The following is a 144,179-nucleotide window of genomic DNA, read 5'->3' on the forward strand; positions in this document are numbered from 1 at the left end:
TTATCAGTTACAAGGGTATGAACGTCTGCTTCGCTGACTATATGAAAAAATGCTTCTGCATTTTCTCTATAGATCTTGATTCTCCCATGTGCTCTCAACATTCAGGGTATCTGGGCATCTATAAAAATCAAATTTAAAACTTTTTAAAGACCCTTTTAAGAGCCAGAAATTAAAAGCTGAAATGACCATAAATGCATAATTTGCATTTTAGTTTTGCTACAGTTTTTCACAAAAACATAAAGTTTTATAAAATGATAAACTTTACATTTCAGCATTGGTATTGCTGTGGTTTGCACAAAAACACCAGGAATTAATTGCCAGACACTTTCAGAACACCAGGCTGGCACCTTAAATGCCAGTGCTCATATATTTATTAATTAAATTCATATATGCCCAACTCTAGAACAGTTTCTAGTTGCAATATACATTTTTAAATCTTATTTCGTTATTATTCGTAACTTGCCATGTTGTAGATGCCTGCTTGTACAAATAATTTTTAGCAACCTGGTCCCTTACTGGTGAATATTTCTGTGATTTTGCAGAATCTAGCTGCATCTGTGGATAGTGCTTTTCTTTTTTTTTTACTTTGCATTTGCACTCCACATTATTTGCTCGATTGTCATAGCCAAAGAGGCAGTCTGTTGCTGACATTGGGTCATGTTGTAGAGATTGGTTCTTAAATTTTTAGAGGTTCATCAATCGTTCATCAGCCTATTACTTGTCAAGCTGAGCTGACTACACAGCAGGCAGGCCAGAACAACTGCCAGGCCACCGGTAAATGTCCCGGTACTCCAGATGGCCAGTCTGGCCCTGAATGTAGGGATTTGCTGAGAACACACACTGTTACATCTGATGAAAATGATCCTTCCACTCACAAATTATCACTTTTTGACCTTTAATTATTTTTAATCAACATGTTGGTTTGTAATGTGAACTATTACATTTTATATTATTTTTCCATGAATTCCTGTAAAAAGCTCTTTTCGGAGGTGTCCTATCATTTTACATCGACACAAGGTGAAAAACCCCTTTAAACATCATGTCAGATGTGTGCAAATATAAGGTTGCATGAAAAAATGCTTTCCTGAAGGCCTTTCCTGAGACATTCGGAAACTCATTTTCAGAACCTAAAAACTTACATAGAGCCTTGCATGCATGTAGGGATACACTGAAAACACATGCTATTACATCACATTTGATGAAAATGATCATTCCACACAAATTCATTTTTATACCTTTTATAACATGAATTATAAAAATGCTTACCTGAAGGCCTTCAGCATTGAGGCTTTCATAAACACATTTTATTACAAATTATCACTTTTTTGCCCTTTTATCATTTTTAATGAACATATTGTTTTTTAATGTGATCTATCAAGTTTTCTTCAAGACAAGTCTTCCCTATTTCTTGTTTATACACATGCATTCTGTCTTACTACAACTGACTTCTTCATTCTTCTTCTTTCCAGAGCAGACCTCCACCTTTCATCATTGTCCACAGACATTTCTATCTAACTACATCTGTCAACCTGTCCATCATCATAGCAAACAAAAAGGGACAAGCAGAGACAAGGGGACTGAGGTCAAGAAGGTGCAGGAGTTTAAATATTTGGGGTCAACCATCTACTGCAATGGGCCGTGAGGAAAAAAGGTAAAGAGGCGAGTGCAGGCGGGTTGGAGTGGGTGGGGAAAAGTGTCAGGAGTGTTGTGTGACAGAAGAGTGTCTGCAAGAATCAAAGGAAAGGTATACAAGACAGTAGTTAGAGACTGTAGCAGTGAGGAGAACACATGAGGCAGAGATGGAGGTAGCAGAGATTAGAATGTTGAGGTTCTCTTTAGAAGTAAAGAGTATGAACAGAATTATAAGGGAGCACATCAGAGGGACAGCTCGGGTTGGTATTTTTGGAGACAAGGTCAGAGAGGGTAGATTCTGATGGTATTGTACATCTCCTCTTATACCTGAGCTTCAGGTTCTCTAGGAACTGCTCCATGGTCATCTTATCCAGGAACTCAAAGTCAGGTTTGCAAAACTCAAAGCCCACCAGTTCCACCATCCTTGTAAGAGATATGGCCTGAAATAAAAATCCCCAATTTTTTAACAAAAAAATCGATTTAAGATTTAAATCGATTATTCCTGTATATTTATTTATGTACACCTGAGAGATTCCAAGGGTAATACATAAGTGTGCTTATTCCAAAACCCGAAAAGTGGTCTGTAACTTCACTGTAATACACTGTACTGTCACCAAATTCAGCTCACACACCACTGATGTCCTGATAGTTATATTACAACACTTATTTGGGGGAAATGTCTTTTTGTATAATTATTATGATTTTTCATATAAAAAAGTTTTAAAGTATTCGCTTTTTGGGTTTTGCACTTTGCAGACGGTCCCTTGGAATCTTTCACTTAGGTGTTCGCACACTTATGTATGTACAGACTTTTGTATTTTGTCCAATGCGGAGGAAAGGTGATTTTGAGGAAAATTGGGTTGTAGCTACCTCTCTACATTACTACGATAAAAAAGAGGTGTTATTTGTGTAATAAGAGTGTTTAGCTCAGGAGTTATTGACTCAGGAGTCTCAAATCTGTGAATATGTGGCCAACTTTACTTAAGTCGCAATATACAACATAGAGTATAATGTTTGTTGATGCGTATAACGGGAATTAACTGCATCCATGATCGGCCCCTTCTTATCATACTGGATACAGTTTGTAAATGTTTCTAAAACGGTAGGTTGTTTTTTGGTGGTGTGTTTGTGCAGCCACGGTCTTTTTCATTTCGCAGGGCATAAAATCTCTCCCACTCGACAGCATGCCTCTGTTTAAGGTGCTGCAGTAAATTAGTCGTACTGCTACCTAAACACTTTGCAGCGGGGTGTTGTGTGTTCTGTGTCTGACATCGCAAAACAGAACCAATTCCATATGACAGATGACACTGTGCCTTTCTTGGGAACGAGTTCTTCCCTGCTCGCTGCCATGTTGTTTGTGTATCTCTATGGCAAACGCTCGGGGGGAGGGCTGAGCCCATTCGAAACTACGGGAGCCCAGAGGGGAGCATCAGCGGATGTTAAAAGAAAAAAACGATTTTCATTCAAACAAATCAATGTAAACTATACATTCGAGTTAATCGATAAAAACGATTTATCGCCTAGCCCTAGTCTCTTTATCTATATCTTTATCTCACACACATTACATTCTTCTAAGTGCATGTACTTGTGTGGTATAGGTTCTGTGACACAAAACTAGGACTCATGGTGTGTGGTGAATTGTGGAATATCAGTGTTTTTATTAATATGTTGTTTAATAGGTCTTAGAAACAGGAAATTGGAGCCTATTGAGGCCATCAGACTCAGGTCAGAAGTCAAGAAAACACCCTGCATGGGTTGCCAAACCATTGCAGGCCACAATTTCAAAAACACAATACCAACAATTTAGGCATTCAGACAATCAGCCTACAACATATTTTGGAAACCAAAGTTCTCGAATGGAACCCACGAAGCAGAAGGGGAATATGCTTGAAAATTAAAGGTCATTATGATAATAAAGATAATAGGATTGGTGCTGTCATCACCATGATGTTTATAGGCTTTGGAAGTTCTAACGAAATGGGTTTCATGGTCCCACTGAAGAAAAATTCATGCCAACAACAGGAATGATATTGAACAATGATATTTTGCACTGTGTTGCCATGGTGATGTAGTTGAAGAATGGAAGTGGTGTATAATTACACTGTATCTCAACCCGAAGATGCATTGACATAGTGCCTTCAATGAGCATTGGGATATGAGTTGTAATTGTAGCAATAAATTATAACACACAATGTGTTGTCTTTTGGGGAATAAGATGGCTTCACATGAATACCTTAAGGTTACCATGAAATTACTGTGGATAGTACCACACAAACATAAGGGAGACATCAAGGCAGACCATAAAATAAAAGCCATGAACTTGAACTACAGTGATCTCACTGTTAAAATATTACTGATGTTTTTACTGATATGAGGCATAGGACATCATGATATATATTTAATGATTCATTACCAAATTGTATTACAAAAATGTTAAAATATTAATTAAAAAAACAGCCTTCATATTGGCTGCAAAATAAACATAACTAGAACGGTACATTTCCTAAAGAAAATGTGAATGTGCTTGCACGTGGCAAGTTCCCCTCATCGTGCTGAGTGTTTTGATATGGCACATGTCCACGTTGTGCTAAATGTTTTATTTCGCAAATTTTGGCGGCGGGGCTACACGTGACGTCAGTTCCCCTCATCGTGCTGAGTGTTTTGATATATGACATGTCCATGTTGTGCTAAATTTATCTTGAACTAAACCATCAATCAGTGATTTTACTTGGAAAAAGTATAATCACGTTACAATAAGGATCATTAGTTCAAATGTAATGTATTAACTAACATTTACTAACCATGAGCAATAAATTATTGTATTTAGTAATCTTTGTTAAAATAAAGTTTATTCTTTGTTCATGTTAGTTCACAGTATAATAAGTAATGTTAACACGGTGTTAATGATGTATTAGTAAATGTTGAAATTAACATGAACAAAATGAATAAATGCTGTAGAAGTGCAGTTCATTATTATTTCATGTTAACTAATGTGGTAACTAATGTCAACTAATGAACCTTTATTATAAAGTGTTAGAAAAAAAAAAACACTGTCCAAGGGTGGATTCGAACCCCGAATCTCTGCATGCTAAACAGATTCGCTATCCACTAGGCCATCCAGGAACACGAGCATGCCTTTGCGGTTTTATGTATTAATTCACTAATGTGAAGAATGGAGCATCTACCAGTACCCAAGCTTTATTATATTAAAGTCATTCGTATCATTCTTTGTGATATACGTGTCATATGTTTAAAAAATAATTATGTAATGAGCGGAGACAAAGAAAAAATGCGCTTAATTTGAATTAATGGGTGGCTCTTAAAAGAGCCGTTGCTGCTCTTAAAAGGACATTAGTTTAAACTGAAATAAAAAATTATAAAAACTACACTGATAGTTGAAAACAACAAAAAGTTATACAAATGGCAGAAACAACAACATATGTGACCGCAGTGCCGTCCACGGCAAACCACCACTAGTTTTAAGCATTAAATCCTCTAAATACACAGTTAATTTTATATTGTTTGAAAGCTTAGACTCTCGGGATTTTATTAAGCCCACACACAAAGCATAATATGATTTATAGCCATCATACTAATTTAATCCAAGTTGATAGTCACCGGAAATAGGCGGCGCTTACCTTTCTTCACTGGGGTAATATTTTCCAAAACAAATGCTTGTAAAAAATCCCCAAGAGTCTAAGGAACTGGAATATGTAAGCCTTTTAATCCAAAACGCTTTAATCCAAAACGCGTTTCTGGCCGAAATGTGTAAACAACAATCCACGTCCGTCCTTTGTTTTCGGCTCTCACTTTATTTTCCAAAACAAATGCTTGTAAAAAAAATCCCCAAGAGTCTAAGGAACTGGAATATGTAAGCCTTTTAATCCAAAACGCTTTAATCCAAAACGCGTTTCTGACCGAAAACTGTACTTCCTTCTTGATCTTTTTCTTCCAACGTTGTGTGATCTGACAGATTCACTGGTGTCTGCTGCCCTCTTTTGGATGTTAGCACATCTACAGAGAGATTCCCCATTCAAGTCTATGGGGAAAAAACACCCCTTTGAACTTCCATACTGGGAATTCTGGAATTCTGATCGCTTACAAAATAGATAGCACACCTCTCCTCAATGAGCCGGTCGATTTGACACCTCATTTATGGGTCTAGGACAAAAGCTGCGGGACAAGTTACGTGCCGAAAAAAGTGTCCGGAAGAAGAAGAAGAAGAAGAAGAAGAAGAAGAAGAAGAAGAAGAAGAAGAAGTATGCAAGAGAATAAGAATGTGCTTTGCAAGCACATTAATAAATATGCAAGAGAATTAGAATGTGCTTTGCAAGCACATTAACTACTTGTGTGAAAGAGCAAGTGAAAGAGCATGAGCAAACCAGTAACAAAACATCAATTATCCCTGAAAGGCCTGGGACCCTGGAGTATGGTCCAAGTCCAAGTTATAGAACCTGAAGGCCAAGGTTAAGAGCAGAGCCATCTTTAGGGAGAAACCTCAAAGAGGCTGACTCCATGGGCACAAAGGGAGCTTCCAGCACTTCCTCCAGGACTACCAAGAAAATTCCCAGGAAGGGAGGCATGGTCTGTAGAATGGCTTTAGACACCTGGCAACATGCAGAAAATGAGAGACCAAGGGATGCCTATGTAAGGAGGCCCTAATGACCTACTGGGGGAAAGGCCTATATGTGAAACAGAGGGACCATGTGAGAAAGTGAATACTTTAAGCAGGTATCCATACATGTAACTCCACATGGGTTGGTACAATTGTGGAACGACTCTTTGAAGGCAAACAGATTCACATCTGCCAAACCAAAAATCTGCCAGATGCACTAAACCACTAAGAATCTTATCTTATGAGTGATTCAGGACTCAGAGCATCTCTGTGCAAGGAAAATACAAAAAACCCTTCTTATAATAGATGGGGCTGATCCAGTTGCTATGTAGGACAGATTCTACTGAAGACTGTGATTGGTTGTATATTGGTATATATGTACCAATTATGTATATACAGTGGTGTGAAAAAGTGTTGGCCCCTTCCTGATTTTTTATTTTTTCGCATGTTTGTCACACTTTAATGTTTCAGATCATCAAACATATTTAAATATTAATCAAAGATAACACAAGTAAACACAACATGCAGTTTTTAAATTGAGGTTTTTATTATTAAGGGAAAACAAAATCCTTGCTGGTGTGTTCTGGATCATTGCTGCAGAAACCAAGTTCGCTTCAGCTTGAGGTCATGAACAAATGGCTGCACATTGTCTTTCAGGAATTATTGGTAGACAGCAGAATTCATGGTTCCATTAATCACAGCAAGTCTTCCAGGTCCTGAAGCAGCAAAACAGCCCCAGACCATCACACTACCACCACCATATATTACTGTTGGTAAGATGTTTTTTCTGAAATGTTTTTTTTTTGCTGTGTTACTTTTATGCCAGTTGTAATGGGACACACACCTTCCAAAAAGATCTTTTGTTTTGTCAGTCCACAGAGTATTTTCTCAAAAGTCTTGGGGCTCATCAAGATGTTTCCTGCAAATCTGACACGTTCTTTTAATTTCTTTTCACTCAGCAGCAGTTTTCGTCTTGGAGCTCTGCCATGCAGACCATTTTTGCCCAGTCTCTTTCTTATAGTGGGGTTATGAACACTGACCTTAACTGAGGCAAGTGAGGACTGCAGTTCTTTCGGGGTTGTTGTGGGGTCTTGGGGTAATTTTGGTCAGCTGGCCACTTCTGGTAAGAGTCACCACTGTTCCATGTCTTTGCCATTTGTAGATAATGGCTCTCACTGTAGTTTGCTGGAGTACCAAAGCTTCAGAAATGGCTTTATCAATTACTTTCTTTCTCATTTGTTCCTGAATTTCTTTGGATCTCAGCATGATGTGTGGGTTTTGAGGATCTTTTGGTCCACTTCACTTTGTCAGTCAGGTCTTATTTAAATGATTTCAATGGGCATGCTGGGCATGCTGACCAGCCTTCCTAGACTTTCAGTTCTTTCTGCTCTGATCAAGCTGGAGGGTGTGGGTGTGACTAAAAGATGGCCCAGGCTACTCACTGCATCAGGTAACAAATTCCCTGAACCTTTTTTTGAAGATTTTTTTTAGATTAAGGTTACCTCTAACTAGTTAAAATTGCTTTTTTAGTTTTTCTGTATAACATTATTGGCTAGCATGTTAGTCATGCATTTTGTATAAAGATATGATCCTGAGTCAGCCTGTGTTAGTTGAGGGAGTCTGCTATTACACTTTTTTATTTCAACATTTTCATGCTGGTACTGTATGAACATAATTTTCCCACTGAAACCTAGATCTGAACCACAAAAATACCACAGTGTTCCAGGACATTGATAGGATATGTTACATTTTACAATTACATTTTACCTAAGTAAAATTTATTAACCAATGTGTGCAGTCATGTGTAATTAGACATGTTCATACACTTACAGTACTTATATTTGTTGTAAATCAGTTAATGTTTAAAATAAAAACCTTTTCTAGTGTGCAATGCTTTGTGTGGTACCTGAATTACAGCTTCCTCCTCAGACTCTCTACAGGTCCCCAGAGGGTATCCTGTAAATCCATAATAAAAAAATTATACAGCTGCTATCATTTGCCCAAACACACACACAAAAAATAACTCAGTATGAACTTCAGGCCATGCTCAAGATGAGGGTCACAGAGTTGCATAGTGATTGGTCTAGTACTGTACGTACAGTGGTTTTGGTGCCCAGGTTCAATGGCTCCTCTGGCTCAAAAACATCTTTACTACTATTCTTGTGCAGTAGGATATATTTATTCAACATGGCAGTCTAGCAGCCTGGCAGTTTGGTAGCTTTAAAATCTGTCAAATCCCCAGCAGCTTCCAAGTTGAATGGATCTGTCATGTGTTTTCTTTATCCTTTATTCAAAGTGGACTTGAAAGAACATCTGGCAAGGAGCAAGAGTCAAAGGTATAGAAGCATTATATAACTTAAAGCTATAAGCACAAATTGAAGTAGTTTCAACTGTTGCCCTGTGAGTCATCTTGCCATTTCCTGCCCCTGTTGCACACTCTGTTTTATGGATTACTGAACTCTGTTTTGCATCTCCTGTTCTTTGGATTACTTGTGTGCATGATCTCTGTTTTGCATCACCTCCTTTGTGGATTACAGTGTGCATGAACTTGGTTTTTGCACCTCCCATTCAGAACTCTTGTTTTTGCACATTCTGCTTTGTGGATTGGTGCACACTGTGTATTTGGGCAAAAGTCTGTTTTGTTTCCCTTTATCGATATTAAAACTACTTATCTTTAACTTTGCATGGCATCCTGCATTTTAGTTCCACCCGGACCAATCTGACAACTTGTGTGTAAAATCAATTGATGAATGGTTGTATTAAACTATGTGATATGCGTGAATGTGCAGAGAAATATGATTTGTCAGGGGAGTCAGTTTTGGTAACACACCGGAAAGGGGTGTGACAACTGTAAACTTGAGTGGGATGAAATATAAACAGGTTTATTGAGTTCATTTGATTTTATAGATTTTTTATTCTATAAATCTTTAGGTGAACTATTCAGAAGTTGGTGTTGGAGACCCCTGTATTTGCTTGAAATGAAACTAATTTGGGATATGGAACACCAGAAATTTTAAAATAAATGGTTTGTTAATTTGAAAAATCAGAGAAAAGTTGTTCAAGCCTGTCCTGCAATATCACTGCCCTCCCCCATTGCTCTGACACCACTGCCTTATGTTTTGCCCATGCAGCCAGTAGACGGCACACAATCACAGTATAGAAGAGTTAGAGATAGGTTGGCTGATGTGCATCCGGAACTTTAATCTGAAATCTCCAAAAATAATCTTCTGCCTCAAGTTGCCTCTGGGTGGAAGATGTAACCTAGATCATTCAAGCTCAGTGCAAATTAACCTTTTTTACAGGTTGGTAAAATGTACCACATCTCCCCCCATCCCCCAGCATTTGTGAAATCAAATCAATTTGTGACTCCCCTAATCCCTTACAATCCTAGTCAGTTTGTTGACTCTTTGAAACAGCGTACATATTATTCCCAGCTAACCTGTCTGAATTTTCACTGCATTCTGCTTAACATATACAAAAGTTAGCTGCTCTGATGAGCTTAAGGAACCTAAAACTGATTGAAGAGCTGATGAAGTAGCCAAATGGGCTTTTTGTACACAAAACCGCCACAGTATTTACTTTTGTTTATTCTCATTTTGACGCCACTAGATATCAACATCTTTTTTTTCATTTTGTTTGGAAAAATAAACATTTATTTAACACGTTGACTATAGCGTTTTTAAAATCATAAATCAATTTGGTTTTGGCATTTTAGTTCAGTTTAAAAATAGTATAATAACAAAGGAAGAGTAACAACAAAACCACCAAATTTGTGACAATTATAATTCAAATTAACCTTTGAATTATAATTGTTGCTTTTAAATTCACAATATAATGTCCAAATGGTAGAGGGCCGACCCAGGACACAGACATTGAAACATGATTACCATGTATGTTTTGTGGGCTTACTTCTCATTGTGGCGGATTTTTCTTATTTCAGTGTGAGTGTGAGCGCAAGGGCGCGCTCTTTCAGAAAGGGAAACGCGTGAGCGTAGTTGCTGTGCTTGTCGTACAACTGGGAGCGCGCGTGCGCGTTTATTTGCGTTTCCTCGCGGTAAGTTGAGGAGCGCGACAAATTTCAGTGCACAGCAAGGTTACCCACCTTTGCGAAGTTTAAAAAAATAGTCCTTAATTTCACTGTTTTTTTTTTTTTACTAAGCGTTGAACATGTCTGCCCAACCAGCTAAAGTGAGTAAAAAAGAACAGAACTCGAACCACGACGGAGCGGACGAGACCTCTGGTAAGAAGCGAGGCCCTTGTGAGCATCGCCATTTTCACTTTCTCTTTTAACGTTTTTGAGTCCCTTTGACAAACTGTTTACCAAAAGGGCGGCAGCAAAGTATATCCAATTTTATGTGCCTCACTGCGAGTTTCATGAGGTTATGATTGGCTGTGGTCGTCGGCGGGGTTGGATGTTGAGTGCTCATAAGCAATGTAAGGCGCCGGCAGTGGAGGCCATGTTAAGTAGCGGCTATAGGCTAACGCCATTGCTACGGCAACGAATTGTCAAGACATGGTCAGATACAAATAATTTTATTTATTATGGGTATGCACACCATATACTTTAAACGAAAAACGTGTTGGTTGAAGGAAACAATATATTTATGTATCATAATTAGAAATTTGTGCAAGATAAATCGTTGAGGCAGTACGCTACTTTATTGCCGTACGGTAACGACCTCCGCCATGATGCATATACCAGTTAGCTAGCCTGAAATGTTGGCTATACGCTTAGGGTAATGATGCTAATAATGAAACATCCAAAAATATCGCAGCTTCGTTTTATGGAAGTTGTGTGTAAAGAAGTTAGTCTTGTACGTTTGCTAACCATCCAGTGATGTTGCGCGAGAGAGGAAGCAGGCAGGTAAATATCTCTGGTTCTAAACATTTAAACCACGCGGCCGGAGCAGCAGGAAGCGGCGTCTAACATCTCCTGGACAAGAAAATTAGCTGCTACAACATACTTGTAGCTTAGGAACTGCATAATAAATCACATCCATCAGGTGCAAAGAACACTTCAAAATGTCCCCATAGTTAAAACGAAAGGGTACTCTATCTGCGTGAATTTCAAGGTAGAAACTCCGCTCAACTTGTTAAGCTAGTGTTGAATGAAACTCATTATTCTTATAAAAATGTAAAATGAGATTAGAGGTATTTTTGTCTGACCACTGATGTTTTCTGCATCTTCAGAAAAAGAGCAACAGGAAGCTATTGAGCATATTGATGAAGTACAGAATGAAATTGACAGGTTGGTTAAGTTTTGTATTTGATTAAATATAACAAAATGCTTATATTTATATGAAGGCAAATAACAGAATTAAACTTTTTTTCCACCAAAGATTGAATGAACAGGCCAGTGAGGAAATTCTCAAAGTCGAGCAAAAATATAACAAGCTCCGCCAGCCATTCTTTCAGAAGAGGTCAGAACTCATTGCTAAAATTCCCAACTTTTGGGTCACTACATTTGTGAATCACCCACAAGGTAAGCTGAAAAGAACAACCCGAATAAAACAATTTCAACATGACCTTAAATATCTTGACCGTTTGTTTGGAACAAAAAGAAAGGCTTCTTCAATATTAAGCTTTCAGTTTTACATGTACATTTACACTGTTTACACCTAGTCTCTGCTCTCCTTGGTGAGGAGGATGAAGAAGCACTTCACTATCTGACCAGGGTGGAGGTAACAGAATTTGAAGACATCAAATCAGGCTACAGAATAGATTTTGTGAGTTTCTAGCACATCGGAATATTTTTTAACTAAATGAATCTTTCTGTTGCTTTATTATTCTTATGTTTGATATTTACACCTGTTTTGTAGTACTTTGATGAAAACATGTATTTTGAAAACAAAGTCCTATCAAAAGAAATACACCTGAATGAAAGTGGAGACCCAACTCCAAAGTCAACAGAGATCAAATGGAAACCAGGAAAGGTGTGAATGATTGATACTCATTAATACCCTTTAACATAACTTTCTTTTAAATGCTGTATGTGGATTATTCAAGAAACATAATTTGTGGTCCTTTGAAGGACCTCACAATTCGTTCCAGTCAAACTCAAAGTAAAATGGGCAAGAAGAGGCAACATGAAGAGCCTGAGAGCTTTTTCACCTGGTTCACTGATCACTCTGATTCAGGAGCAGATGAGTTGGGGGAGGTCATAAAGGATGACATATGGCCCAATCCCCTCCAGTATTACCTGGTGAGTCTAATTAATCTAGTTTCCACCTTTTAGTATGAGTAAAATATTCTCATCACTGGCTAGCTTACATAAGTTGTTCTGACCTGCCTATAGGTCCCAGATATGGAAGATGAGGAAGGAGAGGGTGAAGATGAAGATGAGGAAGGTCTAGAAGACATAGATGAAGAGGGAGAAGAGGATGATGGAGAGGTAATTTACAGCTAAATATGCTTAATTTATTATTCATTTGCTATTATTGTTATTGTTATTATTATTATTAGTGGATAAATATTAAAAAATGATTTCAGTAGTGTGATGGGGACTTGAATATGCCATTTTCCAATTTCAGGATGATGGAGAGGATGAGTAAAGAGTAAGAAAGTTGAATATAATCAATCACTGGTCCTGTCTGCCCCAACCCATTTGAATTTTTGGTGATTTTTGGGAGCAAATATTCATCTTTTTTACTCCATTTTCTTCCCTTTTTTTTATTTTTTTTTAAAGTTCCATCTTCTGTTCTGACTGTGCCATGTTAATATGCTACCCAGGAAGATGATAAACTGACTGCAAAATACTGCCACTATGGCAATTATCTCAATTCCCAACTACATTTTGATTAAACTACAGTTTGATTAAATAAAAGGCAAAACACTGTAATATATGCAGCACATTGAAGTACACTTGCAAATGGTGTATTTTTTTTTATATAAGTGTATATGCATACTTCATCCTGTTAGTGCGTTTAAATGAACAAAGGCCATGCTATGTGATGTGTATTTCCAGTATCTATCTTAATGGCTTTGTTTCTCATGGCATTAGAACTGCTTCATGATTGAGTTTTTCCCTTTAGCTTGTGGTTTCATGGACATAAATCACAACTTTACTGTTCTCCATTCTGTGAGCTTGTAATTTTATGAGGGCTGACCCTCAGCGAGGGAGGAAACATGGGTATTTGGATTTTTTTTTTATCTTGTTTCAGACATTCATTGGATTTAAAATGACATTTTGATAAAATAAAATCTTTAAAAATATGGGAAAACAGTTGTGAACTTTGTCTGCTTTCAACTCAATCACATTTATTTGGAAGGGTTAGACTTCTTCAGGTGAAGTTTTTTCTTTCTCAGGTTTTAAAAGAATTTGGTGTCAAGTTTTGAGGCAGAATGCTTGCATAACAGTCTTGTCTAAAGCCTCAGATTCTTCTTTCATCACTTGTCAATCTTTGACTGAACTTGAATATAATACCCAGCCTAGAATGTAAACAGCTCTAATGATACTGTAGAATGAGCATGAAATTAATAGCATGTTGGTGTCAGCATATATTCATATACAGGGGTGATTTTTATGGGCAGCAGTGGAATGCAGTCTAACATTTATTTAGATATGGGTATTAGGGATGTGGTTAAGGTGCTGGACTACTGATCAGAAGGTCATCAGTTTCAATCCCAGGTCCACCATGCTGCCACTGCTGGGCCCCTGAGCAAGGCCCTTAAATCTCAATTGCTCAGATTATAAATTGAAATAAAATGTAAAACACTCTGGAAAAGTGTCTGTCCATTTGACCGGTCACCTGCATAAAAGGGGGTTATTCTAAATAATCTCATACAAAAATAAGTTTGCCAATAAATTGTGAGCATGATGTGTACTGGAGATGAAAATTCAAGGAATAAAGATCCATGGTTTGAAGAAATAACTATTCTACAAGTAATGAGCCTGAAATAAAATAAAATGATCATACTATAACAAAGGGTTCACTGGTTATAAAAAAAATTGTGAAACCCTGATAAAGACTGCACATCCAGGTATGCCTGCCAATGGATGTAAAAAGATGAAGTGTTGAACAACGACGAGTGTACCACTGTGCAAGCATGTACAAAAAAATCTTTAAAAAGTTTAACATTGATTGTTAATATCAAATTTTACCAACAGTATTGTTTTTTTTGATCTACCAACTGATATGTTTTTACACAATTGTCATGTAGCTAAAGTCCACAAGACTTTTCAATTCTGTCTTGTCTGATCACTGTGTTACTCATGACAAAGTACCAATCAAAAGGTCAAAGAAAGATATTTTCCATTTTGTCACCAAAATATCTGCACAGAAGTCCTATCTAACTGGAGCATGTAAATACTACCTGCAAATTTTTATTGACATTTAATCAGTGCACTAACCAAATCTTTTGTAGTTTAGTGTATTTAACCAAAATTAATACAATATTATTATTGAGCCGTTGCAGTAGGACCAGATTGCATGTTTCATCAGATTTTTTTTGCCCTCCCTTTCCATCTACATCAGTTCAACATTTTATGCAGTATGTAGTTATAACTATAAACATATAAAACTACATACTTCCTTTATGACATTTTCCAATGTTATCCTGTGACATCATTACTGACATTCTTGTCCAAGAGCTAAACACCTGAATAGTGATGGTGGGAAACATCCAGTGGGCAGCAGATCTGCAGGCAGAAATGTCTTCTTGTGGAGGTCAGAAGGGAAACACCATACTGGTTTGAGCTGACAGGAAGTATATTGGTACCCCTTTTTACAATCATGCTCAGAAGAAAAACTAGAAAGTTAAAGCCTGAAGAATTGGACAGTTTAAAATTTGGACAAAAAACAAACAGTTGTCCAGTTTCAGTGAACCTGTGCTGTCATCACATTTGTATCTTTGATATGAACCTAACACGTTTGCCTGACTAGATATTTACATGGATGGCCAGAGTTACATGTGCATCTATCAAAGTGTCCAGTAAGTTTACATTTAGCACATGTACACCAAAATAATTTCTTTAAAAAAAAATTAATAAACAGATGATACAGATAAACAGTCATGGATCTGCAGGAATATTATACTTCATTATTGAACATATTGTTGAAGTGTAAACAGTTTCTTAGTATCCCTGATGTATTTTCGATAAGTATTGAGGAAGTTGTCAGATCAACAATCAAAACCCTCAGGATCTCCAGAAGGCCGAGTTCAGTTGTCCTTTTGGTGGCTCAATCTGCTTGTTTCTTAAGACGTTCTAGAAAAGAACAAAGGCAAAATGCATTAGCACTGTACAAGAGGTTTACAATACAGAGACTACACAACAATAAGAGAACTGTAAGAGTAGTAAGAGGGATACTGAGAGTAATTTTCACATGGAAGTAAAAAAATAAAATTCCTATAGAAGGAATTAGTGTTTATATTAGATAAAAAAACTCCAATATTTTTCAAACTAACTAACTACTGGAAATCCCTGAAAATCAAACTGTTGTCTCTGTGTTTGTATTTTAATCCTTTAAACTCATTTGATAGTAATTTTGGGTTTCCTTTGTGCAGCTGTGCAAAAAACTATAGCAACAACAACCCCAAGATTCAAAGTCATGATCTCCTAATGCTTTTCTGTTGTACAACTCTAGAGCCACTCCAGTATATACCTTTGATATGTTGAAAAGGTATAACAGCATTTCAGTTTACCTCCAGAAACTGCTTAAGTCTTGTTACAGAACCCATCTGACCACTGTCGGTGACTGCTTCAATCCTGAAACGAAAACAGACTGTGATGCAATCCGATGAGGCTGTCATTACAATAGAAGATGGTCGATGATCAGAGATTAAACAATTAAATTAATTGAAAATATTGTAATTTTCAAAGAGATTGATGCGTCTTCAGAGTCAGTTAGATTAGTTGGAGTATAAAGAGAGCTGCAATTAGCTGTAATGTGCTCTCTCAGAACTGTTCCAACATATTACCCAATATCAGCAGATATTTTGACATCTACATTTCTGTTTATGTCACAAGTGAATACTGCAGACAATAAATAGAAATGGCTGTAAGTGTACCTGGGGAAGTATTCTTCTTTGATAAAAAGCAGAAGCTTCCAAAACTGCTCTTGGTATTGTTTCATAAGCGCATTTCCACAAACCTGTACATGTGGAGAGATGGATATAGGGAGTTTACATAAAAATGTCAGAAATTTCACAGGTATAAAAAAAAAAAAAAAAAAAAAAGATTTTTACCTCTAGAAAGTCAAATAGAAGAGTTGCTGTAATGTCAGCCAGTGGTTCCATGTTTAGCATCTGAGCCAACCATCGCCAGCCATGATTCAGTCTATGGGGACCAATCTGTAACGAGAAAAATGATAAAGCCTCCGATCAAGAAAAAAGAACTACATTTACAACATAACATAATACATGTTTTACTTACACACACACGTTACATATAAGGAAGAACTTACCCCTTGTTTATTAGTGAAAGGCCATCTTAGGTGTATTATGGCTGCATACAGTCGGATCATTCCAGACATTCTTTTTAAGAAACTGTCCTGACCTTCCACCCCTGACTCATCCACACGATATCCCAGAATCCTACAAAGCAAGAAAAAGTTTAACTACCAGTCCATGTTTTATCATGGGAAACATGGATGAAAAAAATATTAAATTTCCATTGAATTATGACAAATCTTTACTGCTGATATTCTTCAATGGAGGTGCCATCCTTCATTGGGGGGTAGTAAGGAACGGAATATGGGCACTTTTTGTGGAGATGAGCTAAAATGAGGTCTCCTACTTTAGGGTGGGACTCCCATACACCCGAAGCCACAACTGCAATGGGGAATGCTGCTTCATGATGAGACGCCACCTCCTCTTCTCCTTGTTTCTATGAGCATTTTTAGTGCGTATATAAAAAAATATAAAACAACCAAATTTATTTCCATTAAGGTAAATAAATAGTTTTACCAATCAACTTAAGTTTTTTGTAAAAACCTCTAACTTACCACAAATTTTTCTGCCAATTTATAGCTCACAAATTCTAGTCCATAAGGATGCTGGGATGTGGAAATACCTTTTCCACCAAAGATAACTTGTCGTCCTAATAACAATTGGTCAATCTTGTCAAAAATCTCCTTCAGCTTGGAACCTAGAGGTCATTCAGTTATCCAAAAGTTATTTAGTTATCTAATGAAACCAAAAACCAATTCAAGACAGATGGTTTGAAGGGTTACATATACCCATTTTTACAAGTCCACACAGAAAGAAAAGTCTATAACCAGAAAACAATAACAATAAACACCTGAAATACTGGATATCTGGCTCACAGGAATTGTTGCAGCTTTCTGGAGCTCCATTCTCAATTTTTTTGTCTGCAAAGCAACATTAAACAAACATTTATTTACACTCTAAATCACAAATAAATAAAGTGCTTTACATAATTAATTATTTCCACTAGACTTTTTGACCTTCATATCCTTTGTGTTGTTCAAATCTTCAAAGTACTGGGTGCATTGGCTGGCCAAACCTTGTAGATCTTTATACCATTTCAAGGTGCTGTCATCAGCCATAGTCTGCAGACCTGGAGGAATTGCAAGGATTACATTTGTACATGTGTTTGATATATTCAGCATTGATATTTAAGATATCTTGTGTTTGATGCATTTAAAGACAAAGAGCTTTGAAACCATCCTCTCAATTATTTCACAGGTGTAGCTTATTTGGATTTACAGTTATTACATTATAATTACATTCTTTTTGTTAAATTAAATTAAAGAAATTGATGTAATGACTTTTAGAAGCTTTTGAATGTCTAATTGTCAAAATTAGAAATTCATTCAAGAAACAATTAAAGGCAGGGTCTCCGATTTTTGAGAAATGCTTCAGAAAACTGAGTCGGGCTGAATAATAAACAAAAATCAAAACAAACCTGTAGCCAATGAGCAGAAAGGGGTGGGGCGGTCAATATGGGCAGAGAGAGTTCAGTGCGCATGTGTGACATTAGCAGATAGTGGTTTTAACATTGAAATGGAGGATGAAAACAAAGAAATAAAGCGAAGAAAGGCTTACGATAAGGCAAGAAGCAGGACTCGTGTTGATATAGGATCTTTCCAACGCTGGAGAGAACTGAAGGAGCGGGACGTTGGCCACATATTCACAGATTGGAGTTTCCCGAGTCAATAACTCTTGAGCTAAAGGCTGTTACTACACAAATAACACCTCTTTTCTATCGTAGCAACGTACAATATGATTGCAGATAAACAAACAGACTGTGGTGCAGAGCTATCAATACTGAGGTGGGACCATTTGGGTTAGGGGTATGTTTGTATTGATGATTTCAAATGTCGACATTGGCTTTAAAAAAAATCGGAGACCCTGCCTTAAAGATATTAGACACTGCTTTGACGATCCTGTTTGGATAAATTCCAAAAGCCAATCAGACAGTCAAATGGACAGAGATACATCCAAAAAATGTGGACTAGTAGGAGCAATTTCTAGACAGAAGGTGATAGGGAATTGAATGCGTACAGGTGTTCATAATACAGTAGATTGTAAGTATAATTTGTAGGTTTGTGGTATTAAACATTTAGGCATATATTTTTGAGGCCGCCTGGTATATATGCCCTAATGATGGTTTTGGGGCAATCATATTTGGATTGTTGAGCAAATGTTGGGGGTATATTTTCTGGGTTTTGTAGTAATTAACAAACAAATGGTATGCATGTGTTTGCATACATATTTTGTGAGAAAATTTTAAAGAGAAATCACTCAATCATGTGGCAAAATGCTGGCCTGCACACTTTGCAGGGTGTGTGAGATTGGGCCTTTGTCAACTCGCAATTCACAAACAGTCCTCTGTTGTAAATTTAATAGGTATTTTTTTAAAAAATGTGAATATTTAATAATAGGCAATTGCCTTAACAATATGGAATTGATTGACTTAAAAATATGGACTTGATTCTGAATAACTGGTTTTCAAAAAACATGAGTCTATTTAGCAGTCAATTTTATATGTTCTGAAGATGAATTAAAGCTGCAAGTAGCATTTTCAGAGGCCAAGCACCCAAATGGCACAATTTTGAAAGCTGGGCAAAAACTTTCGGCAAATTATTTAAGAGTGATTTGCGGTTTCACTCGATGTTTAAGCTTTGACCAGGTACCAACAGAATTTTTTGACTGTAGGAGGAAAGGTCTCAATGAAACAATTGGCAGCAGTGTTAGGTCATTATTTCAAGTACCCTTTTCTCTCACAATTTAAAACCATCAACGGTATTTATGTTTGTTCCCTTTTATCAGTCCAAGATGGCAGAAAAAACAATTAGATGGAGATTGATCAATCTGGTCAAAATGTGCCCCAACCCCTCCCTAATTAGTTCTGACAACCAAAATTCACTTTTACTAGACAATTTTATGGGCTGCCATAGATATCCCAGCCAGAAGAGAAAATGTAGAATATCAAGAGGGTGCCACTGCACCTGTGCTTAGACCCTGAAAAGTGATTTAGAAAAACAACATAAGGCCATCCTTAAAAATATTCTTGTTTGCCGTAACCCGACCGTCCCTGTCAATTTAGGACCGACTCAATTATTATTTTTTATGCTTTAAGTCCGACTGACTTGCTGGTTGTAAATTTGCGTTAAGACCTAACAATTTATTTTTACTCTTCAAAAGCAATAAAATAATATTAATTATATTTAAGTATTTAAGTATTGTAAATATATAAATTGCCTAGGCCTACATACAAACGAAGGCTATGTTCTTTCTTTTAAATAAAAACCTGTGACATCATCTATGTTTACAATATTGGTTTTCGGATGTCACACTATGGCCTGTGCGTTCCCTTTGTCTCATATTCTCCTTCATTGTCAGAGTCAACGGTTTGCGCTTGCTAATGATGGCTGCGGCTGCAATAAACAAAATGTTCACGGTCACCGTTCAAAGTCATACGGGTTCGGGCACCATAATACATCTAAAAAATTAATTAAAACAGCTCGACACCGCTTTAACTTGGCACGAAGTCCTGGAAAAACTGTGCCCAGCATCAAAATAAGGTTTGCAATGATGTGCCCGAAGGCACGGGTTGAAGACCCAGTCAATGATGTCACAATATGCTAATTTGTTTAAAGTCATACCTACGTAATCACCATCACCAAAATTGTACTTTTTTTTTTACATTAAAACTTGGGGAAAAAAAGAGACCTACCTACTGACCCTTTTTTTTTTTTTTTACTGTTACTGCAAACCAAAATATTTTTAAGGATGGAAAAGAAAGAGCCTGCTAAACACAGTTAATGAAATAAAACATTATCATATTGTTTTGTTTGCACTGGGTTTAGCTGCAATGGTGAAAAGGATTAAGGTTTCAATGTTAACAGTAATATGTTAAAATGCTGAAACTCTACTAATAATAATAGCATGGCAACCACCTAGCAAAACCCTACCAAACAAAAGTCAGCACATCAAAGTAAAGACAAAAAAATAAAACCCAGCACAACCTGGACAAATATTGCTACGTGGTAACCTTAATTCTGATATTTTCAATAAGCACAAGCAATCCTTTGTCATAAGGGATCAACAGCTGTGCTGATTTTTATGGCTCTATATCAAAAAGTCTGACCTGTAAATGTTTTACAAATTATTTTAATAGAATAATAATCATAATAAGGGTATTAATATTGCTATTATTAATAAAAAGAAGACAGGTAAAATTAGTCACAACAAACTTTGATGCTGATTCTATCTATCCGCACATCCATCCATCAAGATCCACTTTATCCAAAGAACAAATCACATTGCAGTCACTTCCAAAGTCTGCGGGTCGCCAACAGTCTAATACTGGGGTTGCTGTCTGAAAAGTTTGGGAACCCCTGTATTAGACAATAACTATTGACTTGACTAGCTAGTCAGATAGATAGTTAGTACAGTTAGTTCACACACATGCCACCGGAGAGAAATCTAAAATAGGGCTGGGTGATATGGCTGAAAATTGTATCACGATATCAGTGTTTCATATCGGTCAATATCGATAATTATTGATATTTTTTATGACCCATTTAAAATAAGAACCAGGATGAAAATATATTACATTTAAACATTTTTATTTTAAACTTAACCTTCCTATAATCATAATCCCCTCAGTTATTAAGACAGAAATGTCAACAACCATGGAAAACTCAAATAATTAAAATTTAAACATAAGTCTAAAGTCACAATGAACACATAATTATCTCTTAACATTTAAGGTGCAAAATGAAAAAAAATGTAAGAAATGCTTAATAAAGTGTAATAAAATGGGGCTGTTAAATACAAACAGTGTGTGTGTTGACAAATTTTTTGCAATGACCTAACCAGGATTACCACACAACACGTCCGCTAGTCAGATTCGCGACATAATGACTCCTTTGAGCCGATTCATTATAATGAATGGTTAAAGCAATTGGTCTGTCTGTCAATGTCTGAATCGGTGTACAACAAATCATTACTTCTTAGAAGAACATACACATCTGAAATGAGAAAGTAAGTGTGCTTACCCAATTTAGCAAGAGTGTTTAGTAAAATTTAGCCTTACTAATCCACAGTCTGTATAGGCCTATGACAATGTGTAGTAAATTACCTATAAAATCATTTAGTTTAAAGTTAGACTGGAGTGAGATGAAACTAGATCAAAGCACAAAGCAAGCTGTTGCTAGCTAGCTGCTAATTTTATTACATTTTATATGGTAAAAAATTACACTATTACACCTTTTCATGCTACGTTTTTAATGCTATTTTTCAATTGATATGATTACTCTAAAATGAAAAAGGACCAACATTTAGATGTATGCTGCAAGGTGGCTGTGGATGGGCCCCATCAGGATGAAATCGACTACAGAGATCTTGTAAAAAGGTTCTACAGTGTTAATAAAAAGACATGTTTTTTGATATTTGTAAATAGATAAATTGTGATACTTTTGACATTTCAAATATACTTTGGTATCGATGTTTACATGTAAAATAAGTTGTAATCGCTTTCTTTTACTATCTAGCCTGTGATTGTTTTTCATGAATAAATAGAATAAGAAAAAAAAATATCACAAACTGTTTCATGTGGGTACTAGGGTACTCTTTGCTGTGTGTGGAGGACCATGTCGGTCAGCCACCACCGAAGACCAATTTTGACCCAGGAAAAACCCTGATACTGTTAAATGATTGGCTGTTAGCGTGTCACTCCCTACATTGCTAGGTTACCAGAGAGTAAGTGCCTTTGTTAATGCAACCAAACTTGCTTCGCAAGCTCGGTTTTCTTCCAACAAAGAATAAAATATCCGATCAAGAACTTAAAAGAATGGTAATAAAAATTACATTTCCTTTTTTTCCGGAAAAAAAGGAAGAAAAAATATCGAACACATTTTTTATTGATATCGATCACATGTCTATCATGATACATATCATTATCGTTTTATCGCCCAGCCCTGATCTAAAATATCTACTGGTTATTATTGAGAAGTTCACATAATGGGTTGAAGCCTATCCTTATGCCAAAAAGAGAATGCAAACACTACCTAGATATGGTATCCCACAATCAACTGACATCAATAATTGTACACTTATTATATCGAGTGACTCAGAAAAGTCTCAACATTGACTGGAATTTTCATAACCACAAAGTTCAGGGATAGTAGAAAGAAATAGAAGCATAAAAAAAACAGACTTGACCTCCACATGAGATAATTTCCTACCCCTTAGACTAACGGTAATCTTGACATTTCCTTTTCAGGTGACCTGGAAGTGATTGTTGTCAATTACATTAAGCACTGATTCAAAAATGTAACAGCATGCAAGTAATGCCTCTGCCTCTCTCCCATTACAAACAAATCAGCTGACTCAGCCTTTTCTCCAAGGCAATGCTGTACTACTGCTGTACAGTGGAGTGGTAGCCAAACACAACGCCAGTCTCACTGGGAATTGAGAAAATCTGCCATCAAACGAGGGAGGCTCATCTCACCTCACCCCATGCACGTATAGAAAATGTAGCTGCCCTACTTAACAACACTTATGTAGCAGTTCCACTCAGCATGCTAAATTTGGTCTTGCTTCTTGCTGGAAAGGACCACCATCCAACATCTGGCTTGAGGGGCCTTAAAGGGTAACTGTTGTTTGTTGTTGGGGCTGTGGGATTGCCCAGTAGGCAGTGAAACTGTTGATGCTCCTAAAGAGCATGTACAGGTCCCATTGGGAGCTAACAGGTCATTGATATATTCTGTTTGTGGAGTTTAAATGCAGAGACAGGCACAAAACTAACGGCAAGCGATTCAATTATACTGATTTTTACTTTCTATTTTTAGTTAATATTTTGGTTATGGTTGCTGATCTGCTGGATGAGACATGTGCCTGGACCTGGACGGTGGTGCGACGAAAACAATGTGGGCTTCATAGATAATTGGAGCAGTTTTGAGGGCAAAGCTGACTTGTTAGGACACGACAGTGTCCATCCTACTTGGGAGAGCACATAGTTTAAGAACAGGCCTAGGTAATCTGTGACAATCTGGAGGCGGGGCCAGGGAGCAGACAAGCAGGCTAATCTGACTGTATGCTAGCTGCATTGAGTAATCACCCAGGGTTCAAAATATAGAGACTGTATCTGCTTCCCTAACTAAACAGAGCATAAACAAGTTCCAGTTAGTCCAGAACATATGAACACATCACCCCTATCTTATCCTCATTGCATTGTCTCCCAGTCATATTTATAAACACTCAGGAAATTTGTTTTAGTAACCTTATTAGCATTAAATTAGATAACAATGAATGCACAGCCAGCACCTTTGATCTGAATGTAGAACTGTTTAAATATAGGATCTCTTGCATCTAAAGCTCTTATGGTTAATGAAATGATTACTGATCAGAAGTTTAATGTTCTGTGTTTAACAGAACATGGGTCAAACCAAATGAGTTTGTCGTATTAAACAAAGCTTGTCCAGCCTGTTAGTTATGTACATAGTCGCGGTAATTCATGATGATAAGCTATGTGTCAAGCAAGAATCTAGACATACGTTCAACTCTCTCAAAGTTCTTCATACTAACATATGTAGTCACAAAAAATAACTCTACTGAGTCAGTTCCTATATTTGTTATTTACAGACCTCCTGGACCATATTCTGAATTCCTCCGTAAATTTGCATATTTTATTTCAAACCTAGTTGTTTCTTTAGAGAAAGCAGTAATTGTTGGAGACTTTAATATTCATTTTGATAAATTAGAAGATCCTCTGAGAACAGCAGTTGTTTCCATCTTAGATTTGGTAGGAGTTAACTAGTATGTAATAGGACCCACTCATAATGGAGGTCACACTCTTGATCTCGTTCTAACCCTCAAATTAAATATAGAAAATATAGTCACAGTGTCTCAATCAAAAGCTCTCTAAAACGACTCTCATTTTGTTTTAATTACGCTTCAGACACAATACTTGCAATTTGTCACATCACGGTGTTAAACGTACATTTACATCTGCCACTTCTGAGAGATTTACCAACAGTCTCCCAGAATTATCAGCCAAGCTTGGATGGCTATATGGCCTAACAGAACTTGATCAGGTGACTGACTATTTAGAGTGTGTATTGCTACACCCTAGATATTGTAGCTCCACTTTAAAGGAAAGTAATTGAATAGAAAAAACTAGCACCCTGATACAATGACAACACACAAACTTTAAAACAATCAGCTATGAAATTAGAATGTAATTGGTGTCAAACTAAATGATCAGTATTTTGATTAGCATGGAAGGAAAGCCTTCAAAGCTACTAAAAAATCTCTTTGTGCTGATATATCAGTGTATTTCTCCAGCGTAATTGATGACAACAAAAACAATCCTAAATTTTTATTTAATACTGTAGCAACTATGAACAAGAACACAAAATTGTCAAAAATGACCATGCATTATTTCAATGGAAACAGTGATAACATAAGGCAGAAAATTCAAACCATTAGTTTGATACTTCAATCATTTAAAGACGTTGGCAGGAATTAATTAGTGTTGTGTCTATGATGCTAGATCAGTGTATTTCTCCAGCCTAATTGAAGACAACAAAAATGATTCAAAATTTTTTATTTAGTACTGTAGCAAAATTAACTAGGAATAAAAACAGTGTCGAAAAGTGTACACCCTCTATTTGTAGTAATGACCTCATTATTTCAGTGGAAAATTTGGTACTAAATTAATGGTCTGAAATTTCTGCCTGATGTTATTAAACAACCATTTTACAACCAATTAAACAGCCAGCAAACTGAAACATCTACTTAGGAATTATCACAAGATTCTGTGTGATTCATGATTTTACCTTGTTTTTTGAGTTTCTCTTTAACAGCTAATGCTGCAGTTTTCTTCTTTTCTTCTTCCTGGATTTTCATCTCTGCCTGTTTCTTCCTGCACTCTTCTTCCACTTGCTCATTCTTCTTTTTCTCTTGTACCTGTGCAAGCTCCTCCTGGATTGCTCTAACCAGTGTTCTCATTTCCTGTAGGGCCCGTTCTCCCACCATCATGTCATCAACTGAAGGAAAATGTCCCTGCACAGAGTAGAGTTAAAGTCATGCATATTCTAATTGTGCACAGTTTCTTATGAGCATATTTACAATTACATTGCCCTTTTAAGCAGGTAATATGAACTAAGCTCTCAATCAATTTGGTATTATTTCTGAATGAGGTTAAAACAAGAACCTCTCAATTATAAAAAAAATATAGTACACCCAGCTTCTTCAAAGATTTCAAAAATTTACTTTAATTTTACAAAAAGTTTCTCTCAAGTACACCATAGTGAGCTACTTTATTCATTATAGTTACTGTAGCTCTTTTGTAAATTTTATTTATAGAAATAAGTGGCAATATTTTAAAACTATAACATCCTAATATGTTATCTAATAAAATATTCTAAAAATGTAGTTGTTAACATCATTAAATAAGAGCATTTTTTTGAAGATTATCTACATAGAACATTTATACATTCATAAACTCTGCATAGATTGTTCACAATACAATGCTGTATAATTGATAGGTTTGTCAGAACTCTACAGTGACAATATTTCTAAAGTGCTCTAGTGTTTCATTTAACTTTGTTTCTAGATTTTAAAAAAAACTATTACATATGATCATTGATCTGATCAAAATGATTACTGCAATCCTTATCCTTAGTTGTTGAATGTACTGGATTTGGGTTCAAATGAATACCAGCACTATTGCTGATTAGCTTTAAGTGCCATACACTATATTACCAAAGATTTTGGGACACCCCTCCAAAGCATTGAATTCAGGTGTTCCAATCACTTCCAAGGCCACAGGTGTATAAAATCAAGCACCTAGGCATGCTGACTGCTTCTACAATCATTTGTGAAAGAATGGGTCGCTCTATGAATTCAAGCAAAATTTCCTCACTACTAAATATTTCAGTTAACTGTTAGTGGAATTAAAACAAAGTGAAAGCAATTTGGAACAGCAGCAACTCAGCCACAGTGCAGGGTCAGCGTATGCTGAGGTGCGCAGTGTGCAGAAGTCACAAACTTTCTGCAAAGTCAATAGCTACAGAACTCCAAACTTTGTGTGGCCTTCAGATTAGCTCAAGAAAAGTGTGTTGGAGAGCTTCATGGAATGGGTTTCTATGGCTGAGCACCTGCATCTTAGCCTTACATCACAAAGTACATTGCAAATCATCAAATGCAGCAGTGTGAGCATGCTGCCACTGAACTCTAGAGCAGTGGAGATGTGTTCTCTGGAGTGACAAATCCACGCTTCTCTTTGATTGCATTGTGCCAAACATAACGTTGGGTGGAATAGGGGTTATGGTGTGGGGTTGTTTTTGGCCCCTTACATCACATCATCCATGTATGTTACACACTACTGCTGCTGCATATTGTACAAAAAGCATACTATTGCACAATATTGTTATTTGCACTTCCCACATTTTATTTACATAACTGATCAGTCATATATTCTGTATTTATATTTAATACTCAATGTTTATTGTATCACATCTGCATTGTTTTGTATAGTCTGTATTAACTTGTACAGTATAGTGTTAACAACAAGCTTCAGCCCGGGTGGTTTCGGAGGCAAAAACCCGGGTCTGGGAGGAGTTCGGTGAGGCCATGGAGAAGGACTATCGGTCGGCCTTGAAGAAATTCTGGCAAACCATCTGGTGCCTCAGGAGGGGGAAGTAGTACCCTGCTTACACTGTTTACAGTCTGCTGACTTCGACTGGGGACATAGTCGGACGGTGAAAGGAGTACTTCGAAGTTCTCCTCAACCCCACCGACATGTCATCCACTTAGGAAGCAGACTCGTCGATCCCCCAAGCTGTTGTAGGGCTGTCTTGGTTGACATACCTCTGCAACATCGTATGGCGGCTGGGGGACAGTGCCTCTGGACTGGCAGACTGGGGTGGTGGTCCCTCTGTTTAAGAAGGGGGACCAGAGGGTGTGTTCCAACTACAGTGGATCACAATCCTCAGCCTCCCCGGAAAAGTCTATGCCAGAGTACTGGAGAGGAGAATTCGGCCGATAGTGTAACCGTGTATTCAGGAGGAACAATGCGGGTTTCGTAACGGTCGTGGAACACTGGACCATCTCTATACTCTCACCTGGTTGCTGGAGGGTTCGTGGAGGTTTGCCCAACCAGTCCACATGTGCTTTGTGGATTTGGAGAAGGCATTTGACTGTGTCCCTCGTGGTGACCTGTGGGGGGTGCTCTGGGAGTATGGGGTCGGGGCCCTCTGCTAATGACTGTCCGGTCCCTATATGACCGGAGCAGGAGTTTGGTTCGCATTTTGTCAGACTTGTTCCCAGTGCATGTTGGACTCTGGTTTGGGGACCACGGGATTTCGTCTCTGCTTTTTGCAGAAGATGGTGTCCTGTTGGCTTCCTCAAATCAGGACCTACAGCGTGCACTGGGCCGGTTTGCAGTCGAGTGTGAAGCGGCGGGGATGAGAATCAGCACCTACAAGTCCGAGGCCATGGTTCTCAGCCAGAAAAGGGTAGCTTGCCCCCTTCAGTTTGGTGGAGAGCTCCTGCCTCAAGTGGAGGAGTTTAAGTATCTTGGGGTCTTGTTCACGAGTGAGTGAAGGATGGAGCGAGAGATCGACAGGCGGATCTGTGTATCTTTTGCAGTAATGCGTTTGATATGCCGGTCTTTTGTGGTGAAGAAAGAGCGGACCCTTTGGGTCATGACTGAAAGGACAAGATCCCGGATACAGGCAGCCGAAATGAGTTTCCTCCGCAGGGTGGCTGGGCGCTCCCTTAGAGATAGGGTGAGGAGCTCGGTCACTCGGGAGGAGCTCAGAGTAGAGCCGCTGCTCCTCCAAATTGAGAGGATTCAGCTGAGGTGGCTCGGGCATCTGTTCCGGATGCCTCCTGGACGCCTCCCTGGGGAGGTGTTCCGGGCATGTCCAACCGGGAGGAGGCCCCGGGGAAGACCTAGGACACGCTGAAGGGACTATGTCTCTCGGCTGGCCTGGAAACGCCTCGGTATTCCCCCGGAAGAGCTGGAGGAAGTGTCTAGGGAGAGGGAAGTCTGGGCGTCCCTGCTTAGACTGAAGATGGATGGAAGATGGATGGATGGAGTATAGTGTTATTTTTGTCTGTACATTTGAGAGTTACAAACAGCCGGAACCAAATTCCTTGTGTGTGTCAACACACTTGGCCAATAAACCTGATTCTAATTCTTTGTTCCAGTGAAAGGAACTCACTGCATCAGAATACCAAGACATTTTGAAAAACTTTGTGGGAAGAGTTTGGAAATGGCCCCTTCCTGTTCCAACATGACTGTGCACCACTGCACAAAGCAAGGTCCATAAAGACATGGATGAGCGAGTTTGGTGTGGAGTAACTTGACTGGCCTTCACAAAGTCCTGACCTTAACCCGACAGAACACTTTTGAGATGAATTAGAGCGGACGCAGCTGGCCAGGCCTTCTCGTCCAACGTCAGTGCCTGTGCTCACAAATGCGCTTCTAGGGGACTGGTCCAAAATTCCAATAAGCACACTCCAAAACCTTGAGGAAAGACTTCTCAGAAGAGCTGAAGCTGTTATAGCCACAAAGAATGAACTGATTCCATATTAAACCCTAAGGATTAAGAACTGAATGGCATGTACAAGCAGACATCCCAAAACTTTTGGCAAAATAAGTGTACATTATAAAAACCTTGACACAAGTCTTACATACATTCTCCAATATGCCCTGTCAAAGATAAATTGAATGCTTATGTCTTGAAGACAGTGTGTACAAGTCATTCTCCATAATCAACGACTAAAACTCTTGAAAAAATACAACTCACTTCAGTTGTAGAGCGTACAACCTCTGAAACCTGTGAACAAAGCTGGTTGCCACGGCTGACATAAGATGAGCAGTCAAATGTGGGGCTTGTTTGTGTGTAAGGTGCAGGTTCCAGGAGCTGATTGAGCCTAAGCACCTCCTCTTGAATGGCATTGAGTGCACGCAACCGATCCCTGCCCTCAAGCTGCCTCTGCCGCTCAAGCTCCGCCTCTCTCATCCTCTGCTGTTCTGCCTCCCGAAGCCGCAGGTTTAAGATCTGACAACAAAAAAGAACTTCACAACTTCAGCATCAGATTTAAGACTTTTTCATATCAATAATCAAAGGAGATTCCTAATTTTAGCTGTCTTAGTACCATTCAACAAGGTATGGAGCATAGCACTCTCTTTAAACTCAAGTTTTATCCTACATCTGACTTTGGTGAACACCTTTATCTATGAACACCTGTACTCCTTCAACAACATTCAGGCCTAGCACTGGCAACCTTCCATCAGTGCTCCAATATCCTAAGCAGTGAGCTGCAGCCAGGAGCATCTGTTTACTGTGAGAAGTTGGAGGACAACAGCCAAAGCTTATATATTCTCACAGAGTGGTGAATGATTATTTCACAGTTACCTTCATTCTATGTCTGTGTTCTTCCTTTAACTTCTCCTGGCGTCCAAGGCTTTCCTGTGTTCTTTTGATGTTGGAAAACAGAGACCAACAAAACTTATTAGCGTTATCATAGTGTTGCCATTTGTATACAAATATTCACTGGGCATATCCATATAGTCCATACATATTACCATAGGTTACATTACACCCATTTAAATTGCAGAGGAAACCTACTCCTTTTCCATCATGTCCCTCATACTCTGGTACTCCTTTCTCTGCTTAAGCTCCATGAATTCTTCAAAGCGTTTTAGCTGCTCTGACTCCCGACTAGCAACACCAGCCACCAGACATTCCTGCAGCTCCTGCCTCAGGTTCAGCTCTAACTGCAAATGAATAAAGTGGCAACATTATGCATATTTAGAAAAAAAAATATCAGAGAAAGTTGCTGACTATGGACATGTAAAGTTTATTAATCAGCTATGATTATGCTCTCATAACTGTTATAAATTTCAAACAAACTGAAAGAAACAGAAATGATCAGCACTGTCCAGAGTACAATGTAATAATTATCAGATTTGTAAGTGTGTGACATATTGGAAGGACAAACTATTTAATAGTTAACATACATCAATTCACATGTGAATCGTTGGCTTATTTTAGAGAAATGTATTACTTTTGCTTGAACGTTGTTGAAGAATTGGAGTTAGCATCATATTATCTGATGATGCTTGGCCTGTTATGTAGCAGATGTTTCAAACTTGTGTTTATGATTTTCTAGGATTTTACCTTTAATTTTGGCAAATACATTTCTCATAGTTGCTTGTATACGAGCACCATGTTTCAGGTACTGTTCTGTAAATCCCCATCGTTCAGATCTGTAAAAACTTAGTACTTTATTAAGCTAGGAATACGTTTTCTGCACACTTGATTCATCTTTCTCCTATCACAACAGTTACAATTCATAGCACTTTACTGCACTTATCTGACCACACATCACCTTGGATTTAGCCCAATGTTTTTTCTCACAGATGCGGATGCAGCCAGCCATCTGTGTGGCCTTGGTTGAGAAGATTGGTGTTGGTGAACTGCTGCAAATGTCCACTGTGGGGCTCAAACCCTCTTTTGTATCATCAGATTCCTAACATGTAATATACACATGAAACAGATTTACATTTATCAATGTGCTTGACTTCCATGACAATATAGGCACCCGATAGCACTGCTCTTAGATGTGACCTTTACCTCTTTTTTGACAGTATGAAGTAATGGAGATGTAGCAAGTCTATGAAATATTTTAAAGGCAGCCGAACCAGAGCTGAGGCCATGTTCTGATGTACGGGAACCATTTTTCATCACAGACTGAGGGCTGAAGCTCTTTAGAACGTGTTCAGAGAGAGGGGACAGTCTGGTTACCTCTCTACAACCTGCTAAAATGTCCTGAAAATAAGCAAACAAAAAAAATTGCAACAACAATTAATAAAATAAATAAAAAAATAAAATTAAGCAATCTACAAAAGTATATTAAGTCAGCAGAAATAGCAGCACCCTGTTAATATAGAACCGAGGATGAAAAACGTTCATAATTTACAATCGTCCTTTACGTGATACAAACCATATATGGTTAACATATAGAACCGAGTTTAACATCAAATATCAATTGAATAAATAAGCAGCGTATATTTTAAGCGCGTTTTTTTATTTACCTCGCTCTTTTCAAGCCAGTCAGGACTGTATTTTATTTTTGCTTTCGGTGAATTTTTCAGAGCTTCCAGTGTCTCCCATCTCAGATTTTCAGCTGGCATTTTGATGTAAACGATATACAAAGCTATACATTCAATAAACGGACAATATTTGACCTAGGACATAGACTATCCGATAAAATTTTGCGGTTCTTCTTCTACTGCTGCTGCTGCTGCTGCTGCTTCTTGTTCTTCCTCTTCCTGCTCCTCCGCGGGATGCACTTATTTCCAGGGATTTCAGAACAGCGTAACAAATATTGCGTCATCGGGTAGGCGTGGCCTATTCGATAATCTAACTCTAACTCTAACCCTAAACGTAGTTTTTATTTATTTTCTAAAATAAATCTAGCTGTACGACTGTTTTGTCCTTCGTAGTATGCTCTTTTTTTTAAGAGGGCGTTTTTCCAAGACCTCCGGAAACACGCACACTTTACGTCGTAGTAACGTAACCCCTCGATTTTAGCGAATGCTGTCGCTGCTCGATCGGTTCCGCGCATGTGCGAAATGACGTCACTTCCTGTCGACTGCAGTTTCGGATATTTATAATTATTATTTTTATTTTTTATAGACTTTATTCAACTACAAACATTTAAGGCATAGTTAACAATCATAAATCAGTGCTTCGTGTTGATACAGCATTCAAAGAAAGAGAGAACAGACAGAGAAAGAACAATATATATATATATATATATATATATATATATATATATATATATATATATATATATATATATATATATATATATATATATATATAAAAGAAAAAAAGAAAAGTGGGGTCTTAATCTAGCTAATAACATATACGAGTCCAAAGCTGAAAGAAGTTTCAGGGCATTTCTGTCCATCATCCATTGAAGGGATTTTGCAAATAACTTCAAATAATTTTTCCATCCCGTGAAATGGGGTTTGACCCTTATATACTTGCATCTGTGGATAAAGTGTTTTCCTAACACAATCAGGTTATTTATCAAAAATTCTATATTTTTATTATTCATAAACACTCCAACTTTAATTGAGGTCATATTCAGAGGATATCAATATATCTTTAGCTTTTATCCAATTTTGAAATGTTAGCCAAAATTCATTTACCAATTCACACTGAAAGAAAATATGCTCTACCGTTTCAATGTCTTTCTCACAAAATCCACATGAATTGTGTTCCTAATTAAATCTCATGTAAAAAGGAGTTAATGGATAAATGTCATTTAAGATTTTGAATGTCACTTCTTTAGCCTTAGGGAGATTTGGGTATGATAAATATCGTTTCCTTATTTTTTCGCTTTTTCCACACTAAAGTCTTGCAGAACATATTACCTTTTCAGTTGATTAGGATCATTCTGTTTAGATAAGATATTTCTAATAAACGTATTTGTAAACTGTCTGCTATTTAAATTAATACCTTCAATGCAAAGTGATCTCATTTCTCATTGAGAGTTAGAATATATTACAAACTGCTGAATCATTGTTTTCAGGTCTGCTGGGATGGCCTTTATCACTCTATTGTATTCTCTAATTGGGCACGTGAAACTAAATTTATCACAAAAGTCACTGTAATATAGCAAATTACCAAAATTATCCATCAAATGACTTACTGCCCATATACATTTTTCCATCCAAGTACCGAAAAACAATGATTTCTTATTACTCCGAATGTATCTGTTGTTCCACAAAGGTGTATTTTGTGGTGTAAAGTTGTGTTTAAACATTAGTTTCCAGTACAGAAGAACTTGTTGGTATAAATCAGATAATTTGACAGGTAATTTGTATACATCATAGTCACAATGCAAAAGAAAATCAATTCCACCCATCTTTTGAAAAATAGCATTTGGGATAGTAAACCAAAAAGCATCTTTGTGACAAACAAAGGACTTCAACCATTTCAATTTTAGTATACCATTCATCACAGAAAAATCTATGACATTCATGCCACTCTCTTCAATGCTCTTAATTATGTCAGCTTTTCTAATGTAATGGCATTTATTTTTCCAAATAAATTGGAAATTTATCTTGTTTAATAAATTGATCATATTATCTGATATTTCTAAAGAGAAGGCAGAGTAAATAGCTCTGGATATACTCTTCATCTTGGATAATAAAACCCTACCGAAAATTGTTATATCCAAAATTGTTTGTAGCCAGGAATTCAATATTGCTTTACATTGTTTTCTTTTTCCCTTATTTCTTTATGTCTGGTGACTGTGATGCCCAAATATCTGACTTCTGTTTTAACCTGTATATTCTCAATTACATGAGCTGGATGATTATGTAAAGCAAGAATTTCACATTTTTTAATGTTCAATGTAACAACTGATGCTTTTGAGAACTGACTGATTGAATCCAATGCTGTGGAGATCTGCCTTTCATCTTTTAGAAATAGAGTCGTATCATCTGCAAACTGACTTATGACAATGTGTTTTCCCATGAAGTTTAAGCCATCAGATTTATTCATTTTAATCATGATAGACAGTAGTTCAGCAACCAATATACTGTACTGTAAATAATAAAGGCGAGCTATTGCAGCCCTGTCTCTGAACCGTGAACACGTTCCATGTTCCAGAGATACACAGCTGTTCATATCATTGTAAAGCAGACCAATTAAATTAGTAAATTTCTGTCCAAAACCAAAAAGATTTAAAGTTTCTAAAATAAAGGGATGTTCAACCGAATCGAAAGCTTTGTAGAAATCTAAAAAAACAATGAAACCCTGATCTACATACATATGACTGTAATCTATTAAATCTAATACCAATCGTATGTTACTATGAATAGATCTTCCAGCAAGGAAGCCAGATTGTCTTTCACTTATTATCTGGGGCAAGCCTTTTTTCATTCTAGCTGCAATAATTCCCAATAATAATTTATAATCAGTATTCAAAAGTGTAATGGATCTTAAATTATCTAGCAATCATTTGTCTTTGCCATGTTTGGGAATAAGTATTATTAAGCCTTGCTTCATGGTTGTTATTAATTCTTTCTTAGCTATGCATTCTTGAATTGCCTTAAATAACATTTGTCTGATATCTTGCCAAAAGAATCTATAAAATTCGTCTGTGAGCCAATCCGTATGCGGGGATTTATTTAATGATAATCTTAAGCTCACATCATCCAGTTCTTCAATTAATTCTGACTCACAAAGTATGAAGTCTTTAATTTTATTTAAAAATTTAGAGGAATGTTGTTGGGAATATGCAGAAGTGTAGGGATTATTATAAAATGCAAAGACCGTCTTCTCAATGGTTTTATTATCCTTACACTCTGATCCATTTATCAGTAGGCTTGATATTGCCTTATTTTCCCGTCTTCTCTTCTCTAAATTGCTGAAGTACGAGGTGTTCTTTTCTCCTTGCTTTATCCATTTCGCTCGCGATCTCACAAACGTACCTTGAGCTCTTTTTGCAATACATATCATCTAATTTGGACTGAAATATTAATAGTTTGTCTTTATCTTCACTGTTTAATTCTGCCTTATCACAGTATTTGCTAACAATTTACATTCTTCTGTTCTTTTTTTCTCAAGGCAATCTCCTTACTAAATTTTATGGAACTTTCTCTAATTCTATATTTTACAAATTCCCATTTACAGCAGAAACCATTTATAGACTCATTATTTTCAATTTCAATTATTATTTCTTTGATCTTTGTACAACATTCTTCATTTTTTAACAGATTAGCATTAAGTTTCCAGTAGCCTTTATTTTTCTTTATTCTATCAACTGGATTTAATTTCATTTCTACAATACAATGATCTGTTAATAATGGGGCTCTAGAAATCGAGATATCTGAGGCAAGTTCTCCAAGCACGTAATCCACCAGCCAGGAGTCAATCCTAGATTTACAGGTATTATTTGGTTTTGTAGCGATTTTGGCTCGCGAAGCAAGGTAAATATTTATAAGCGACTATAACGTGTTATAGTGACTTCCAAATATTTTAACCTAAGTTGAAATTAATGGTACTGGAATTAACGTTACGCTTATTTGGTCTGTTCGTCCGGCGAACAGGCCATGTAACCTTTATTAATTCTATGAAGGCGGTATCTTCCCAGCCAAGAAAGATTCGCTTTCCTTTTACTGTATACCGTAATTTAAATTAAATTAACTTAATAGAGCATGTAGTTCAGACCAGATATTGCAGGTACCTTAATTTGTGAGCGATACTCAGAGACAAATCACCTGTGGCTCAAAATTATGACATTTAATGAATGACACAAACACAACATAAAACTAACTACACAAACAAACAAAAGAAATAGGGAAAACGAAAATGAAAATAAAATAAAACAATAGAAATTAAAATTGGGGAAAGGGAGGAAGAGACTGGAAAGAAGAAACTAGAGAAAGGAAGGAAAGGAATGGCAAGCTTAGACTCAAAAATTAATCACACCCTAACTGGGAAATCGTCACAGAAACTTAAATTCACCTTAAGATTCAATGAAAGATTCCTACTTAAAATTACGCATCTAAATTGGTTGGTAAAGGAAACGGTTACTTGCACTGGCTTACTGAACAAGAGTCCGGATGCAACAGAGAAATCTCTGAAAAGTCAGTTAGGGTGGGGTCAGACGTTCTTCCAAGTTCTCCTGAAGATCAGAGCAGTTGTCGTTCTTGGAAGTGAAGCTTGCTGGAACTTCTTTGAAGGAAGATGGAGTCGTCTTGAAGCTGTTCCGGAAGTCTGACCACGGTGTTTGTGACAATTTAAAGGTCTTGAACTCCACTCATCTTTGGGGAGATGACCAATACTTCGGTCAAGGTTTTGGAGGGAAAAACTCCCTTTGTTTCAGGTGTCTGTGGGCGTGGTTTAGCTATCAAACTTTTAGATGACTTTAAAGTTTGATCCAGGGTGTATTAAGACGGTATGGCGCCTTTCGTGCTAAAATAAAATGCACCAGTGCTTGAAAAATGAGTAACCGATAATTTTGTGGTCATTTGGATACTAAACATGAAGGGTAATGACGGTATGAAGGCAGCGGTAAATTACATACATAGATCATTAATCAAAGTATAACTTATTTTAAAGTACAATGTTGTTTTCTGACACATGAATAAAATACACCCTTGTCAGGAAATTAAGGAGCAAATAATTTTAAGTCAGGCAAGCCTTAAAAGAAGAACACATTACAAAAAGGGTTATAAGAATGAGAACCATAGAGTACCTTATCTTCGGGTTTTATTAGTAAAAGGAATGTCTCATTGTGTTGTGTGTGTGTGTGTGTGTGTGTGTGTGTGTGTGTTGAGGGCCCCTAATCAGAGAAGCCGCATGGGGTTATCTGGTATTAGTGTAGGCTCCAGTCATTCTGGAGCCAGGTGTGTGTGTAAAACTGGGTTGCTCATCGGTTAATTGAGGAGTAGATGTTGAAATTTAGGGTGCCTGGGACATGAAATCTAAAAATGACTGGTACCAAACGCTACAGTTTAAACCAGGAATATTGTTTTACACCTGGATTTAGGCTTCTCCAAATATCTATCAGGTGATTTTTATTCATAAATTCCCCTATTGTATGGTTTAAGTGGTAGGTGTCAAATTTAGTGGGCCGTCTATCTTCCCATTCGTCAGGTGTCATATCCTAGTTCTAATAAAGTATTTATAATTTCTTCAAGCATTTGTCTATTTTGGGCAACAGTTCTATGACCATACACATGGTATGAAAAAAAAACCATACATTTTTAGAACCACATCAGCCAATGACCTTGGTTATCTGTCCTGTATGTAACTATATCACCTGGAAACCTAATAAAACAAACTGCAACACCAGCAGACTTATTGGTCCCATGACTAAACAGAATTCGATCACCCCATTGGTTAGACCAAAACTTAACATCCACTTCGGAAGAATGAGTTTCTTGTAGTAACAAACAATGTGGTTTTTGCCCTTTACATAATAAAAATAATGCTTTTCTTTTGACTAAATCTTTTAGGGTGCTTTAACACCTGCCTTGTTTAGTTCGGTTGAATCGTACCAGAGTTCGATTGCTCATTTGGTGCGGTTTGTTTGGGCGAGGTGAGAATGCAGCAATCGAACTCTGGTGCGCACCAAAAGCGGACCAAACAAGCGTACTGAGACCTCCTTGAAGAGTTATGTTTGCTTTCAAACAAACTCTGGTATGGTTCATTTGTGGTGAGAACACGATCCGAGATCGAATAGACCTAACTGCAAAAAGTATTGTGCATTTTGGACTAAACCAGCTGCCATAGTGGGTCATTGGCAATATTTTCGGAAGATGAGCATGTCACGGTTTCGCAAAAGTAATGCTCGCCGCCTCCTGAAGTGACTTGCGATGCGTCTTCGCCATTTGCAGTGCATTAAAATGATATTTTCAAGCCGCATCTGCGCTTCATTCTGAAAATTAAGACTTTGCATAGAATGCTGTATACAAGCAATGTAGTAGATTACAACCACGAACTTAATTGCAGTCGTCTCTCCATGGTGTACCGTATGCTGTATTTTCCTCTTTTTGTTTACTTCCGGAGTTTCTTTGAAATTTCCCGCATGTTTATTCTGACCAATCGAGAAGCAGTTTACCTTTCTCTCTGCACATCGGGGAATCCGTGCAGTGCGCCATAACTCCTCCTTGACAAGTCTCTGGACAAATAACACAACTACATGTCTATTCCTGTTGTCTTGTTTTCTTCCGACTCTGTGCACTATATCAATCGCTTCTTCGAGCTGTCGCTGTTCCATGTCAGGGGCGATGTCCTTGAACAGTTGTATGACATCTGATCTAATGTCTTCGTTCTTTCCTTCTGATGAACTTTCAGTTTCAGACACCATCGCATCTTATATCTCTCCTGGTCCCTGATTCTCTCTTTAAGCTCTTGATTTTCTTTGCACAGACGTTCATTGCACTTTTCTAACTCGATGACTTTCCCTTTGCATTCCTTAAATTCTTCAGCATTGAACTGCACTGCTTTTGATAGGCTAGCAATCATGCTGCTACTCTGCTTAGCTTGCTCTCGCAATTGCGTCAGTTGCTCATTCAAGTTCTTCTCCAAACTATGGTCAGGTTAGGTACCTCATTTTTTTTTCCTTGTAGTTTTGCTCTTTTTCTTTTTCTTACTCGGAGTTAATGGCGTAGTCAAGTCTTTTCTTTTACTAATTATGTTAACCTTCATATCGTAGTCATGGTCTGTAGACTGTTTGAGGATCTTTGTGCTCATCGCAGCTTGCTTTTCTCACGGTTTGATCATACTTTTAAAATGTTTGGAGCGTTTTTATCAGCAGATAATCAGATTTTATACCATTTCTCTTCCGTCTCTGACGCGAGTGACTGTTCAACACGCCATCTTCCCCGGAAGTCGCCCTCGACACACAGTTTCGGTTAAAGCTATCCTTACCGTTGTCATAGCACTTTATTTGTATTGCTCGTTTAATGTCTGTTTTGTGTTCAAGTTTGCTTCCTCTAACTTGTTTTTATGGTATTGTTGTCCTAAGCAATCACTAAAATAATATATAAAATTGTTAAGGTTAACATGTGACACAAAATAAACGTATGAGAAAATGTAGTAAAATTAAACTATAGTTAATGGTGATTGCTAAAGCAACATTCTTATTCTCTTGCATACTTATTACTAGAACGGTACATTTCCTAAAGAAAATGTGAATGTGCTTGCACGTTGCAAGTTCCCCTCATCGTGCTGAGTGTTCTGATATGTCACATGTCCATGTTGTGCTAAATGTTTTATTTTGCTAATTTTGGGGGCGGGGCTACATGTGACGTCATTTCCCCTCATCTTGCTGAGTGTTTTGATATATGACATGTCCATGTTGTGCTAATTTTTTTTGATTTCGCTTGAATTTTAGAAATTTCCCATTCATTTCTATGGGACTTTTTTGGCCTCTTTTTCGCCCGCTGTGCGACCATCATTGGTTGGATCACTTGTAAAATAAGGTGCACTACATGGTTGCTAGGGTATGGCTACACAGTTACTATGGTTATATTTGCAGAGTAGTTTCTCACCTGCAACAAAAGAGCACACCTGAAAATCCATTTATCTTTTCCTGAAACAAGCACCATGAAGATCTTGAACTAAAGCATCAATCAGAGATTTTACTGGGAAAAAATTTAATCACGCTACAATAAGGATCATTAGTTCAAATTTAATGTATTAACTAACATTTACTAATCATGAGCAATAAATTATTGTATGTAGTAATCTTTGTTAAAATAAAGATTATTCTTTGTTCATGTTAGTTCACAGGATATTAACTAATGTTAACACGGTGTTAATAATGTATTAGTAAATGCTGAAATTAACATGAACAAAATGAATAAATGCTGTAGAAGTGCAGTTCATTATTAGTTCATGTTAAGTAATGTGGTAACTAATGTCAACTAATGAACCTTTATTATAAAGTTTTAGAAAAAAAAATACTGTCTAAGGGTGGATTCAAACCCCGAATCTCTGCATGCTAAACAGATTCGCTATCCACTAGGCCATTCAGGAACACGAGAAAGCCTTTGCGGTTTTATGTATTAATTCACTAATGTGAAGAACGGCGATTCTAACAATACCCAAGCTTTATTATATTAAAGTCATTCTTATCATTCTTTGTGATATACGTGTCATATGTGTAAAAAAAAATTATGTAATGTGAGGAGACAAAGAAAAAATGCGCTGAATTAATGGGTGGCTCTTAAAAGAGCCGTTGCTGCTCTTAAAAGGACATTAGTTTAAAGTGAAATAAAAAATTATAAAAACTACACTGATAGTTGAAAACAACAAAAAGTTATACAAATGGCAGAAACAACAACATATGTGACCACCGTGCTGTCCAAGGCACGCCACGACTAGTTTTAAGCATTAAACCTCTAAATACACGGTTGAATGTTATATTGTTTGAAAGCTTAGACTCTCAGGATTTTATTAAGCCCACACACAAAGCATAATATGAATTATAGCCATCATACTAATTTAATCCAAGTTGATAGTCACCGGAAATAGGCGGCGCTTACCTTTCTTCACTGGGGTAATATTTTCCAAAACAAATGCTTGTACAAAATCCCCAAGAGTCTAAGGAACATGTAACTGGAATATGTAAGCCTTTTAATCCAAAACGCGTTTCTGACCGAAATGTGCAAACAACAATCCACTTCCGTCCTTTGTTTTCGGCTCTCACTTTATTTTCCAAAACAAATGCTTGTAAAAAATCCCCAAGAGTCTAAGGAACTGGAATATGTAAGCCTTTTAATCCAAAACGCTTTAATCCAAAATGCGTTTCTGTCCGAAACACACAGCACTTCCGTCCTTTGTTTTCGGCTCTCACTTGTCCTAGGAGGCTTAAAAAAATACACTGAGCCGTCAGATTTGTAGTCCAGGGCCTAACGAATCAAACGAAAATCATGAAAATAGGGGGCGATCCCACAATATATATATATATATATATATATATATATATATATATATATATATATATATATATGAAATGAAACTGAAGCTCATTGTGAAATATAGCAACAAGCTTTAAAGACCTTTACACAGATTCACTGGTGTCTGCTGCCCTCTTGCAGAATAATAATAATCAGAATAATAAGTATGCAAGAGAATAAGAATGTGCTTTGCAAGCACATTAACTAGAACGGTACATTTCCTAAAGAAAATGTGAATGTGCTTGCACGTGGCAAGTTCCCCTCATCGTGCTAAGTGTTCTGATATGTCACATGTCCATGTTGTGCTAAATTTTTGATTTTGCTAATTTTGGTGGCGGGGCTACACGTGACGTCAGTTCGTGACGATGAGGGGAACTGACGTCACGTGTAGCCCCGCCCTCAAAATTAGCGAAATCAAAAATTATTCTGCTCCTTCTTCCGGACACTTTTTCGGCGCGTAACTTGTCCCGCAGCTTTTGTCCTAGACCCGTAAATGAGGTGTCAAATCGACCGGCTCATTGAGGAGAATTCTGGAATTCCCAGTATGGAAGTTCAAAGGAGTGTTTTTTCCCCATAGACTTGAATGAGGAATCTCTCTGTAGATGTGCTAACATCCAAAAGAGGGCAGCAGACACCAGTGAATCTGTCAGATCACACAACGTTGGAAGAAAAAGATCAAGGACGGAAGTACATTTTTCGGTCAGAAACGCGTTTTGGATTAAAGCGTTTTGGATTAAAAGGTTTACATATTCCAGTTCCTTAGACTCTTGGGGATTTTTTTTACAAGCATTTGTTTTGGAAAATAAAGTGAGAGCCGAAAACAAAGGACGGAAGTGGATTGTTGTTTACACATTTCGGTCAGAAACGCGTTTTGGATTAAAGCGTTTTGGATTAAAAGGCTTACATATTCCAGTTCCTTAGACTCTTGGGGATTTTTTTTACAAGCATTTGTTTGGGAAAATACTCCCCCAGTGAAGAAAGGTAAGCGCCGCCTATTTCCCGTGACTATCAACTTGGATTAAATTAGTATGATGTCTATAAATCATATTATGCTTTGTGTGTGGGCTTAATAAAATCCTGAGAGTCTAAGCTTTCAAAACAATATAACATTTAACCGTGTATTTGATGTTTAAAACTAGTGTTGCGTGCCTTGGACAGCACGGCGGTCACATATGTTGTTTCTGCCATTTGTATAACTTTTTGTTGTTTTCAACTATCAGTGTAGTTTTTATAATTTTTTATTTCACTTTAAACTAATGTCCTTTTAAGAACAGCAATGGCTCTTTTAAGAGCCACCCATTAATTAAAATTAAGCGCATTTTTTCTTTGTCTCCTCACATTACATAATTATTTTTTGACATGATATGACACGTATATCACAAAGAATGATAAGAATGACTGTAATATAATAAAGCTTGGGTATTGTTAGACGCGCCATTCTTACTAATTGTGTAAGAGAGGTGTGCTATGACGTTTATAAGCAATCGGAATTCTGGAATTCCCGGTACGGAAGCTCAAAGGGTTTTTTTCCCCCCATAGACTTGAAGGGGGAATTCTTAAAACTCTTTTGGTCTCTCTGTAGATGTAAGAGAGACTCTCAATACATGTAACTATCATCTCCACACTATCAATCCAATGATTCCACAAGTATTGGCCCCCAATCAATACACTTTTGTCCAAAAGTATTGGCACACCACCGGGTATTCACGTGACGTCACGTGTATCTCCGCCCCCAAAATACTGTTCAATGCAGTACAATAAGTAGCATTCCATAATGACTGCAGTAGTAGCTTAGTAGCCACTTTTGTCCAAAAGTATTGGTACCCCACCGGGTAGTCACGTGACGTCATGTGTAGCCCCGCCCCCAAAAACTATTCTATGCAGTATAATAATAAGTAGAATTCCATAATGACTGCAGTTTTGACATGAAATGTCAAAACACTTTTGCCCAAAAGTATTGGCACCCCACCGGGTATTCACGTGACGTCCCGTGTAGCCCCGCCCCCAAAGTAAGCGAAATCAACAAGTTAGCACAACATGGACATGTCATACATCAAAACACTCAGAACGATGAGGGGAAGTGCCTCACGCGTGTTTTGGTCACGTCACGTGACGTCACGTGTAGCCCCGCCCCCAATGTAAGCGAAATCAAAAAGTTAGCACAACATGGACATGTCATATATCAAAACACTCAGAATGATGAGGGGAAGTACACATTAAATTGTATTATTTGTCTCATGTTTGGTGGAGTTATGGCACTGCTTTGGTTCAGTTTTGGCAAAGAAGCGGTGTGCCATATTTGGGCCACATAAATTACATTTGGCTCATGCTTGGTAAACTTATGGCACTGCTTTGGTTCAGTTTTGGCAAAGGAGATGTGGGCCATATCTGGGCCGACAAACACAAACTAATCTGGGCCACAGCTCAGCTGTTTATCTGGCCCAAATCTGGGCCAAAGGAAATTTGCTGACTGGGGTGCTATGACTTTTATAAGCGATCGGACTAACGATGTTCGCACAGCTGACGAAAAAGCGGCCAAAAAAGTCCCATAGAAATGAATGGGAAATTCCTAAAATTCCTTTAAGCTCTCACACACACAGCATGCGCAGAGCTCAGGCACGGCTTCTCTCTCTGTGTTCTCCTTGTCAATGTAGATGTAAAGGAGATTCTCAATTCATGTAACTATCAACTCCACACTATCAATCCAATGATTCCAAAAGTATTGGCCCCCTGGTGACGGCACTCAACACCACGTGACGTCACGTGTAGCCCCGCCCCCAAAATGAGCGAAATTAAAGATTTAGCACAACATAGACATGTCATATATCAAAACACTCAGCACGATGAGGGGAACTGACGTCACGTGTAGTCCCGCCCCCAAAATTAGCAAAATAAAAAGATTTGCACAACATGGACATGTTACACATCAAAACACTCAGCACGATGAGGGGAACTTGCCACGTGCAAGCACATTCACATTTTCTTCAGGAAATGTACCGTTCTAGTTCTTTATATTATTCCTTATGTTTACCTTCTGTTATGTTTATATTCTGTAATGCTGCTTTGAGACGATGTCTATTGGAAAAAACGCTATACAAATAAACTTGTACTTGAACTTAAAGCTCTTTAAAAATGCAAAACATTACAATACTCAAAATTATATAGAAAATGGTGTACAAAAGTGAGACACAGATCTGATTTCATTATATTATGCTTCATTAATATACACAGCATAACTGACTCACCGTCCCTTCCAATAATTTATCTTTAAAAACACATCATTAATGAATAATTTTAAATCCACTGTTACTTAAATTATTTCTGATTAGTAAGCCCCTTATGAAGAAACTAGACCAATTTATCATATTACATACCTATATTAAACTTTCCATTTATTCCTAAAATATTAGAAAAAATCTCAGGGTGTGTCTGCTTAATTACATTGAACATAATTATAAACACAACACACATTTCCACAAATTTCTATGTACACAAAAGGCCTATTTCTCTCAAAAATTGTTCACAAATCTGTCTAACTGTGTTAGTGAGCACTTCTCCTTTTCTGAGATAATCCATCCACTCACCAGTGGATGGTGTTGTACTGATTAGACAGCATTATTATTGCACAGGTGTGCCTTAATTCAATTCAATTCAATTCAAGTTTATTTGTATAGCGCTTTTTACAATAGACATTGTCTCAAAGCAGCTTTACAGAACATAAACATAAAGCAGAAGGTAGACATAATTAATGATAAAGGAAATAACGAATAATAAAAGAAATAAGAATTAACAGAATAAAAATTCTAGATTATTATTAGATGTATATAGTTCACAGTGTGTATGTATTTATTCCCCTATGAGCAAGTCTGAGATGACTCAGGCAGCAGTGGCAAGGAAAAACTCCCTTAAATTGGTAAAGGAAGAAACCTTGAGAGGAACCGGACTCAAGGGGGAACCCATCCTCATATGGGTGACACTGGGGGTGTGATTGTAATATACAGTCAAACAAATGGTGTATTGGTGTGAGGTTTAAGGACTTCTGATCTTCTGAGTACCACAGAGTCTAACTGGAGATGTCTCAGGATTCTTAGAGTCGGCCTCGGCTCAGTGGATGTCCAAAGGCTTCGTCCCACAGAGGACGATGGGAGCTGGTACAGTGTCTGGATGCCTCGGGATGGGTACAAAGAGAAAAGCAGTGGAAAGGGATTAACATATCTGCCGTTCATAAAAATGTGCTGGTCTGATGTACTGGTGCATGATATTATGGGATGTATTATGTGTACGCCTGACTGAAGAGATGAGTTTTTAATCTACATTTAAACTGGGAAAGTGTGTCTGAGCCCCGAACACTATCAGGAAGACTATTCCAAAGTTTGGGAGCTAAATAAGAAAATGCTCTACCACCTTTAGTAGACTTAGATATTCTGGGAACTACCAAAAGCCCTGAGTTTTGTGATCTCAGAGAGCGTGAAGGATTGTAACGTGTTAGCAGACTAGTTAGATACATGGGAGCTAAACCATTAAGAGCCTTGTACGTAAGTAGCAGCAGTTTGTAGTCAATTCTATACCTAACAGGTAGCCAGTGTAGAGATGATAAAATTGGGGTTATATGGTCATACTTTCTTGTCCTAGTGAGAACTCTGGCAGCTGCATTTTGGACTAACTGTAACCTATTTATTAAAGATGCAGGACAACCACCTAGTAATGCATTACAATAGTCCAGTCTAGAGGTCATGAACGCATGAACTAGCTTCTCATCAGATACAGACAGGATGTTTCTCAGCTTGGCAATGTTTCTAAGGTGGAAGAAGGCTGTTTTGGTAGTATGGGCGATATGATTTTTAAAAGACAAGTTACTGTCTAGTATAACACCGAGGTCTTTCACTGTCGAGCTACTTGTAATAGTACATCCCTCTAAATGGGAGTTAAGTTGTGAGAGTTTATGTGCACTGGTTTTTGGACCTATAAGTAGTATTTCAGTCTTATCGGAGTTTAACAATAGAAAGTTGCAGCTCATCCAGTCTTTTATCTCTCTAAGGCACCGAGATAATTTGGACACTGTGGCTATTTCATCTGGTTTTGATGAGATATATAACTGTGTGTCATCAGCATAACAATGGAAACTAATCCCATGTCTTCTAATAATGTTCCCTAATGGAAGCATGTATATAGAGAAAAGCAGAGGTCCTAGAACTGATCCTCGAGGGACCCCATAATTAACTGGTAGTAAACTGGAGGATTCACCATTTAATTCTACAAAATGGTATCGGTCAGACAGATAGGATCTAAACCAGCTTAAAGCCTGACCATGAATACCTGTGTAATATTGTAAGCGATCTAGAAGAATGTTGTGATCTATAGTGTCGAATGCAGCACTAAGGTCAAGTAGAACTAATAGTGACATACAGTCTTGGTCCGAAGCTAAGAACAAGTCGTTTGTAACTTTAACAAGTGCAGTTTCTGTGCTATGATGGGGCCTGAAACCTGACTGAAACTCTTCAAGGATGTTGCTCTCCTGTAAGAAGGAGCTCAGTTGAACAGACACAACCTTCAAGTATTTTAGACATAAACGGGAGGTGTGAGATAGGTCTGTAATTTGATAGTTCATTAGGGTCTAAGTTAGGTTTTTTGATGAGTGGCCTAATAACTGCCAACTTAAAAGACTTCGGGACGTAACCTAAAGATAACGAGGAGTTAATGATATTAAGAAGAGGCTCACCAGCTTTATGTAACACTTCTTTCAGTAATTTAGTTGGGATGGGGTCTAGTGAACATGTTGTTGATTTAGCTGTAGTAATAAGTTTATCTAACTCTTCCTGTCCTGTACTTGTAAAGCTGTGTAAAGCCTTAGGTGAGATTGTGTCACTGGTTGCTCTCATATGTTGGGCGTCACCTATTTTATTCCTGATACTTTCGATTTTATCAGTGAAGAATCTCATAAAGTCCTCACTACTGAAATGTGATGGAATAGTGTGTTCAGATTTCTGATTTTTTGTTAAACTAGCCACTGTGCTAAATAAAACCCTGGGATTGTTCTGGTTATTTTCTATGAGTTTGCTCAGGTGCTCAGCCCTAGCAGCTTTTAGAGCCTGTCTATAGCTGGACATACTGTCCTTATACGCAATTCCTTAGGCTGGCCACAATAAAATGGCACTCTAAAATGTGCAGTTTTGCTGTATTGAGGGGTACAGTATCTGGTGTCCACACAGACTGCCCAGGTACTTGTTCAGTCTCTTGTCATTTCTAGACTGGATTACTGCAATGCACTGCTGGCAGGTCTACCTATGATATGCAATCCGTCCTCTGCAAATGATCCAAAATGCAGCTGCCCGGCTTGTTTTCAACCTGCCAAAGTTCTCGCATACCACCCCGCCGCTGCGATCCCTCCACTGGCTTCCGGTAGCTGCACGCATCCGGTTCAAAACACTGATGCTGGCCTACAAAGCCAAAAATGGACCAGCTCCCTCTTACCTCAAAGCCCTCATCATTCCTCGCACTGCACCCCGCAACCTCCGATCTACCAGCACTGCTCGACTGGTTCCACCATCTCTCGGGGTAAGAGGCAAGTATACTACAAGACTCTTCTCTGTACTGGCACCAAGGTGGTGGAATGAACTTCCCATAGAGGTCCGGACAGCTAAGTCACTAGCTATTTTCAAGCTGCGGTTGAAGACCTACTTATTCAGGAAGCACTTCAACTAGCACTTCTTTCCTTATCCTTTGCATTAAAACAAAACAAAAACAAAAAAAAAACCCTTTGACACTTTTTTTTTCATTGTAACTTTGAACAAATGTTTTAAACTCATGGTATCTTAAGTATGTAACCTAGTGAACCAGCATTAATGTATTCAGTGTTAGAGATTTAAGCACTTATGTATGTCGCTCTGGATAAGGGTGTCTGCCAAATGCTGTAAATGTAAATGTTAATGGTGTGACCACCATTTGGCCTGTGGAATGTTGATCCACTCCTCTTCACTGGCTGTGCAAAGTTGCTGGATATTGGCAGGAACTGCAACACGCTATCATATATGCTGATCCAGAGCATCCCAAACATGCTCAAAGTGTGACATGTCCGGTGAGTATGCTGGGAGAACTGGGAGATTTTCAGCTTAGAGGAATTGTGTACAAATCCTTGCAACATTGTGTACAAATCCTTTGTTGCCGCTGTGACCCCCGTACCAAAAAAAAAAAAATTTCTCTCCAAAATTTCAGAGCAAATTGTTGCTAATCAATTGAAATCTCATCTAACTACAAACAATCTTTTTGAGCCCCTTCAATCTGGATTCCGTAAACTCCACAGCACCGAAACAGCTTTAGTCAAGTCAAGAGTCAAGTCAAGAAGCTTTTTATTGTCATTTCAACCATATATAGCTGTTGCAGTACACAGTGAAATGAGACAACGTTTCTCCAGGATCAAGGTGCTACATAAAACAAAGACAGGGCTAAGGACATGTAAGTAGTCTTAGCCACATAAAGTGCAACTGTGCAACCTGGTGCAAACAGTGCAGGACAAGACAAGCAAGACAGTGCAGGACAAAAGACAGTGCAGGACAAAAAACAGTGCAGACATTAAGTTACAAGACAATACAAAAAGTACAAAAAATGCAATACACAAAAGACAATACACAGTAACAGAAACAGCGCCGACCGACCAGTGTAAATACTGAATGTTCAAACAGTATTTTGTGCAGTAAAAGAATGAACAGCAGCAGGTTCTTAGCAGCAGGTCCTTTGGATTATATATGGAGTTGTGCAAAAAACAGCAGATGACTGAGATATTGTCCAATATGTGCAAAAACAGTGTGTGCAAAACAGTGTGTGTGTTTTGTGAGGGTCTGTGCAGTCCATACAGATGATGTGTGTGTATGTTGTGCTCAGTATAGTACAGTTCGGTTATTGAGAAGTCTGATGGCATGTGGGAAGAAACTGTTACGCAGTCTGGTCGTGAGGGCCCGAATGCTTCGGTACCTTTTTCCAGACGGCAGGAGGGTGAAGAGTGTGTGTGAGGGGTGTGTGGGGTCATCCACAATGCTGTTGCCTTTGCGGACGCAGCGTGTGGTGTAAGTGTCCATGATAGAGGGAAGAGAGACCCCAATGATCTTCTCCGCTGTCCTCACTATCCGCTGCAGGGTTTTGCGATCCGAGATCGTACAGTTCCCAAACCAGACAGTGATGCAGCTGCTCAGGATGCTCTCAATGGTCCCTCTGTAGAACATGGTCAGGGTTGGGGGAGGGAGATGTGCCTTTCTCAGCCTTCGGAGGAAGTAGAGACGCTGCTGGGCTTTCTTGGTGATGGCGCTGGTGTTGAGTGACCAGGTGAGGTTCTCCGCTAGGTGAACACCCAGAAATTTGGTGCTCTTGACGATCTCTACAGATGATCCGTCGATGTTCAGCGGAGAGTGGTCGCTCTGTGCTCTCCTGAAGTCCACAACCATCTCTTTAGTTTTGTCCACATTCAGAGAAAGGTTGTTGGCTCTACACCAGGCAGTTAGTTGTTGCACCTCCTCCCTGTATGCTGACTCGTCGTTCTTGTTGATGAGACCCACCACGGTCGTGTCATCGGCGAACTTAATTAGTTAAGGTCACTAATGATTTGTTAATAGCTTCTGATTCTGGCTGTCTTTCTTTCTTGATTCTTCTCCACTCAATTTTACTTACTCGGTTAGAGTCTGTGTTTGGTGTCTCTGGGACTGCACTGAGCTGGTTTGAATCTTATCTTTCGAAAGCAGTTCATTACTTTGGGTGGTTACAGGTCTGATATTGATGTTGTGAAATCTGGTGTTCCTCAAGGCTCAATCTTGGAACCCTTACTTTTTAGCATTTACATTTATCCATTGGGTCAACTTTTAAGATCACTTGGTCTCAACTTTCACTTTTATGCAGATGAAACTCAGGTTTATGTACATTCAAAACCTGATGTTAAGGTGGCTGTGTCTTTTCTCTCTCAATGTATCTCTAAGATAAAAAAAAATGGATGTCTGGAAATTTCTTGTGTCTGAACAGTGACAAGACAGAGGTAATACTCATTGGTTCACCCTACTGATTATGTAAGGCTGGTCTTTATCTTTAAGTGTGGATGGCTCTACACTAGAATTCAAAACAAAACTAAAAAATTTAGGGGTGATATTTGATGCACATTTAAAATTTGTTCCCCATGTTCAGAACACTGTAGACATTATTCTTTTATCTTAAAAACATTGCCAAATTGCATCCTATGCTGTCAATCTCCCAGTGGTTGAAAAGCTGATCGATATCTTTGTGTTTTCCTGCATTGATTATTGTAATGCTTTGCTGGTCGAGGTTTCAAACGTTACCCTAAATAAATTACAGCGGGTCCAAAATTCAGCCGCACAAATCCTGACTGGAAGCAGGGCAAGGGATCACATCACTCCAGTTTTGCATTGGCTCCCAGTCAGATATTGGGTGGATTTTAAAGTTCTTACAGTATGCTTACCTACAAAGCTTTGAATGGTTTGGCTCCTCTCTACCTTTCTGAGCTTTTAGCCCCGTGCACACCAGTGCGTGCTCTCCGCTCTTCGGAATCTGGCCTTTTAATCGTCCCACATACTCGTTTTAAATCTATGGGTGATAGGGCATTTTCTTCAGTAGCTCCAAGACTCTGGAATTCCTTGCCTGTTCAGATTAGGCAAGCAGAAGTGTTTAGTGTTTTTAAATCCTCCCTTAAAGCTTATTTCTTTAGGGTAGCTTTTACTTGAATTTGATTTTGTTACTTGTTTTGATATCATCTTTTTATTCTTGTGTGTTTTTATATCTTACTTATTTTTAACTTATTATTTGTATAAGTGCATGTTTCCTTTTTTTTTCTTTTGTGAAGCGCTTTGCGATCTACGTTTAAAGGTTATGGATGAATAGCACAACAATGGGCCTCAGGATCTCGTCACGGTATCTCTGTGCATTCAAAATGCCATCAATAAAATGCACCTGTGTTCATTGTCCATAACATATACCTGCCCATACCATAACCCCACCACCACCATGAGCCACTAGATCCACAACGCTGATGTCAGCAAACCGCTAACCCACATGATGCCATAAACGCGGTCTGCCATCTGCCCTGCACAGTGAAAACCAGGATTCATCCGTAAAGAGAACACCTCTCAAAGTGCCAGACGCCTTCGAATGTGAGCATTTGCCCATTCAAGTTGGTTACAAAGAACAGCAGTCAGGTCGAGACCCCAATGAGGACGACAAGCATGAGAGCACAGTTTCTGACAGTTTGTGCAGAAATTCTTTGGTTATGCAACCCAATAGTTGCAGCAGCTGTCCGGGTGGCTGGTCTCAGATGATCTTGGAGGTGAAGATGCTGGATGTGGAGGTCCTGGGCTGGTGTGGTTACACGTGGTATATATGAATGTATATGTGGTCTGCGGTTGTGAGACCGGTTGGATGTACTGCCAACTTCTTTGAAACACCTTTGGAGACAGCTTATGGTAAAGAATTCACGGGGAACAGCTCTGGTGGACATTCCTGCAGTCAGCATGCCAGTTGCACGCTCCCTCAAAACTTGCAACATCTGTGGCATTGTGCTATGTGATATAAACTGCACATTTTAGGGGGTTTTTACACCTGGTCACTTCATGCATTTTCTGTGATCCGATAGCTATCCGATCGTAAAAAGACCAGGTGTAAATGCCCTCCAGAAACGGTTTCGATATAAACCGATCGCTCAAACCACTTCAGGAGGTGGTTTGGGATGCATTTCAGATGAAACTGGACAGGTGTAAATGCATGTGGTTGTTCAAGCCACATACATCAGCGTTATACTCCTCCCAAACGGAAGAACGTCACTCGAAGGTGACTCACGAGTCATGCATCGTGCCAGAAACAAATATGTCTTCCCACCAGCGCTGGCTCCGATCTTTCTCCCAGGTGTCTTGTTGGGTCTTAAAATGCACTGCTGCCGCCAGCGAAAATGCAGCAAACAGTAAATGCTGTTTTTTGTAGCAACCGCATATACCAAAGCGTGTTGCTTTTCAATTACCCTGGAAATGAGGTAAAATATATTTGCATATTGGGCGGGAGTAGAAAGATCAGATTGATATCCGATGTGGCCTAATGTAAATGGAACAGTTTTAACAAATCAGATAGCTATCGGATCAGAGAAAACACATGAAGTGACCAGGTGTAAAAAGGCCCATAGAGTGGCCTTTCATTATGCCACACTTGTGAGGTGGATGGATTATCTCGGCAAACGAGAAGTGCTTACTAACACAGATTTAGAAAGATTTGTGAACAATATTTGAGAGAAATAGAATTTGAGAGAATTTTGTGTACATAGAAAAAGTCTTAGAGCTTTGAGTTCAGCTCATGAAAAATTGGGCAAAAACAAATGTGTTGCATTTATAATTTTGTTCAGTATATGTTCCTTATTCCAGGAAAACAATATCTTTCAACAAAAACTAAGCGTTTAAGAGTTTTTCCTGAAAGATTAAGGTTTCAGACCCCAACAAAACAAAGAAACTTTTATAGTCAAAATAGCAAATGACTTGGTTTTAGCTTGGAAAGCTGCATCTCACTGTTAGTTTTACATGATCTTAGTGCTACATTCAACTATTGATTATGACATTCTCCTAAATTGCTTAGAAAATTACACAGGGTTTCAGGGACAGGCAGGCTCATGATCTATTTCTTGATCTATCTTAGCAAAAACTTGACTAAAGGCAAAGAATTTTCTACTTTTTAGGAGTGCCTAGGTCCAGCAGTTCTCCACTGCATGTCCAACCCCTTAATAAATAGTGCCTATAACCCAATTGAATATTTAAAGTTTTTTCTAATTAAGGGTCAAAGAAAAAAGTGCTTTAATCCTACTGGAATTGTTAAAATTGTTCGTATTAATAGAGATTCAAGCATGAATTACCTGTAACCCTATTAGATTTTAGATTTTTTATTAGATTATTTTTATTAGGAGTCTAAGCATTAAGTTCTTTTAACCTTACTGGAAATTGTAAGTTGTTCTGCTTCTTCTTAAAACTCAGATTCTTTACAAAATTTCTATGCTTATTCATGGATTCTTGCTCTACTGTTTTATGAATTTGTATTATATTTGAAGCCTACTCTTTTTTATGCTTTTTTTCTTGTCCTAGGATTTTGACCAATTTTCTCAAACCTGGGGTCAGACTATCCAGGAGAGTGTGAAACTCAATGGTTACCAAAAACGTTAAATGTTAAAATTTGTCACAAATTAATAAAATAACACAATTTTGGGCTTCTGTACTTAACTGCCTCAACGCTATGGACACAGCCACACTCCATGGGGTTTCAACTATTTTAAACCTCAATAATCAGTTTCTGTCACAGCATATCAGACAAAACCCCACTCCATTGAGTTTTTTTGTATTATACAAATCAGGCTTAAAATAATATTGATCAAGTTTAAAATACAGAACCGCAATGCTTCTGGTTATTAGAGCTACAGTGTTTCAGGGTCCTTATACAGTTTCAGTTACTTTTTGAGACAAAATTCAAGATAGATACATATTTGTTAGAATGATCCCTAAACATTTAAATACTAAATCAAATTAGTGACAAACTATTTTTGTCAAGTGACCTTCTTGTTTAAATTCCAATTTGCCATTAGTAATGAAGTTAAAATGTTATGCAAAATCTTGTCATGCAGGCACACTTGTAAATAAATATTCTCTTTCTCTCTGCTTCATTCATAGCCTGCTTCTTCTATTATTTATAAGTATATTGGAAAAAAAAAATTTCACCTCAGAAATCTTTATCTATCCATAATATCTGATCTTTATCTATGCCTAATATCTGTCCCTACAGAGCAAGGGTGAGGTGATGGTGTGCAAGGAAAAACGTCCTGAAATGGTATGAGGAAGAAACCTTGAGAGGAATCAGGCTGAGAAGGGAACCCAATCCTCATTTGTGTGACAGTGGTCAGTAAATAATGTATATGTTAATAATGTCCTTTCTACAATGGTTTATAGTCGAGTGGAATTGTACAACCAAGAGATCCAGAGGAACTAATAGGTCAGGGTAATTTCTAAGTTCATTACAGAATTAACACTAATTCCTTGCTGCCAATGTATTTAAATGTTCCCAATGAAGACCGACAAAGCTGAATGACACAATGACAGACAGTGTGGTAGTCTCAAAGTGGTTCTATCCGCACTATTTCTATGGGTCACGGCTGTCCATTTAGATCTATCCCAGCAAAGTGCACCACCAAGTGACGAGACTCCAACCGGGCGTAGAGTCTGGAAAGAAGCGGTGGTCACATTGGGAACCTGTGAGTGGCATGTATAGCTTGACAGAGAGATGGAGATAGAGAGAGTAATAAAATTATAGGGTATGCTTGTAATTATGTGATCATTAAAGACATTTTTGTGAGCTGAAATATACCACTATATTCTCAATTAAAAGTAACATGTTATGTAATTTACTGTTGTACACTAGTAGAAGTTACCAATATTTTTCTTGAACTTTTTGAACTTTTCATAGGTGCATTTTTGTGCAGTAATTGTGGTTTGAATAGTAGTGTGTGCCTTCACAACATCACCTGTCACTTACAATCATTATAACCCTACTACGATATCGCAGTTGAGAGGGCCAAGATAATAACATGTTCTGGTAAATGTTATCCTGCTCTCTGTGTTGTTTGGGGGTTTTAGGTGGGGGAGGTGTTACTGATAAAAACACAGTATGTTCTTCACAATGCCCCATGCAAAACACATTGCCCTAGCCATAGCACAAAAAAGTAGTTTATAAGTATACTTTATCTTTATCTGTACTTAATATTTGGAGAACATATATGTGTATATTTTGACCTCATATTCTTCTTTGAGTAAAATATCTACCACACTTAATGTATTACAGATCTTCTTTAAAAAAAAAAAAAAAAAAAAAAAAAAAACACCCCACAGAGTCGTTAACACATTAAGGAATGCAGCGTTTAGCCTGGATCCTACTAGCCTGTAGCGTATTTAAAGGAGAATCGGAATCTTTATTCTGGTAGACGCTGTACAGTATAATGGTTTATTTAAAGCACGGTCACACCCAGCTTAGCATTGTGTGGATTCGCCATGATAGCAGTGGAGGTCTTGCCAGTGTGATAGAGCAGAGTAAGTTGGCATCGAAAAAAAAGAGGGATAAATCCTAAGCATACTGATCCTGTCCTGTAAATTAGCGTGCATATGCCAAATCTGGCCTGGACTGCTCAGGAGACTCATGTAATGTAGACAGATATGGAATTTTGTCGCATGTATTTGCAGTGGAAACACGCCATATCAAGTTATTTACGTGGATAAAGGAATGCGATTTGAATAATTATGCGAAAGTACTTTTCTTAGTTTTAAGAAAAGGCACTCCGAGTGAACAAATGTTGCTTCAAATGAACGTGAAATGTGATGCTTCGGTTCACATTCTAATTTATATTCAATCACGTCTCTACAAAGAGGGCAAAACACAATGCAAATTTGTAACATAAACGACAAAGCAAAACGCTGTACATATGCTACACAAGAGTAAAATATTTTAAATTTACTGCCTGGTGAGCTTTAATTAGAGAGACAGACATTCCATTCCACACCAGAATCAGGTCAAATATTCCAGTCCATATTTTAACTCTGACCCCTAACGGTGTAAGGCCCATCCAAATATAATACAGAGACATGGGATTCACTCACAACTTCTGTTCTATGTAATGAAGAATGTCGGAGTGAGCTGAGGAGATGCTGACAAAATATTTTGAGCTCTGGAATTATCAAAAGTGGAAGTCTCAGGTGGCTATGGAGCTGGGACGATCATATTTCAGAAGGTCCAGAGCGCTGCTACTCACAATGATGTTCAAATGGGGTAATGGCGAATTAAAAGCTTTTTTTTTCTGTGAAATTAGTTGTAGAAAAAGTTCGCAACCTGAATAATTATATATTTGCTGTTGGAATAAAATGGTTTATTAAATGTTAGGAATCCACCGTATCATTTTAAGATCTGATTCGATCGGAATTAATGTAGTTAAATAAATTTTAGTACATATACAACAAAACTACTTTTTATTGTGACCGCTAGGTACCAGCTTATACCTCGGTAGCTATGTTACACATAAGGACATATCATACTATTTAATTAATAGAGGATAATTACATTTGGCAGGTGTGTTGAGACGAGATGGAGTGCAAACGGAAGTGCTGGCCAAAAAGGAAATGGATTGACATATCTGTGTATGTCTGTTTGAGCGTGTTTACTCATGTATGAGTGTGATATTGTATGCGACACAATCCATACGAGAAATACAAAGAGAGTGAGAATGAGAGAGAATAAGAGAGAATGATAATGAGAATAAAGTGATTTTTGTGCTAAGAACGCTGTTAGTGGTTATGGATCAATCAGCGCCATCAGTGTGCGGCGTTTCTATAAACAATAAAAAGTTTCAGCGCAGTAATTAGAATTTAGCTCCTAAGTGGATCCAGCAGGATGTAAATTTACTGAATCGTATTTACGAGTCAGTAAATACGATGCAAAACCTGCAGGTAAGAGACGGAAGCCTAACGTCTAGTAAGCCTTCGTAACGTCTATTAATCTATATTTTACAAATTTATTTATTTATTTTTAATATTTGCTATTTTACTATTAATTATAAATTCTCCAAGACATGGCCTGCGTCAGAACATGGTACGGTCATGGTCTACCCCTTGCGGTGCTGCTTATACCCGCACAAAATTAAGATGCATAGCCTACATATAAAGCAGTTTCATACAAAAGTTCGACTTCAATAACTTAGATGTACCTGTTCTTAACCTACTATTAGATATATTAAAACGCATAATTGCATCAAAACACCTCGTGATTATAAAGTTTTACTCATAGCACTTCGTTGCTATGTACCTGTACTATTCAATTAGAATAAAGTTATTTCTATCAATCTATTTAAATTGTATACAATGCAGACCACCCATGCGAAAATTTTTTTTGAAGAGGGTAGTTTGGCTAATATTGTTTAATTTTGCGGTATCTCTGGTCATAACTGAGTTTTGTCTCAGTTTTGTCTTTTTTCCAACGGAATTCGGGAATTTTCACAAGAACTGGCAATGTCATAGTTGCACGTCGCCATGGCAGCCGGCGAGACTTTCGCGCGCAAGACTATTGTCTTTGGCTGAAAGAGGAGGGCGGGGTAATGGGGGGTCGGTAGTCTCTCTTAGAGGGGGGTTTCTGAGACGGTTGTATTTTTTGAGCATGTGTGGTTTTCTTTATACGACAGTGTGAAGCAAAACAATCGCTCTAAACATCGAATTAACAGTAACAATTTGTATAATTTACAGCAACAGTCTCAGCTGAACTGACTAAGAATGCATTCAAAAAAGAATGATCACTGACAGTAACCGTGTTCAGACTACTGAAACTCCTACAGATAGGGTGACCTTGCACTATTTCTTGGCCAGCAAAATGAAATGGTTAATGAAACATTTTACACAAATTAATGATGAATTCAGACAAGCAGTAAACTGTATAATGCACTTACTGTATGTTGTATTTGATCAGTCAAAAGATACTTGTTATCCAAAGTTTGCTTATTTATTTTTGCAATGCAGTGGACAGTCTAATGTTGCCAGCAAATAAGGGAAGGAGGTTATAGCTACCAGCAAATCAAATGTCTGAATTGTCACTTGCCTCACAGTACATGATATGCCTTAGTAATCTTTTTAATAACTCAGTACAGATTAAAGCAAGTATTACATGTTACAGAAATGAGGTGGCAGAGTGCTGAACTAGTAGCTATGAGCTGTAGTGTCTCATTAGCAACATCAACTTTTAGATTATCAAACCTCAGACACCAAAATTGTGTGACTGCATTTGGGGCAAAAACAATTGTCATGCAAGTGCCTTGGCCAAATATTTCTTTTACATCATCAAATTTCACAGCAATTTTAACATTGTTTAGTTCATTCTAATAAATTTTATTCATATCAGGCTGGGTTTCATAGAATTCTGTAAATATCAATTTACCCTGAATATTTTGCCTTCTAACCTGAGCTTGAGTTTCTATGTAAGTGTAGCTTCAGTGATGATTCTCTTTGTCCATGTTGATTTCCTCAGTTCTCAATTGGATTCTCAGTTGTCTTAGAAAACTCAAAAGAAATATGCCATTAGGTGGATTGGCTAAAATAAAAGTTAATAAATTACATTTTTACTAACAACAGTAATCCATGCATGTTTATGTTTACTTGTGAGAATACCTCATTAACGACCACTACCAAAAACAGCAGCAGTAATTAAAGCAGCAATAAAATGACCTTTTGTTACATTTTAAATAGCCTACTTTATTTTTAAAATGATCAATATTTTTTTTTTTTTTTACAATTTTCAATATGTAACATGATTTGTGTAATTTAGATGCATCACATCAACAGTGTTTGAATATTTTTTCCCTCAAAGTACTCTGCTATTTTTATGTTCAGCTAAGACCCCTTCATCATGTGAACATCAATATTTATACACCAGACTTAAAGATTCACAGACTTTTATACAACTGTACAGTCTCCTGAAAATGCTGCTTGAAAGTTTGAGTATTTATTCCTATATTTCTGAATAAATATGAAATATATCTGATATATATCAGATTTTCAAAGAAGTCCTGAAAGTGAACAAATAGAACACAATCATACAAATACGCCAACAATATTATTGTAATGGAGTATGTGAACTCGTGTGAAACTATAAACAACTGTATTAAACAAGCAGGCAAACAGATCCAAATTTTAAGGCAGAATTGTAGATGGGAAAGACAGGCAGGATGGTCAATAAACACAGGTAAGCAGTCAGCAAGGCAAAAGTACAGATGAGGGCAAGGCAAACGTAGAGTAATCCAATAAACGTTAGCAATGGTCATGAACTGCAAACATGCAATGAGCACTTGGCAAAACAAAGGATTGGTACACACAGAGTGACGATACTTCGCATGGTATGTATAGTGCACTCCAGAAATTATTTTTCCAATAGTCCTCTAGCTTGTCCACATGACCTTTGGCAAACTTCATGCGCAGCAATGTTCTTTTTGGAGAGTAGTGGTTTTCTTCTTGCAACTCTACCTTGCACACCAAGGTTGTTCAGTATTCACCTGATGGCAGACTCATGAACATTAACATAAAGGCCTCCTTTACTTTGCCTTAATTCCTTAGAAGTTACCCTTTATTCCTTTTTGACTCAACAGACTATTACATTTCTTGCTTGAGTTATCTTTGATGGTTGATCACGTCTGGGAATGTCCCAATATTGTTGGTTTGTACAGAATCTATCTGACTATAGATTCTTGGAGTCCAAATTCTTTAGAGATGATTTTATAAACTTTTCCAATGTGACGAGCAACAATAACTCTTTTTCTGACGTCCTCAAAAATTTCCATTGTTTTTGCAATGATCCCCTTCCACAAACACACGTCATGAACATCAGACTTTGATATATCTCTCTTCAAATAAAATCGGACACTCATGGAGACCCGATGGACTCTAATTTGATCTTGAAATGAAACCTAGAGATTCACATACTTTTGACTCTCACTGATATATAATATTGGAAAAGTTTCCTGAATAAAAAATTGCCAAGTATTATATATTTGTCTGATCTGTTTGATTGGGTTCACCTTGTCTGCTTTTGGGACTTGTGTGAAAATCTGTTGATGTTTCGGGTTAAATTTATGCAGAAATACACACACTTTTGTTATCTGCACTTAATGCTCTCTGGCTTTTCAGTGCTTCCTGTTACCCATCAGGGAGAATAAATATCTTCAGGGATAAAAATTCAGACCCATGTGCAGGGATAACATAAAAGGGACTTTGTTACCGGGAAAAAAATAAAAGGCAAGAAACACTAGGAAACCGGTGGTATTGATTTGGAATTATTTGGAATATATATTTGGAATTGGGTTTGGAATAATTCTCACAAGTATACATACCACAAATGTAAACATGCATGGATTACTGTTGTTGGTGAAAATTTAATTCATTATATTTTATTTAATCCAATCCACCTACTGGCATGTTTCTTTGGAGTTTTCCTGAAAAATGGAGAACCCAGAAGAAAATCAACATGGACAAAGGAAATAATCACAGAAGCTACAGTCATATAGTAACTCAAGCTCAGGATAGAACCTAGAAAACATTTTGCCTGTTAATTCCACATACTCTGTACTCTGTGCACTGCTAATTTAAAACTTGAGATCTTTGTTTTTACTGAGAAATTCAAAGAATTGTTATAAGTCCAAATGTTACATTCATATTGCTGTAATTGCCCCTAATATTTTTCTCTGTTAGCTCTTTATAACTTCTTTGTTACTTACTTTAATGGCAAATAAATACAACATTTTTATTATCTAATAAAAAGGGGGCATGGTGGTTTAGTGGTTAGCACGTTTGCCTCACACCTCCAGGGTTGGGGGTTCGATTCCCGCCTCCGCCTTGTGTGGAGTTTACATGTTCTCCCCGTGCCTCAGGGGTTTCCTCCGGGTACTCCGGTTTCCTCCCCAGTCCAAAGACATGCATGGTAGGTTGATTGGCATCTCTAGAAAATTGTCTGTAGTGTGTGATTGCTTGAGTGAGTGTGTGTGTGCCCAGCGATGGGTTGGCACTCCGTCCAGGTTGTATCCTGCCTTGATGCCCAATGACACAGGCTCCCCGTGACCCGAGGTAGTTCGGATAAGCGGTAGAAAATGAATGAATGAATTAAAATATATATGTTTAAAGCATTTCATCACACTTGCCTAATACCTTTGCACAGTACTGTATTATTTTTCAATAACTATCTAAATAAATAGGACCAGGTATGTCATTACAAGTGTTGAATGTCTGAGAGGGGTTAAGGGTGAATTAAGTATTATTGAAGTATATCTCAGTTTTCACTAAAGTTGGGTTGCTGTGTAAAATGTAAACAAAAAAACACAATGCAATGATTTGTAAATTATTTAAAACTCATTTAATTGACAATAGTACAAAAACAACATATCCAATGTTGAAACTGGGAAATGTAATTGTTTTTTGATAAATATATGCGCATGAATTATATGATAAATATATTTTTTTGTGACCGGAACATATTTAAAAAACATTTGGACAGGGTCATAAAAGTCTCACAACTAATAATGTTAGTAGGCAATAGGTCAGTAACATGACTAGATATACAAAGTGCAAAATAAAGACTTACAGAAATAAAGATGGGGAGAGGTTCAAAGGTTGTGTGGTTCCTTAGTTCACAAATTAAGCGTAACCTTTCTCTACACAAAATGGAAAATAATTTGGGGAAATAATCATCTATGGTACATAGTGTCATTAAAAGATTCAAAGAATCTTTTTTCAATTTTTTTTCCAATTTTTCAATATTTGTATTTTTTTATTTGTAATTTGGAAATCATTGCATTCTGTTTTCATTTGAATTTAATCAGTGTCCAAATTGTTTAAAATTGAGACTGTGCTCTCAAACTGTGTCAATATATTTTCATTATGATAAGGTAAATGATAACTACAACATTTTTTACAGGAATATTCTGCACAGCAAAGGCAGACATATGTTTGTCTTCCCCATGTCAGAATGGAGGCACATGCATAGACGTAAAGGCTAATTACACATGTTTATGCCCAAAGGAACCACTTATTTATGTGGGTAAAGACTGTGAGCTACTGTATGATGCTTGTACACATGCCAACTGTCATAACTGCATCAGCACACTAGGGATAGATAACTACTTCTGTCCCTGTCCAGAGGGCTTTGGAGGCCCTGATTGTACTCTTAACTTGGACAAATGTAAGAGTAACCCATGCACTGGAATAAAGAACCGTTGTGTGGATGCAGTTTATGGATATTCATGTCACTGCCCTAGTAGCTACAGTGGTGAGGACTGCAAAACTCAAAGTGCACAATTGATGGACTGCTTGGATAATCCCTGCTTTAACAACGCAACCTGCATACAGGAATCACACGGCTATGAGTGCAGATGTGGTCCTGGCTTTTATGGGACCTACTGTGAATATGAAAATGATGAATGCCTGTCACAACCTTGTCAGAATGGTGCGATCTGTCTCGATGGGATAGATGTGTACCAATGCTTCTGTGTTCCTGGATTCCAGGGATACAACTGTGAGATAGACATTAATGAGTGTGCTTCTCAGCCATGTGGGAACAATGGAAAGTGTTTTAATGGAAAGGATCGTTACATCTGTGAGTGTCTGATAGGGTTCACAGGTAAGTATGCTGCAGAATTTGTATTTTAACTGTTAACCTTTCAAATACACTGTAACACGTCTTTACTAGAATTGATGGTATAAAGTGTTATTTCATGTAATTTTCGAACAGAAGTATTTTTCAATATTATGTTTGCTCATGAAAATATTGTATTTTTGTAATCCCAGTTATTGCAGAATTTAAAGTAATCTTAATAGGATAGTAACATGATAAATTTACTTTAAAAAACAAAGTAAAGGATTATTTTAATCTGTCAGATTGCCTGTCAGATTGCCTCTAATGTATGGCTAATCTAGCTATAACTTAGCAGTTTCTCAATTATGCAATAATAAAGCACTAAATTAATATATGCTATATGCATTTTATTTGGTTTAAAAATAAATTATTAAAGGATCATTTTTCTTTATAATTTGATTTTTGATTTGATTTTTTTTTTACAGGAGTGAATTGTGAAGCCGAGATCAATGAGTGTGAGGTGACTCCATGTCAGAATGGTGCTACATGCCATGACTATATAGGGAAATACATATGTGAGTGTGTGTCTGGGTTTGAAGGCATCAGCTGTGAGGTGGACATCAATGAGTGTATCAGTTTGCCTTGCCTTAACAATGGCTCATGTATTGATTTGGTGAACAGGTAAGTTAGTTTGTCCCCATGAAATTTGATAGGCTTTAAATGCTATTTTGGATTATTGTAGTCTAATATATTGTTATTTAAATTCTATATGACAGCTCTGCCTGTAGCCTAGTGAAGTGCCATGACAAATTCCTTCTTAGTTCACAAATGATATCAGATTAAATGTCTGGGGTGTAAAAATTTGTAATCTCCTGCCATGTGAGGTATGTGCTTTGGGATACGATGATGACATACAGTCCTTTCCATATTTTTGGAAGGGCTGTAACCCAGACATTTAATCTGGTAGTTCTGAAGATTCGCAGTAAGCCTTATTTTAATTAAATATGAGCAGGACATTTGTCCTAAACTTGACTGTTTCATTCAGGACTATTAGTGAAAAACATTTTACACAATACTTTAGGGTCATGTAGACATCCCCTGGTGGTACAGTGGCAGGATCCCACACTCTCATTGATGCTGCCCTGGATCGATTCCTGTGTTAACTTTCAGTGCTGGTCCCAAGCCCAGATAAAATGAGAGGCAACCCTGTGGCCACCCCAAACAGGGAGCACCTGAAGGAATGACAACTTTGGTGTCATGCAGAATTGAAATCTGTAAATAAATTCTCACTCTAAATGGGATTAAATGTTTATTGTATGATTATCTTTCCATTTGTATTTTGGGAAAACATAAAAAGCTTTAGATTATTGAACTTTGGAATGAAGGTACTAATAACAGCTACAGTTATTAGACTGACTGATTAGTCACTCAGACCTTACTAATTGTAAGCATGACTCAAATCCTTCATGCACTAATCTGTCTGGAAGAAGATTAACTTTGTTCACTAGTAAGCCTCTAAAAAGAGAAGCCCTCAATCTGATCAACATTAATTTTTAAGGGAGCATTTTACAATAACTTAGGGTCTGTATTCTGTCACACAATTCCTTGTAAAATAATTACAAACAAATTAATAAACTATAGTTAAGCAAAAATACCCAATTGCAGAGTAGTTTCTGTATTAAACTGGGTATTAAACTGGGCACTGAATATCTTCATATTTTAATAATTTCAAAACTGATATGCACACTTGTAAAACATATATAATTTCATGCTTTCATTTAATGAGTAATTTCAATCTTGTTTCTCACAGATATACAATTCATTGCGTATATGTAAATGTATACACAAAAGTACACATTTTGGACTATCTATTCTATGTTCACTATGGACAATTATCTTAAACCACCAGAGGGCATTCTTGTACACCTTTTGCACTTCTTATATTGTTGTTGGTTCATTTTTCCACTTGATTATGGTTACCTCTTTTATGTTTGCCAATCAGAGTACTATATGCCATCCATTGCCTAGTGTGTATAGTTTTGCTCAATAGCTTTGTCTTTAGTGTGAATGTTTCTTGTTACTTTGGTTTGTGGTAATCATTTAAATTATTCCGTTGCATTGTAAAATAAATCTATCTTCCTCTGCCCCATTTCCTGACAGCTAGTTATTTTCATTTTATATTCTTACATTATATAAGGCTAAATAAATTTTTTATGCAACTTATAGCTGTCAAGAACCATTCATTTCCATAATTATAACATGTTTCAGAATGTTTCTTATTGAAGATCCTTTCATGGCTGTAGTTCAGTTTGAGAGAGATTAAGGGTACAGATGAGACAATGGAAGTGATATTAGTCTGGCTTTTATGTGTTAATTTCAGGTATGAATGTGACTGCAGTGGAACAGGGTTTGGTGGGTCATTTTGTGAGGAGGAGATTCTTGAGTGTGCGTCTGAGCCTTGTCAGCATGGAGCCAAATGTCATGAGGGAATTAATCAATACACCTGTCAGTGCTGGCCAGGTAACCTACTGTTTTGCATTTTATTCATATTTATTGTATCATTTGCTATAGCATTTGGTAAAGTATAAATTATTTTCTTCTGTATTCAATTTATATACGGTTGTGGGTAAAAGGAAGTACAAACTCCTTCAGTGATTTATTGTTAATTATAAGGGCCCAAATAACAATTTTGTGTTCTTTACCAACTTCTATAAACATACTATAACCTCAGATGACAACATAACAAACATATGAGCTTTCAATATGTATTATTCCCTTAAAAATTACAAATAAAAGGTATCAATGTAGGGAAAAAATACACAACTAAAGCTGAAGTGAATAACACTGATTATTTCTTTATTACAGCACCTGTTAGTGGGTGAGATATATTAGGCAGCAAGTGCACATTTTGTCCTCAAATTGATGATTTGTCAGAAGCAGAAAAAATTATTTGAGTGTGTTTGACAAGGGTCAAATTGTGATGCTGTTTGACAACTGGGTCAGAGCATGTCCAAAACTGCAGCTCTTGTGGGGTGTTCGTGGTCTGCAATGTTCTGCATCTATCAAAGGTGGTCTAAAGAAGGGACAGTAGTGAACCAACTACAGGGTCATGGGTGGACATGGCTCATTGATACACGTGTGGACTAAAGGCTGTGGTGAAATCCAACAGCTCAAATTGCTGAAGATGTTAATGCTGGTTCTAATGGAAAGGTGTCAGAATACACGGTTTGTTGCAAATAGGGCTGCATAGTCACAGACGAGTCAGGGTGCCCATGTTGACTCCTGTCCACTGACAAAAGTGCCTACAATGGGAATGGGACCATGAAGCAATGGAAGAAGGTGGCCTTGTCCTATGAATCACATATTCTTTTGCATCACGTGGATGGCCGTGTGTGTGTGCGCCTTTCACCTGGGGAACACATGGATGCACCATGGGAAGAAGGCCTGCAAGTGGAGGCAGTGTGATGCTTTGGGCAGTTTTCTGCTGGGAGACCTTGGGACTTGGCATCCATGTGAATGTTACTTTGATATGTACCACCTGACTAAGCATTGTTGCAGACCATGTACACCCTTTCATGGAAACTGTATTTCCAAAAATAGTTCAGGAATGGATTGAGGAGCACAACATTGAGTTTGAGGTGTTGACTTGGCCTCCAAATTCCCCATTCCTCAGATCTCAATCCAATCGAGCATCTGTCAGATATGCTGAACAAAAAGTCTGATCCATTGGGGCCCCACCTCACAGCTTATATGATCTGCTGCTAACAGCTTGGTGCCAGATACCACAGCACACCTTCAGCAAAAGCATCCCTACAGGGTTGAGTTTCTGGACTTTTCCAAAACATTTTCTTTTTTGCTTTTTGACATTGATGTGTGTTGTGTTTTTTTGTTGTTGTTGTTGTTGTTTCTAGAGGTTATTTGTTTGTTTATAAAAGATGCTGAGGATCAGTTAAATAAAAACTTTAAATTGATAGGTGTACTTTCTTCTTTCTTTTCTTATTTACATGTAATACTGCTAGCACACTAGGGAATGGCAAAAAACATAATGACATCACTCATGGTTTCTTCAGATTTGGCAATGAATTTCACAGTGAATGTGCATCTTGTTATTAAGGTGTGTGTGTATGTATATATATATATATATATATATAATAAAAACATTAAATGATTTATAGCCAACTAACCAGCTATTCCTAAGTAGATTAATGAAAAAGAGTGAGGGAAAAAATGCACAATCCAAAGAACAGAATATATATAGTATACATTTCAAGTAAATTTTTTGAGCCCATGTTATTGTGGGATAATTCTAAAATCCTTCACCATATTTTAATTGCTCAAAAGGCAAGTGCATCTACCTTATCTAATTTCATATCATTTACTACTGTATATGTATTCTATTAACTAAGTTTGCTTACTTGGATGTAATAATGTCATTGTTTATAGTTTGATGAAAAATGTATTATATTTCAGAGAATATAGTATTGCAATCAAGTGTGTAGCAATTGTGTCAGGAACATTATATAGTTTATTTGACACTAGATTTACAGAACAGTGCAAAAGTTGTAGAATTTTGACTTTCATACCACAGGTTATGAGGGGAATAACTGTGAGATGGATGTGGATGAATGCAAGGCACAGCCTTGTGAGAATGGTGGCATGTGTTTCCAACGCTCTGACCAGACAAATTACGGTGTCTTGGCCCAGCTGGGTCCATCATTCAGCTATAAGCATGCTGATGGCTTTCTGTGCAAATGTTTGGCTGGTTTTACAGGTGAATTCTACTATATTAACATACTTTTCTCTGTTTTAGGTCATGTCCATTAAAATAATAACGTTCTCTGTGGTGCTTTGCAGGTGAAAACTGTTCATTTAATATTGATGATTGTGAAGTTGCACCATGCCTAAATGGGGGAAGCTGTGAAGATCGAATTAATGCATATCAGTGTTTTTGCACTCCAGGGTTCACAGGTGAGTTTAGCAGAAGATGGCACCCCCTTTTTTAAATTATACCAGAATGCCATATTTTCATGGACCTGAGATAGTCTTGAGTCCTAAAGAGCTACAACTGTGAAGAAATTTACCACTTCTGATTCAACTCATTATTCAAATGATTGCAGATTCAGTGTATTTAAAGGGGGACAACACAGGAAATGGCAATATACCTCCCAGGACATTACTTTCACACTGTGGCCATGCACAGTCATCTACTTTAATTCATGCAGACAGCGTGATTGAATGGCTAAATAACAGACCTAAAACACAGGACAGTGGATATATTTTTTAGTAACATTAGGCAAATAAGACTTGTATAGTTTGTGCTATTTAAGAGAGTCTATTTTTTTTAACTTGGTATAACTGCTACAGCATTAATCTGAAGAAAGTGTGTTTTCTTCACTCACTGTTTGACATTTATGCTGGATCTCTGAGTTGACACCCTGAGTGGAAAGGCATTCCTTTTGTCAGCACTGACAAGGGCCAGCTGGGACAAGAGAAAGGGGGAGTTGAATGGACGGAGAGCAATGGGAAGTATGTTGGAATATTATCCCAGGCAGCTTGGCTGTGGGGGAGTGGTAATGGACTCCTCTAGTAATCACGACTGGCCGCCTGGCACTAAGTGGATGTGTGTGTGCATGAGCATGTGCGCATGTATGTAAAATTTTTGTGCTTGCGTACCACTGCCTATGAGAAATAGATTAGGGGTGGGCATGAGAGAGATTTTGTGTCAAATTAAAAGAGATAGTAGTTGAATGGATGCCTTGGGACTTTCATTAACCCTTGCAGCTTGTTGAGAAATGTTACTGCTGCTTGGATCATTTAGCAGGATGAGAGGATTGCCAGTGTCAGTGATTTGGTGTGGTCTTCTTCCTTTGACAGGTAAAGTGTGGGTTTGATTTTGATGGCAATATTCCATGGCCATCTTCATTAGTACAGGGTGGGGTTCTTGGGGGGGGGGGGACCAGATGTTTAGCCCTTGTAAAATTTACGTATGCATTGTTATATAAGGTAGTATACTTCAAATAGTCACTTAACAAAATGTATGTGCATTGCTCCTGCGTATCCAATAGATTTTGAGCTGTTATTGCAGAAAGTCTATCTATTAGATCAATCTTTATTATTTATCAAGTACAAGTCCAAAGTGGTTGGATATGTATGCAGCAGCATTTAAATGATTTTTTACATTTTTTCAAAAATTGTTTAGGGCATTTTGATTATTAGAACTGTGGAGCAGGAAAAGCTGGCAATTGATTTGCTTTCCAAGATCCTATGAAATACAAAGAATATATATTTATGACAAAAAACTGGCAATCAAATTTACATGGCACTCCTATAGAAAACTGTGTATATTTGTGTATAAGCCAAAAGATATGTATCACTTATTTATAAAATGTATATGCAGTGCTTATACTGTATTAAATGTATTTATACTATCTGAACAGTCTTGAGACTGATATATGACCCAATCATTTGATATTTCTATCAAATATTAGATATAATAATATTGAAAAAATACTTAACATAAAATATATAATATCTGATATTTATATCAGATATTATATATTTTATGTTAACTATTCTATCAATATTATTATTAATAGAAAAATACTCAGACTAAAAGAAGAGCCTTATGACATTTTGTGACACATCCTCCCTGTGATATTTGAAAGACCTCTAGCTTTTTTTCACCACATTCTCGCTACTTTTGAGAATTTTATTTGAGGGCTTGTAATGTCTAGTGTTGCACAAATTCTCTGCTAATTGTTTTTTCTCATGTTATTTTTCTTATGACTGCAGAATTCTATTTAAAACGACCCTTAGACTTTATGATGTTATTTTTTAATTGTCAAAATCATTACAACAAGAACTACACATTGCATTAGTTACATAGAACAGCCTTGTTATGTACAGTAGCACGTGTAAGATGTGTCTGACTCATTTTTTTCATTTGTCATGGCAAAACATGCTTTTATATATTTTATACTGGAATATAAGGATTGGACATGGTGCACAAGTTCTCTTTAAATTGTTTGAATCTGTAACTGATTCAACAGTGCCCTCCAGTGGATATACAAACTATACAACTTCAGACAGGCATCCAAGAATTGGAATTATCTGCTAGTCTAATTTAGTCTTATTCTTGTTTGCTAACTAACTAATTATATTTGAGAAAAAAAAATGCTATTACGTATAATGATTATAGTATCAGAAAACGTATTAGAAAAGCATTGCAAATGTTTCTTGTGCCATCTTGTTTTTTTGCTACTAGAATTTTTTTCCTGTACTAGAAAAAAATCCTCATATGCGAAAACATACTTGGCAATAAAGACCATTCTGATTCTGATGCTAACTTGTCTCTTTGTTTTATCAAAAATGATTTACCAGCTGACAAAAAACAGACTCTTCCCACAAATATTTTGGGGGAAAAGGCAAAATTTAAAAATATGTGGATATTGGATTATCCTTAACTTTTTGTCACTGAAAAGAAAAAGTAATATCTAAGATTTCACTATTGCTATTATATTAATAATATATTAATGAATGTGACGTAAAAACAATGGCCAGCTAGAAACTGGACTAAATTATTGTTTATTATTGCTTTATGACCCTTGTCTTCTTCCTTCTATTTTAGGTTTTATGTGTGAGCTGGACATTGATGAGTGCAACAGTGCACCTTGTAAGAATGGTGCCTTGTGTGAGGATGTCATTAATGACTATATCTGTCACTGCCCTATATCAGTACCTGGCCAGATGCCTTGGGGTGGCCGTAACTGTGAAATTGCTTTGACTGGCTGTGTGGATAAGCCCTGCAACAATGGAGGAATGTGTGAACCTTTCCTACATGGAGACAAACACCTTTTTAAGTGCAGGTGTCCATCTGGCTTCTCTGGTGACAACTGTAGTATTCCCACCACTTTCTCATTCTCTAAAGCAGCCTATGTGGTGATGAATGTGCCTTTTAACGAGACTTACAACAATAAGTCAACCAGTGTTTCACTGCGGTTCAGGACAACTTTACCAGATGTAGTGTTGTTCTTCAGGGGAAATGCACAGCATTTCTTCATGCTAGAGATGAATGGTGGGAATCTTCTGGCTATGGCAGAATCAGGGGACTTAAAGCTGGTGGTTGAACTTCATGGGAATTTTAACGATGGAAAGTGGTATGCAGTGTCTGTTTCCGTTTATGAAATGCTGATTCTGAGAGTATTTGATAAAAATTACACATATATAGAGCAGACTGATCACAATCCGCATCTTTTGTTCCCTCCACACTGTTTGGATAAAGTTTACATTGGTTGCGTACCACATGATTACATGAAAAAGACAAAGATGTGGACAGGATTCATTGGTTGTATGGAGGATTTTGTCATCAGTTCTCAGCTTATTCTGCCTCATAACTTCTCTCAAGAGAATATCACGTATGTCCATAAGGGCTGTGAAAAGCCTGAGTGGTGTGATCTAGATTCTTGCTCTCATCACGGACAGTGTATAGACCTTTGGACTGAATACAAGTGTGACTGCCACAGGCCATTTTATGGAAACATCTGTTCCAAAGGTAAGACGCTATATATTTATATAGAAAATATGATGACAAAGCTTAAACCATTAAACTTTTTGTATAAAGGATGTTTATATGATAAACCTTTCAACTTTCCTGATCAGAGTACCCTTCATGGACATTCAGCCATGAGCATAATAGAAGCTTTGCCGCATTTCCTATAACTCGGCGCCATGCTGGCAACATCAGTATATCATTTTTGTTGCGAACACGGAAAAACAGTGGCCTTATACTTCAATTTCAACGAGGGAATCAGTCATATTTCTCTGTGTTCCTGCAGAGAGGCACAATAAATGTCGATGCATTCTCTTCTACTAGAGAGAGTTCTATGATCATTACAAATGGGGAGAAGATGCTGATTACCATTGATGTCCAGGGAGGATATTTATACTTCAATCACACAAAAACACTTTTTAGCCCTGGGATTTTTCCTGAACTTGAAGTACAGGCAGGAGATGTACTATATCTTGGTGGACTTCCTGAAGAACGTGATACTGTACCTTGGGGTGGCCATTTCAAAGGTTGCCTACAGGACATATGGCTGGATGACATTCAGCTCTACATGAACATAAACAAAATAATAAAAAAAGATGAGCAGCCAAAATACTTAGCAGACATTTCATATAACTTGTTGGAGCACTGTGTCAGTGATGAAACATGTAAGGTAAGATTTATTTATTTACTTATTTAAGGATATAAGTGTAAAAATAAGCATCACTTATAAGGAACTGGATAAAATTCTCAAATTTTGAAGAATTGTTTTCAGGTTAGTGTTTATTAGTGTCCTTGAATCAACACAAATTAGGTTGGATTAGTTGTGTTGAATCAGTACTGGAAAAGCCCTTTTGTCTTTCATACTTATTTTATACATTACCTTTACCATATCCTTTCTGAAAATATACTGTATCATTTCATAGGGAAGACCATGCCTGAATGGTGGAGAATGCATAATCATATGGAATGACTTCATCTGTTCCTGTCCACAAAACTACACTGGAAAGACATGTGACATTCGAGTGTGGTGTGCTAGTAGTCCATGTGCCATTGGTAGCCAGTGTGTGGACCTGCCTGATGGATATGAGTGTGAGTACTTCATCCGATGAACTTCTTTAATAGCCTTGATACAGATTTCAGACAGATATTAAACTCTCTTGGTGGTATTTGGCACATTTTGATATAAAATAGGATACTATTTTAAGGTTCAAAACTTTATTTTTTTTTTATTATGGACCCCATCCTGCACATATTTACACAGATATAATTATCTCTATTTGAGTATCAAACCACATAAACATCAAGCTGGTGGTAAAACAGGTAGTATTGCCCTCTTACAGCCCCAGGAGCCCTAGTTTCAGCTCAGCCCACTGTCTGTGTTGAGTTTCTGTGCATTCTCTCCTATGTATGCATGAGTGTTCACTGTGGCTACAGATCTACTATCATCCTGAGCAGTATAAATCGATAACTAAGGATTAACAAAAAATTTATATACACGTACCTAAGATGATATTTTGAAAGCAAAGTCCACACCTCAGACTTTAAGAAATGTTTTATTTTTAATTCATTCTGAAATGCCCTTTTTTGAGAGATAATTTTTTTCCAATTTGTATTCAATCCCTAGGTTTGGCCAATGCCACGTTTGAAAACAATGCTTTGAAGTTCAGTGCCAGTGGCTCTTTATCTGCTCCTGTGACAGTGGTTTCAGTGAAACTGCGAACTCGTACAGAGAATGGCACACTTCTTCGTTCCTCCTCTGGTTTAGAATTTTTCCACATGGGTCTCCTGAATTCATTCATACTGGTGAAGATCTGTAATAGCAAAAATCAGGAGGTGCTGCCTTTCTACAGTGATGTGGAGGTTTCAGATGGAGAATGGCACTATGTGGAGCTCAGGAAGACACGTTTACGCTATGGTTCGTCTCTTTGGAAACTCACCGTAGATGGGCAAATGGCTAATTTGAGCAAAGTGTTTGCTGCCAACTTGGATTTCTTTAACCATTCTACCGTGTGGTTGGCAGAGAATTTCACCGGCTGTCTTGGTGAAGTTAGGATAGGGGGCGTGTATCTGCCACTGGTGGGGGGCATTCATGAAGAAGCACCTCAATTTTCGAAGTTTATCCATTATGGTTGCATAAAGGAACCAAAAATTGGGTGCAGTGGTGCACCAGTGTGTGTCCTACAACCTTGTTTGAATAACGGTTCATGCCGAGACCTCTTTAATCTATATAGATGTGACTGTGCCCCAGGCTGGCAGGGTGAAAACTGCCAGGACGATATCAATGAGTGTATCTCTGGGCCTTGCATTCATGGGACCTGCAAGAACCTTCCTGGGGAATACCTGTGCCAGTGTGCTCTGGGCTACAGGGGAAGGCACTGTAATGAGGATGTGGATGAGTGCCAAGAGCTGCATTGTGAGAACTTGGGGTCCTGTTTGAACTTTGTGGGTGGATATACTTGCATCTGTCCACCAGCATACAGTGGTCCACTTTGCCAGTGAGTAAGAGATACAGTATCGCACAGCTAAATTTCATGCTCATTATTCAGTGGATTGGATAAGACAAGAATTTAGTATTTGTTATTATATACAGATAACATGTCTATAATACTTAAATATCCATAGTTCGAATAAAAACCTTTTATATAAGTCCTTGTACCATGCAATTTATTTAATGTGAAATCTTGTATTAGGCTTTTGTTCAAATGATTGTCTTGATAGTTGAGACATGAAATTGAGATAATGCGTTTCATGTTAATCATGGGTTTCATTCTATAATTGTGCATAAACATATGCCATTTAATAAAACATATGCTAAATGGAACACGCATCAAATTATCTTGTGATCATAATCATAATGTCAAATATTATACATGAGACAGATTAAATATATCATTACCATATGACATTAGAAAATGTGACATAAACTAAAAATTTACTCCTCTACCTATTTTATTTGTCTAACAGATGGAGCTTCCCTCCAATGCAGTGCAGAGTAGATGTTCAGTGTATGAATGGAGGAGTCTGTATTAATGGACCCTGGGGGGCCAACTGTACTTGCAGACCTGGGTACACCGGAGAGAGGTGAGAGATTTTTTTTTCTTCATCTTAAATGATAGCATATGTGTTCTCAGTACATTCTTATATCCCAAATCAGTTTTAGTGAGATCCATTTCTCTTCCTGTAGATGTGAGGTTGATATAGATGATTGTGAGTCCAACCCATGTCTCAATGGAGCTTCCTGCATGGACCAGAAGAATCATTATATTTGTGAGTGCATGCCAGGATTCAGTGGAGATAAATGCGAGGCTCCTGTGAGTTTACTTATTATCTACCTATAACATATATAGTCTATACTATATGTAACAAATATATGTAAAATTTTCTGTTTCATTGTCATTGCAGTAATTTTGATCTTCTTGAAACATAACAGAAATTAATAAGATTTTATTGTAAAGTGAAAAAAATGCACTGCATGTACAAAAAATGCTGCACATTTACTTGCACTGTTCTCTATCTTGAAGAGGCAACAGAAGAGGGAGAGCATCCCCTGGCTCATAGTGGCAGTCCCAATGATGTGTTTTGCTGCTTTGCTGGCCATGGTTGGTTTGGGTTGCATGATGCTTACCGCACGAAGGAAAAGGCAGTCTGAAGGCACTTATAGTCCCAGTCAACAAGAGGTGGCAGGTGCTCGTCTCGAAATGGGCAGCGTGCTTAAAGTGCCCCCTGAAGAAAGACTGATTTAACTTTTAACTTTAAGCAAGTACTGAAAGGTTTACCCATGATATAGTTCCCTTGATTTCAAACAGTATTTAGATTTACTGTCAAAATCACCAAGTTCTTAGGTAAATAGTTAAAATACTCTGAGCAAGTAACTAAACTTATAAGACTAAAATTTTCTAAATTTTTTATAATTTTCTAAAACATTCTATCTATATTTTATCTATAGCTACAAAAAAATACAGTTTCAAGATTTATTGAATTGGATGTGCATCTAATTTCATAAAATATTTTTGCAGTGCATTGAATCGAACAACATCATATTGATTTTTTTGGGTATGGATTTTTCTCGGATATTTTTTTTAATTCAGCTCAATCTAAATGCAGAATGTATTGTAATATCTGTGAATAATGGTTTACAGCATTCTCATACTCTACCTGACTGAACTGCTTAACTACCTAACTAACGAGATATTTTTTTAATATTTTGTATTTTTTCCTTAGTCTGAAGACACTGTAAAATATATATATATACGTTTTTTAAACACTTGACTATTTGTAATGTCACATTCACTGGAAATGTATCTGAAAGACATAATCAACAATGACAAATATGATGTGATTATTGTACCTGTATATTTTTACTCTTTTGAGTATCATGCTTGATTAGTATGCAGTGGTATCAATTTGTATGAAGATTTTATCCATTAGTCAATTAATGTTGTAGATTTTCTTAATTCACAGTAGTACGTAAATTCTTATTTCATGTTTTTAAAGCTTAAACAATCTTTAAATTAAACTCTGACAGGAATCTGTAAATCAATTTCCTTTCCAGTACACACTAATTATTTGGATAGAAATGTCAATTTTCAGCCCCAAAAGCAAACATACACTTTTATTACTCCATAGGTCAGACCTGACCAACTAGAGAGCTGCAGTTACAGTACGTTACTTTTGAAGGGAGTGAAATATGACACATTCCACATGGTTCAGTCACACATGCCAGAGAGCTATACTTAAAATAGAGCAGTACACATTATCATAGTGGATAAATCAGTAAGATTATCTGCAAATTATTTTAAATTTGTCAAGAGTACAGAAGAACTTCAGAAAAAGTTCCTTACACATTATACAGTATATTCCTATACAAAAAACAAAACAATATAGCTGCAACCAGCGATGGCTGGCCCTCGCACGTTTTTTTTATCACTATACGGTGCCTCCCAGAAAACAATGCACGGTGGGCAAGTGCATCAAGTGGGTAAATATCAGTGGACTATTTCATGTTGTTACTGACGCATTTGGGGACTGTAGGTAAATGAAACCACACATTTTAGACAAACGGGGGCGTTATTGAGCCACTTAAGAGACACACCTTTGACTGACCTTTTTGTCTTAACAGCTGACAAATGTGATGTATGTGTCAAATTTAGTTAATCTAAGCACGCCAAAAGCCTTAAATATGCCTGAAATAAAAGTAAACTTTGACACGATGCCATGGCAACGGTGTTTGAGACATCAAAAATCCGTTCGCAATTCGCACTAGATTCAATCGCATGAATCCTCTTGGAGGAGTATTTAAAAGTTCATTGCATGCAACTGTGAAAAAATCTATCTTTGTGACTGACACACTTCCTGGGGCCTGTTGGTGGCGCTATACCTGGGACTCACAATAAGCACATCGATGCGATCGGAATCCTTGGCCGAACATACACACCACGTGTCATCACAATAAGACATTTTTTGTCAGATAGAAGACACTTCCTGTTTCTCTGAATGCGCCATAACTTCGTCGCCTCACCGTGGCAGCACCGTTCGAGATATCAATAACCCCTTCGGAATTTAGCAAGTGCAATGTCTCGGCATTATATTCACCACGTTTGATGTCAATCGCATGAATTCCCTAGGAGGACTACTTAAAAGTTCACTGCATGCAATTATTGAAATAATCCAAAATGGCCGACTTCCTGTTGGGCGGAGCTCATAGTTTACTGCACGAAAGGTTACTGCACAATGTTCGGGTCGATGAGATCTATATGCATACCAACTCTCATACATGTGCGTACATAATTGCCCGATCTGTGCACAAATGTTTGTTTTTTCATTAAAGGGGGCGCTACAGAGCCCCCTGCCACGCCCGTATTCCAGCCTTTGCCCGAGCCTAGCGTCGTATGACTCTGACGTGTGTGCCAAATTTCAAGAGTTTTCGAGCATGTTAAAGGACCCCAATTTGCCAATGTGTGCAAAAAAAATAAATAAAAAAATAATAAACCCGAGCAAAAACAATAGGGCTTCGCACCATCGGTGCTCTGGCCCTAAAAAACAGGCACTACATACTGGGCACAACAAAGCACATTCTGCAGGATCACTTTCATGGAACACATGGTTAAGCTATTTGTTTATGAAAGCAGGCAATATTACCTTGAAAACCAAGCTACAGTATATGCCTCAGTGGCATCTGAGCAGATTAGCATGTGGCAACAGTTAAGTTTGGTAAGAAAACTTTAAGTGCCTAGCCCCATTCCTTACAGTCAGTTAAATGGCAGGGAGTGTGGTAAACTCTCAACAGATAATAACAATTGAGGCCCTGACCTGGCAGGGAGATGAAAAGGTGGAAAGGTGGAAACCAGAAGGTGAGTTCAGCTTAGTAAGCACATGGGAGAAAACATCATTTAAGAATATTGAAACATCATTGAAAGGATCATTTTTCAACAGCACTTATACACTTGCTTGTTTGTCTGCTAATCAGTGGGGGGGAAACAAAAAACCAAGAGAGAGAGAACCCAAAGCAGCAGAGAGAATGAGGCATAAATATAACAAAATGAGCATTGTTCATAGTGAATGAAATATCCTGTTATTACAGAAGTATATAGATGATAGCTTTGGAGTGTAGGTTGGTATTCACTATGACATAATCACAAGTTCGTAAGGAAAAGATGGTTGTATGGCTGGTATTTATTGCTAGTGCAGTGTCAATAATAATAAATAAATAAATACTAAATCATGCATACATTAAAAAGTGATGCTGGCAGATTGAGCACTAACATTAAAATAAATGATGATTCAGCTGAAAAACCTGCCACTGTGGGCATAAAATCTTAATCCATTTATACCCTACACCTCCATCTCTGGGTTCTAGATATGTTGGTCTGTTTGGATGCATACATTTTCCTTAATAAATGTGATTTGCGGTAGTAATACAAACAAAATACTAGAATGCTATTCTGATATAATAAGACACTCTCATTGGTAAATAAGAAAGACAAAGAGATTGTATGACATCTGCAGACAGAACAACATGTTAATATGCACACAATTAAATACAAAGCAAATTTACTTAGTACAGTATATGAACCATCCAAGTTCTAAAAAGAACCAAATATTGTACTTGTTTTTATTAATGCTAGGATGCCTTTGAAGTTAATCTGAGTGCCTCTTAAGATATCTCTTTGATGCCTCACTAATATGTAGTATGAGTGTGTCTGCATGTATAGTGTTACATGGTGTTTTATGATATGATTGACAGGCTAAAAAGGGGCTTTTGCGAGTGAGCTCAGCATGTTCTGTTCTTGCCACTCTCTGTCAGGAATTGCCTACAAATTAGATGGTCCAGAGTTGATATGTTGACAAATGAAGATAGTTCACTCATTTAATTGACACTAAGAGATGGAAATGTTTCTGCCAGAAAAAGAACAGTGCAAAAAAAGGGCATCATAAGACATCTTATCGAGACACAATGCTATGTTTAGAGGTTTCTGAAAGACTGTCAGTTCTGATAGGTGCAGTAAAACGACACTGTGCTAGAGGTCTTCTCAGGTCTAAAAGAATGTACCCGCCCCGAAGTGACCCGAATGACGTGCATAATTTATTATTTTTTTTAAGAAAGACCCAACCCGAGACAAACCCGAGAAAAATAGACCCGAGTCCGACCCAACCCGTTGGCATTTTTTTTGTACCTGGCTGGACCCGAATGTTGCATAACTCTACACTAAAGTAACCGCTACAGAGTGGATTCAAAATTGATTGACAGGTCTGTTTCAACGAAAATGAGCTTACCGCCAGCCACACGTTGCCAGCCACACGTCGCAAGCGGTCTTGGCAAACAGAGGAGAGGTTGGAAAAGGACTGGAGTCGATGCACACACGAGATACAGTAGTTACTATACAGTAGAGATACTCGGGTTCGTTCGGTAAAAACACATTAATTTTAAATTACCCGATGCCGCTATTATTATACCCGACCCATGTCCGAGGTACACGTGAAACTTTCCGGATCTAAGTGGACCCGTGAAGACCTCTACACTGTGCATTAATACTGAGGAGGATGTGAGGATGATTGACTGATTTAACAAATATAGGCATAACACATCTAGTATCTGCAGATATGTCTCAGGTAAACAGAATCTCTGGGCTCTGACCACTGAACTCTGTGGGTGAATAATGTGAACTATGCAAAGTGAATAACACTGATTATATATTCATCATGGCACTTTTTAGTGGGCGTAATTTATTAGGCAGCAAGTGAGCATTTTATTCTTAAAGTTAATGTGTTAGAAGCATGAAAAAATATAACGATTTGAGCTTGTTTGACTAGGGCTAAATTGTGATGGCTAGATGACTAGGTCAAAGCATCTTCAAAACTGCAGCTTTTGTGGGGTGTTCCCGGACTGCAGTGGTCCGTATCTATCAAATGCAAATTTGACATGTACCATCTACCTACGCATTGTTGCAGACCATGTACACTCTTTAATGGAAACAGTATTCCCTGATGGCTGTGGCCTCTTTCAGCAGGATGATGTGTCATGCCACAAAGCAAAAATGGTTCAGGAATGGTTTGAGTAGCACAACAAGAAGTTTGAGGTGTTGACTTGGCCTCTAAATTTACAAAGCATTTACAAATAAACAAAGCAAAGTCTGATTCATGGAGGCCCCACCTCACAACTTACTGGACATAAAGGGTCTGCTGCTAACAGCTTGGTGCCAAATACCACAGCACATAAAGTTTCCAGTAACTGTTGATCAGTCCTGTACAATGGCTTGGTAGAATTTTATCTCATTAGCCATTACAGAATAGCTTCAACACTGGGATTTTGGTGGGTGTCCTCATATGAACTGCTTTAGGTCCTTTAGAATTCAATGCTATAATCTTGAATTATTGTTTTATCAATGATGGCAAGCTTTCTTGGGTCAGATGAATTTGGGTGGTTATGCTGGCAGAGAATCTGGTTTGGTCACTTGTTCTTTCCCACCTGTTGCTTGTTATTCTCTAATGTGTTTCCTTATTTATACTCCTCCCTGTGTGACTGTCTTTGTTCATCATTGTTTGTGTCATGTTCTTGTCCGGCATGTTTTTGTTTATTTTGTTATGTAAAGTTATTTTTGCATGTGTGTTATGTGAATAAATGTGTACAATTGTAACCTGTGTTTGGGTCATGCCCACGTGAAAGTATTGCAGCCTGCATACCCTCTGCACACTTAATATTTTTTCATACAATTCTGTGCAAACTCTAGAGAGTGAAAATCCCAGGAAATCACAGTTTCTGATATGCTCAAACCAGCCCATCTTGCTTTAACAATCATACCATGGTTAAAATCACAGAGATCACATTTTCTCAATTTTCTAATTACTAATCCTTCACTGTATTGTTTGATGTTTTCTCTCTTAAATTACAGTTATGTCTCTCTAAAATGTTGTTCTTTTAACTGCTCTCTCTTCGGGCTCACCAAGGCAGATAATCTGATCTACATATCTGATTTGGCACAGGTTTTACACTGGATGCTTTTCTTAACCCAGCCTACCCTTTTTATCCAGGTTCAGGACTGACACTGGGATTAATCTCTCAGTGGCTAGCTTAATTTCCTGCCCGTGAATTGAACCCAGGCCACAACAATGAGAGCATAAGATCCTGCCGTTAGACCTCCCTTGCTAAAAAAAAACATTGCTGGTCCAGCATAAGGTATATTTTGCATGCTGGGATCAGCTTGGGATGGTGGTATGCTGGTCCAGCATTAGGTGCTGGTTGCTGGTGTGCTGGCCGACCAGCCTGGGATGGTGGTATGCTGGTCCAGCATTAGGTGCTGGTTGCCGGTGTGCTGGCTGACCAGCCTGGGATGCTGGTGTGCTGGCTGACCAGCCTGGGATGCTGGTGTGCTGGCCGACCAGCCTGGGATGCTGGTGTGCAGGCTGAACAGCCTGGGATGCTGGTGTGCTGGCCGACCAGCCTGGGATGCTGGTGTGCTGGTCAACATATGTTGTCTTTTGGATGCTAGTAAAATCCCAGCACGACCACAACAAAACCCATTTGTTACATATCACATTTCTTAGTACATATTCATAGTTAAATAAAGACCAAGACAATTTTCTAGAGAATTGCAATTCACTTTTTAATAAAGAAAAACATTCTGGATATAAGATTGCTTAAAATATTTATTGGACAATGACATTTGCCATCACACTGTAATTTACACACGTGCACAAATAACGTTACACAATATAATCTTTACAACACACATTGTCGGTCTAAGCTTCCACTCTCTCTTTTAGCGAGTAACAAAAGTAGTATGTGGTGGGGATGACCATGTTTTTTAAGAAGTGCTACCCGGAGTCGTTTGCCTTTAGACAACTCCTGCTCTACGTCTTCTTTATTCTCTGAAAAATTATAGAAACAAAATAAGAAACAAAACTAGAACGGTACATTTCCTGAAGAAAATGTGAATGGCGCTTGCACATGGCAACCTCCCCTCATCGTGCTGAGTGTTTTGATATATGACATTGTGCTAACTTTTTGATCTCGCTTACTTTGGGGGCGGGGCTACACGTGATGTCGCGTGACGTGACCAAAACACGCTTGAGGCAGTTCCCCTCATCGGGCTGAGTGTTTTGATATATGACATGTCCATGTTGTGCAAAATTTATGATTTCACTTATTTTGATGGTGGGGCTACACGTGACGTGACCAAAACACACGTGAGGCACTTCCCCTCATTGGGCTGAATGTTTTGATATATGACATGTCCATGTTGTGCAAAATTTATGATTTCGCTTATTTTGGACGTCATGCACACGTAACGTCATGTGAATACCCGGTGGGGTCCAATACCTTTGGACAAAAGTGACTACTGTGTTTTGACATTTCATGTCAAAACTGCAGTCATTATGGAATTAATGGTGCTTGCAAAGCAACATTATTACTATCCTGCATACTCTTCCTGACAAAACTTCGGCGCATAACTTGTCCCGCAACTTTTGTCCTAGACCCATGAATGAGGTGTCAAATTGACCGGCTCATTGTGGAGAGGAGAGCTATTACTTTTCTAAGTGATCCGAGTACCAGTACTTCTGGTGCCGGGTCTCAAAGTGGCCTTTTTTCCCATAGACTCCCATTATAAACTTTGGAGGTTTATAACTCGGCAAGCTTTTGAACTACCTACACCAAACACATCCAGCTCCTTTAGGGTGATACCCTGATCAAACTTTTAAATTGGTGTATCGACTGGCCTTCGGGTTGTGCCTCAGCCCCGCCCCCAAAATATGCAAAATCAAAAAACTTTTTACAACATGGACATGTGACATATCAAAACACTCAGAACAATGAGGGGAACTTCCTCACGTGCAAGCACCATTCACATTTTCTTCAGGAAATGTACGTTCTAGTTCTATTTACTATTATACTGCATAGAACAGTTTTTGGGGGCGGGGCTACACATGACATCACGTGAATACCCGGTGGGGTGCCAATACTTTTGGACAAAAGTGTATTGACTGGGGGCCAATACTTGTGGAATCATTGAACTGATAGTGTGGAGATGATAGTTACATGTATTGACAGTCTCCTTTACATCTACAGACAGACCAAAAGAGTTTTAAGAATTCCCCATTCAAGTCTATGGGAAAAAAAAAACCTTTGAGCTTCGGAATTCGGAATTCCGATTGCTTATAAAAGTCATAGCACACCTGTCCTCAATGAGCCGGTCGATTTGAGACCTCATCCATGGGTCTAGGATAAAACCTGGGGGACAAGTTTTGCGCCGAAAAAGTGTCCGGACAAAGTAGAATAACTAGAACGGTACATTTCCTAAAGAAAATGTGAATGTGCTTGCACGTGGCAAGTTCCCCTCATCGTGCTGAGTGTTTTGATATGTCACATGTCTATGTTGTGCTAAATTTCGCTAATTTTGGGGGCGGGGCTACACGTGACGTCAGTTCCCCTCATCTTGGTGAGTGTTTTGATATATGACATGTCCATGTTGTGCAAATTTGTTTTGATTTCGCTTGCATTTTAGGAATTAATTTCTTAATGTTCCCATTAATTTCTATGGGACTTTTTTGGCCGCTTTTTCGTCCGCTGTGCGAACATTGTTCGTCGAATCACTTATAAAATACATAGCACACCTCTCCTCATTTATGGGTCTAGGACAAAAGCTGCGGGACAAGTTACGCGCCGAAAAAGTGTCCGGACAAAAAAATATAATCACGTTACAATAAGGATCATTAGTTCAAATGTAATGTATTAACTAACATTTACTAACCATGAGCAATAAATTATTGTATTTAGTAATCTTTGTTAAAATAAAGTTTATTCTTTGTTCATGTTAGTTCACAGTATATTAACTACTGGGAAAAAATATAATCACATTACAATAAGGATCATTAGTTCAAATGTAATCTATTAACTAACATTTACTAACCATGAGTAATAAATTATTGTATTTAGTAATCATTGTTAAAATAAAGTATATTCTTTGTTCATGTTAGTTCACAGTATATTAAGTAATGTTAACACGGTGTTAATGATGTATTAGAAAATGTTGAAATTAACATGAACAAAATGAATAAATGCTGTAGAAGTGCAGTTCATTATTAGTTCATGTTAAGTAATGTGGTAACTAATGTCAACTAATGAACCTTTATTATAAAGTTTTAGAAAAAAAATAAACTGTCCAAGGGTAGATTCGAACCCCGAATCTCTGCATGCTAAACGGATTCGCTATCCACTACACCATCTAGGAACACGCAGCACACAGTATGTCCATGTTGTGCTAAATTTTTGATTTCGCTAATTTTGGGGGTCGGGCTACACGTGACGTCAGTTCCCCTCATCTTGCTGAGTGTTTTGATATATGACATGTCCATGTTGTGCAAAATTTTTTTGATTTAGCATGAATTTTAGGAATTTCCCATTTCTATGGGACTTTTTTGGCCGCTTTTTCGTCCGCTGTGCGAACATCGTTGGTCGGATCGCTTATAAAAACCATAGCACACCTCTCCTCAATGAGCCGGTCGATTTGACACCTCATCCATGGGTCTAGGACAAAAGCTGTGGGACAAGTTACGTGCCGAATAAGTGTCCGGAAGAAGAATAATAATTATAATAATAAGTATGCAAGAGAATAAGAATGTGCTTTAGCAAGCACATTAATAATAATAATAATAATAATAATAATAATAATAATAATAATAATAATAAATATGCAAGAGAATAAGAATGTGCGTTGCAAGCACATTAATAATAATAATAATAATAATAATAATAATAATAATAATAATAATAATAATAATGCAAGAGAATAAGAATGTGCTTTGCAAGCACATTAATAATAATAATAAGTATGCAAGAGTATAGGAATGTGCTTTGCAAGCACATTAACTAGAACGGTATATTTCCTAAAGAAAATGTGAATGTGCTTGCACGTGGCAAGTTCCCCTCATCGTGCTGAGTGTTTTGATATGTCACATGTCCATGTTGTGCTAAATTTTTGATTTCGCTTATTTTGGGGGCGGGAGCACCATGAAGATCTTGAACTAAAGCATCAATCAGAGATTTTACGGGGAAAAAATTTAATCATGTTACAATAAGGATCATTAGTTCAAATTTAATGTATTAACTAACATCTACTAACCATGAGCAATAAAGTATTGTATTTAGTAATCTTTGTTAAAATAAAGTTTATTTTTTGTTCATGTTAGTTCACAGTATATTAACTAATGTTAACACGGTGTTAGTAATGTATTAGTAAATGTTGAAATTAATATGAACAAAATGAATAAATGCTGTAGAACTGCAGTTCATGTTAAGTAATGTGGTAACTAATGAACCTTTATTATAAAGTTTTAGAAAAAAAAACTGTCCAAGGGTGGATTCGAACCCCGAATCTCTGCATGCTAAACGGATTCGCTAAACATTACGCCATCGAGAAACACGAGAAAGCCTTTGCGGTTTTATGTATTAATTCACTAATGTGAAGAATGGCGCGTCTAACAACACCGAGGCTTTATTATATTAAAGTCATTCTTATCATTCTTTGTGATATACGTGTCATATCATGTCAAAAAAAAATTATGTAATGTGAGGAGACAAAGAAAAAATGCGCTTAATTTTAATTAATGGGTGGCTCTTAAAAGAGCCATTGCTGCTCTTAAAAGGACATTAGTTTAAAGTGAAATAAAAAATTATAAAAACTACACTGATAGTTGAAAACAACAAAAAGTTATACAAATGGCAGAAACAACAACATATGTGACCGCCGTGCTGCCCACGGCACGCCAGCACTAGTTTTAAGCATTAAATCCGCTAAATACTCGGTTAAATGTTATATTATTTGAAAGCTTAGACTCTCTGTATTTTATTAAGCCCACACACAAAGCATAATATGATTTATAGCCATCATACTAATTTAATCCAAGTTGATAGTCACCTGAACTAGACGGCACTAGTCCAGTCATATACTTACCATTAAACATTATCCTTTCTTCACTGGGGTAATATTTTCCAAAACAAATGCTTGTAAAAAAAATCCCCAAGAGTCTAGGAACTATAGTTCCTTACTAATATGTAAGCCTTTTAATCCAAAACGCTTTAATCCAAAACATGTTTCTGACGGAAAACTCTAAACAGCAGTTCACTTCCGTCCTTTGTTCAATTCAATTTCAATTCAAGTTTATTTTATGTCGCGATTTTGGCTCGCGAAGCAAGGTAAATATTTATAAGCAACTATAACGATGGTCATCGGTTAATTGAGGAGTGGATATTGAAATTTAGGGTGCCTGGGACATGAAATCTAAAATGACCGGTGCCAGACGCTACATTTGTATAGCGCTTTTTACAATAGACATTGCCTCAAAGCATTCAGAACATAAACATAGAGCATAAGGTAGACATAATTAATGATAAAGGAAATAACGAATAATAAATGAAATAAGAATTAACAGAATAAAAATTCTAGGTTATTATTAGATGTATATAGTTCACAATGTGTATGTATTTATTCCCCTATGAGCAAGTCTGAGGTGACTCAGGCAGCAGTGGCAAGGAAAAACTCCCTTAAATTGGTAAAGGAAGAATCCTTGAGAGGAACCAGACTCAAGGGGGAACCCATCCTCATATGGGTGACACTGGGGGTGTGATTGTAATATACAGTCAGTTGAATGTCGTATTGGTGTAAGGATCATGGACTTCGGATCTCCTTAGTGTCACAGAGTCTAACTGGAGATGTCTCAGGATTCTTAGAGTCGGTCTCGGCTCAGTGGACGTCCAAAGGCTTCGTCCCACACAGGACGTTGGGAGCTGGTACAATGTCTGAATGCCTCGGGATGGGTACAAAGAGAGAAGCAGTGGAAAGGGGTTAACATATCTGCTGTTCAAAAAAAATGTGCCGGTCTAATGTACTAGTGCATGATACTATAGGATGTATTATGTGTACGCCTGACTAAAGAGATGAGTTTTTAATCTACATTTAAACTGGGAAAGTGTGTCTGAGCCCCGAACACTATCAGGAAGACTATTCCAAAGTTTGGGAGCTAAATACGAAAACGCTCTACCACCTTTAGTAGACTTAGATATTCTGGGAACTACCAAAAGTCCTGAGTTTTGTGATCTCAGAGAGCGTGAAGGATTGTAACGTGTTAGAAGACTAGTTAGATACATGGGAGCTAAACCATTAAGAGCCTTGTACATAAGTAGCAGCAGTTTTGTAGTCAATTCTAAACTTAACAGGTAGCCAGTGTAGAGATGATAAAATTGGGGTTATATGGTCATACTTTCTTGTCCTAGTGAGAACTCTGGCAGCTGCGTTTTGGACTAACTGTAACCTATTTATTAAAGATGCAGGACAACCACCTAGTAACGCATTACAATAGTCCAGTCTAGAGGTCATGAATGCATGAACTAGCTTCTCAGCATCAGATACAGACAGGATGTTTCTCAGCTTGGCAATATTTCTAAGGTGGAAGAAGGCTGTTTTGGTAGTATGGGCGATATGATTTTTAAAAGACAAGTTGCTGTCTAGTATAACACCGAGGTCTTTCACTGTCGAGCTACTAGTAATAGTACATCCCTCTAAATGGGAGTTAAGTTGTGAGAGTTTCTGTGCACTGGTTTTTGGACCTATGAGTAGTATTTCTGTCTTATCGGAGTTTAACAATAGAAAGTTGCAGCTCATCCAGTCTTTTATCTCTCTAAGGCACTGAGTTAATTTGGACACTGTGGCTATTTCATCTGGTTTTGATGAGATATATAACTGTGTGTCATCAGCATAACAATGGAAACTAATCCCATGTCTTCTAATAATGTTCCCTAATGGAAGCATGTATATAGAGAAAAGCAGAGGTCCTAGAACTGATCCTTGAGGGACCCCATAATTAACTGGTAATAAACTGGTGGATTCGCCATTTAATTCTACAAAATGGTATCACTCTGACAGGTAGGATCTAAACCAGCTTAAAGCCTGTCCATGAATACCTGTGTAATTTTGTAAGCGATCTAGAAGAATGTTGTGGTCTATAGTGTCAAATGCAGCACTAAGGTCAAGTAGAACTAATAATGGCATACAGTCTTGGTCCGAAGCTAGGAGCAAAAGCTTAGCAGGAGCTCAGTTGAACAGACACAACCTTTTCTAGTATTTTAGACATAAATGGAATGTGTGAGATAGGTCTGTAATTTGATAGTTCATTAGGATCTAAGTTAGGTTTTTTGATGAGTGGCCTAATAACTGCCAACTTAAAAGACTTCGGGACGTAACCTAAAGATAACGAGGAGTTAATGATATTAAGAAGAGGCTCACCAGCTTTATGTAACACTTCTTTCAGTAGTTTACTTGGCATGGGGTCTAGTGAATATGTTGTTGATTTAGCTGTAGTAATAAGTTTATCTAACTCTTCCTGTCCTGTACTTGTAAAGCTGTGTAAAGCCTCTCTCATATGTTGAGCGTCACCTATTTTATTCCTGATACTTTCGATTTTATCAGTGAAGAATCTCATAAAGTCCTCACTACTGAAATGTGATGGAATAGTGTGTTCAGATTTCTGTTTTTTTTGTTAAACTAGCCACTGTGCTAAATAAAAACCTGGGATTGTTCTGGTTATTTTCTATGAGTTTGCTCAGGTGCTCAGCCCTAGCAGCTTTTAGAGCCTGTCTATAGCTGGACATACTGTCCTTATACGCAATTCTAAAAACCTCTAATTTAGTTTTTCTCCATTTCCGTTTGAGGTTACGGGTCTCCCTCTTGAGGGTGTGAGTATGACTATTATACCATGGTGCAAGTGTTTTATCTCTAACCTTCTGTAATCTGACTGGGGCAACAGTGTCTAATGTGCTAGTGAATATAGCGTCTATGCTGTTAGTCATTGCATCTAGGTCGTTTGAGTTTAAGGGTACAGTAAGAAGTCCAGACAGATCAGGCAGGTTATTTGTGAATCTGTCTTTGGTGGTCGGAATAATGGTTCTACCGAGTCGATAACGTGGTGAGACATAGCTAGTCTGTTCCATAGGTAGTGAGTACATTATGAGGTAATGGTCTGTGATGTCATCACTTTGAGGTATGATATCTATATCAGTGACATCTATTCTGTGTGATATTATTAAATCTAGTGTGTGGTTACGTCGATGAGTTACACTAGTGATGTTTTGTTTGAGCCCAAGTGAGTTTAGTAAGTCCATAAATGTGAGTCCCAAAGCGTCGTTTGTGTCGTCAACATGAATTTTAAAGTCTCCTACAATTAATGCTTTGTCAAAGTTAACCAAAAGGTCTGAGAGAAAAATCTGTGAATTCTCTAAGAAAAACTGTGTAGGGCCCTGGGGGTCTGTACACGGTCGCTAGAGCAAGAGACATCAGGGATTTCTTCGTGTGCACATGCGATAGTGTAACATTAAGGACGAGTACTTCAAAAGAACTAAATCTATGCTGTTTTCTCTGGGTAACAGTGAGGTAATCACTAAGGATAGTGGCGACACCACCTCCACGACCAGTCAGACGAGGCTCGTGCTTATAGATATATCCTGATGGTGTAGACTCGTTTAGACTGATGTATTCATTTGGTTTAATCCATGTTTCGGTGAGGCAGAATGCAGTAAGGCTATTATCTAAGATCATTTCATTTACAATAAGTGCTTTGGGTGCAAGCGATCTAATATTCAGAAGTCCAAACCTTAAGAACTGTTTTTGTTTGTTTCTTTGACATTTTTCTGGTCTAATTACAGTAAGATTATTTCGAGAACTTCTCATGTATTTACTTTTTGATCTCACTGCTCGGGGAACAGACACAGTTTCTATAGGGTGAGCTATGTGTGCATTTTTTGTATCAATGTGCTGAGGTGAAGGATGGCTATTGAGATTTAAATTTAAAGAGTAGTTTACCAGTCAGAAGGTGTTCAGAGCCCTGGAGATGTGGTCCGAGAGGATCTCCGCTCCAACTCTGCTGGGGTGCAGGCCGTCAGCACGGAATAGCCTAGGACGCTCCCAGAAAACATTCCAATTATCAATAAAGAGTAGTTTCTGAGCCTGACACCATGACTGTAACCATTCATTTAAAGCAAAAAGTCTACTGAACTTTTCAATTCCTTGCTGGTACGTTGGAAGCGGTCCAGACACGATGATCCTCGTCGTGGGCGCTGTGCTGCGAACCGTCTCCACCAGGGTGTTGAAGTCCCTCTTCAGGATCTCCGACTGCCTCAGGCTGGTGTCGTTCGAGCCGACATGAAGAACTACTCCTTAATTAAGACAAATGGGTCATATATAATCTTTCAAAAACCATCATTCTGTATAATTTATATGCTGCTTCCCTCATGGAGCCCGGGAAGTCAACATTTGTTGGTATTACTATATTACTATATTTAGTTTGTGGAGACACTTTAATCCCTAACGAACAATTTTTAAATGTTTTCATTCTTTGTTATTCAAAGCTTTTTGAGCTTTGTTATTTCAGTTCTTTATTCAAAAAAGGGAGCAAAAGAAATAATACACTTATAATTAAATATATTCCAATATATTGTGTTTTAATCTTATATTAATGTAACCCTCTTACTAGTTATGTTTCTTTTATTAAGAATATGTGCATATAAAAGCTCAAGTCATACTTATTTAAAAGCTCATTTTTAATTAACTGCCCTATTCAGATATTTGTGGCTGAAAAGGTTTGTTTTATAACAAGGTTTAAGTACACTATTCATTAAACTGTTGTGTTTAAAGAGATTAACATTTTTTATGTTGATCTGAAAATGAGTGTGTACCCCTTTAATTCGTCAATGGTGGCGAAAGAGTTGAGAAACTCCGTGTATACACTACACTAAAGTTTGGTTTAAATGCACTTGGAAGACATGTGCTGGTTACTGTCTAGTTTGTTATATTTTCTGTAATTGGATGTTTATTATTTTATACCCACCCTTGTATATGAGAGTGCAATGTGTTTGGTTGGTAATGTGTCAATCAAAAGAGAGAGAGATTGAGATGAGTCGCGTTCAAGAGAGTGCGGAAGCAGAAACACTCGTGCTAAAAATGTGTTATATGGATTTGCTACAAGTGTGACAAATACTGCCCAAACTCTACGAATTCAAACTCCTCCAGTCTGCCATACCCCACAGAGTAACCTCTGATTCTGATCAGCCAGAAGGGAAAGTGAAATGGGTGGGCCCAGGAAACTTCACTGTCCCGTCCCGGGGTGAGCTTTATGCTATGTGCAAAGTGGAGTCCAAAAAGCCACTAAAAGATGATATCTTTATAATTGAATCTCCATCAGCTGATCCACTTCCTGCTGGACTGTTCATTCCCCCGGTGATATTGCCCTCCTCTGCTGTGGATGTGAATAATTTTAGAGTCTTGGTCCACAACGAAACAAGCAAAGATCTGTCCATTCCTGCTGGCACTATAATAGCGCATGTATTTCCCACTGACACAGTTACTGTGGTGCCTGGAGTCCAAAACTCAAAGCCTATCGATCCAGAGTTGAACCTCTTACGGGTCGCCGTGCCGTGCACGGCACGGAAGTCAAAGTGACCACTAGGGGATGACCCAGAAACAAGCTTCAATTCAACTTTAAAGCATCAAATCCTCCAAAAACACTAAAAAACCTATTTACCTAGTAAAGTTTATACTCTCAATAATTTTTTAAGCCCACACACAAAGCACAATATGATTCACAGCCTTCATACAATTAGAAAAATTTTTTGGACAAAACTGACCTAGGTGGCGCTAGACCGGTTTTTCCCGTTACCTTTAGATGCGTCTCTTTCTTCACTGGGGTAATATATTCCAACACAAATAATCCACAAAAATTCACACAGGTGCAAGGAATTGAAATCTGTAAGCCTTTTAATCCAAAACGCTCTGGTCACGCCGCAAATATTCCGTTAGTGTTCTGAAAACTGGAAACAGAAGTGCGCCATCATCTCGTTTTGCCACTCTAACTCCTAATTGGGATATTCAAAAATTCAAAGTCTACGTCATATTTATAGCCCAGGTCCTAACGAATCAAATAAGCCCTCATTTGAGCCAATCGGTGCTTGTATGGCAGAGATAGATGGCTGAGAAGCCAATGGTGGCATGACCTCATTTTTGGGAACCCGCCTTTGACTGACAATTACTCCTTCCAATAGCAATGAAATGGGCTGGGACCTATAGAGCTGTTTAGCCAATAAGCAGACGATTCCAACGCTATGCGGCATGCCTTATGTTCTTTGACTGTGTCTGCGTGAACTGGATGTGCAGAAGAATTCTTGCATAATCCCTGACCTTTTGTCCCTCTCACAGCTCAGGGTGTCAAGTTACAGGCCTGTTTTCACACCAGAGTGATAGAGAAATAGTCTAGGCTTGTTTATGGCCTTTCAGACTGAGCCTGCAGCCTTTTATTTCAAAGTTATATAGTAAACAAGTACACAAAAACGCTGCACCAGACGACCATGGCCGTAGAAAAATATTCATATAAAATCCATTTTTGGGTCTTTTGACTTGAAATTTTTTTTGGTGAAAGCCAAGACATGTGGCTATGACTCTCAGTTGTTATTTGGTCCCTAACATGTTCCAGAAAAATAAGATTAATCAGTTTATCAGGTAAACAACCCAGGCGGAAATGAAAACCTGCATTCAAACCCCTGTAACTTTGTGCCAGTAAGGCCTAGAATCAATCTGAAACTAGTTTCTGAAACTAGAGAATCTCTTCTTTCAAATAGGAAAGAAGAGATTTCTCACCCCTGTGTGTCAAAGTATGTGGGAGCTGTACCACTTTTTGTTGGGTAGGTCATGTAGACGAAAAAGCTGCAAAAGGGGGGCAATGCTTAAAGGGGTTAACTTTGGTGGGTCGACAATACCTGCAGCATGGGAAGAGAGATTACGGTTGAAGTTGGCTGAACGAAGTAACGTGTTCTCCGTTGAAGAATGGGATGTAGGTCTAGTAAAAGATGTTAATCATCAGATCAGACTAAGTGATTCTCGACCTTTCAGAGAACGATCACGTCGTATCGCTCCAGCCGTTACATATTGATGATGTACAACGCCATCTTAAAGATCTCCTAGCCGCTGGCATTATCAAAGAGTCTAGAAGCCCTTATGCCTCTCCCATTGTGATAGCTCGAAAAAAGAGTGGAGCTATAAGAATGTGCATTGACTGTCGAACCTTGAACAGCCGCACTATCCCTGACCAATACACCACACCAAGGATCGATGATGCTTTAGACTGTTTGTCTGGTAGCAAGTGGTTCTCAGTCTTGGATTTATGTAGCGGCTACTATCAGATAGCCATGTCTGAAGAAGACAAAGAAAAGACTGCCTTCATCTGCCCGCTGGGGTTCTACCAGTTCGAACGCATGCCGCAAGGTATCACTGGGGCACCAGCCACGTTTCAGAGGCTTATGGAGAGAGTGGTTGGTGATATGCACCTCCTGCAAGTGATTGTCTACCTTGATGACCTCATTGTATTTGGCCGCACACTCGAGGAGCATGAGGAGCGACTGATGAAAGTTCTTGACCGACTAGAGGAATTTGGTCTAAAAGTATCTATAGACAAATGCCAGTTTTGCCAGCCACAAGTGAAGTATGTGTGAGATTCCACAATCTGGTGTAAAAGCTATATGTCAGTTGGCCAGTCTTCCTTGGGATGATGAATCCACCAGGCTTGTAGACCAGCTAGGTGTTCCACCAGATAGTATCCCACTTGCATACTCCTATCCTGCTCAGCTGGAAATGGGACATATGGAGCAGCTGACCAATTCAGAACTAAAGAAGGCACAAGAACAAGATCCTATCATAAGTGTAGTAAAACAAGACATTGAACGTGGCAGAGCACCTACCTCTGTAAAAGGTTCAGACCCAAGCCTTGCACTTCTACAGTGTCAGTGTCCAAAACTGGTCATTAAGAACAACCTACTGTACAGAGTCAGTAAACGCCAGTGTGGGAAAGAAAAACTACAGCTTGTTCTGCCCAAAAAGTACCACCTGGTAGTCATACAGTCTTTACATGATGAATCAGGTCATCTTGGAGTGGAGCGGTCCACCGAGCTATTAAGAGATCGTTTCTATTGGCCGCGTATGTCCATGGACATAGAGCAATACATCAAGAACTGTGGTCGTTGCATTACCAGGAAGACCCTCCCTACAAAGTCTGCCCCGTTGAACCATATTACCAGCAATGGTCTGTTAGACCTAGTGTGCATTGACTTCTTGACCCTAGAACCTGACTCCAAGGGCATCTCCAACGTGCTTGTAATAACTGATCACTTCACCCGCTACGCTCAAGCCTTCCCAACCAAAGACCAGCGAGCAGTGACCGTGGCTAAAGTCCTTGTGGAGAAGTTCTTTGTTCACTATGGTTTACCCTCCCGTATTCACTCTGATCAGGGAAGGGACTTTGAAAGTCGACTAATACGAGAGCTCCTAGGAATGTTAGGAATCCGCAAATCACGGACAACACCTTACCATCCACAAGGTGACCCACAACCCGAACGCTTTAACAGAACCCTCCTCTCTATGCTTGGAACCCTGGATCCAACCCAAAAGAGTAAGTGGAGTCAACATATAAGTTTGCTTGAGGCGACCGGTTATTCCCCCTATTACTTGCTCTTCGGGCGAGAGGCTCGATTGCCCATCGATGTGTGTTTTGGCATACCTGCAGAAGGTGAGAGAGGAATTAAACACCAGCAATATGTTGAGAAAATGAAGTCTGAACTCCAGAAAGCCTTAGTTAGCATCAGTTAGCATCTGGGACTGCACTGAAAAGTCACCAACGAAACAAACGACTCTATGACCAAAAAGTGAAACACCAAATACTTACCGTAGGAGATAGTGCTCATCAAAAACCTTGCCTTCACTGGAAAGCACAAGCTCCAAGATAGATGGAATTCTTTACCCTATGTTATCACTGAGAAGTTCAAAGACTTACCTGTATATAGACTACGGCCTGAAAGTGGAATGGGAGGTGAGGGGACTATTCACAGAGATCACGTGTTACCCATTGGAGACAATGTGAGACTGTTTAGGTCGGATGACTCAAACAAAATTATGCAACCACCTGTAACCAGAGCACAAACAGTGAAAAAGCGACAAAATAAACTGGTTAAGGAAAATGTTTCTCTTACTGGATGTGAGAAAGTGGATACTTCAGAAAGTGATGATGATGATCTCTGGTACTACCACCCAGATCCAATCAGCAGGGGGGGGGGGGGGGATTGGGTGAATGAGTGTTTGCTTGTGTGAGTGGGCCCACTAATATTTATGTTGAATTTACACTTTGGTACTATATGTGTTGGTTTAGAGTGTAAAGTTGTACCGTTACTAAACTAGTTAACAGTAAGAGTGCTTAAGTATTTTCCTTGAGTGCATATTCATTGCTGTTTTTTTTTGTGTGTATTTCAAAGTGAAGTATTTGAACTGTTTGCATTGTTTATTCAATTTATTCAGTAAGGGGACAATAATTCATTTTGTTAAAACCTATTGACTATTGTTATTCATACCTATATATTGTTATACATATTTCAACTTACTTACTTAAATATATAAGTATATACATTCTATAATTCATATCACAATATATTTTATATAGAAAAATAAATACAAAACTGTTTTTATGAATGTTTCTTTATTGTGTATTTAAGAGTCCAGGTATCAGAGTATTTTAATTTCTTTAGTCGAGAGACCCCAAGTTATTGAACCCGTCGCCCCACCCTAAAGAGCTTAGACTTGACACGACTAAGTAGGGCAGGGGGCGCTACATTAATGTGTTACATAGAAACATACACAAGCAAAAATAAAGGTTGTTCCCATAAAGCTCATTCCAGAAAGATCATACTGGTTAACTGGTTACACCAGCCCCATTTTGCTTGATAACACCATGCCTATGCTGGCCACCCATCTATACCAGCACTATAACAGCACTGACCAGCATTATACCAGCACTATACCAGCATGAACCAGTAAGAACCAGCCTGGACCAGCATGGAATTCATGCTGGTTTATGCTGGATTTTTCAGCAGGGTCTGGGGACTGACTTTATGTCGCACTAAAATAAATTTGTGTACAGCTATAGCCTTTAGTTAATAGTGGAAGTGTTCTCAAGGTTCAGCTCTTTCCTGCCTATTGATCCCACAACATCCAGTTTGTGTCTCATTTAGGTCACATATGGATATTTCTCATTAGAAATTTGAATACATACATCCACCATGTTGTCATGCATCTGGCTATTAGGCTGCACTCCATTTAATAAATGATCTCACTAGGTGTAAGCAAGGCTTTATCAACAAATTGGCTGCAGTTCTGATCCGAGATAACCCCTGCATGTTTGTTTGTCTCCATTCCTGTCTCAAGTTTTAATGTTTTTTAAAAAAAATAAAAATAAAATACCATTTAACCCCTCTTATTGTTTGAAATACTGATTCACACACACACACACACACACACACACACACACACACACACACACACACACACACACACACACACACACACACACACACACATACTGTATGGGTTTCAGGTTCCCAAATGCATTCACTTAACTGAAATATTTAAGATATTTTGCAACTGAAGAGCAAAAAATACAGGCATGGAAAGAACTGCTTGTTTGTTTCAAATCTGGTGTTCTCACTCATTCATCATTGTAGTTTGGGGTGCTAGAGTTTAGGTGAGCTTAAGGAGGTCACTCGCAAGGCTGAGGCAAACTTGGGGTCAAATATGTGCCTTATTTTAAGAGTGGCAGCAGTTGTCCATGCCACCACAGGAAAAGCTTGGTTTAAACAGCTGGGTTCTTTTTCCCTTCACTAGAAGGAAGCATGGAGGAAATCTTACGGAAGCAAAACAGACCAACAGAGCTAATTAGGCACGTGGAGCTGACAGAGCAAAGCCAAATGGCTGCCAGCCAGCCCAGCAGAGGAAAGAGGCCCCACCATCAGCAGGATCGATAGAGGAGACAGCTTCATTAAGGACCACCCCTTGTCCCAGATAACCCACATCCTTTGTAGAGGAGAGAGAGAAAGAGAGAGAGATGCTGTATAAGTGAGTCTGTAATGCAGGATTAACTGCAGCTGACCAGCTACAGTACCTTCTTTAACATAACATAATCTGACTTTCCTGCCTATGTCCTAGATAAAGTTTACACTTTTTGTGTGTGTGCATTTGTGTGCATGTGTGTGTGAGTAGACATAAGCACGCAAGGAATGGCTGCATTAGGTTCACATGGTTGAGTACCTCTCTGAATGCCGGTGATAAAGCATCATCCTTGCATAAGGGGCAATGTATCATCAGACGTGTGTTCATTAAGATGCAGAATGCTATTGACAGGACTGTACAACAAATGCGATCATCTTATTAGAAAAGTAAGAATACAAACAATTACAGAAACATATACAAAATTTTTAATCACATGGTTTTGTTGTTATTTCTTTAAGACATACTCATTAAAATGGCCACAGCAGTAAATAAATGCGATGTCTCTGACAGGCTTTCTTGGGCCTCTTGCCATTCTAGTGAACTGACCATGTCATTCTACAGTACCTGCTGTGCCAGACAAAGAATACAAGTGGCAACATGAAAAGTGGTTCATGCATATTGAAACCTCAGCAGGTTTTTTCAGTATAGTGAAAGAACCAAGAGCAGGGGGAAGAATGTCACAAAGCTGTTTAAAACACATAATGTATTACTCATCCATTCTAATCCATATTTTCTTAAAAGCTTTTCAGAACAAATAGCTGCTACTACATTTTTCATTTCTGGAATGGAATTCATTAATGCTTATTCAGGCTGTTTATTACAAGCCCCTCAGGGAATGGTCTCCCTCTGTTCTCCACCAAAAAGAATAGGTACACATCTCTTTTTTTATTGTAGTGCAAGCTAAAGGTAAGTAATTTAAAATGAGAGGGCATGCCCCTGCTTAGAATCATTGCATATATGCATTTATGGCTTGTTATTTGTCATGACTTATGCCTTTTGTGATTCAGACACCTTTATGCTTCAGTTAAAATTTACTGGGTTTTATGTTTATGAATTAATAAATTGTTAGAATTTTATAAAGTAATACAAAATGTGACTCTATATATATCTCTGTTAACAAACCACCACCTTTGATTGTTATGGGAAAGCTCTCAAATAAAATCTAACAACAACTACAGACAGAGTAAACACCTAATTCACTCTAATCTTTAGACACTAAATCTACAGACAGTAATTTTGAATATTTGTACAACAGGTTAAAGAGCAAACATCACAATTCTCTCTGGCAGAAGTAAAAGTCAGTAGAAGACAGCTGGTAAAAATTACTTGATAGTATGTTTTAGAGTTGAGTGTACTCAGACTAAATGATCCCTCCTGACAACTACTTCACCTGTCATGGTTTGGGAGATCAGGTGATGTGGGACATCTCTACTTTGCGGTACATTGAAATCTAGTGTCTGAATAAAGGTATGGTCCCACTCCAACAGCTCCACTAAAACCAGAAGAAAATGTCATGCAAATGTATTTGTCACTCTGACAATATGTCTCAAATATCTCAATTATCTTATGTTTTATATGGTTTTACTGGAGCAACATTGCCTGTTGTCAGAGAGAAGACTGAGGGAGCTTATCCAGCACATTGTGGAAGGCACACTATGAGGTTTGCCCAGGGGGTTAGACAACCAGCAACCTATGTGAACAGACAGAAAGAGACAGGGCTGACAGGTGATATGATTGAAATTGTGTTTAATTAAACGTCCAGATGCCATCAAGCAAGATGAGGCTAAGAAAGAAGTGGAATGGTGTGTGTGTATACATCCTACGTACAGTATTTCCTTATTTTCCACATAATTCTTCTTTTCATGTTTAGTGGTTGTTCTGTTTCTTATACACTTGTCTTAGAGAATTTTCTATATTACTGTTAATCACAAAATGGGGAAATGACAACATTTATAACACGCTCAGTTATATATTACATTCTACATTTCCAAAGCTATCATACAGTATTAATTAGATAAATTTTTTTGTTTAAAGCAACTCTCTGTTTTAAGGTATGAAAGGACAAGTCCATGTTTGTGTGTCTGGGTATGTAAGGTGGCACTAGTGGGCAGCTGGTGCAATAATAAGCTTGGGCTGTACCTTTGTCTGTTTTTTTTACCTGTCTGTTTTCCCAGCTGTCTGTTCTACATGCTAAGTTCAGGTGAGCCTGTTAATGAAGCTAATTAGGTATAAAAGGGCTTGGTACAGGGATCAGCTGTTCCTTTATGTGCACTAATGATGAGGCTGTATAATCACAGCCACCGGCCTCACAGCTTTGGCCCAAAGTGCATCTGAGCTCCTACTGGAGCCACCAGCCCTGAGTCATCTCCCATGAGTCCTTCTCATTTCTCAGTGTGAACATATGCTCTTCAGGAAGAACATAGTACTTAAACATTTAAACCAAGGAAGCATCAAAGAAATTGCACACATATATTTTTGCACATGTTAAGAATACACTGAATTCAGTTGCTTGATATATTACTGTTAAACTTTCAGAATGACTGAATTCTCAATTATTTTTTCTTTAGCATTTTTAATGTTTTCAATGACCCAAAGGCAATTACATTAAATTTAACACAATTTGTTATTAGCAAACAAGGCAAAAAACAGGAGAAGGACAAAAACAATAAAAATTCAAACGGAATGAGCCAAGTTGCATAAATATTGAACACAATGTGTTATTTTAAATTGGTATTTGTTGCATAATTCAAATTATTTTTAAGAAAATTCTTATCATTGATATAGTGGAAATTTAAAAATTACAGTTTGCTTTTTTTCAATTAGTTAACTTTCATTCTACCTTTGATTTCCATATTCTTTTTTAGTTCATTAGGATGTTATGAAAACATTTTAGATCTTTTTGCAAATATTGATAAATTAGTTAAGCTTAAGTTACATTTAGCAACATGAAAACACTGATTTCAACAATCACATGCATACACATCAATTCGGTATATTGTCTTGAATAAAGGATATACTAAACAAATAATAAAATAAAAACTAAAAACATTTCTCCTTAAACCAATGTGAAATTATATAACATTAAAGCCATTATGGCAAGCTATAATTTATACTTCCATTGTAGTAGAAGAGTACAGTTAAACACCCCCATAATTTAACCACTTATTTAAGGTACTAAAGCAAATTTAATTGAATAGGTAAGGCTTTATCATTTCTAGTGTTTTCATTTAGAACCAGCAGGTGAAAGACTAAGAATATTCTCACATATGAAATATGATATGAGAGGTTGCTGGAAGCACATTTTATTGATTGGTTTTGGAAAGTAAAAGGCCACAGGCCATGCAAAACATAGGGAAAGACCTAGTGAAAATCATTATGCTTCCTTCACTATTCCCATTTCCCATGTCCTCTCAATCCTCCTTGTAGCAGAACACACATCAAAAACCTGCTGTTGTAGCTTTCTTCAGAGCTGGCCTGATTATAACTAAGGCTACACGCAATTCCCTTATTCTGTCCTACCACTGTTATACTGTTTGTTGGTTTTCTGAGCTTGTTCTAATATTGAGTTAGTGTATTATTATTATTATTATTATTATTATTATTATTATTATTATTATTATTATTATTATTATTATTATTAGTAGTAGTAGTAGTAGTAGTAGTATTAATTAGCATCTTCTATTTTTGGGCTCTTTATTATAGCTACAAACACTATTTACACACAAATGAAACCAAATAAACACAAGCAAGAAAAACAGATTTTGGCATTGGCTCCATCCAGTAATTAATAATTTCTAAAAAAAAAAAAAAAAAAAAATTACAATATGACAATAGGAAAATAGATGACAAAGGAAATATTTGGATTAGGTTCTTGTGCTACCATGTAAAATATGTGCTAAAGGCTATACATGATTAATACATCCCACTCTTGACTTTCAAATGATTTTATCTTCCACCACTGGATGGTAGTGTGGTAACAGTAAAGCAGGTCAGCTTATTCGACTACATGCAGGAGAATGAAACTGCCTTAAATGTAAGAAAGGGGAAAATGCTTCTCCTTTCTACCCTAGAGCCACCCTGCATCTGTGCTTCTCTTTCTATCCAGCCCAGAATAATCACTTACTATAGGTGCAGGATGTTGTTAATATTCTTATGTTTTTTCCTCTAGTGAAAATGACAGAACACATGACAGGAAAATTCAAATGACAGGTCAGTAAAGTAAATCTGTTGTGGTCTGATAATTTGATGGTTTTAGTATCTATGGTATCTATGCTGTGGGTCTGCTTCTATTCAGCTGGAATTAGGGTTCTAGACAAGATAGAAATCATGGATCGCTTCATGATTCATTCCATTTTGCCAAGAAATCCTTGGTTAAACACACACTCCATAAAAAAAGATAAAACTGAAAGTGTATAAACATTAGCTTACTATTTAATGAACTCCTAACTTATTATTTAAAACTGACTGTATATAAATAAAAACAGTTAGGAGTAGATATGGACTCAAATAGACAGTGTATTCTCCATTATATATTGTATTATATAGAGCAAAGCCATAATATGATTAGTATATAACCTACTACTAAGATTTAGACACTATATTTGTGAAAACACACATACGATTGTGCTTACTTGCATCTATATGTATAAGTTGCAGAGTCTGATTTTCCATTTCATCCACCTGCTATGCTTAAAGCAAATTCTCATGTTGAATAGCATCCAATACTCATATTTAGCTCCAGGAATAGGCAGCCACCTCTTTGATACCAAGTCCAGGCTTTTGCAAAGTTGTGCAGAAGTGGGCTGTGCTGCCCTGTCACTGGTCCTCTGCAGCGCAGAGGACCAGGGGCTACAATTAAGAAGCCATAGTGCCACAATGCAGCTCACTTGTCAGGCAGTGTATCAACAAGGCTGGGCTAGCCATGACAAGGGGATCTCCATCCCAAAATCTCACTAACAATTCTTCCATGTTGCCTGCCGCTCAAATACTTTTGTCTAAAAACTGTTGACCCCTTGGACAGCGGACACTGGCTGAGGCGGGGATTGTGGATGATTCATTATGATAGAGAATGACATTAATGATGGTATTGGTGTGAGAGTGGCAAGGGGTCTTTCAATCAAGTGGAGCTGGTGATGAAAACCTTGGAAAAACTGAGAAGCCAAAAGGAGGTGGCAGAGGAACACAAAGACTGATAGCAAGAACTATGGCTGAATAATGATAAAATGTCTCATAGAGCAGATTTTTGTTTTGCTGACAGCATGTCACAGTATGTAGGAAACAATAGACTGTATTTTGGAAACAATCCCTGAGGCCACCTGGACACTGAAGACAAAATAGTGGGTAAAAATTATGGCAAGCGTGTAGGAGTTGGGGACAGTCTGTAAAATTAGTATGGTTTCATACTAGACGACAACAGTGTGCTAGGGGCTATTTCAAATTTGTGCATAAAGTGCCACCCAAAAGTTACTGACATTTGTGTTAATTCATTTAATAAATGAATGGGAATGCATCCACATGACTGGAGCAGGGTGGTGTTAATGTTGATTATATAAAGATGGGCAGAGACATATAGTCAAAGTCTGCCCACCCTGTTACAGCTCCTTAAGGGCCATATCTTTAGGATATGGACAGAGAATTGAACATGCATGACAAGACTGCATTCCACAATGAGCCTCACTGCCTCCCACAAAGGCTGTTCCTCTAAATGTGCCTTTGGAAGTATCAACTCAGCCATTAATAAAAATGTTTCTGAGTGAACTAGTCCTTGTCATTGTAGTGCAGCAATCAGAAAAACAAATGAGTAAATGATGGAAATCATTTATATTATACACTATTATTTTCATATGGCTAATTCATGTTATCTCTAAGAATAACAAAAAAAAAATATAAAAACATAAATTACATTACATTAATAACTATCAACTGCATAATTGCCTGTTACCATATCAGTATTATACAGTTTACTGTATATTGCATATTTAGATTTGTTTACACATACAGAGCTTTGCAGTAATGTCCCCTAACAAAGAGGACACATCTCAGCCCGTTGTTTTTATCAGTGGATGAGGCAGATTTCTGTAATTAGCTGTCAGTGCAGAGTCCCTCAGCAGCTTAGTGCTGTCTGATCAAATCAAACTAATGAAGCGGAATCCTCCTCAAATGTCCTGGATACAAATCTGTGGCATATTTTTATGTGTGTGATCTTCATCTAAGTTGTAAATTGATACAAACATTATAGTTTTCACATGTATATAATATTCATTAGATTTGCAGTAGTTTAAAGGGTTAAATGAAGTCAGGGGCTTCAGTTAAGGTGATGGTTATCTGCTATGAGTTTAGCAGGTCCTCACATGTTTTAATAACATGTACTATAACTTTAAAAAGTTGCATATACAATTAATGAATTAAAGGAGATTTTTTTAGGACCTGTAAATGGATACAAGCCCAAAGAAAGTAACAAAGTTAAGCCTGCTGAGACCCCAGTTTCTTAGGATCGGTAATTCAACCTCCAGCTCTATCATTTACATATTTACATTTACATTTACAGCATTTGGCATAAGCCCTTATCCAGAGTGACGTACAGAATTGCTTAAGTCTCTATCATTGGATACATTAACTCTATAACTCTCACAAACACAACAGTCTTAAATGTAGCTGTAGGTGAACATGCATTGTTTGCACTGCATATGACATGGACTAGATTATGTCTTTATTGGAGTATCAAGTTTTTACTCAAATTATGGAAATGCATAAAGACATTTGCACCACATCTCAGGAAGACTGGTTCTCCCCAGGTCTATGTGCTCAGTTCATTGCTGTTCACACTGTTGATGATTACAAGTGCATCTCTATAAATTAGAATGTCTTGGAAACGTCCATTTATTTCAGTAAATCAAATTGTGAAACTCTTGTATTATATAAATTCAGTACACACACTCTAAAGTACTTTAAATCTTTGGTACTTTTGATTGTAATGAATTTGGCTCACATTTGACTTTTGTCAAAACATTTGACCCACCAATTCACAATCTCAAAAAATTAGAATACTTCATAAGGCCAAAAAAACCCCCAACATTTTTTAGTGAATTGTTGGCCTCCTGGAAAGTACTGTATGTTCATTTACTGTATACGTTAGAGGTCTTCTCAGGTCTAAAGAAATGTACCCGACCCGAAGTGACCCGAATCACTTTTAACCCGAACCCGACGTGCATAATTATTATTTTTTTTAAGAAAGACCCGACCCGAGACAAACCCGGAAAAATTAGACTCGAGTCTGACCCGACCCGTTGGCAATTTTTTTGAACCCGAATGAGCCCGAATGTTGCATAACTCTACACTAAAGTAACCGCTACAGAGTGGATTCAAAATTGATTGACAGGTCTGTTTCAACGAAAATTAGCTTACTGCCAGCCACATGTCGCAAGCGGGCTTGGCAAACAGAGGAGAGGTTGGAAAAGAACTAGAGTCGATGCACACACACGAGATACAGTAGTCGGGTTTTCTCGGGTCCGTTCGGTAAAAACACATTCATTTTAAATTACCCGAGACCCGATGCCGCTATTATTATACCTGACCCGTGTCCGAGGCACACATGAAACTTTTAGACACGCACCCCCTCGGGTCTCGGTTCGGACCTCGGGTTTTGGATCAATGGTTTCCAAATGAAATACAAAACTAGCTCTCATCTGAAAAGAGGAATTTGGACCACTGGACAGCAGTCCAGTACTTTTCTCCTTAGCCTAGCTGAGATGCCTCTGATGTTGTCTGTGGTTCAGAAGTGGTTTAACAAGAAGAATATGACAACTGTAGCCAAATTCCTTGACAAATCTGTGTGTGGTGGCTTTTGATGCCTTGATCCCAGCCTCAGTCCATTCGTTGTGAAGTTCACTCAAATTCTTGAATCGATTTAACTTGACAAGATTCTCAATGCTGTGGTTCTCTCAGTTGGCTGTGTATCTTTTTCTTCCATATTTTTTCTTTCCCCGTAACTTTCTGTTAACATACAGCACTCTGTAAAAATCCAGCTTCTGGACAACTGTCAGATCAGCAGTCTTCCCCATGATTGTGTAGCATAGACAACCAAATTAAGAGACCATTTTGATGGCTCAGTTTCGAGTTGATTAGCTGATTGGCATGTCACCACATTCTAATATTTTTGAGATAGTGAATTGCTGGGTTTTTTTGTTAAATCAATCATCACAATTAAAAGTACCAAAGACTTAAACTACTACGGTCTGTGTATAATGAATTTATATAATACACATTTTTGTCTTGTACTTGTCTGTCAACTATGTACAGTAGTATTGTGTACTTATGTGTTGTACCATGGTGTGGGAGAAATTACATTTCATTTGTGCATATACAAGCTAGATATTGTAAAACGACAATAAAAAAACACTTGACATACTTTGAGTTTGTCAATGTTCATGAGTCCACCATCAGGCAAATGCTAAAAAAGAATGGATAGATTCAATAAAACTCTTAAATTCACAGGAAGCAAGCTGCACACAGGAAGCTCTCGCATCTTCCAATTTATATGCCTGGCTGAGTATTTTTTTATTCAATTCCGAGTTATCTTGAGTCCACACTTTAATTCTTGACATCGTATTTACTTGTCCCGCAGCGTCAGCTTTTAGCCAGCGAGCATAACTAGCCTGTTAGCTCGGCTACTGCTAGTACAAGCTCTCGCATCTTCCACATTTTCATTTCACAGACTGGAGTGAGAGGCAGGGAGTTGACCTGCTCAGTCAAGTGGCTCGCTCCCACCCTGCTCTCCTCCATGTCCTTTCTCATCTTTTAGAATCAAGTGATATACAATAAATAAATAAATAAACAGGTTAAATAGTTCGCTTCTAGCCGGCTAGCACAACTAGCCTATTAGCTCGGCTACCGCTACTACAATCTGTTGTACTTGCTCTGTAACACCATGCCGGTTACGTCTCTGCCTTTGAGTGCAGGTGAGGACGCATTGGAGCTGCACTTGGTAGAACTCCAGCTGGTTGCTGTGGAGAAGCAGATCCGCGAACTACAGGTGAAGCAGGCCGAGCTGCGGGAGCGGAAAGCCGCGCTGGAAGCTCCCCGGTCGGTCGCTCACCTGTCTCAGGTAAACTCCCAGGATGTAATTACCACTCCCTCCACCTCTACCCCACGTGTTTCTCTGTCCAGGCCCAACACACCGATGAAGTGGCCTGCCCAGGAGCTGTTCACTCCGGCGCCAGGACACCGCAGGCCCTGGGTGCAGCAGCGGAGGACGCATGCCGGTCCCCGGCCTAGGACCTCTCCCCCTCCACCACCGCCGGTCTTCAAGATCCCCACCCGGAACCGCTTTGCCCCCCTTCGCAAGACGGACTGCGACAACGTGATCATTGGAGACTCCATCGTCCGCCACGTCCGTGGTACGGTGGCTAAAGGTAAGGCTCGCACTCACTGCTTACCTGGTGCTCGTGTTCTTGATGTCTCTGCACAGGTACCTAGAGTCGTGAGCAGAAACACCAGAGCTGTCGTTCTTCATGTCGGCTCGAATGACACCAGCCTGAGGCAGTCGGAGATCCTGAAGAGGGACTTCAACACCCTGGTGGAGACGGTTCGCAGCACAGCGCCCACGACGAGGATCATCGTGTCTGGACCACTTCCAACTTACCAGCGAGGAATTGAAAGGTTCAGTAGACTTTTCGCTTTAAATGAATGGTTACAGTCATGGTGTCAGGCTCAGAAACTACTCTTTATCGATAATTGGAATGTTTTCTGGGAGCGTCCTAGGCTATTCCGTGCTGACGGCCTGCACCCCAGCAGAGTTGGAGCGGAGATCCTCTCGGACCACATCTCCAGGGCGCTGAACACCTTCTGACTGGTAAACTACTCTTTAAATTTAAATCTCAATAGCCATCCTTCACCTCAGCACATTGACACAGAAAATGCACACATAGCTCACCCTATAGAAACTGTTCCCCGAGCAGTGAGATCCAAAAGTAAATACACGAGAAGTTCTCGAAATAATCTTACTGTAATTAGACCAGAAAAATACCAAAGAAACAAACAAAAACAGTTCTTAAGGTTTGGACTTCTGAACATTAGATCTCTTGCACCCAAAGCACTTATTGTAAATGAAATGATCTTAGATAAGAGCCTTACTGCACTCTGCGTCACCGAAACGTGGATTAAACCAAATGAATACATCAGTCTAAACGAGTCTACACCATCAGGATATATCTATAAGCACGAGCCTCGTCTGACTGGTCGTGGAGGTGGTGTCGCCACTATCCTTAGTGATTACCTCACTGTTACCCAGAGAACACAGCATAGACTTAGTTCTTTTGAAGTGCTCGTCCTTAATGTTACACTATCGCACATGCACACGAAGAAATCCCTGATGTCTCTTGCTCTAGCGACCGTGTACAGACCCCCAGGGCCCTACACAGTTTTTCTTAGAGAATTCACAGATTTTCTCTCAGACCTATTAGTTAACTTTGACAAAGCATTAATTGTAGGAGACTTTAACATTCATGTTGACGACACAAACAACGCTTTAGGACTCACATTTATGGACTTACTAAACTCACTTGGGCTCAAACAAAACATCACTAGTGCAACTCATCGACGTAACCACACACTAGATTTAATAATATCACACAGAATAGAAGTCACTGATATAGATATCATACCTCAAAGTGATGACATCACAGACCATTACCTCATAATGTACACACTACCTATAGAACAGACTAACTGTGTCTCACCACGTTATCGACTCGGTAGAACCATTATTCCGACCACCAAAGACAGATTCACAAATAACCTGCCTGATCTGTCTGGACTTCTTAATGTACCCTCAAACTCAAACGACCTAGATGCAATGACTAACAGCATAGACGCTATATTCACTAGCACATTAGACACTGTTGCCCCAGTCAGATTACAGAAGGTTAGAGATAAAACACTTGCACCATGGTATAATAGTCATACTCACACCCTCAAGAGGGAGAAAAATGGAGTAAATGGAGAAAAACTAAATTAGAGGTGTTTAGAATTGCGTATAAGGACAGTATGTCCAGCTACAGACAGGCTCTAAAAGCTGCTAGGGCTGAGCACCTGAGCAAACTCATAGAAAATAACCAGAACAATCCCAGGTTTTTATTTAGCACAGTGGCTAGTTTAACAAAAAATCAGAAATCTGAACACACTATTCCATCACATTTCAGTAGTGAGGACTTTATGAGATTCTTCACTGATAAAATCGAAAGTATCAGGAATAAAATAGGTGACGCTCAACATATGAGAGCAACCAGTGACACAATCTCACCTAAGGCTTTACACAGCTTTACAAGTACAGGACAGGAAGAGTTAGATAAACTTATTACTACAGCTAAATCAACAACATGTTCACTAGACCCCATCCCAGCTAAACTACTGAAAGAAGTGTTACATAAAGCTGGTGAGCCTCTTCTTAATATCATTAACTCCTCGTTATCTTTAGGTTACGTCCCGAAGTCTTTTAAGTTGGCAGTTATTTGGCCACTCATCAAAAAACCTAACTTAGACCCTAATGAACTATCAAATTACAGACCTAACCGTTTATGTCTAAAATACTTGAAAAGGTTGTGTCTGTTCAACTGAGCTCCTTCTTACAGGAGAGCGACATCCTTGAAGAGTTTCAGTCAGGTTTCAGGCCCCATCATAGCACAGAAACTGCACTTGTTAAAGTTACAAACGACTTGTTCTTAGCTTCGGACCAAGACTGTATGTCACTATTAGTTCTACTTGACCTTAGTGCTGCATTCGACACTATAGATCACAACATTCTTCTAGATCGCTTACAATATTACACAGGTATTCATGGTCAGGCTTTAAGCTGGTTTAGATCCTACCTGTCTGACCGATACCATTTTGTAGAATTAAATGGTGAATCCTCCAGTTTACTACCAGTTAATTATGGGGTCCCTCAAGGATCAGTTCTAGGACCTCTGCTTTTCTCTATATACATGCTTCCATTAGGGAACATTATTAGAACACATGGGATTAGTTTCCATTGTTATGCTGATGACACACAGTTATATATCTCATCAAAACCAGATGAAATAGCCACAGTGTCCAAATTAACTCAGTGCCTTAGAGAGATAAAAGACTGGATGAGCTGCAACTTTCTATTGTTAAACTCCGATAAGACAGAAATACTACTCATAGGTCCAAAAACCAGTGCACATAAACTCTCACAACTTAACTCCCATTTAGAGGGATGTACTGTTACAAGTAGCTCGACAGTGAAAGACCTCGGTGTCATATTAGACAGTAACTTGTCTTTTAAAAATCATATCGCTCATACTACCAAAACAGCCTTCTTCCACCTTAGAAACATTGCCAAGCTGAGAAACATCCTGTCTGTATCTGATGCTGAGAAGCTAGTTCATGCGTTCATGACCTCTAGACTGGACTATTGTAATGCATTACTAGGTGGTTGTCCTGCATCTTTAATAAATAGGTTACAGTTAGTCCAAAATGCAGCTGCCAGAGTTCTCACTAGGACAAGAAAGTATGACCATATAACCCCAATTTTATCATCTCTACACTGGCTACCTGTTAAGTATAGAATTGACTACAAACTGCTGCTACTTACGTACAAGGCTCTTAATGGTTTAGCTCCCATGTATCTAACTAGTCTTCTAACACGTTACAATCCTTCACGCTCTCTGAGATCACAAAACTCAGGACTTTTGGTAGTTCCCAGAATATCTAAGTCTACTAAAGGTGGTAGAGCGTTTTCTTATTTAGCTCCCAAACTTTGGAATAGTCTTCCTGATAGTGTTCGGGGCACAGACACACTTTCCCAGTTTAAATGTAGATTAAAAACTCATCTCTGTAGTCAGGCGTACACATAATACATCCCATAATATCATGCACCAGTACATCAGACCAGCACATTTTTATGAACAGCAGATATGTTAATCCCTTTCCACTGCTTCTCTCTTTGTACCTATCCCGAGGCATCCAGACACTGTACCAGCTCCCAACGTCCTCTGTGGGACGAAGCCTTTGGACGTCCACTGAGCCGAGGCCGACTCTAAGAATCCTGAGACATCTCCAGTTAGACTCTGTGGTACTCAGGAGATCAGAAGTCCTTGAACCTCACACCAATACAACATTTAACTGACTGTATATTACAATCACACCCCCAGTGTCACCCATATGAGGATGGGTTCCCCCTTGAGTCCGGTTCCTCTCAAGGTTTCTTCCTTTACCAATTTAAGGGAGTTTTTCCTTGCCACTGCTGCCTGAGTCACCTCAGACTTGCTCATAGGGGAATAAATACATACACACTGTGAACCATATACATCTAATAATAATCTAGAATTTTTATTCTGTTAATTCTTATTTCTTTTATTATTCGTTAATTCCTTTATCATTAATTATGTTTACCTTCTGCTCTGTGTTTATGTTCTGTAAAGCTGCTTTGAGACAATGTCTATTGTAAAAAGTGCTATACAAATAAACTTGAATTGAATTGAATTGAATTGAATTAAATTCCTCCAGGATGATCCTGAGACAGCTTCTCCTTTTAAGGAACCTTTACTCTTTTCCTGTGTATCCACATCAAAGATGCACTTGTCAGGAATGACAATGGTCAGTACAAGAAGGCCACTTTTGCATGGAACCATTCTAGATGTTCAACATACAAATTCATTAACAGATTGACTTAAAGGCCTTTGACATGGGTTAAATTGTGATAACTAGACACCTGAGTCAGAGCATATCCAAAACTACAGGTTTACCTGGGGAGATGGCAGCAGGAATTACTATGGGAAGAAGTCAAGCCCATTGAGGCATTCTAATACTGTCAATGCCATGCTGGGAAACATTAGGTCCTGGCATTCATGTGGATGTTACTTTGGATGTGGTTGTACCACCTAGCTAAACTTTGTTGCAGACCAAATATATGCCTTCATGACAATGGTATTGCTTTCTGGTGGTTACCTATTTCAGCAGGAAAAAATATTACAATTCCTATGAACTATTAATTACTTCAATTCCTAAGGTTTCTTTCAGTGTTATAGCACAAAAACACACAAACACACACTCCATATTGAACCATATCTGGCATTGTGTAACCCTATTACACAATACTTCAAATAATCAACTAAAATATATTTTCTTTCTGGCAAGACTTTCTCTGCAGGCTTTGACTGCTTATGGGGTCTTAATGATGAAAAAATTCAAACAGAAATATCTACTAACATTGAGCACTAACATTTACTCTGGCATCATATGAATAAAATAGCACAGTTCATTGTACAGTATGTGAGCAATAACAAACCGTAAGACATACAGAAAAAGCCTGCTGTTTTAATTTAGAGAATAGTTCATATATCAGCTGATATACAGTATTTTATTGATCAAAAGGCAAGGCTGGCTAGTGTGCCTTCACAACACTTATTGCCCTCTCCAGATCTTTGATCTGGTAATTAAGAGGCTACCTCTAAAGGCAAAAGTCAAAAATGCAACGAAACTAAAAGGCAGCCTTCTGCAGCCAATGCAGAGGCCTTTTAGAAAGCTACAGTATACAATGCCTTTGGTGGCATTGAGTACACAAGCCCTGACTAAAGGAAGAGCCAGTGAGTCTAAATAAGGTAGGTATCTCCAACAAATTGTATCTGAAGATGAAAGTCCTAATGGAATCTTAAAAGAGGGCAGATGGTGAAAATAAGCAGGACTATTAGAGCCAGATGTGGCCTTGAGAAGGACAAACAAAATGGCCAGGGTAAATTGGGAAGTGCCTGCCTTCATTTTGTGCTGAATTTTGTGTTGAGAGTGCCAGTGGGGTCCTTTTGCTTCTGTACTTGTTCATTTATAGTGGTGGTTTGGTTTTGGGCCTTGAACACGAATTGAGATATGAAAACAAAGAGAGTATAAAGGCTCTCAATTGCCTAGTTTATATTTTAGGTATGGGATACATACAGTATATGTGACATGTGCCCATACATGCATGTGAGAAGGAATTAGGATAAGTGAACGCATTAAATAAAATGAGTGGAATAGTGGAAATCTGAGTTTGATGACTAGCCAGTAAGCAGTGTTGGAGGCATGATCATTGACCGTGTAACTGTCTTCCATTAAGGTTTGAATGGGTTTTGCCTCATTTATTACTAAAACTCAGCAGATCACATCTTTCCCACAGCCTGAATTCTTTACAAATGTGTGTTCTGTGTGCTTCTCACAAACACAACAGTCTTAAATGTAGCTGTAGGTGAACATGCATTGTTTGCACGGCATATGACATAGACTAGATGTATGTCTTTCATGGAACATCACTATGTTTTTCACTCAAATCATGGAAATGCATAAAGACATTTGCACCACATCTCAGGAATGCTGGACACAATATATGAATTAGCACTGCTAATCCTAAACTCATACTGTTCTTACTCACATTCATACTTATTTCCAATTTTCTTTTTGCCACATGGGAGGGAACTCACATAGACATGAAACACCACTAAGGTTTATGGGCTACAAACATTCTATGTAGTCAATTTTTAAACTTGTCTTTAAGACAAAGATGACAGGATGAAGATGAGGAAAAGATACACGAGCTAGCAAGAGATAGAGGAGGTTAGAAGAAAGAAGAGAAGTATAAAATCAGCTGTTGGACTTCCAGACAGCATAACAACCTCAAAAATCACATACAATAGCTGCTCCAACTGACCTCCCAAATGTGATGAGAGGTGCCAAGAGACACATTCCTCATCCCTTCTGCAGGCACAAATGGATCTAACAACATCACTTTACTCAAAGTGCTCCTTATGCTTTTAATTATTTGATTTCTGTCTTTTGTTAAATGGGAATGTAAATTGTGCTATTATTTCTTATTATGCCAACAAAATTTCTGGGTATCTGAGTGACATCTATATACAGTTTAATTTTATATATGGATTAGATAGGCACATACTACATTTAAAGCACAATGCAGTTTGGAAATATTCTCATTACTTCTCAGCTGTTTCACTGAATAAAAGTAGTAATGTTTAAAGAAGGCATTCTTGGTTTTATTTGGTGATTCAGATGAGATGTATTTTGGACAGTGCTATTTTATTTTATTTTACTTTATTTTATTTTATTTTATTTTATTTTATTTTATTTTATTACCTACCTGATTCTCTTTTAGCTTGTACTGTGTGCTGACAAAAATAATTGGATTCCAACCTTCCACCTCCCCCTCCTACATGCATCAGACACCCCTAATTAATGGGAGAGAAAGTCAGAAAAAGCCTGGAGTAAAAATCTGCTCATTGGATGGAAAAAAATGACCGACAACATATTCTCTACTTCACATGTGCATAGCTAGTGACTGGGGGACAGGAATAAGGAGGTGTCAAAACCTGGCAAAGTCACTCATTCATAAAATCACAGTGTGTGACTGTAGCTCTAATTACATCCTATGTCAGTTTCAATTAGTCCATGACTTTTCCCTCTATGTTAAATCTTAATAAACAAATTGCTGGTTAATTATAGGTTTCTCAAGAGGGACTTTAAAAGGCATTATCCAGTTTACTGAGCAGAATGCATTGTTTACGTTATTTAACAATAAGCAAGTTGACATTTCTCAATGAGGTTTGATTAACTGAAATAATATTCTTCTTACCTTCATTGGCTTTTTAATCTCTTCACAAGAGTGTCTGGACACCATTTTACAGCACTTTGATGTAGACAGCAGGAAAGAGACTGTGAAGAAGATATCAAGAAAGAGATCACAGAAAAACACATCGCTATGAGCAGAGAATAAATGGTAGAGAAAGTAAAAATCTGGAGAAAGTGAAAGTGTTAACGATGGACCAAAAGGTGGGAGCTAGGGAGTGAAAGTGTAGCATAGAGTGAAAGAGGGGAAAGAGAAAGTGTGTAATGGAGAATAAGAGTGAGAGGATTTTGTAAGTGTGTTTATGAAAGAAAGAAAATGAGAGCAAACACTAGATCAGTTGAGTGAGTGGGGGGCATACGTTCTCTTGCTGTTCACACACCCAATTTCAGCGAGTTGGCCACATCCATGCAGCCTTACTGTTAATTACTCGTGTAAAGCCTATTATAACCCTACAAAGACACACCTGACTGGGCAACTGAAGCTAGCACACTCAAAAAAATCTGGAGAGTGAACCCTCTCACACTGGATGAAGAAAATAGTTCCCCAATTTCATTTTCCCAAACCCTGTTTCCTTTTGAGGGAATTCGATACGCCTTAATGGCTGATGCTATGGGAACACCCAAGTGTCTGAAGTTCTGTGTGTGCACACACCAATTTAATGGCTCAGATAGGACATGCAACAAAGGGAATACATGCCAAAATATAATACATGCCAAAATACATGTCCATATAAGGGCATCTATGTCACATTATTCCAGCTTCTATGTCTTCAGGAAGCACTATGTTTGTGTCAATTGTTTGTTCTGTCTGCCTAGACTAGGAAAAAAGATTTTTAAAAGACTAGGAGGAAAAATATATTATAGCAAGCAATAGTTTTAACCCAAAGCTAACCCTATGTGTATCTGTGCCCCCACTATGTCTCTGAGGATGACAAACACTCTCTTTTCATTGTTTGTTTGGAAGAGGAGGAGCATGCCCAGCAAGGCCAAGACGGTGGCAGCAGGCCAAGCCGGTGTGGCCCCGCACACCATGGCGGTCTTGCAGCCCTACCAGTCTGACCTGCTAAAAGAATTATTGGACCAAGTAAGAATTCTGATGCCCGAGCGATGGGTTTCCTAGGAGTGTCCTCCCTCCGCCTCCACCACCTCGGGGGTTAATACGAATCTGTCCCCTTTGTCAGCACCTGACATTTCACTGTTTCAGGGTGCTGGGTTGATCAGCACAAAGTTGACACTTCTTTGAGACAATCTGGCTACAATCCTGCGCCTTCTTTTCCCAGAAACTGACACCAGTGTAGGTGAAATATGATAGGGGCAACAGTGAACTGGAGGCACTGATTGGAGTGAGCAAGAACCTTGAGTACAAAAACAAGCAAAACAACTGAACCCCTCTCAAGCTCAATAAGCCCTTTTTTACATGCTTTAATTTTGTAATTGTAATGTATAAGCCAGGTATCAAAAACAGCAAGGCTAATGCCATCTTTTGCTGCCACAATCCAGTACAAAGGCTTCCAACCCCAGAAACCATTCTAGCACCCTCTCTCAGCAAACAAGCAATACATGCGCAGCAGACTCCATCAGCAAGCTATCCACTTGGTGCATTCCTCCTCATTTCAGGACACCTATGTATTTATATGACCACATCACTGGTACAAAACACCTTCTGGTGGCCTACTTTGCTGGCTGACCACTGGCGATGACCCCATCTGGATAGATGGTGTGGCTGTCAACAAGAAAGCTTAAGCTCAAGTCAAGTCAGGTCAAGTAAAAAAGCTTTTATTGTCATTTCAACCATATATACAGTAGATGGCACAGTTCACAGTGAAATAAGACAATGTTTCTCCATGACCATGATGCTAAATAAAATAAAGACAAAGCTAATGACTAAAGTAAGTTAGTCCTAACCAAATAAAGTGCATATGTGCAACCTGGTGCAAATAGGGCAAGACAAAAGACAAAAAGACCTTTTGGTAGCACCGGCCAGTGTACCTACAGTATGTTCCATATTACATTTGCAGAAATACTGGAAAGAACACTTAGTATAGTAGCGATATATAGTTATATGAGGTATTGTAATATATTATATGAGGTATTGTAATATACTGTACAAAACAACAATTCACTGAAATATTCAAAACAGCACGTGCAAAGAGCATAAACAGTGTGCAAAACAGCATGAGAACAATTTGATATGGGTGGTGCTGTAGACGTGGATGTATATTGGAAGAGTGTGTATTCGGTGTAGGTCACTGCAGTCCATACAGTTGAGTGTGTGCATGTTCATGTGTATTGTGCTCGGTACAGTTCAGTTCAGTTATTGAGGAGTCTGATGGCTTATGGAAAGAAACTGTTACAGAGTCTGGTCATGAGGGCCCAAATGCTTCGGTACCTTTTTCTGCATGGCAGAAGGGTAGAGTGTGTATGAGGTGTGTGTGGAGTAATCCACAATGCTGTTGGCTTTGCAGATGCATTGCATGGTGTAAATTCCCTGATAGAGGAAAGAGAAATTCAAATGATCATCTCAGCTGTCCTCACTATCTGCAGAAGGGCTGTGTAATCCAAAATTGTGCAATTCCCAAACCAGACGGTGGTGCAGCTGCTCAGAATGCTCTCAATGGTCCCTCTGTAAAATGTACTCTTTATTTTAATCAACATTCAGAGACAGGTTGTTGGCTGTTACACCAGGCAGTTAGCTGTTGCACGTCCTCTCTATATGCTCACTCATCGTACTTGCTTATGAGACCCACCACAAACGTGTCATCAGCGAACCTGATGATATGGTTCGATCTGTGCATCGGTACACAGTCCTGAGTCAGCAAAGTGAACAGTAGTGGGCTGAGCAAGCAGCCCTGAAGCACTCCAAATGCTGTTCCTGATCTGGACTGACTAAGTTGTCCCAGTCAGTTAGTCCAGGATCCAGGTGCAGAGTGAGGGGTTTAGTCCCAGCAGGCTCAGCTTTTCAATCAGGTCCCGAGGAATATATTTTTTTTCTGCTTCAGAATCTGTTTAGAGAATCTAATGAGTGGACTGTATGCTAGAATATGCATAGCAGAAATGTGGTCTGAGTAGCCGAGGTGGGGGAATGTGCCGGGAATGTTTGTAGCTTGTTTTCCCCTCTCATTGCAAAGTTCCCATCAGGAGCACTGATTAGAGATTTGTTTACCATCTCTGGTGATGATAAACAGTCTGTCAGGGTGATCATACTGCAGATCGCTAATAGCCCCATAGAGTTCATCTAGAGCAGGACTGTCAAACTTATTTTGGTCTGGGGGCCGCATACAGCTTAATCTGATCTCAAACGGGCCAGACCAGTAAACTCATAACAAAATTACATAGAACTAACAATAAGTCCACTTTTTTCTTTGTATTAGTGCAAAGAAGAAGTAAATTATAAAAATCTTTATATTAAATGAATTGTCCTTTTTGGGGGCACGGTGGCTTAGTGGTTAACATGTTCGCCTCACACCTCCAGGGTTGGGGGTTTGATTCCCGCCTCCGCCTTGTGTGTGCATGTTCTCCCCATGCCTTGGGGGTTTCCTCCGGGTACTCCGGTTTCCTCCCCTGTTCCAAAGACATGCATGGTAGGTTGATTGACATCTCTGGAAAATTATCCGTAGTGTGTGATTGAGTGAGTGAATGAGAGTGTGTGTGCCCTGCGATGGGTTAGCACTCCATCCAGGGTGTATCCTGCCATAATGCCCGATGATGCCTGAGATAGACACAGGCTCCCCGTGACCCAAGGTAGTTCGGATAAGTGGTAGAATACTGAATGAATGAATGAATGAATGAATTGTCCTTTTACAAAAATATAGTACAACCTAAATAGTATGTGCAATTTCATCCAGTTTAACATTTATTTAAGTGCATTATGCATAAAAACAGAACACATTTATTGTACAATGGTGCAAAAAGTTAAAAACACTTTCCTGCATGTTAACATAAATCAAACATCAAAATATAGAAATTGTTTAAAATCCAATTTCCAATTCCGAGAAACAATTCTGAATACATGAATTTACTCCACACTTAAAATCTTAAGTGACAGCTGTTTTAAAAAGAAAATCTTTGTAAAAATTGTTAATTTATACGTAAGTATGTATGCTTTTTAAAGTAAACAAATTTATTTTATCAATTTGGCCCTGAAACTTGGCATCTTTTAGCCTGCACAAGTGCATCAATATCAGGCATTATGTCCTGAGTAGCAGCCAATTTTAGAATCTCATGTAAAGGTAGGTTCTCCGATACTTGAGAAATGCTGCAGAAAACTGCGTTGGGCCACCAAACTAAACAAAAATCAAAACAAACATGTAGCCAATGAGCAGAAAGGGGCGGGTCTTGTCAATATGTGCAGAGAGAGTGTTCAGTGCGCATGTGTGACATTAGCAGAAAGCGGTTTTAACATTGACATGTAGGGTAAAAACAAAGAAAGAAATCGAAGAAAGGCTTACGATAAGGCAAGAAGTAGGACCCGTGTTAATATATAAGATCAGCTTTCCAGCGATGGAGAGAACTGAAGGAGCAGGAAGTTGGCTGCATATTCACAGATTGGAGTTTCTCGAATCAATAACTCCTGAGCTAAACGCTGTTACTAGCAAAATGCTGTTGTAACTGCCTCTATACATTACTACGATAGAAAAGAGGTGTTATTTGTGTAGTAACAGCGTTTAGCTCAGGAGTTATTGACTAAAATGTCACTCAGACTCTGAAGCTCAGTATTACCATCTGCTGGTAGTTCCGCCGTAAATGAAAATGATTTTTTTCATATTGCAGATTTATCCCCCGGGCGGGACTGAACTCCCTGATGTTTGATACCCTTGATCTAGAGCCTCTTTAGCATTTTGCTGAGGGAAATGTACACTCCAACAATAAAACCGTGGTGAATTCATGTGTTAAATAAAATGGCCTGCATCTAACAGTTGCAAATTGTACTAATGATGAACAGTAGCTAGAAACAAGCACAGAGTTTTTGCACCATACCATTTTGATGTAAACACACACACACCACCACCGTGAGTCTTACCGCACAGAGCTGCATTTCTGTTGACACTAAACAAGGTGAGCCCGTCTAGCTGAATGGTGGTGTCTGGAAATCTGATGCTGAGCCACGTCTCCATAAAAAACAAAGACGTAGCAGTTTCTAAACTCTCGCCATAACAGCAATCAACCCCGCCACCACTCAACATTGAAGGATCATTGGCTTACCTAGTTTGCAACATTCTGGACTACCACAGGGTCAGCTCTAATACATGGTAGACTGGGAGGGGTATGGCATAGAGGAAAGGTTGTGGGTCCCTGCCAATGATTACCAGGAGGTGTTCATAAGTGTTTGTACTAGGACTACATGCATCCCGAAGTAAGCATTTTGATTAAGAGTAACGTTCTGTTTCATCTTGTGCAGCCATAAAAGACCTTAAAGTGATTATAGATTCCAGTCTCTCATTCGAAGTTCATGTAGATAATATCACTAGGGTAGCCGTCTTTCATCTCAGAAACATTGCTAAGATAAGAAATATGATGTCACTACATGATGCAGAAACATTAGTTCATGCTTTTGTTACCTCTTGGTTGGATTCCTGTTATGCTTTTCTGTCTGGATGAGCATAAACAAACTCCAGTTAGTAACGAATGCAGTTAGTACAGAGTCCTAACTAGAACAAGATGTGAACTCCTATCTTATCCACACTGCCGTGGCTCCCAGTCAAATTTTTCATTGATTATAAAATACTATTATTGAACTATAATGCACTGAATTGTCTTTGCACAAAAGCTTTTTTTTACAGAGCCTCACAGTTATGGAACAGACTTCCAATTATTGCTCGGGACACAGAGTTTTAGTCCAGGCTGACACATTTGATTAGCTTTTTTATGAATAATTTTTTTTAAGTAAAGAAGCAGATCTGGAGGGTTCATGGGCATAGAATGGTTGGTGAACCGGTCTCTCCTTTTCATTTATGCTGTTATAGCTAGTCTTGGCAGAGTCCATGCATGATATGTTGATGATACAACACATGATATGTCTCTCTCTCTTTCTGTTGAGCTATACATGCCACTCCCAAGAACCCAGTGAGACTGCATTTTGTTCCAGACCTACACTATCCATACTGACTCCCTAACCCTCATTGGAGTCTTGTAGCTTGGTGGTGCACTCTGCTGGGGATAAATCTGCATGGACAACCCATGACCCATGGGATTTCTGTGGATATAATTGGAGACTATCATGTAGTCTTTGAACTGCCCATGGTTAGCTATGTGCCTAGGTCTTTATCAGTGAACATTTGAAGACTTATATAATAAAGTCTGTAATAAAATCAGAAATTACCCTTAGTTAGTTAGCCAGCAGCACTTGGTTGCACAATTCCACTTAACTACAAACTGTTGTACTAAGTCAATGTGAAACTAACGTCACAAATTCACCTTCAAAATCTTGATTTTTTTTTTGTATAACCCAACAATAATAGAAATACTTTGGAATTAATAAATAACATTCCATACGTCTCTCAATTTATTTTATTCATCTCATGCTTCAAACATTGCTTAGAAGAGCCAAAGTCTCATTTATAAAAACGTGTGTAAAACAAGTACTTATATCTAATTATCAAGAGACATCCTCAAATTCGCCATAAATAAACTGAAATTCACTGATAATCCACTTTTCATTCTAAGCATAGAATTTCCAATGTTGCAGAAAACACATTTCCCCTGCAACATTGTATGAGCCGAGTCTTCAAACAAGGCCCAAATATTTGTTGACAGCTTAATGATGAGCACTGAAGGACAAACATATTAGATTGTGATACCTCAGCTTTGTTGCTTTGTGTCTAAGCAATACAGTACAGCAGCCATTAGAATTTCTGTGAGACAATACATTTTTTCCAGTTTTCTAGGGTTCATCTGTCTGCTAATAGAGACTTTGCAATTTAGACATTTAAATTCTGCTTGACTGCAGAAAACAATGCATTTACATAAAAAATACATTTACATAATGTTCTACGATTTTCTAAATGTTTACAAAGGTACACAAAAGATGGTGACTTCTACAATCAAGGTAATAAAATATATCAAACACAGAGTAATATATATAGAGTAATATATGTTATATCAAGGTAATAAAATATATTAAGCACAATCAGAACCCAAGATCTAATAAAATGCTATATTATTTGAATGTTTTTGACAAATGCATGTGTGAGGAAAAAAAAGGATTGCATGCAAGAAAACAGAATATAGAAAAAGATACCTGTGCAAATGTAAGAATATAAAGAAGTTTGAAATATTCTGTATTGATGGGTCGAAGAGTCTTTTACAAGTTTAAGAAGAGTGTAAGATCTTATATATTTATACAGTATTTGCTCATTTGCATGAAGAACATTAGTAATTATTGATTAAATTTTACAATCCAGCATCAAAAGTTATTCTTCTTCACATAATCTTTTTGTAATCCAGAAATAAGCATCGACACCAGTCATCAATTGTAAAAGGGGAAAATCAGTTGTTATTGTGAAGTTTATTGTTCTGATTAGTATTAAGTAAATGACTAAAATTCTTATACATTAACAGTGTTTTTACAGTCTATTGCAACTAAATGATGCACTCTGTCCCTTTCTTTTAGCTGTACGGCTAATGGCCAGTGAATGAGCACGGGGCTGGTGTACTGGTGTGTGGGGTGGGGATGGGGTTAGTCCAAGGCCAGTTCCTGTCAAGCTAACTTGATTAGCACCATCATCCACATGGCCAAGGTGCTTTTAATGAGACATGCAGACAGAGAGATTTCGGGCCAGTGGGTGGCCCTTTCACTTAAAAATGAGCTGGCACTGCATGTAAAAGGTGACAGGGGATGGAGGGAAAGGTAACAGTGGAGGGGGCGGGTGACAAGAGAGTGAAAAGGTATGGAAAGGGGAGGGAGTCCCTGTCAGGAACATGCTTTGACTGACAGGTAAGGGAAGGTGGCAAGAGGACAGAAGCCACAGAGCTGAAATCCATAAGGTCCAGTTAGTGGCACATGGTCAGCTATGTTTTCTAGCCTACTTAATCATTGGTAAATACTTGCACATTCTGAATTCAGAGAAAAAAATATTTAGGGATTTTTTTTTTTGTTGAATGAATTTTTGTTATGAATTTTTGATTTGCAGGATTAACACTTACTGACCCCATGTGATTCTCATGAAATGGCCCTGATTGTAATAATTTCAATTTGCATTCCAGGATGACAGCATATCTGTAAAAAAAAAATTTGTAGCTGTGGCAAAAAGTTTACATATGTCTAGCCTAAGACATGTAAACTCAGTTATTTACCACAAGTTGCTATCTTCTAGAGTGTTTAGATAGACAGTCAACTGTCAGGAATCCCAATGCATGCCGATTCATGTAGTACTGTATGCATAGCTGCCGACAGTGCTGTGGAACTTTCTTCTGTGTTTAAATGTGTTTGCTTTGCTTGCATTAACACTCCTATACAATGTCCTGTATTATCATTGGATGTTGCCCTCATTTGTCATGAATAATCTCACCTGTTTTAAGTTCCTAATTTGTGTATGTGTCAAAACCTTGTGCATCATGTGTCTTGGCAAAGTACTGTATATGCCCAGACAAAGTCTTCTCTCTGTGTATGTTTATCTGATTTAAACTCTGCTCTAATTTTGACTGTTTTTCTTAGCCAAAATGAATTGATCGATTAATCATTGCCTGTTTTTGAACTTCGTTTTGACTCATTTTTAGAATTGATAGCCACTCTTTTTAAACTGCCTAGAAACTACTTCAAACCCACAGCCCCTTGTGACAAAGACCTGCTCTGAGGGATCGTTCTCCATTGCCAGTTATACTTTGAGTGCCCATAGAGCGGCTGTCATCCTGTAATGTTCCTGTTTTCGAAATGTTTGCTGCATGTTCTTTGCCTATGTGATTGTTTAAATTATACCATTTTATTGTCCCTTTTTAGGCGATAAGTTTAAACTGCCACTTTGCTAAATTATTTTGCTAAAGTTTATCATTTTGGAAGATGCTACATTTTGTAAGAAGACATTAAACAGAGGAAACCCACTTTCAATCTTCCCAGTATTTAGCTCATATTCATTCAAAGGTTACATAATCAAGTATGGCAAACATTTAGCTTGTAAGTAAGTTTCAGTGTGTAAGCTGCAGGATGTTCAATAATTATTTTAAGTTGTAAGCTGTAATTTTACTTGTGATAACTGTATTTTATTTACAACAACAACTTAATCGAACCTGGAATGAGTTGTCACCATTGGTTCGCAATATTGAGACTGTATGTCCCCTGAGCTAAAAAAAAGTCAAAACCTGATTAACATAAAACTAAATCCTAGTGAATTCACAGCCATCATCTTTGATCTGAAGCTAGGACTGTTAAATGTAAGACCTTTAAATCTAAAGTACTTATATAAAAGATACATTTTTAGTCTTTTATTTCATGGATATGAATCAAAATTTCAGTTATAATCATATATAATTCCCATAAAATACATTTAAGATTATATACTATTAAAATTTGTATTACTAGATTTAACATTCTTGAAAAATGCATCTTTGACAATACAATCTATAATTGTAATTATCAGTTTACCTGTTAGAAACCAAAACATAGACATTGTTTTATTTTTTAGATAAAAATTAGGGGTGGAACAGGCTGTATCTTAAAAGTTTAGGAGTTGACTCTGTCAGTTTGATAGAAGAAGCCTAAAGTACATAATGCATTTGGAGAAGAATCAATACACATTAACAGGTTAAAAGAAATGGGACTACATTTATGTACTGCATCTCAATGATATTGAAAGGATACTGCTGCCATATTTGTAAAAAGCACTGAAAAATCTTGAGAGCCTGCCTAAATGCATAGGCAGGCTTGCTCTTTGTAAGGAAGGGAGCACCTTCTAACACTCACTTTAATCTACTACAGTACATGTCTGATGGGACATATGGAACATAGTTCAGGGCACAAGTCTTAAAATAACAGCCCCTGAATATATTGAAAAACTGTAAAATGCTAGGCTTCTGCTTGCACACTTGACACGTATCTATGTGCCCACTATATGTTGGTGCAGTGCTATACAGTGATGAAAATTATTAGTATAGTCTAATGGGGGATAGGCTTTACTATTATGTGTGTTAATATTTTAAACAGTTTGCAGGGTCATGATTCTGAGTTATTACCCGATGGCCAGCCCCACTGAATACCTGCGGCCCTACCAATCCTGTCCCATCATTTCACTCTATCCATTCTCCACAAATTCCACCTAATCAGCCCCAGCCACCTATTTCTTTATTAAACGTTTTTTTTTTTTTTTTTTTTTTTTTTACCAAATTCTGTATGTTTATTTTTAGTTTTTCACCCCACCATGTTCAATGACACAGAGACCCAAGTATAAAACTGACTTTGGAAACAGCAGCCCAAAGCTGCTGGATAGTTCATTAGCGTAGAGTGTTTGATGAACTGTGATGTTTAGATGCAAGCCTTTTTTCACAATGAGACTGATCTCTCCAGTGGCCTCCAGCTCTGAGACCTCTCTAGGGGCTGATTGATCTTCTAGCCATGTTTCAGGATGAGGATTACCGGGTGGCCCTCATGCAGAGCTTCAAGCACCAATCTATGATAAGGCTGACAAAGAGGCTTCTCTAGTGCAGGCTTTCTCCAGAGGTTGATGTAGAGGCTTCTAGTGCAGGGCTCCATTAAATTTCCACATTGTGTGTGACAAGCTCCAAAGCCCATTCCACAATGAGATCTACAGCCCACAAGACCAACAGTGCAGCCCCTAGTGCAACCTTGCAAGCCCTGTTTTGAGTCCTGTTCTAAGCCAAGGCAGAAAAAGGCAGTATATGATTTCCTTGACACAAAAGAAATAGTATTTGGTTAAGATAGCGACTAATGTCTTAATGGTATCAAATGATATTATATTCTATAATAATATATGTGGATATTTGGAATGCCTGTGATGTCCTTTTCTGCAGCAGGAAAAAATAATTCTCCATAAATGTTAGTGTAATGCAAACCACACCTTTGACAATATCTTTTAAAAAACAGAAATCATAAAATTCAGTTTAAAAAAGTTTAAAATTCACTAAAAGTTGAGGTCTATGGATTGATGTGGAAATCTATTAATTTCAAGAAGAAACAATCTGAATGTATCGTCATCTTATCTTATCTACATTTTTGGTATTACTGAATTTGAATTTTTCAAAAACTTGGCCAGTAACATTCATGCTACAAACAACTGAATCGATTTAACTAATTTTAACGATTCAGCCATTGTTTGTTATTCTGTGATGCAAGTGAAGACATCTGCTTATACATCCATCTAAGATTGTTTACGCACACACACACACACACACACACACACACACACACACACACACACACACACACACACACACACACACACACACACACACACACACACACACCAGACTCCTCTGGCACTCAAGAGCAGCGTTAGAAAGAGCCATGCTGTGATTGCATCAGTGAAAGCATCACAGCAGTACCAAGATTACTGCATGAACCAGCAGATTAATGTTCTGGATTAATTCTTTCAATCAATTGTGCACATATTTCACAATCTTGTACTCAAAAATAAAAATGTTTTTGACCATTGTGGAATCAAACAATAGACTAATGTAAATAAGAGAATTTGATCCCAGAAAACATTTATATTCAATAGGTGTTATTTTGTGGAAAATATATAGAAAATGATAATTGAAAAAAAAAACAGTCATCAATACAAGTACTGTATATTATTTTGCTCAGAACAAAACTATTTGGTAAACTGATGTCTGGTATAAGCTTATCAGTGTATATGTGGGCCTCTCTCTAGACAGTTCCCATCATCCATGCACTAAACCCCATCTCACTCTGTATGGAAAAAAAATATGACTTTGAAAATCCAGTAGTAGCTGTGTTGCTGGACAGATATTTCATCACAATCTGCATAAAGGATTTGAATGACTAACTATATATAATAAATTAAAAAATGTGTTTCTTTGATATAGATGCCCAAGTAAGCTTACACTCTAGAGTGACTATGGTAGAAATGTGTAATGCTAGCTAACTCGTGTGCAGTGCAAACTAGCTAACAGCCTCCTTCCTTCTCTGGTTGTGACAGAATGAATCCGCCGACAACTCGGACCCAGCAGGATAGCTTCCAGCCGGATTTTTTTTTTTGTTATCCCCCCTTATTCGAATCGTCCTCTTCTCCCGGACTGTTCCGTCAGTCTAGCCAGATCCATTTTAATCATCCCCCGGACTGTTCCGCCAGTCTGCCTGGATCTATTTAAATCTCTGTCTCCCTCGGACTGTTCCGTCAGTCTTCATGGACTATTTTCTCTTTTTTTTTCCCCCGGTGCCCTGCGGCATCGCCCCGCACCATTTTTCCAGTGAGGACGCCGCTCTTGCCGGTTCCCCCGAAGAGGACATTGCCTCACTTGATCCGCAGGGGGTGTTGCAGGCCCGTGGAGGAAGATCCCCCCCCCCCATTTTTTTCTTTTTCCTCAGGTCGTCGAGGCGAGGGTTTGGCTGCGGTGCGTCGGGGGACGCTGCTCTTCACGTTAGCTCGGCTGTGGACGTCGCTCGGCTCTTCAGCTTGGCGATGGATGTCGCTCAGCCCTTCAGCTCGGCGGTGGACATCACTCGGCCTCCCAGCTCGGCTGTGGACTTCGCTTGGCCCTTCAGCTCAGATGCGGACGTCGCCTCGGCCTTAAGCTCGGCTGTGGACGTCGCTCAGCCCCCTCTGGCTGCGCCGCCGTATGCCCTGCTCCCCCTGCCTGCCTCGCCGTGGTCCTTGGCTCCCCCCACCTACTTTGCCGTGGTCCTTGCTCCCCTCACCTGCCTTCGCCGTGGTCCATGCTCCTCCCTTCGACCTCGCCGTGTGCCCCCCCCCCCCCGAACCTTGCTGGGATTTGGCGCTTCGGGGGCCGCGCCTCAAAGGGGGGGTACTGTCAGGGATCAGCACAGACTTTCGACCAAGTGTGTTTGTTATTGTTCCTTATCACGTGTCTGCCCCGCCTTCATTTGCTCCTCCCTGTCACCACACCTGCTCCTCATTGTGTCATCATTATCTTGTGTATAAATGTGATCCGTGTTGCCAATGGCAGCGATGATTCATTAGTTATGTTTAGTTACGAGTGGTTATGTTTAGTCAATGTTAGGTCTTGTCGTTTGTATTATTTTAGTCCTCGTCATTGCATTTTATTGTATTTGTCTTTATCATTTATTAATCCCCATTCCTTTGAAGCTATCCTGTGTACGGGTCCGCCTCCTTCCTTCTCTGGTTGTTACACATACACAGAAACAAAGTGAACAGTCCAAAGGGGTAATGCAAAATCATATTTAAACAGTCCAAGATAAACAGGGCAAATTGGAATATCAAAGAAAAGAAAGCAGCTAAAACAATGCTTTATGGCAGAAGGCACAGAGCATATACTTTGCAAAGACTAAATAAAAATAGATGGCATATATATAGCATGAGGGACAGGCTAATAAGGAACAAGTGAATGTAATTAGATTTCTGGTGAATATGAAGTGGAAGTGCCGGTGATAGTTGGGAGATGTAGTCTGTGGCGACCATGTTCATATGACAAGTGTTACTATCTGTTCGATTATTCATTCATTCTACATACTATCTGAATTATTTCTAATCATTAAAAACCCATTTTTCCTCTGTGGTATCAGATGTCGGTTGGAAGGAAGAAAACATAGCACACAGCCCTGCTGAAAAATCCAGCATAAACCAGCATGAATTCCATGCTGGTCCAGGCTGGTTTTTATTGGTTCATGCTGGTATAGTGCTGATATAATGCTGGTCAGTGCTGGTATAGATGGGTGGCCAGCATAGTCATGGTGTTATCAAGCAAAACGGGGCTGGTGTAGCCGGTTATTCAGTATAATCTTTTTGGAATGAGCTTTATGGGAACAACCTTTATTCTTGCTTGTGTATGTTTCTAATGTAACACATTAATATAAGATTAAAGCACAATATACTGGAATATATTTAATTATAAGTGTGTTATTTCTTTTGCTCCCTCTTTTGAATAAAGAACTGAAATAACAAAGCTCAAAAAGCTTTGAATAAGAAAGAATAAAAACATTTAAAAATCGTTCGTAAATATAGTAATACCAATAAATGTTGACTTCTCGGGCTCCATGAGGGAAGCAGCATATAAATCATACAGAATGTATATATATAAAATCCATTTGTCTCAATTAAGAAGTAGTTAAGTTGTTTGTTTGTTTTTTTACTAAAGCGGAAATGTGAAGAGATATTACCCAGCATCAGTGTTGCTATGCAACCTTTAAAGCAACTATGTTCACGAATGTAAATGTAGTTCCTGCACTTTCCAAAACTCTAAATTTAAATTTCTAAATCTCGCAATGTTTTCGACTACATTATATACTTTACAGTGTTTAGCGAAATTAGTATAAGTGCACGTGTTCCAGATCATCATGTTTTTGGCACCGTAATTAGGATTTTGTTTTGGGGTAAATAAAAAGCTTCTGCTTCTACACGACGAATCTGCTGATCACTGGGAATCAGAATGTTTGCATACGTGAGGTACCTGGATGACGGCTGCACGGCAGTTGTTTCAACTAGCGAAAATAAGGACTTTAACTATGACATGTTTGACCAAACTCAGGTTTATTGGGTAGCTATGATGGAAGCAAGACTTCTTCAGGGCACAAATACTAATACTTAAAGGTATGTAACTTAAGCAGTAGCTGTTTTATCGTAACTCGTTCACTGCACAATATAAACAAATGAGTTATATATATAATTTTGTTTTTCAGAGAATAAAGAAGACATAGAGCAGGAGTTGTCTAAAGGCAAATGACTCCGGGTAGCACCTCTTAAAAAAAATGGTCATCGCCACCACATACTACTTGTTACTCACTAAAAGAGCGGAAGCTAAGACCGAAAATGCGTGTTGTAAGGGTTATTTGTGCACATGTGTAAATTACAGTGTGATGGTGTCATGACTCAGCCCGGTTTGTTTGTTTATGTTTCTTGTCACGTGTCTGCCCCGCCTTTGTCCTGTCCTTAGTCTGTCTGTTGTTTCATGTCCTTTTGTTATTAAACTCTGTTGATTTGGCTATCCTGCATTTGGGTCCGCTTCCTTACCCCCTTGTATATGTGTATATATAAATATAAAGAAAGCCATGTAAATGATAGGAATATTCAGAATGTTTTTCTTTATTAAAAAGTGAATTGCAATTCTCTAGAAAATTGTCTTGGTCTTAATTTAACTATGCATATGCACTAAGAAATGTGATCTGTAACAAATGGGTTTTGCTGTGGTCTTGCTGGGATTATACTAGCATCCAAAAGACAACATATGTTGACCAGCACACCAGCATCCCAGGCTGGTCGGCCAGCACAACAGCAACTAGCACCTAATGCTGGACCAGCATACCAGCATCCCAAGCTGGTCGGCTAGCACACCAGCATCCCAGGCTGGTCGGCCAGCACATCAGCAACCAGCACCTAATGCTGGACCAGCATACCACCATCTCAAGCTGGCCCCAGCATGCAAAACATACCTTATGCTGGACCAGCAATGCTGTTTTCTTAGCAGGGAGAGTGAAAATGTATTTAGTTTTTTATTGTGTGTAAAGGAAGTGCTAATATAGTGAAAACTAGGTGTGGATGAGAGTTGAAAAAATGAACTTTTTATAAACCAGACTTTATAAATTTAGACTTTATAAACCAGACATTGGTCAGAGACATTAGCCACCATACAAAAATAGATGAAAATAGACGAATAAACAGCCCACCAGTAAGAGTGAAAAACAAATTCAAGGCAGGGAACTGGAGCCGACAAACAAGTATACCGTCCTTACACACAAGTGCACACACCCAATAAGACTCGTGAAGGTGAGGAGCACAACAAACGGTGAGGAAGACACCACCCCCCAGGAAAGAACAGTCTTTTACCCTTGGTGCTCAGACCCTGCCAAGACAATGAAAATACACATCAGGGAGTAGAACAATGGAATAGATTTTGGTTGCTATTATCAGGCTCAGTTAACCAAACAAAAACATTTAGAGCAAATATTGGATAAACCCAAAACATAAATATTCTTCTACTTTCAGCTTTTCAGCTTAATAAGATTGAAGATTGTATGAAGGACATCAGAGAGAACAACATTTTATGAACAGATTAAACAGAAAAGAGCAGATGTCATTTTCCTACAAGAAATGCACAATGATGCAGGGAACTCTTCGGACTGGGTGAGCGAGTGGCAAGGGCTTGTGTTATTAACTCATAATAATTCTCTTAGTGGTGGTGTTGCTCTAATGTTTTCACAGTCTTTTATTCCGAAGTTTTATTTATCCTTGTCAGTGTGGGCTGGAAGGGAGGACTCAAATACAGGATGCAAATAATAAATTTTTTTTAATGAGCTTGAAAAAATAATCAGGCAAGGCAGGCAAACACTCAGCATAAAGACCAGTCTGTAATCCAAAGGCAGGCAAAGAATACAGTGAAGGCAAAAACAGAGTGAAAAACAGTCCTATATACCGGTACACAGTCAGGCAGGGTAATACAGAAACCAGAAACAAAGCAGGCAAGGCAGAACAGGAACAAGGCTGGAGGACTGGAGGACCAGTGAGCAGGCTTGAACTGGCTTAAGTCTAGAGACATGGAAGCTAGGGTGAATATGTAGGACTCTGGGGAGCTTGAGTCTGACCACCACAAGATTGAGCACCTTTGAGATGGGAAAAAGCACAACTAAGCATGGGGCAAGTTTCCTGCAAGCAACCTTAAGGGACAGGTCTCTGGTGGATAGCCAAACCCTCTGATTAACACGATACGAGGGTGCCGGAAGGCACTTGCAATTAGCCCACCGGGTGTAGCTCCTAGAAGCACAGAGTAGGACTGCACGAGCCTTTCTCCAGACACGTCAGCAATGCTTGCCCAGGGCAAGGGCAGAGGGAACTGAGGCCTCCTTTTCCTGTTTGGAGAACAGTGGAGGCGGGAATCCATTCGTGGCGGTCTGGAAGGGGAGAGACCCATGATTAAAGGAAAAGGACATAGGTTTTTCAGAACACAGGATGTGAAGTCCTTCTTCCTAGTTCCTGGTTTAGCCACTCGGTTTGTGATGGTGACAGAACAGGTGAGAGCTGTGGCACCATTGGAAGACTTGGGAGCATAGACAGTCAGGAATGAACAACGTTCTCTCTGGACAGCCCTCTGGAACTGGAAGACTGAAGGTGGCCTGCTGGACTCTCCTTTCAATATCAAGGCAAAGGGCTCAGACCATGCCGGAATAAGGAAGTATATGTTCTCCATCATCCTCCATGGTGAATTGCCGAGCTAGAGTGGATGAGCTTGCAATAAAAGCTCTCAAACCCCTGGAAATGCTGGAGCTGCTTTCTGTTATCTGGGTTTGGCCAGTGCCTAACTGCCTTAACCCAGTTGGAGTCCATCTGTATTCTCGCAGGCGAGAGAATGAAGCCCAAAAAGGTGGTACTGTTGTTGTGGAATTCACATTTCTCACCTTTCACATACAGATGATTCTCAAGGAGGCATTGCAGCACGACTCAAACATGGTTTCTTACATACATATCATCCAAGTAAACAGACAAACTTGTTTAGAAGGTCTCTTAGGACATCATTGACCAAGGCCTGGAAGACCTCCAGCGCACTGGTCAGGTCAAATGCCATTACCAGATATTCATAGTGACCCAAAGGGGTATTGAAAGCCAACCTCCACTCCTCTCACTCCCGAATACAGATAAGGTGGTAAGCATTACGCAAGTCCAATTTTGAGAAAATGGTAGCTCCCTGGAGGAGTTCAAAGGCAGCAGTCAAGAGAGGCAGGGGGTACTGGTTCTAAATGGTAATGGCATTAAGCCCTCGGTAATCGATACAAGGGCGGAGCGAACCATCCTTTTTCCCCACAAAGAAAAACCCTGCTGTGTACTGTGCCATGGCCTCTCTCTCTGGTCCGTTCAGGTGGTAAAGATGGCCATGGGGGGAGTAGATTCAGGCAGGAGGTCAATGGCACAGTTGTAGGGCCAATGAGGAGGGAGAACGGAGGCTCTGGTCTTGCTGAAGACAACTCCCAGGTCATGGTAGTCCAGAGGCACAGAGTTGAGGTCTGGTGGAGGTTCCTCAGTGACTGGATGCTGAGTCTGGGGTTTGAAGTCGAGGCAGTGAATGTAACAATGTGTTCCCCAGTCCAAGATGCGGCCACTTGTCCAGTCCAGGTGGGGATTGTGTTTCTGAAGCCAGGGGAATCCCAGCATAATGGGCGCTTGCAGCGATGGAATTATCAGGAATGTTATCCACTCGTGGTGATGTTTGGCAACCGTCAGGTGTACAGGTTGGTTTCAAAATGAGACCTTATGTAAGGTGCAGCTATCCAGTGCCCGGACTTGGAGAACAGATGGCAAGGGCTCAGTCTCAATCCTCAGCTGGTTGGCCAATTCCTCGTCCAGAAACTCTGAATCCGCTCCAGAGTCAACGAAGTCTGCCAAGCAATGGTCTTCATGGTTAACAGAGATGCGAATCTTGAGAAGTGGTTTGGAGGGAGCTGTAGATTGTGGGCTCACTGCTGGCCCTTTCTTCAACGGCAAGCCCTGCTACTTACTGGACATGAAGCAGCCATGTGTCCAACCTCCCTGCAATAGAGGCACAGTCCCTGGGAACACTATCTCTCCTTTTCTGTGGGCAAAAGATGTACTTTGGGTAATCAAGTGCTTATGATAATCCAAACAAAAGACAAACAGCAAGTGGCAGGTCTCTGACATCATCCATAACAATACCTCCCTCTACGATGATAGCAGCGGAGACTGAATCTGCAGGGATCAATGAAGAGCAGTGAGGAGAGTCTTCATTGCTGACTGTCAGAATGCCAACAGGAATGTGCTCAAAGTTGTTTTTGTCCTGAAAACATATGAATATTAAAAAATGGAAGTAGCCATATCTAATTAGGCCGAGTTGTACATTTTTTTTTATGTAGCACAGGTCACACAATAAAATTCATCATTAATTAACTTAATAAAAAAATGTAAATATTAACGATACTTTTTACAGCTATACTACATATATACTATAACACAAACCTTGATAAATTCTGAGGGGTTGTCCCCAAGAAGGACAGGGATACCATGGAGAACCACAGTGCGTCGAAACTTCTGTTTCCTGAAAAACCCAGAGGTGTATATATGAGATGTTATTCAAAGTGTGCAAAGAATGCCTTATTGTTTGTAATTTGATCAATTGTAGTTTCTTGAAGGAACCATATTTCATCTTAGTATTTTTTTACATTACAAAAGTGTAACATGTAAGATGCTCTCAAAAGCATTAGCAACAAACTGGGGAAGGTAATGGAGCAAGTCATTCACCTTGGCCAGATGTACTGTATTCCTGGCAGATCAATCTATGACAATGTATATTTGATTTAAGACATTTTGGACATCTCTAAGCTATTGGGGCTGAAGATTGGTCTACTTTTAATGGGCCAGGAAAAGGCTTTTTTGAACACCACTATTTATGGAGGGTGTTAAAGATTTTTCATGGCCCTGATCCAGGTTTTGTACAATGACAATGAAAGCGTATTGAAAGTTAATGGTGGTTTATGTGCACCTTTTAAAGTGTATAGGGGTATCAGGCAGGGTGTTTGTGTGTGTGAATGTCTGTGTTTTTCTATCTTTCTTATTTTTTAATTTTTCTGCTTGCTTCAGCCAACTTGTTTTGGTTTCATATTGCTATTGTATTGTAGAAAAAGAAAACAGAAATGGATTGATGTTGATATGGAACACGTGTGTGTGTGCTTGTTTCCAACAAATACATATTGATAATGAGATAATGAGAGCCCTTCATGAAGCAGATAGGTTCATGGACAGCTGAAGCCTGCAATTAAGGAGAGAAGTAGCTAGAGCGAGACACATTGGATGCTTTAAATTTAAATATCTCCATCGTGCTGTGACAGCTCTCCAAGTATTTAAAAAACACTGTACTCTTAATGAGCAAACTATTTCAAGTTTGGTTAGCCAGTGAAACTGCACGCCTTTCTTTAGAGATGCGGAAAACGTGTTGTTTCGTGCGTATATGTACACCGAGCAACCTGTGGAGAAACAAGCTGAACTGTTGAAACTTGAACCGACCAAGTACCGAGTGAGAGGGTGAGTAGCACTGGGGTACTGAGATTACTGTGCAGGCTGAGCACAGTTTACAAGAGAATAACGCTTGACACTGATGATGATGTAAATGACACACAGGAAAGCACTAGTGGTGATATTTCATTGTTGAGCGATACAATGACTGTTAAAAATCTGAGCCCAGAAAGACCCTTTTATTTGGGAAAGACCTAGCTATAATGTTTTTTAAACATTATTTACTCATACTTAAGAGTTGTTTTAGTAGCCTTGTTGATCATTAAGACCACAGTTTGGTTTCACGTATGTTTTAAACTATATATTAAATGAAGAGTGCATACTGCCATTTTAACACAGATCTTTTAAATGACAAATTTTTACATTTTTTTACTGGTACTTTCACATTTTTTTGGAATAATTTTAGAGAAGAAAACCTTTTAAAGTACAAGGTGTACTTTTAAGATAACACTTCCAGAATGCAGACCAATTTGAAACACTTTCGAAGCTACTTTATAATTGAAGGGTCATTTACAACATGAGAGGTGAAACTGAGCCTGAACTGAAATACGTGAGATAACTGTCAGTTTTTATAAAAAGCTATATAGCTTCGAGTACAAAAAAGACCAAACCACATAGCAGATCTTCCTAAGAGGACTGCCTAAAGTCACATAATATCTAGTGCTCAGTGGGGCAAGAGCTACATAAAGATCTGCAAGGTATGGAGGGTGGAAAAGCACCTGGTATAGATGGACTCCCAGAAAGGTTCTACAAGTCGTTCTGGCCTGTCAGTGGGGGACATCAGTATACTGTACACTCATCCTTCGGTTTCACTACACCCACTTTCAGGTTGGCAGCCATCCTGTCTCTAGATCTTCTGGGGCACCCACCTTTTTCTCTCCATCTACGCTATTTAAGCATGCCTTCTTCAGACGTTCTTCACCAGTTGGTCTAGTTTTCCCATATTTGCCCTGTCGTGTTAATTCCATTTGGTCCCTCCAGTCATCTCTACTGGAGGGTCATCGCTATTTTCTGGTGTTTCTCTTTTTGGATTTACCGACCTGTTAGCAGATTAGCTGTTGGATTTTTTCCTTTCCTCCCTGGACTTTTCTGTGCCGTGGATCTCTTATGGATTTCAAACTGGTGTGTGTGTGTGTGTGTGTTCACTGCTGTGTGTGTGCACTTTGGATGGGTTAAAAGCAGAGAACAAATTCTGAGTATGGGTCACCATACTTAGCCGTTTTCAGTTTTTGGATAATTAGTTTCCTACTCGGTGGATGTTTTTTCTTCCGGACTGTGTGTTCTGTTCCATCTTTTGGTATTACTCTTCCAAAGACTGTGAGCCTTTTACTGAGAACTCTGAACTTCTAGTTTTCTGGATTATTTCCTGCTCTGAGGATTTTTGTTTCCCCATCCGTAAACCCTGTTTTCTCCTTCAGGACTCTTTGTTGCTTTCTATGATCTTTTATTCTCCTGTTGGTTTTGTTTTCAATCTTTCCTTTTAGTTTTCAGCCATGATGCAAACCTAATTAGCTTTTCTTTACTATCTGTTTTGAATGTCTTTCTATTAGTGTACTGAGGTTTATACTGGTTACCCTGCTTTCTCATAGGCCTTTGTATATTGTTTCTTCTTCTTCTTATTATTATTATTGTGGTATATGCTGTTTATTCTGCTTTCTTTGAAAGCTATTGTTTGTTTCTTTTTCTGATGTTTTATGTTATTTTTTTATTTAATTTATTGACTTACCACAGAAGTTCTGGCTACTTGCAATTCGCTAATAAATCTCACCTTTACCCTATCTGTGTCTCTGCATTTGGGTCCGTCACTACTGGTTACTGACAGGCGAGGACTTGCTGGAAGTCCTAAATGAACAAAAGTTTTTCAGGTATGTTGTGCAGTGGTCAGTTAATGTTCCAAAACACCTTTGGAAAAAAGGAGGGTTTAAATATTTAGGAGTGTACTTGGGTGACAATTCAGTCATCAAAAAAAGTGGAAAGGGGCAATTGAGAAAGTGGAAATTATAGGGAACGCATGCTAATTATTAACAACCTCGTGGCATCCCCTCATTGGCACAAAATAGCATGTTTAGACCCACTGATTACAATTTTAACTAGAATCCAGTTGATTTTACTCGTTTTTTTGGGGGAAAAACTATACTGGGTACCTTAAAGTGTTTTAAATTTGCCTAAAGGGGAAGGTGTGCAAAACATATTGCACATACAGAGCAGAACTGCTGCTTTTTGTTTACAATTACAATGATTTTAAAAAGAGACAAGTCATGAGTGTTCCTTCTCTCAGGAGAAGGCAGACCATTTTTCACACTTTTACACAGTGCTTCAGATTAAAACCTCTCTTGCAGTTTTTTCTAATTTTTTTAATAAATGTTTTTTAGTGCAAAAGTTAATTTGAGGATTCATGAATATTTAAAGATGCTCAGGATTTTGGACCCCACTAAATATAATCCTTTAAAACATTTTGATTATGTCTGCTTTGTAAACTTTGTCAATACTGGTAGCAAGCGGTGTGTCAGCTTTTAAACTTTGTCATTTATGTGAGTATAAGAAACAAAACAGAACAGAAAGGCAGCCACAATGTTCTATTGTTAGCAACAGCAATGAAAAAGTCCAGGATTTATGCAGAGGTTCAATTTTCTAAAAATAAAGTTTGAAAAATTCCGGTTCCATAGAAAAGCACTGTGCTGTATACGAGATATGTATTGTATTATGATTTTATTCACTTATTTATTTATTTATTTATTTATTTACTCACACTTATCATTTTCAAATCTGTGTTTAACTTAATTTATTGAAATTAATTAATTATTTATTTAGTCACTCTGTATCTGTAAATATAGTGCTCATTCTTCTCTGCAGACAAATATTGTTGGTTGCCATATCAGAAATGGATTCGCATGAGCATGTTTAAACATGCATTGCCATTGCATTTGGTCCATGATCATTTAGCTGTTTAGAAACCCATTAATAATGACCATTTTCGTATGAAAAGGATGTTTTATTATCCATAATAGATTAAATAAACTACATAATAAAAGTCAGAAGATTTACTCATGTTGATATTTGCATCTCCATAGAGTCACAGACTGCAATCTCGCCTGGTGTTCAGTCAATTGGATGGGCACTTGGGCTGTGCTCGATGAAATTTCCCAGTCCACCAAGTACTGTATGTGTCCTCTATGTTCTCTATATAGATGTCTAATGGAGGGGTGGTTTCTCATTGGCAGGGTTCTCATCTAGAGATTCATGGGTCAGCTTGAGCAGTGACACATGACGCAGGGAATACAAGCCAACAAGTTTGTTTAAGGGCATCTACCTTAGTACAGCTTTTATTTGTCTGAAGTAAGTGCAAATGCCTGGGGTGTGGCAAGCAACACAGCATCTTGTTCCATTCTCAGTGAACCAGGTTACATACATTGCCCCAGTTCCTGGTCCGAAAGACAGGAAGGACGACTTGCGTCACAAACTTGAGCAGTGAACATAAGTTCTCAAGGTCTGGGCAAAGCAAGTGCAGCCTACCCTGTTCTGCAGACTCATGGGCTGGAGGACAGTAGGCCTGTAGGATGACCAGACAACATATCCCACGCTGGGGTGCAGGCTAGCCTCGTACATGCCTGGGTCAAATTCTAGGCAGGTGGAGGCAACTACACACCTCCCAATCTTTTTAGGGGGCAAGGCTAAGAGCAGAGCCATATTCAGGGTCAGTAGGGCTCAAAGGCGGCTTCCAGCACCCCCTCAGTACCACTGAAAGGTCCAAGGATGGAAGGTGCATTCTGCAGGAAGATCTGGAAGGTCATGTTCCTCTCCCAAACAAACGACACAAAAAGAGTACGTGTTATCCTCTGTAATATTGCAGAGCATTAATGCTCAAACCTCTTAAAATGCTTGCTCGCCAACATGCCTCTTTTTTCTTCCCCAGTTATTTTTAAATATTCTTTTTTCCCTAGTCTATACAGACAGGACAAACAGTTGACCCAAACATATACAGGGAACTTCCTGAAAACAATGAAGCTAAAGTAACTTAACTAAATGCTTTTATATAGACTTGCTGGTGCATATTCCATTCATCACGTGTCCTTTCCAAGCCATTAAATTGCCGTGTGTATACACAGAGCTACAGACACAACTTTCTCAAAGAAGCATTCCCACAGCGCCAGACTTAATGCAGCGTCGAGTTCCCTCAAAGGAAACTTTATTTAATTTATGTGTCTCTATAGGTGTTCATTCCATTCAAATAAAACTATTTAGGGTTTGTTTTGGAATAACCTTGCTGTCTTCTGTCGATATATTTCCAGCAGTTCTCATGTCGTATACACAGCGTATTCTTCTTCCAGCTGTTTTCCATATTAAAAAAGCAAAAATGTAATTCTCTAGATAACTGCATCACTAAATTTAACTGGGATTTAAATTTTATTTTGTTTTCAAACAGCTTTTGCTGTAGGTCCTGCTCTCCGATTTAATACTTGGGTATGGAAACATTATAGCTAATAGGATTAATTGCAGTTCCCAAATTCACGTCATTTGAAGCAAAATCCACTCCGAAAATTCTGAGTGACAGGGGTTATGGCCAATCACTTTGTTTTCTAATCCTCTCACGGACACAAAAAGATGCAATATATATTTTTAAAAACTGGCAATAGTTAGTTTGTGAGTTTTGGTCACTGAGTGCTCAGCCTCATAGAGTTGGAATCTGTACGATCTCTGCAGTAAAGCATTGGAATTGTGTTTTGTTTAGGTGGAAATGGTCTTTATAGTCGTTTTTTATGGTATGCTGCTAGAGCGATGTTCCTTCCACCAACAAGGTACACTAATACATCCATTACTTGCTGGAAAAGAGCCTTGTACCATCAGGTCACTGTCCCATGATGCCAATGCCCATTCTACAGCTTGGACCCTAAAGAGTGGCATGACAAATGCACACTAGGCTTATGGGCAAATTCAGTGCTGCACTGGTGTAATAGTTATTTGCACTTATCTGCTGAGGTGTCAAGGTTATTAGGGAGTTATCATTTTAGGTGATTCTGCATGCACAGGAGGAGCAGTGGGTGATGGCAGAGGAGGGCATCTGTTAATGCCGTTGGCAAGTTGCTCATTAGTAGCTTGGGGCATGATTAGCTGTTGATGATAGCCTATTAGCATTTCTCCTTGTTGGCTCAAGAGTGCTTGCATGTCTGCTGAATTCTTGTCAGGCTAAGTGTTCTGTAAAGATGAAGAATGAAAAATGAGTTGAAGATTATTGGAGATTTATTAACAAGCACCCACGGTAAATCCTATGTCAGAGACAACAGCTAACCCTGGGGTGAACAAATCCAAATCATAAAAAAAAATAAATAATCAGAAATATCATAAGAAGAGAAATTAAAAACAAGAGAATGGCAAACAAACAGCATGGTATGCAGCAAAACTGACAATACTAACAATCAAGAGCATGGCAAGTAATGGCTGGAGTTGTAAGTCCTAGCTCTAGCAATGGTTCCCTCTGGTGGCATGGAGGGGGAAGTGCAGGTAGACGTTTTACAGTATTGTGGCAAAGGTGAGATATCAAGTTTTGTTATTTATAAATTGCATAGAATATGACTTTTATTATAATTGTACATACATTAAAAAAATATTCACGAATATTAGAAAAACAGCAATAAGTAAAATATTCAGAGGCACAAAGGAGCCTGAATGAAACCTTCAGCAAACTAACATGACTTTGTTTGTACAGCCATCATCTGTTATTTGTTCATGTTCTTAATAGGGAAATAAAAGGGTCATTGATCACAGATCTTCACTTGCTTTAACCACATGCTCTTGCAGAGCAAATAATGAAAATTTAGATCTCACTCCACCAATAAATCCTTATGTCATCCAGAGGCACTGCCATTATTGGAAACTTAGAGTTAGTTATATTACAGCTCCCTGTCTTCCCCCTTCACTCACATGCATAGCTCCTTCCTGTTGACTTCATAATTCCTCCTCTCCATTCTGAGCTCCTATCCACTGTGAGAGACAGCAAAAGACATTTGGACTTTAAAACTTTATTAGGTAACATTGTGACGAACATGCTTTTTCAGTAGGACCACTGCTCATGGGGCCTGTGAATTTATGGCTTATGACACGCACATATTTAATTTGTAACCTGACACTTCCCTTCCTCATGGCTTGCCTCGGAACCGTGAGGCTCTCTCACCATCCCGAGGTCAAGGGTTAAGTAAAGGAAAGGAAGTGATGGATCCAGTCAGAGGATGAGAGCAGAAGAATTGTGGGTAACAAAGTGGTGGTTGTAGAGGCTATTAGGCACACTTCCCCAACCAACCTTATGGTTTTACATGCTATGGTACAGTTCAAATGTTTAGCTGTGATTTTTGGCAGGGGCCCCAGCTACCATCACAAGAGGTTGTAAAAGAAAGAGAGGTTGTAAAAGAAGAAGAGAGGAAAAGAAACCACCTTTCTTAGATTTAATTTGGATGATGAATGTTGCAAACAGGATCTCTCTCTCTCTCTTTAGTGTTCATGAAACCTTTAAAACCCCACATTTTATAACCCACAAAGAGGCACTCCCAAACATGGTAACATCTCCCACTGGTTCATTGGAAGCATGCCGTCGTGTATGAGAATATGTTTGATTAATATGGTCTTATCCCAGTAGGAGCACATGATGAAGTTTCTCAGTAAGCATTAAAGAATGAAAGTGCTTTTATTGCATCTCAAAGAAGACTGACAGAAAATACTTTTTTAAATAATTTCTTGTTTTAAATGAAATCAAATGTTATGAGAAATCTATCACTTTTCCATCAAAGTTACTTTAACCTTAGTATTAGTAGATATTCTCAAAACAAAACACCATTAAGCTAAAGAATGTATACTGGTTTAATTATTTATTCTTATTTAGAATAACCTATTTAAGAAAGATATACTTGGCTTCTAACTTTTTCTAAGTAATGTGTTCCATAATTGTAACCAAAATCATGAGATCATACTAAATATATTAATTAGATTTTTTTTTTATTAGATCAGAGAGACTTGATTAATTAGATCAGAGAGACCTTAACATCCAGTTTCAATTAAATTGAAACCGGATATAATTATAACATAATATTTGATTTTTAAAAGGCTTAAAGGCCTGGAAGAAATGATCTGGTAGTATTGAGATATAAACGTACATGACATTCATTCTGAAAATTACTTTCGGAAAACGTAATTACTGAGATGAACATTAGTAGAGAAACAATTATTATTAAAAAAAAAACACTGCAAAAGCTATGGTTTTTCAACTGAAGTTTGGTATCATAGAAAAGGCATTCCTTGAGGACTAATGTCATAATCAGTACCTGCAGGTGAGACTGCTCTGACAAAAAAGAGCAAATAATGACAGGCCTAGAAAGGCTACATTAATACAGCTCTCTAATATTCCACAATGAGACTAATTACAATGAAACAAATAAACTAGACATAATGTATATAATAAATGTGGCTATTAATGTGGCTATTAAGATATCAAATTATTTATTAAAAATTGTGTAGCCATGCATTTTTTTTAAGTTATACAGATGAATTACTTTTTATACATGCTTTGAAGCTGTCTCTTTAGTTTGCTTCAATGTATCTCTGGGCCACTTGAAAACAGATGGAAAACATTAAATAGCATAAGGTAAGGAGTAAATCATGGGCTATAGGCACTAACCAAAAGCAGATTGACCCAGGTGCCCTGCTGCCTAGATTCCTCACATGCAGAAACCTATTTAGTTCAGATGTAATCCATGGTCTTTGATTACAATAAAAAAAAAAAACAGAAAACAAACAAAAATCTTTTATTATTTTTTTTATTTATTGTTTTTTTTTAAGAGTGACATTGTATTTAGCCATTAATTTTACTTGTGAACTAACTCTGTGTATATGCTCAGCAGTACAAGTCGACAAGCAGCAACAGGGGGCACAGTCAGCCGACAAAATCTATTTTGGAGTATTCATGGTCGGACCACCAGAGAGAACCCTGTCTTGAATATTGGTGTTTTTCAAATTCAGTTCACACCACTATAAAACACAAATGAACTTGAACTTAGTTGCAAAGCCTTACAGTCTGCCTGCAAATGATAAGAACTCACCTTAATAGGTTTAAGCCATTTAAGTTTACCTTTAAGCCACCTTCTACACGTCTGATCAACTCTAATTTATGGATGATGATACTAGCCTAATATTTTAGACTAAATTGGGTTTTGGAGCCAATATCTTTGCCAGCCCTTTTGTTAATGAGCCTGTCTGTAATTTTTTTAGATTAATAAACATCATGCAAAATGTATGTTATTCTGTATCTTTGAGCTCTACATTACAGAAGGTTATGTACCATTGAGACCCCCAATGCCACAAGCAGTGGTTGTAGCAAATTGCTTGTGTAATGGATGAGCTCTTCCTAAGGAGGAGACCAGCAAGCACACACCATATAAGGGTGGCTGCACAGGTAGGGGCACCACCTGAGGTGTTTACCCAAAACATTTTTCAATTCAATTTCAATTTTAATTTATTTGTATTGCACATATAACAATGGACATTGTCTCAGGACATTCCTGTATCTGTACAGTCTGATGCACCTTACACGTTACACACATATATATATTACATGTATATAATATTTATATATATATATATATATATATATATATATATATATATATATATATATATATATATATATATATATATATATATAATTCATACTTTATATAATGTGAAGTGCATTGTAAATATGTCTAGTAGTACACTGTGTGTACTATGTATGAGCACATTGCATCTTTTGCACATTTTCTGCATTTGCACATTTCAACTGGTACTAAGCATTTTCCACATTTTTTTAACCTGTTTGTAAATTGTTCTGCAATTTCTGGAGTTCGCTCCCAAGAATTTCACTCACCATGGCACATGTGCTGTGGTGATGTAACAATAAAGGTGACTTGACTTGACTTGACTTGTCTCAAAGCAGCTTTATAAAACATAAAAAACAATACAAAAAAAATAATACAATATGAAAATGAAAAAGAAAATGACTGAAAGAAGATTGAAATGACAGAAAATAAAATATGAAAGGCAGTGCTCACTACTTATTTATTTATGATGACAATGAAAATATCTGCAAAACAGATACATGAAACATACCATCACCTTTCAAATACACACTGACCTACTGCACTCAGTAGGCCAACTGCAATCTTTACCATCTCATTCATTAATAAAAAGTTATAAATTCATTTGAAATTTTGGCTTTGATATAAGGTGAGCTTTTATGGAGCTATTGATGCAAAGCCTGTGTGTCTATCCCCTGTTTTTCTACACATACAAAAAGCTTAGAACCAATGAATGATCCCTAAATAAGAAACATCTCTGCACCTTTTTCAGACACAAGAGGATTTCAGTAAGATCTTCAACTTCCAACTCCCAGCATACCCTGGAACTGTCATTGACCTTCTAGCAGGAGCCATGCCCACTACTTTTTCTTTGAAAAGAACTTGGCGCTGGACACAGACATTGTGCTTATTATAGGGGTCATTACCATTATCCTGTATCACTGCTTCCCTCAGCCATAGAACAAATAAGATGAAGCAAGCATTTCACTAGTGTAGACCTCAGGAGTGCCTACAGTCTAATAGCATTTATAAAGCAAATGAATAGAAATTTTCATGCTCTCATTACGAAAACATGACACTATAAATAATTGGTGATGGCATATGGGCTGGTCCATGCACATCAGTGTTTGAGGTAGTCAGCAGTAAAGTTATCCCAGATATGTGTGGTTCTAAGTAAACACTTGGAGAATTACCTCTATGTCAGGAAAAAACTGAGGAAGTTGCACCCCTGCAATTTCTGCTTCATTAAAATCTAGAAATCAAATTGAAAGTGGAATTAGATGCTACAGGAAGTGATATCCGTGCCATCCTCTTCCAAAACTTTAGGCTCAGGACAGCCAGGGAAAGCACAGAGTTTCCCTCTAATCATCATCACAGAACATTTAAGCTTAAGTATGCAAAAGCAGTAAGAAGGTTAAACCCATCTCATTGGGTACTGTACCCAAATCCAAGCCCCCTGTCAGTTACCTGTTGATATCTTGTAACATCGGTCTATTCCACAGGGATCCTGGTTTATATTACAATCGATTTTTCCTGATTTACTCAATAGTGGGATACTCATTGTTAACAGAGTTTCCAAAACCTGTCATCTCTCAGTGTCTTGCAGAGATCAGACCATGGTGTCCAGTTGACCACCTTGTTATGGCAGACATTTAATAAAATATTAATGTTACAGTGGATGTATGGATAAGGCATCGTGATTGGCTTGGGAGGCCACTCACATCTGTCTATCAGTTTAGATGAAGTGGCTGTCTACATGGGCCCTCAGGCTAAAGATACATAAGTTTGTATTTTATTGGCCCCTTCTTAGCTATATAACAAAATAGACCAGTAGCCTATAAACTAGAATAACAATAAAGTTTAACATTGCAGATAGACTCCACATATACTTGCGGGGATGTGGTAGCCTAGTAGTTAAGGTGTTGGACTACTGATTGGAAGGTTGAGAGTTCAAATCCCAGGTCCAAAAAGTTGCAACTGCAAGTTGTAAGGCTCTTAACTCTCAGTTGTATGCTCAGTTGTATAAATTGAAATAAAAGTCACTCTGAATAAGGGTATCTTCTAAATGCTGTAAATGTAAATCTGAAAATGCTTAACACCTTTCTCTTTGTAACTCCCCCATGTGGCCAAAACTGAACCACTCCCAATCTGGAGGTCAAAAGAATGCAGAAATACACTGTGAGTTTGCTTCTTTACTACAAGCAACAGGGTAATACCCTTGCATTTGAATTGTGTTTTTTGAATGTAGTATGCATGTAATATATGACACATATATTCTCCTAAGAAAAATACTTCTTAAAATGGATTTGCATTATGAGGCTTAAGACAACAAAAAAGGCTAAAAAAAAGTCTGCTACTATTTAATTTGCTTTTCAGCATTTTTATTTTTTATGCACACATTGTGGCAGTGGTGGGTAGTAATAAGTACTGCTATTATGCTCCATGTAACTCTCACCAAAATTGCCTTCATATATAAACCTTTCTGGATGTCTTTGAATGTTCAGTATGGAGCAGTGTGGAATCAGAAAAAATAGATATGGACTGCAACTCCTCCACCTGCTATCCTGAAA

General features: G+C 38.3%; 3 protein-coding genes across 5 annotated transcripts; 2 read left to right on the forward strand and 1 right to left on the reverse strand.

The window, feature by feature from the left end:
* The first annotated feature begins 10,181 nt into the window (after window positions 1-10,181).
* Window positions 10,182-13,467, forward strand: seta (SET nuclear proto-oncogene a). Its single transcript, XM_027166962.2, has 9 exons — window positions 10,182-10,301; window positions 10,407-10,487; window positions 11,438-11,495; window positions 11,587-11,729; window positions 11,870-11,973; window positions 12,067-12,180; window positions 12,279-12,449; window positions 12,543-12,638; window positions 12,778-13,467. The coding sequence occupies exons 2-9, from the start codon at window positions 10,415-10,417 to the stop codon at window positions 12,796-12,798; spliced, it is 780 nt and encodes a 259-aa protein (XP_027022763.1). The 5' UTR covers window positions 10,182-10,301; window positions 10,407-10,414; the 3' UTR covers window positions 12,799-13,467.
* Window positions 13,468-14,537: 1,070 nt separating this feature from the next.
* gle1 (GLE1 RNA export mediator) lies at window positions 14,538-32,304 on the reverse strand. Its single transcript, XM_027166961.2, has 16 exons — window positions 31,773-32,304; window positions 31,312-31,506; window positions 31,067-31,207; window positions 30,304-30,452; window positions 30,091-30,151; window positions 29,479-29,733; window positions 25,498-25,723; window positions 17,653-17,765; window positions 17,487-17,556; window positions 17,191-17,333; window positions 16,882-17,072; window positions 16,651-16,780; window positions 16,433-16,537; window positions 16,256-16,338; window positions 15,890-15,953; window positions 14,538-15,452 (listed from the first exon to the last, which is right to left on the reverse strand). The coding sequence occupies exons 1-16, from the start codon at window positions 31,869-31,871 to the stop codon at window positions 15,384-15,386; spliced, it is 2,094 nt and encodes a 697-aa protein (XP_027022762.1). The 5' UTR covers window positions 31,872-32,304; the 3' UTR covers window positions 14,538-15,383.
* A 9,813-nt stretch (window positions 32,305-42,117) lies between these two features.
* On the forward strand, window positions 42,118-75,211 carry crb2b (crumbs cell polarity complex component 2b). Of its 3 annotated transcripts, XM_047800159.1 has the most exons (14): window positions 42,118-42,152; window positions 53,967-54,079; window positions 61,668-62,369; window positions 62,810-63,005; window positions 64,705-64,844; window positions 66,913-67,095; window positions 67,179-67,292; window positions 69,952-70,875; window positions 70,983-71,542; window positions 71,796-71,961; window positions 72,497-73,367; window positions 73,837-73,953; window positions 74,057-74,183; window positions 74,394-75,211. In XM_047800159.1, exons 3-14 carry the CDS (start codon window positions 62,051-62,053, stop codon window positions 74,613-74,615), a joined length of 3,939 nt encoding a protein of 1,312 aa, XP_047656115.1. In that variant the 5' UTR covers window positions 42,118-42,152; window positions 53,967-54,079; window positions 61,668-62,050; the 3' UTR covers window positions 74,616-75,211. The 3 variants fall into 3 exon arrangements, with proteins under 3 accessions (XP_047656115.1, XP_027023125.2, XP_047656114.1); XM_027167324.2 differs by lacking the exons at window positions 42,118-42,152; window positions 53,967-54,079 and adding an exon at window positions 55,151-55,264; XM_047800158.1 differs by lacking the exons at window positions 42,118-42,152; window positions 53,967-54,079 and adding an exon at window positions 55,729-55,997.
* The last annotated feature ends 68,968 nt before the right edge of the window (window positions 75,212-144,179 follow it).

This window comes from Tachysurus fulvidraco, chromosome 14 (genome assembly GCF_022655615.1).
Source record: "Tachysurus fulvidraco isolate hzauxx_2018 chromosome 14, HZAU_PFXX_2.0, whole genome shotgun sequence".
In the NCBI taxonomy this organism is placed as follows: domain Eukaryota; kingdom Metazoa; phylum Chordata; class Actinopteri; order Siluriformes; family Bagridae; genus Tachysurus; species Tachysurus fulvidraco.

What these genes read in the sequence shown, in the direction of transcription:
- seta (XM_027166962.2), top strand. Translation starts at nt 10,415, where the DNA reads ATGTCTGCCCAACCAGCTAAAGTGAGTAAAAAAGAACAGAACTCGAAC. An exon ending in ATTTGTGAATCACCCACAAG is followed by an intron (nt 11,730 to 11,869) that starts GTAAGCTGAAAA and finishes GTTTACACCTAG; the next exon opens with TCTCTGCTCTCCTTGGTGAG. An exon ending in ATCCCCTCCAGTATTACCTG is followed by an intron (nt 12,450 to 12,542) that starts GTGAGTCTAATT and finishes ACCTGCCTATAG; the next exon opens with GTCCCAGATATGGAAGATGA.
- gle1 (XM_027166961.2), bottom strand. Translation starts at nt 31,871, where the DNA reads ATGCCAGCTGAAAATCTGAGATGGGAGACACTGGAAGCTCTGAAAAAT. An exon ending in AACACAGACATAGAATGAAG is followed by an intron (nt 29,734 to 30,090) that starts GTAACTGTGAAA and finishes TTTTGTTGTCAG; the next exon opens with ATCTTAAACCTGCGGCTTCG. An exon ending in TTGTACGCTCTACAACTGAA is followed by an intron (nt 25,724 to 29,478) that starts GTGAGTTGTATT and finishes TACTCTGTGCAG; the next exon opens with GGACATTTTCCTTCAGTTGA.
- crb2b (XM_047800158.1), top strand. Translation starts at nt 55,874, where the DNA reads ATGCTGACAAAATATTTTGAGCTCTGGAATTATCAAAAGTGGAAGTCT. An exon ending in TCAGTGATGAAACATGTAAG is followed by an intron (nt 71,543 to 71,795) that starts GTAAGATTTATT and finishes ATCATTTCATAG; the next exon opens with GGAAGACCATGCCTGAATGG. An exon ending in CCTGGGTACACCGGAGAGAG is followed by an intron (nt 73,954 to 74,056) that starts GTGAGAGATTTT and finishes CTCTTCCTGTAG; the next exon opens with ATGTGAGGTTGATATAGATG.